Here is a 144,179-nt window from a genome sequence, read left to right as displayed (position 1 = left end):
CATTACCCTGCCGGCTGGTTGTGCCTGGGGCTGGTTCTTAAAATACGGGGGACCCCTACTCATTTTGTCCCCCGTATTTTGGGAACCAGCCCCGGACCTGGAGCCTGGGGCTGGTTGTTAAAAATCGGGGAACCCCTATTTGTCGGGTTCCCTGATTTTTAATTACCGGCCCCGGCTCCTTCAGCCTGGTGCTGGTTATGGCTGTGGGGGGGACCCCACGCCGTTTTTTTTTTTATTTATTTATTTTTCTATTTTTTTTTACACCTTGCAGCCTGCACGGATCTGACTTGATCCGTGCAGACTGCTAGAAATAATTCGTATTAGCAGCCGTATATACGGCCGCTAATACGAATCATTACACCATCGGAGGGTTACAAAGCAGTCGTATCTGACTGCTTTGTAAATCCCCCTCCGGAACACGACTTTGCATACGACTTAAACAGTCGTATGCAGTCGTAGGGAAACAACCAATACGAAAAACTAGGTTTTTCATATTGGTAAATTTCCCCCAAAATGACCATGATGAGCTGATGCTAATCTTGGTTTTACATCACTGAGTGAGAACAATGTACACAGTACAGCCAAACCAAAACCTCAGACTGGCAATCTGAACACAAGAGCTGACACTCCATATCCTACATGAGGCATACATAAGAACATATCTGCAGATATGCCATTTAAAATATATATAAACACCACAGGTTTGTGCCCAAGGGAACACCCAGCGTTTAATGGGCGTTCCCATGAAAACACTGGGTACTCCCATGGAAATTCAGTGATGACATGAGTGCAGGGGGTGGCAGCTGACATCAGCGGATGTCAGCTTTCTGCACAGGGTGCTGCAGACCTAAGACACCACAGAGGTGTCTTAGGCCTGTGAGCACTGTAGCGATGGTCGGCACACAAGCTGCGAATGGATGTTGAAGCCAAAATGCCTGTGAGGGATCACATACCCTCCAACTGCACTGATTTAGCCGGTACAGTACCATTTTTTTAACGGTCTGTACCGGCTAAATCTTACTGTACCGATTGTACCGGTTTATGAGGCGGCTCCTGCAACTCAGGGAGTTGTAGTTTTCTGGCTGGCGCTGCTCTTTCAGCACTGTGAGGCGGAGTGGATGACCAATACTACATCTCCCATAGTGCCCTGCGGGTGGAGTCCTGCCTCCCCCTGCTCATTGATTCCTCCCTGGCGTGCCGCGCGGCAGAAGAACATCTCTCCCCTGTCACAAAGTTCACAAACACAGTGAGTCAGTGACACAGCCAGCAGTAGCATATTTATGTGTATATGTAGTTGTGTACAACTGCAGGGGGTCACACAACGCAGCACACTCCGGGACTGGGGGAGAGAGAGCAGCAGTCTCTCCCTTTGTATTGGGTCTTCCCTGTAAGCAGATCTTTCCACCAGCACAAACATTTTGCACCTAATTACAGAGAAAGTGCAGCGCAGCTCCAGGGCACAAGGTGATGCACCCAGAGCCTGCCCTGTAACTACTGCTGCATAGGGTGCAGGGCACGAGTGAAGTTGAGGAGGAGGACAGTGGTGGTGCAGTATAACTGTATGTGTGAGCAGCGCCAGGTACTGCAAGCAGAAGTAGCTACTGATATAGATATCTATCTGTATATATACACAACTAGGGGCAGGCCCCTTAAAAAAAAAAAAAAACTGCTCAGCACACATTCGAAAAGTGGAAAGGGGGTGAGACCATGCCTACTTTAGCTTTGACCACGCCTACTCAACCCATTGGCCACTTCCCCTTCCCAAATGTGTACCGATTTCTGCCCTTCAGATGTTGGAGTGTATGTGATCTTGGTGAGTGAGTGAAGGCGGGCGGCTGTGCAGGCAGCGTTTGGTGGACTTTAGCAGCATTGTGAGTCAACCAGGATAAGGTCCAAAGTTTCATGAGATAAGCTTGCCCAGTTTGCCTATGACTATGCTCAGCTCTGGTCAGGGGAGACAGGGAAGGCAGAGCCTCAAATATCATTATAATTAAAATAAACCAAAAAAGATATTTATAACAGATTTTGGGCCAGATGCACTAAGCTTCAAAAGTGATAAAATAGAGAGTGATAAACAGCCAGCCAATCAGCTCCTATCTGTCATGTCACAGACTGTGTTTGAAAAATGACAGATAGGAGCTGATTGGCTGGCTGTTTATCACTCTCCATTGTATCACTTTTGAAGCTTAGTGCATCTGGCCCTCTGTGTCATAAATATTGTATCTGCTTTGAATTATTCCAATGATTTTGCCCTGAATATGGAGCCACATCAGTTGGGAGGTAACAGGGCTATGCGCCTTGCTGACAATAGCAGCGGAGGCAAGCAAAAATTAGCAAATAAGTGAAGTGCAGGCTACTCCATCTGCAGGCCAGAGCTAGGCAGGACTCCTTGAGTGTTGCATGCCAGTTATGTCATCAATAGGCATCACAGTTGCTATGGCAACCAAACATCATAACTAGAGTGTATGCTGGGGTGCTATCCTAGGATAGGTATCCATCAAATGTAGAAGCGTGTGATGGAGGGGGCACTACTGTAACTCAGACTTTTTCTGCAGTAAAACAGCCTTTATTGGTCTGACAGCATTTCAGGGTCTTTACCCCGTTATCAAGGACATACAACAAGCAACACTAAACAGTGCACATAAATACAAAGCATAACCCCTCCCTACACATTAATCAGGCAACACCTGCAGTCACCTGGTCCATTACGGCAAGCATGCCTTCGCATCAGCCAGAAGTTGGTTGTCCATCCCACACCCAGCCATAATGACGGAAGATGTCGCTAGCCGCACACACTCCATCCTCTGGCCTTGGCGGAGGATGAATCTAACACTTCCGGTCAGTTGATCAGTGGCAAAGTTACACCACGGGGTACCCAGGGATATACATCGATCGTTGCTTGGCACCCTGTTAAACAAACAGACACCACATAAATATATACATAATTAAAACAATATAGTTTTTTTTAAAAACACACATGTATGTAGCAGCTAACCATTATATAAACTTACTAAATACTAAGCATATTTTACATTAGAGTTATCTAAATAATAAGTGAATCAATGTAACAACAGATCATAAAGCGATCTCTCAAGACAAGTGATTTTATATGAAACACTGCAGCCCCAGTGTCTCATTTAACCCAAGGGTATTTAAGGAATGAATCCACCTACACTCTTTTTGCAATAGCTTTTTATTGAGATTGCCACCACTTAAGGATGATGGAACCTGATCTATGATCATAGAATGCATACTCGCCACACTGTGACCAAACCTTAAGCAGTGCCGTGCCATGGGTTGGTCATTGTGGCCACTGTTTAATGCCTGATGGATCCCTAACTTATGTAGGGCCATGCACTCCTTAAAGGTATGCTGGGTTTTTCCCACATACAGTAGGTCAAGCCACACTGACAAGTTAAAATGTAGATAATGTATGAAGAACTGTAAGATGTTTGATAGTTATTTTCTCCCTGTATGGGGATTATTGAATGTAGAGCCTACAGACATGGACCTACAGGTCACACATCTCAGGCAGCAGTAGCACCCGATTTTTCGACCAAAAAAATAAAAAAAGTGGGGTCCTTGCGGTTTGTCCCACCCTGTTATATCTAATTTAACCTCTAGATCCTTAATATTTCTACCCCTTGTAAAGCTAGGGAGAAGTTTTGCTCCTGCTAGTATGGGGTAGTTTTTTATCAATGGTCAAGATGGGCAAAAGTTGCTTAGCCTTTTCTGTGTTTTTTTTTAAACGTTTGGTGGTATATTTTTTAACCCAAGGAATTCGATTTTGTAATGTGCTATCAAGCGTGGTTTTTTGCTACAGTAACTTAGAGCATGGGTTGTCCATTACCTTCTCTTTTAGAATGAATAACTCTTTAGTGGGGTAACCCCCTACCACAAATCTAGCAACCATAGCGTCTAATGCAGATTCCACTTCTGCATCAGAGGTTAGAAAAGGCGGGTGCTACTGCATGCTCAGTCTAATGCCGAGCAGCGCCTGAGCACCCTATCATCTTTTCTGTCATGCCTCCTTTTTTCTTAGCACTATAAGGCCAGTTAGTACCCCCAGATGCCTACTCCCGGCTAATCACCTTGCAAAGGAAAAAAATCGGATTTCTTTGCTAGTAGACATTGCGCATGCATACTACAAGCTGTATACATGTGCATTGTATTGATAATTGTGTGTTATGCGTATTTGCACAGCAGTGAATAGGCCTGAATTAGGTGCTCATCCATTGTGACTAGGCTGCAAAAAATAAAATTGCAGTGTGGCCTTTTTGTTTGGAACCAGATTTACTGGTCACTGGATTGGTATTAAAGTTATTGAGGACTGGCCTAGAATCGAAATAGCTGAGAACTGGGCTTTTACCAGAATGGCTAAAATGTGGGCCGAAACCAGAATAGCTGGAGTCTGGGATGTAACTTAACTTGCTGGAATTTGGAACTAGAATTGCTGGAACTAGAATTGCTGGTATCCAGCCATGAACCAGAATTGCTTGATGTTACAAGGTTACAAGGTTACAAGGTTTCTCGGTACTTATGTATTATCTGGGCGCCCGATTTTTTCATTGGATGCCACTACTTAAGGCAGGGCTTGACAAATTCTTAAAAAATCTAGGAGCCAGGATGAAAGTGTAGGAGCCAGACAAACTAAAAATAGGGGCAGTGCGCGCCGAAGGCGCGGAAAATTTTACAACGCAATGCCTATTACACATGTCACACACCCATTACGTTATTCCACGTGCCATAATGCCCACTACACATGCCATAATGCTCATTACACATTATGCCACACACTGTAATGCTCATAACACATTCTACAAAACAACGGCATGCCCATTACACATTAAGCCACACTGTAATGCCCATTACATATAATACCACATGCTTAGTACATATTATGTCACATAAGTGCAGCTTACCTACATGCTCATTGCATGCTTGATGCCAGGGGTCAAAATGCCAGGCAGGTACAGCTGGTGAAAATTCAGTTACAGGCAAACTCTCCCTCCTCCTAATAAAACACCCAGCCCCTCTACCTCCGGCCCTGGCCACACACATGCCCCAGGTAATGCTCCTCCACAGTACTACTCCCTAATGCCTACCCCCCCCCCCCAGTAGTGATAGTGACACATCCATAATGTGCTTTGTGGTGGTTGGGGCAAAGGGGGGAGGGAGCACCGGTGGCTGGGCAGAGGGGAGGGATGTCATGGAGGCTGGAGCTCAAATGGCCGGGGCAGAGGGGGGGCTCTCACGGAGCTCACATGGCCTGGCGGAGGGGGGCTCTCACGGAGCTCACACTGCCTGGTGGAGGGGGGCTCTCACGAAGCTCACACTGCCTGGTGGAGGGGGGGCTCTCACGGACGGAGCTCCTGCAACAATGCGGAAGGGGGACGGAGACGGAGCTCCAGCGCCGGGCCACGGTGGGGGAGGGGTGCGGTCACGGAGCTCCCGCAGCAGGGTGTAAGGGGACATAACTCCGGCGGCCGGGCAGAGGCAGGGACGGAGCTGCTGGTGGTAAGCAGTCTCTCCCTGATGGGACCCGCGGCCGCCACTCTTAAACATTTTGACAAGGGCAGCGCATCCTCTTATACCAGCCTGTGTCTGACACGGGCTGGCCGGGGGGTCGGGGACCACGCTGCGCTGGCCTGACAGGACGGGGGAGATGGGTGGTCGGGCTGCCGACGACCAGATTCTGCTTCCTCCCTCCCTGCAAAATATCTGGTCGCCAGGAAGCAGAATCTGGTCGCCGTGGCGACCTGGCCCCCGGTATTTGTCGAGCCCTGACTTAAGGCATGCGATGCGATGCGATTTTTCATTGTAAAGACCCGATTTTCAATTGTAGAGTCAACCATGGGTGATTTCATACCCCCACTATCCAAGTACGCATGGAGTTGATCTTATATAGTGGGGCGAGCGCAGCGAGCCACCGAGCCCGAAGCGTGGCGAGTGGACGCGGATTACTTTACATGTATTCTGCGTCCGCTCGTCACGCTTCGGGCTCGGTGGCTCGCTGCGCTCGCCACACTATATAGATCAACTCCATGTGTAGTTGGATAGTGGGGGTATGAAATCACCCATGGGTGACTATACAATTAAAAATCGGGTCTTTACAATGAAAAATCGCATCGCATGAATTGTATGGCACTATATTGCATGCGATGAGATTAAAAAATCAGGTGCCCAGATATTACATAATACCGGTTTCTCAATAGTAGTCTCAGAGCAAACACAATGAAGAAAACAGTGCAAATGTCCCTGCGGTTCCCAAGAAACCACAGGGACACCATATTGATGTGCCAGACACAATGTGAATTTTGTGAGTACCCAAAAAAGGGGCTCCCCCAAAAATGTATCTAATGAAATCAGGGTGAGGGTGTGTGTAAGCATAAGATAGCAGAGGGTGAGGGAGCACATCAGCGTTAGAGCTCAGGCCACTGAGTGAGTGAGTGCAGGGTGAGGGTGCATATTGGTGCGATAGAGCGCAGGTGACATGGTGAGGGAGGACATTGGTGTGATAGAATGCAGACCACAGGGTGACAAAGTGCGTCAGTGGGATAGAGCACAGGCTGCAGAATGAGGGAGTGCATCAGTGTGTTAGAGCATAGGCCGCAGGATGAGGGAGTGCGTCCAGTTTATGTTCTAGCATGGGAGGGGTTGATACTATTTGATGGGGTGGGGGGCACAGAGATAAAAGTGTTTGGGGCCCCAAACCTGGGACCTGTTCATTATAAGGTTCAGAAAGAGGGTAGACAGAAATAAACCAAAATCTGCCATGTAAATTTATTAAAACCAGTCAATCCTCTTTAGTGGCCATGAAAAAAGTCACTTTGATTCCCAGCAGGAAACAAGAAGTCATAGACATAGTCATACAGTACCAGGATGTGTTCTCAGCAATCCCAGGAAAAACTCAAATCATACATTAAGAAATTATGGTACTCTTTACCTAGAACGGCGCCAGCGATTGAAATCGCGGGCGTCGTGGGTAAAAATCGCGGTGATCGCGGTCATCGCGGGCATCGCGGGTAAATCGGGATGGCCGCGATGACCGCGATCACCGCGATCACCGCGATTTTCCCATAGGGAACAATGTTAAAACGGCTGATTGACCGCGATTTTACTGTTAAATGCCTCAATGGACCCGATTTGGGGCCAAATAGACCAAATTAACCCTTAAATGTCCCCCCAAATGTTTAACGCCACCCCACGATCCACGCCAACCCGAAGCGTGGCGAGCGCAGCGAGCCCGCGAGGGGCGGCGGTACGCGTCCTCCGACCTTTTCATGCCCTACTATCCACTAGGGCGTGGTGTGAGAATATAATAGTGTGGCGAGCGCAGCGAGCCACCGAGCCCGAAGCGTGGCGAGCGCAGCGAGCCCCGCGAGGGGACGCGGATACTTTCACAGGTAGACGCGTCCCCTCGCGGGCTTCACAGGTGTACACCTCGCCACGGACACCTGTGAAGCCCGCGAGGGGACGCGTCTACCTGTGAAGGTATCTGCGTCCCCTCGCGGGGCTCGCTGCGCTCGCCACGCTTCGGGCTCGGTGGCTCGCTGCGCTCGCCACACTATTCTATTCTCACACCACGCCCTAGTGGATAGTAGGGCATGAAAAGGTCGGAGGACGCGTACCGCCGCCCCTCGCGGGCTCGCTGCGCTCGCCACGCTTCGGGTTGGCGTGGATCGTGGGGTGCCGTTAAAAATTTGGGGGGACATTTAAGGGATAATGGGCTCTGTGGCCCATTTAACATTGATTCCTATGGCCAAATCGGGTGGATTGAGGCATTTAACAGTAAAATCGGGTCCATCGCGCCTTTTAACATTGATTCCTATGGGAAATCGTGAGCATCGCGTCGCGGGCATCGCGGGTACATTTATGGACGGCCGCGACGCGACCGACACGATTTCAAAGTTTAACATTGGTTTCAATGGGAAATCGCGGGCATCGCGTCGGTCGCGTCGCGGCCATACATAAATGTACCCGCGATGCCCGCGACGGGCGCCGTTCTAGGTAAAGAGTACCGAAATTATTACTTCTCCTGGGATTGCGATAAAACAGGGGCCATACTGCATACCTATGGCAAAATGGGCAGCAGTAAAATGGAAGCTCATTTTAAAGGTCATAGAGAAGTCAAGCAGGATGGAATAAAAGAGATGGAGTGGGGTACTAAAATACTAAGCATTGGATCAATTGGTTAAAAACAACTGTTTTAATTAAATCATAAAACAAATATATAAATGTATGCTGACATCTTAAAAGGGACACAATAAAGAGATACTTATACTTCTTAGAGTCCTGCTTGTTCCTATGTTGCCCAGTCCTTTTAGTAAAATAATTCCCAAAGAGTGTCCACTCAGAATGGAATCAATCACCAATGGAATCCATATACCTGATTTTATTTGGAATACCGCTGGAGGATGTTAGGCTCCAAGGGCTATAATCGACCTTACGATGATGCTGATAAACTGGTCCAATATATCCAGGTGGTGGTGTCCCAAGGTGGGTGGATGGGAGGGTCTTGCTGGACCCAGATTAGATTGAGGTTGAGCTGGTTCAATGAGGGATTGGTAGCAGAGTTTACTAGTGTCCGTTGGGTTGATGCAATAGCCCTGTGAAGCAAAAGGAAGCAAATAGTTTTTAGGAATACCCATATACCTTCCTTAATAATAAATCAGCCTTTTTGAAAATCACTGAATTTGTGTTATAGTCTGTTCAGTGAAACTCAGCGCTGTTCACAACCATTCTTTGGACATGGATGACAACAGTGGGTAATGTCATTGAGAGGGTGACAGGTAGAGGGTAATATCAGGGAGAGGGTGAAAGCAGTTGGTGATGTGAGGAAAAGGGTGACAGGGAGAGGGTAATAGCAGTGGGTGACAGCTTCAGGAAAAATACAAGGGTCAAAATAATAAAAAGGGGAAAGGGGATTGTGGCCCCTCCTCCTCCAATCAGACTGTGCACATATAGACAGCAGCTGGCAGCTCAGCATGTCACCTGCTGATTTGTATTAATTGGGGATGAGCAACCTCAGCAGCATACAGTACAACAAGTCAGTCAGACTCATCCAATGCTGCTCTGGCTCCATTGAGTTCATATAATAATTATTAAACAAAATTCTAAACAACATGGGGTGCCTTGGTGCCACCCCCTGAATACATCTTTGTATATCACTATCCAATTTTATACCACCTTGCTGTTTGATGTGGAGCCATATTGATAGTCACAATCCCTGTGTGCTACTTCAGGAACCATTAAGAGCTCAGAGAGATTGCCACTATCTCACTTGTAACCTGTCTAAAGGATGCTATGTCACATTTAAAGGGCTGCTATGTTACATTGAAAGAGACCAATACCTAACTATCTATATACAGTACATGGGAAAGTTGAGACAAGAGCTCAGGGAAAATCTTCCACAGCAATATTTTATACATAACACTACTTCATTGAAGAAATAAAGTGGATGGTATTTTGCCCTCTGTAAACATAACAACTTTAATACTTTGGCAACAAGGATAATTTGATGGTCTGGTGCTTTTAGAATGTTCTGATTCTTGGGGCATGTATTGGAGTGCACTGATTACATATAAGCTAGTGATACAATTTTTAAACATTAAATTAAGTTTTTAGTTATCTATTGTATATTGGACATTTAAATATGTAAATTAAACTGTATTACTATTGTCATAACTATTGCACTTCAAAAAATTTTCAGGATTTATACAGTACTTTAGACACTAAACTGATGTTTCTGCATAACAGTTATCAATTTACAGCAGAACTGTATCTGTATACAGGATATCGGCAATATCCACGAAGGGGGCGAGGCCTAATGAAGCTATTCTATGCTAATTGCATATTTTGTGCCCACCCCCATTTAAATGTAAGCCAGTTTTGGTGGTTTCTCAGTGGGGGCATAACCTAATGACATGTTTTGACCAGTCCCGCCCCTGTTACCACCTACCTGCTACTTCTCTTCTTGGGGCATCTCTCACGGAGGAAATATGTGATGTAGGCAAGTATGGTTGCCCCTCGCATTCACAAATGGCCATCATGCTTGCACATTCCACATGCAAAGCACAGAGAAGTCTATTTAACAAGGACTACATTTAACATGAATCTTTATATTATTGTCATCGTAAGCTTGAGCTTTCAGTTCCACTGCACATGTGTGAACCAATTAAAGGGTCACAAATGCACATGTCTTCTGTGTGTGTGCTGTAGATAACAATACATGAAGGATTTTCATATAATATACAGTACACCAAAAATACTTAAGTCTAGGGAAATATCATTATTTTAGATACAATGGGGGAAATTTACTAAAGGAAATTTGTAAAAAAAATAGGTGTATTTGTATCCAGAACTACACTTATTTTTGACATTTACTATCTTGAAAATACGGCAATTTGTATTCGTATTGATGTGCTATCAATACGAATACGAATTGCCATATTTTCGGGATAGTAAATGTCAAAAATAAGTGTATTTCTGGATACAAATACACCTATTTTTTTACAAATTTCCTTTAGTAAATTTCCCCCATTATATGAAATTCCTCTTTATAATATCAACACAAATGATACTGATACTTAACATGTGACTTATTAATTGTTCTGTTCTTGCTTTTATTATTTACTGTACCTGTTTCTGTACCTCATTCTGTAGCACTCTCCTTTGCCATATCCAACCTCCAGCAAATTATAGAAACAGAATTACATTACTCCCTTGAGTTCAGGATTTGAGAAGGCAGATTAACTTTATTGTCACCACCTTTTTAAAAACCAAACAGTGAGACTGCTCAGTAAAAATTGAGTCAGTTCCCAGTTCATAATGGTTCAATCAAGCAGATGTTAATCAGGAAACCACACAAAAAAGAGAGCAATCCTTTCTACAGTCTCTCAGCTTCTGGCCATAGAATCCATTCTTCTAATTTTACAATTGGAAAAAGGAGTAGGTTTCTTTCAGAGTACTTTGTATTCATGCATGGAAAAAGTAGGCTTGATCCTTTTACCTAAATTCAGCAAAACTAATTTTCCCACAAATTAGTTGCTGATCATAAACAATTTTATATCTAAAGAGATTGCTGAATTGTTGCTCTGATTTCTCTTCAATCATGTTTATGGCTTTATTTAAATAGTCTATACAAACCTTTGGAACATAATTAACATGGAATAAAAGTCAAAGTAGCAGCATATAAAATACTATCATAATTGTTATTTCTCATTACTGTGTTGAACAGGTTGGAAAGCCAATAATAGGAAATCCAGATGCACTGGCAAAAGATTACAATGTAATAAATGTTTATCAAATATAGTATCAGATCAACCATACAAGTAAGAAAAAAGTTTCAATAGTGTACTATGGGCCTTATTCATGTTGGCTCGGTCAGCAGCAAAGATCGCTGCTTACCGAGTGCTGAAATGCTGCCATGTTGCTCCACCGAACACCCGTCCCATTCCCCCCCCCCCCCCCTGCTGCTGAATCCCCTTAGTACCATGTGAGGAAATGTGTTCACCAACCATTCTCCCACCATCACAAATAAAAGTCAGTAGAAAAGCGCCGAAGATGGGGGGGTGCTGACATCCTGTGATGTCAGCCGCCTACCCCTGGCAGGCATCAGTCCACTTACATTCCCATGGGAACACCTAGGTTTTTCATAGGGATGTCCATGTCTCTGGCCCGTTTCGTCACCATTGACCCCCAGGCCCTTCCTTCCCTCAACGAACAGCCCGGCTAGTGTGTAAAGCGCTGTAGCTTTTTGTTGCCGTGGTCTGCACATGCGTAAATAAGCTCTTGCACATGTGCAGACACCCCCCCCCCCAATTGGAACGGGGCAGAATTTGTCCCATTTTGAATGGTGTTGAGTTAGGCTTTATATATACCAGAGGGAATAGCTCTAACACATCTAAGTAGTCTGGTATTTTTGGTGAAAAGAGTTTTTTGTTTCTTTAGTTCAATCTTGAGGAGACATTACAGATGCATCCCAATAGGTGCCCTGCACATTTTCATTGTAGATCAATGTTTAGTCCATGCAGTAAACGTAAACCATGCAACTCATTCCCATGCTATTCATTTACTGATAATTGTTGTATGCATGTAGTTTTGTATGTTTCTTTAGAAGCATAGAATAAATAGCATATATAGAGTATTTGTGTCATGCATACCTTTGTTACACCCCTTTAGAAATGTTAAAACATTACTGGCCATATTTGCATCTATAATTGGTGATAAAGTTCAATTTCTGTTACCCCTTGATTCACCATTTAACAGCAGTCAGTCAGTCAATCACAGATGTGGCCACAGAGAGTGATGTCACATGACAAGCTTTGTCTGTTTATTTCAGTTAAAAGGTTTCATATTTATAGATTTTGATTTGTAATGAAAAGCATTCTGCCCATGTGCAATATTTACCTATCTTGATCTATATTTAAGTATACATTAATACATATTACTACGAGTTACAGAATAATGTATAGTCTCTATAGGGCAGTATTAAACTATGTGAAATAACTAAGAATTATTGAGATAACGCATACATCATTAAGGTATACTGTATATGCAGTAGTGACCTCAGGGTCTTACTTGTTTAGTCTGTCTAGCACAGACAAGAATAGGCTTACACTTCTTCATTATATCTTTCTAATACTAAATAAGTGTCTATATAATTGGTCACATTATTATCTAGATACAGTGCATTATTTAACAATGACCTCTTCTGTTGTCTGGCATAATCCTTAGTACATTTGAATACCCCAGAATGTCAGCTTTTAAATACAGTACAGGGTTTGTATAAAAAGTAATGAGACCAAATTGGGGACATTTTTTTAATTGAAGATATCACTACAAACAATTACAATTCTTCAAAATAAGACCCTTGTGTGTCAAAACACTTCTGCCAATGAGTTGTCCACCCTTAGAAGGCGCCCTGGGAGTCCTTTTCTGGAACATCCTTAAAGCAATGTGTTGAAGCCGCTTCGACCTCTGCTACGGTCTCATGGTGGTGTCTTTTGAGGACTGTCTTCACTCAGGGGAACAGGAAAAGTCTGCCAGGCCAGATTGGGACTGTAGGGGGGCTCGGGAAGTGTTGCGATGCTGTTCCAGGCCAGTAGTCATTGACTATGAAGCAGGTGTGGCTTGGTGCATTGTTATGATGTAGCTTCCAATTTGTGGCAATACACTTTGGGGATCATGGCCAACGAGACGTTGGCAAGACGTAGCTGATTTCCGAATCCCTTACAGAATTTAATGGCGTAGCGCTGTTCGATAGAATGTTGCATTTTTAAGCTTCAACCGAGTCTAGGGACACTAAAACCATGATATGAACTGCACAGAAGCTTGTAGGTGACTGACTCTCCGTGTGTATTGAAGCTGGCTTCCCCCTCCATCAAACCCACCTGGAGTATGAGCGTTGCAGCGTACAGTCGTGTCAGAAAAATATAGGTTTCATTACTTTTTATACAAACCCTTTATATTGGAAAATGGCAGCAAGGAATGGCTGCTCTGAACATTTCATATTTCACTGTGTATAAAACAGTAGAATAGATTCATCAAATGTAATATTTCTCCATTTCCAGTGTTTGTACTGCACAGTATGTATAAATGTATGCCAGTGGAAGAGCCCAGTTTAAATTCCTTGAGAGAGTGCAGTTTGTAAAAACTTAATCTTGAGGCTGGGAGCAGAGGCAGAGAGGGCGGTCAGCTATAATGATGCCAATTATGAAGGTAATGATTATAAAAATGTCCATTACATTAATTATCTTAAAAGGGGTTGTTGCTATGATACTAAAGTTGTTCATTTTTGAGGAAAGATTAATTTTTGATGGAGTAATGATAAATGTGATTAAAGTGCCATTTGTGTTATATGGTGGTAACTGATGACCTGTATTATACGTCAGACACATGGGTGAGGTGTAGCAGGTTGACCTAGACCCAAAAGTTTGATATGCATTAGGGGCCAACACGGACAAATGTAGACACCCCCAAAAGGCCAACACATGAAAATGTTGACATAGATTTTAAATGTATTTCTTTTTTGGTGTCAATGTCAGCACCTAAGCATGTGGACCCCCAATTAGTGTACCTCATGCGCTCATGTACTGTAGATCGCTCCTCTCATCATGCTTTGGGCCAGGTGCCTCATTCCACTACTGATGTTCTTGGCACACTTTACCATTCCCACATGGATAGTAAAGTATGAAAAAGGGAAAAAAAAGTCATGTTGATCCTTTTCTTGGGACAACCTTTTAACCATGTCAACCATTCACTGATGTTTTCTGTATTACATACTGATGCTCTGAATTATATGGTGGTCACTGATACCCTGTATTACATGGTTATCATTGATGCTCTCTGTATTGTATGGTTTATACTGATAGTTTCTGTATTATATTGTTTCACTGATGCTCTATGTAACATAGTAGCATAATAATATAGTCATTTAGTTTTAGAAAAGATGTCAGTCCATCGAGTCCAACCTATTTATCTAGTCTAAGTCATGACTTGTCTAAGTCATAACTATATGATCCCATTTATGTCCAAGAATATATCCAGTTTTAGTTTAAACTCATTTATTGTACTTCCTGTTACCACAAGAGTTCCAGAACTTAACTGCTCTTATGGTAAAGAAACCCTTCTTAATTCCATACAGAATTTATCTTCCTTGAGCCTCAATGCATGCCCACGCATCCTAAGTATAGTCTTGCTGCTGAATAAGTTTTCTCCTAGTTCCTTATGATTTCCAATCCTATATTTGAACATACTAATCATATATCCTCTCAACCTCCATTTTTCCATTGTATACATAGTGTTTATTCTAGCACCCGCTATCTTTGAAAATCCATGCAGTTCCTCTTCCCTGCCTTTTTGGGAAATTTCACTTAGAAATGTAAAAAACACCAAGGTTTAATTTGCCTTAATTAATGATCTGGAAAAAAAGATGGACGATCTGGGAAACCGAGAACAAAGGAACAACACCACACCTGATTTCATTGCAGACATTGAGTTTGAATTACACATTCTAACATTACACATTCTAACATTAGGTTGGAGGCTTTCAACAATTGGGAATAATTGGGGAAATACATACTGTAGACCACACATCACACACACACGTACACATTGTACACACACACGCCCACACACATCACACACACAGTACACTATATACGCACACACAGCACACTACACACACATATATACGTAGCACACCGCACACACTTACACATTGGACAGATACACACAACCCACACACATACATAACACACCACACACCCATATACACTACAACACACCCAAAAACAGTACAACAAACACATACCCAAAAAAATTTACACCAAAAATCCCGGATCCAACAATGCATTTGGAACATGGATCCAAGCCAGGTCGGATCCGGGATTTGCACAGTTTACACTGTGGTGCTTACCTGCAGTGTAGACGGAGGTGGCACTTGAGGATGACATCATCTCCAAGCGCTGGGACCACGATCACCCCTGCCAGGACCGATGATCATCCCCCTGGGGGCAAGCCCAGCACCAAAGTAAGCTGCTGGGCTGCCCCAAGCCCCCGTGCATCCCCCATCTGCAAAGTGAATGGATGCTGCACACAGACATCCATTCACCTCCTCCCTGCCTCCGCTGCTGTCTGCAGAATACAGCAGACAGCAGCGGAGGCAGTGTGTGACTCCCATCCAACCTCCATACTGACCACAGGATGCTGCGGTCCGGAGGTTGGGCTTCCCCCATTATGTACACAGGAGCTGGGTCAGATGAATGTGACAGGTAACAGGAGGGATGAATGTGACATGTAGTGTGACATAGAGGTGCATGTCCCTGCGTCACCCCACCATCTCTGTCCCTGCATCACCCCGCCATCTCTGTCCCTGCATCACTCAGCCATCTCTGTCCCTGCATCACCCCGACATCTCAGTCCCTGCATCACCCTGCCATCTCTGCCCCTGGCTCAATCCAGGTGGCATAATGTGAATTTTTGCTCAATCCGTGTGGCATAAAGTGAATTTGGGCTTATTCCAGGTGGCATGATGTGAATTGTGCCTCAATCCATGTTGCATAATGTGAATTTTGACTCAATTTATGTAGCATAACGGGAAGTTTGGCTCTTTTTATTTGGCATAATTTTGGCTCAATCCGGGTGGTATAATATGATTTTTTTTGCTCATTCTGTGTTGCATAAGGGGAAATTTGGCTCTTTCCGCATGGCACAATAATTAAGGGGCAAGCGTAAGGGCAGGGCTGGGCAACACTGGCCCTCCAGATGTTAGTGAACTACACATCCCAGGATGCTTTGCATTAGTTTTGCTATGTGGCCATGCTGAAACTGATGCAAGGCATGCTGGGATGTGTAGTTCATCAACATCTGGAGGGCCGGTGTTGCCCAGCCCTGCGTAAGGGGGCCTACTACTTTCTTGCACAATGTGTATAAGGGGCATACAGCATGGTACTCTACACTCAAGGACATGTCCCCTTTTGAGTGGTGCCACCCTCTTTTTCTGGAGTGTGCACATATCTTCAGCCTACAATTTCCCATACCCCCACTTCAAAATTTCCACTTCGACCATTGCACACACACATAGTTATACGTAGCGCACCTCACACACTTACACATTGGACAGATACAACACCACACACAGTACACACACCCACATACACTACAACACACACAAAAACAGTACAACGCACACAAACATACAAAAATAAATGCATCATAGGTGCTAAATCTCAGGAGTGGATGTGGAATTCATCAACACACACAAGCTATCAAGTCAGGAGTGGTGAGTTTCAAACAACAACACCACACCTGATTTCATTGCTGGCATTGAGTATCATTGCAAACACATTCTAACATTATGGTGGAGGTTTTAATAAATTACAATCTTGAGCCTTTAACGCAGCATAAGATGACATTTTACAGCAATTTTGGAAATTAAAAAAAAAACCAAGGTTTTCCTGGGCAACGCCAGGCGGATCAGCTAGTACACAATAAATCCCTAATTTCTGCTTCATCTTTTCCCCCTGAATCTAAAGATGAAGTTATGGCCCTAATCATATCTTCCCCTCCTTCTGCCTGTCCCCATGTTGCCCACCTCCTCATTCTCTCCCTCTCATCAAGCATTATAATTTCAACAATTCTGCATGACATTGCATGCATCATTTTTCCAAAACATTACCTCGATCATACAGCACCTTGTATCATTCTCTCCAATTATTGTCTAATCTCTATCCTACAATTTGCCCCCAAACTCCTTGAGGCAATTGTTTACATATGTAATACTTCCTTTCTTTTACTCACACTGCCTACTTGATGAAATTAAAGGCCTTATTCTGGTTCACTCCTCCTGGCAAATTCCTTCTTAGATGGACAAAACCATGTGCACTGCAAGGGGGGGGGGGGGGCAGATGTGAAATGTGCAGAGAGAATTAGACTTGGGTGAGACTTGTGGCGAGCGCAGCGGATACCTGTGAAGGCCGCGAAGGGACGCGTTTACCAGTGAAGGTATCCGCGTCCGCTCGCCACGCTTCGGGCTCGGAGGCTCGCTGCGCTCGCCACACTATCTATTCTCAACTCCACGCCGACGTGGATAGTGGGGGTATAAAAAGGTCGGAGGACGCGTACCGCCGCCCCTCGCGGGCTTGCTGCGCTCGCCACGCTTCGGGTTCACGTTGATCGTGGGGTGGCGTTAAGTATTTTTGGGGGGCCATTTCACTGGTCAGGGGGGTTTTTTGGGGTGTCTGGCCCATTTAACATTGCTCCCTATGTTGATTTGGTTAAATTGAGGCATTTTACATTGTTCCCTATGGGAAATCGCGGGCATCGCGTCGGTACCATCGCATGCTTTTTTTGGCCGCATACAATGCGACCAACGCGATTTTGACTTCTTCAATGCATTTCAATGGGAAATCGCGGGCATCGCGTCGGTCGCATCGCAGACCATTAAAAATTGCCCGCGATTGTGGCCGTGCTAGGAAACAAGTACCTCATAATCTATTGATGACACAACCATATACTCTAGCTCTTGGCATTATCCTTGCCTCCTCCTTCTCCTTGAAATGGCACATTCAGTACTTTTTGCAATCCTGCCATTTCCATCTGAAAAATAGTTCCAGCATCAGAAGCTTTCTCACCATGAATGCTGTTAAGACCATCACGACTCACTGGTTATCTCCATATTGGACAATTGTAACCTCCTCCTATCTAATATCCCTCTCACTATCCCCTGTCTCCACTCCAATCTGTTCTCCATGATGCTTCCCAGATTTTATTTCTCATAAAAGCTGGTTTCACATTGCAAAAACCTGCTTTCAACCCGTTTTTGTAAACGGGTCTTAAAACGGGTCAAAAGCCCCTTTCATATTGCATGTTCTAAAGGTATATTGCAATTTTAATACGGTTTTTGTACCTTCAGATTCAACCGTTTCACCCATAGAAAGCCATACAATGTAATTTTAAATGTTTTTTTCCTGCTTGTGGGCGGGATCAAGTGTGGTTATCATTTGTAGCAAATACCGATTCTGAGCTGTTCAGACTGCAGGGAAAACGGCTCTGAAACGTGTAGGATCCTGCTTTTAACACGTTTCAAAATACCGCTATTTTGTAACCGGTAAATTGATTGTGGAGCTTTCATATTGCAGCTGGTACCGTTTTAAAGCAGTAAAAAATATGCCGTGTTAAACTGCAATGTGAAAGGGGCTTAAAACACTGTAGCAGGTCTGCTACAAGACCTACTGTGTATTGGCTTCTCCTTCAGAACCCAATTCAAGCTTCTCACACTCACTTACACAGCACTCACTCCTTCCATACAGTAAACATGACTCCTATTATGGTTCTGATTATAAATTATAATTATTATATACAGCAAGGTTTTTGACTGTTTATACTAGATTTTCTGCAAAATATTTAACACAAGGCAAATTATTTCAGTGACACAAAGATGTATTTACAAAACTGCAACCATTTTTTTTGGGGGGGGGGGGGTTGGATTACAACGCAGTTAATTTTCACTGCTGCTGTCAAAATTCATAAACATTCAGTAAAGATATTTGTTTTCTAACAGAAGCAGGATGAGTAGTGAACTGGATATATACCAATTTTACAATATTTAACGGGATTGGTGTTGTTCTGCAATGGTGTTGTTTGATTCACAATTGATTTGTGGATTTATTGTGGTTGTTCACTTTCCAGAAAATCATATGAAATTCAACTATAGTTAAATAAAATTGATTCTTCTTAATTAGAAGGCAAAATAATATTTTTATGTTCGGAAATTCCAGATTTTTTTAGTGTTTTTGTGAAGTCTTTCACAAGCCCAGGGCAATATTTAACTATGAAATGTAACCTAAAAATGAATTATGCAAACAATTTTCCATCAGGATTTCTTAATCCCTTGCCCATGGCCACTGAAGTGTAAGAAACATTGCACCAAGATCATTACAAATATTTTTAGATACCACAATCATAATTAGATGAATCTGTAAAATGTATTATAGACGTTTACTGAAGGCAACAATGGAAGCAAAATGTATAAATATTCCTAATGTCATTAAATTGCCTGAGATTTCAGCTGTAAGCATTATAAATGAAGTTATTTATTTCTTTACAATTCATAATAAACTCAACTGTCAATGTTGAAAAGAAGAACAAAAACTGTTGTTTGATATGCAGCATGGGTTGTAAGTTTAATTACTTATTTACTTTTATTCTACCATATTACTGTGTTGACTTCATACTATTACAGAAAAAAATAACATCTATTGATCACTAATATTCTCCTTTTACAAGTCATTAACTAAATGGCATTTGTCTGGGGTATATATAAAATATCTGATATTTTTGGGTGTTTATTAAGTACACTTTTTTAGTATCTGATAATAAAAATATTAAGGGATATGATCATTCAGTCTAAAAGCATTAGGTCAACATGCAAGAAGGTTGACATGACTGAAGGTCGACATGTGTTTGGTCAACACAAGCATTAGGTTGACATGGGGAAGGTTGACATTCAAAAGGTTGACATGTGGATTTACTGGTTTACCTGTAAATCCATGAACATTTTTATCTTGTAGGACTTGTGATTCATCACTGCCGAATTCAGACAGTCAAATATTTTTATTACAGCCTACCACATAGTGGTTATTATAATGTTGCCTGTTGAAGGATGGTTATTCGTTAGCAATATATTAAGCCAGTTTTGTATATACACATTTATATGTACAGTATATACATATATATATATATATATATATATATATATATATATATATATATATATATATATATATATATATATATACAAACACTGGGGGCCCAGCACTCACTACAACAAACTAACTCACCTTAACATTCAAATAATCAATAAATAAATAATGGGGTTTTAGTTCATGAATTGATCAATGCATTTAAGCTTGCAGCCCATCGCCAAGGGACCCCATTTCACTGCAAGTCCTACACTAAAAACTGGTTTTCTTGGGAACCTGGCACCTGCTTACACATCATAGCTAAAATGCACCCTAGATAAGCTCATTTACCTGAAACCTGTGACAGCTGCCCCTTTAATACTAATTCAGGTGCTGTGTTTGGGATTGTCTCACCTTATAAAAGCCATTAGTTACTTGGCAGTTGAGCATTAACCCAGGAAAAAAACACATGTTCATTTTAGCTATGATGTGTAAGCAGGTGCCAGGTTCCCAAGAAAACCAGTTTTTAGTGTAGGACTTGCAGTGAAATGGGGTCCCTTGGCGATGGGCTGCAAGCTTAAATGCATTGATCAATTCATGAACTAAAACCCCATTATTTATTTATTGATTATTTGAATGTTAAGGTGAGTTAGTTTGTTGTAGTGAGTGCTGGGCCCCCAGTGTTTGTATTTACTAGAGTGTGTGGTCACAGGCCACCGCACCCCACCCTGGGATGTGGGTGCTGTTTGCACCCCATTCCTAGGAATGGCGAGTGTGTTGGTACTTCTGTATCTATATCTATATATATATATATATATATATATATATATATATATATATATATATATAGATCTATATCTATATATAGATATAGATATAGATCTATATCTCTATATATATATATATATATATCTGTATGTATACACTTTTGTATTGAGTCTGAAGATAGTACACATGTATTGAAACATTGCTGAGCACAATAAATGTATTCAAGTTTGAAATCTGGTCTGGAGTGCCGCGTCAATCTCTAGTCTGTATACCCTGTGGATGAAGGCGCCCGACAAAGAATTGTATCCAGGTGGTGTGCCCGGCGCCAAGCAAAGTCTATATAGATATATATAGATATGTAGATAGATAGGGAATGCCCGGCACTCAAATAGTCCAATATCAGCTTGCTGAGGGTGCCTTCAAGTGGCCACTGCGAGTCCAAATAGACAATAGATAAACAGCGGCACTCCACAGACTAGATAAATAAGTTATAACATAATACGCCATGCCCTCCAGACACACAGCGCAAATTATTGCAAACCCCCCAGCACATTACTCTATCCCCCCAGGACATGAATCTGCCCCCAAACACATTACTCTGTCCCCACAGCACATTACTCTGCCCTCACAGCACATTACTCTGCCCCCCAGTACATTACTCTGCCCCCCTACACATTAATCTGCCCCCCTGCACATTACTATGCCCCCCTCTGCACATTACTCTGCCCCCCAGCACATGAATTTGGCCCCCCAGAACATTACTCTTTCCCCTTAGCACATTACTCTACCTACCCCAGGACAATACTCTGCCCCCTCCTGCCCCCCAGCACACACTCTTCCCCCAACACATTACTCTGTGCCCCCCCAACACATGAATCCCCCCCCCCCCCCGAAAAAAAGTAAAGAAAAAAACTGTATTTCTGAATTTACTAGAGAGCTTATCTGTGCAGCTGTTAATGTATTCTGCTTGTCTGCTGGGCTCCTCCAGTGTGCACCATGTGACTCCCTCCGTATCAAGAAGTGAGGGTAAGTGAGAGACAGGGGAAGAGAAGGGGATGGGCATCCGACCCTGCCCACTGGTGAGAGGAGAGAGACGTGTGTGAGGGGAGGTGTGAAGAGTGGTTATGCTGCCTGTCTATCTTCTAAAGTGAAAAGTACAGCAGCGGGATAAGGGAAGGTCATTTTGCCGGGTGCCAGCACCAGCAGTAGTAGAGTGCAGGAGCATATTAGAGCAGCAGTACACACACACCAGCACCGTGGGAGGAGCTGCGTTTGTCCATGCATGCGCGGCAGCCCTCCCACAGCCATTTTGACTACTGTCAAAATGGCCCTTTGATTTGGGCAAAAAGCTGCGTGGACCACAGTCCAGCCAGGAGGGAGAGCAGCCAGCCCAGTTCTTACATCATATGCTCTGGCCGACCGAAAAGTGGCCAGGTATCTCGCTAGGGTCAATCCGCCCCTGATGGTGAGCTATCAGCACAGCTCACCATCATAGCTCTCCCAAAAGCATTGAATATACTGTACCACTTAGAAGCGATGCAAAAAGCGCTCAGATTGTGCAGTGCTTCACAATCAACCACAAACAGGAATTTCCCTGCACAGAGGACACTGGCTGCAAACCTTTAATACAATTATTTATGTTCAAAGCTACATTTTAAATGAAAAAGAAAAATCACTTTGAACACTTATGAGGACTAGGGGGGTTGCATGTTGGTCAGTATTGGTAATATGTGGCCCAGACGCAAACACTTGGGAAAGTTCCGTTTCATATTTGAAAAAAGTAAATTTTTTACCACGAACTCCCTTTTTTGACGCTCACTCCGTTCTTCCGTAAGTTTGGTTTTGGTGACTCTCTTGATGATGTTAAACTTTTTCTTCACATTTGCAAGATCACATTGAAAAGGGCTCACTGCATTGACTGCTTCAGCAACTGACAGTCACATCGTCTTTCTACGTGCTGCAGAGGACCGGTAGGCATTGGCACCCAGCAGCGTATTGTAAAGTGGCACAATGGTGGAAATAAGGGCACTGTTCTCTTCGTATGTAAAGTGAACATTCCTACCACTAGCTGTTTTGCCAGATGCAACCAACTCTCCCTTATTCAGTGGCTCATCCAACTCCTCCTCCACATTGATAGCCTCTTCAGGCATATAAACACTGCTGGCATCAGAATCACTGCAAGAGTGCTCCTGCAATACCTTCTCTTCCTTGTAGCCATTATGGTGAATAAACTGTCAGTAATCAAACACTGCTCCTACTCCTTTCAAACTCTCCTCACTACTAAGGTCAAAATGGAGGGCATGGATATATATAGGGAGTATGATGCAGACATCATGAGACTTTTTGGTTCCAATAGGAGACATTTTTACTGACTTTGGTAAGTCTGAGAGTGAAATTCGCATCCGGATTGGTCTAAGATACGCATGCTTCCTGGTCTTAAATATCGTGTGAACGCGCATGTGATGTGCATATTGTGCAAAAGAAATAGCATTCTATTAAATAATGCAAGTTTGCGTAAATATATTTATATTTTACATGTGCGATTTCATGCAATTTTACAAACCACGAAAAAATTAGATCCTATTCTAAATCTCGCCCAAAGTATCAACCAATTGTTAGGACTCTGGGGAGTCCATGTGTGAAAATATGGAAGTAGACTGACCATGCACCACACCTGACTCTGTTGTCTCTCCGAATGTTCGATTGATGCTAGACTTCACCTACAGCATCCGCATCTGAAGGAGCGTGTTAGGTCCGCAACAACCCCAATGCCCCCAGGCCTTATGTAGGACAATGCATCAACTGAGATTGAGAGAAGGACAAAAGGCTAACTGACTAAAACCCTTAGAAACAAACAAACAAACAGACAGACAGTGGTCAATATTATAATAAGTGGTTGGAAACACCAGGGAGTTCATTAGATGAATATGGGAGACATCTTCCACTAAATTCCCAGGAATGCAACAATGCAAGAAGATGTTATGCAAATAAGTAATTCCACACACCCACACTTATAACTACAGAGACACAGCAGGATGCAAACACAGTAGGTCCTGGCTGATGGCATAAATGCAACAATGCATGAAGAAGTTAATAATAAACAATATATAGCCTGTGTGAAGCTGGATGGCAAAACTCCTCATAAGAGAGGATATATACTCCACACAGCTAAACTCTAACAGGGATCAGCTGAAATACTGAAGGTAGAAAAAACAGCACTTATCTCTGTCAGACAGGGTCTATGTTCATACAGGGTTTCTCAGACTGCAGCAATTGTTCACAGGCACAGGCAGGACTTCACAGGACACTCAGCAGGAGTGCCTGCTGGAATACACAGGACTCTGACAAGACTTTATACAGACTTAGACAAGGCTTAAACAAGGCTATAACCGGCAGGGTTTCAAAGCTGGGAGGATACCTAAATACCAAGACGTCTAGCAAGCAGCCAAACCCAAGACCAAGATGTGCATGAAACCCAGGCAAGGTGGATCAGCAAAACCCAGAGTACTGATCCAGGGGAAACATACGAACTACAAACAGAATAATATTAACGCTGACCTGACGGAGGCAGCTCGTAACACCAATCAGCTACTTGCTGTCATTTTCCAAACACATCCTTTAAAATGAAAACCAGAAGCTGATTGGTTAGTATGTTATCACTTTCCATTTTGTTTTTCTTCCAGGTTTGCTACAACTTCCCCACTGTATGTGCAGGCTAATCAGGCCTAATGCTAAATGAGTGATTCTATACAACTCTGTGCCCACTATGTGCTTGCTTAATTTAAAAACATCTGTGGTAATTAGGAGATGAGGCCAATGGGCTGGGCTTGATTTGCCCGTGTAAGCAGAAAAAGTATGGATAGTCAATTACACAATAAAAATGGCAATATTTCACAAATTTAGAAGCAATAATAAGTTAACTGTAGTAAACAGAAAATTATTATTACATTACAATTTTCTACTTCTAAGCTTTTTTTAATATAAAAGAAAAAATAAATTACTTTAAGACTACAATATACAAAAAATGGTTGCACCATCTCTCTGAAACTAATTAGCATGTATTACAAAATACTGTATTAGATAGTGTGTTGAACATTACATTTTTTTTTATATGTGCATGTAAATATTAAACCAATGGAATAACATTGAAGTTATTATCTGTTATGCAATGATTATTTCCAAAGCAAAATATCAGGTTTCTTAAAATTTGGATAAAGCAAATAGAGACCCGGTTTTGTTACACATAAATCGCTTCATACAGTGGGGCAGATTTAGATAGCAGCGCCGCATCATTTAGATAGCAGCGCCGATATGGACAGGGGCGCATAGCGTCCCTGTCCTTTACCGCAACTCGGCTCCTTCATACATGGGGGAGAAGCGGTCAGTGCACAAAACTTGCGCTGATACCCCTTCTCCCCCATAACGCCCAGTCATACATCTTCCACTGTGTTTGAAATATGACAGTTGGGAATTAAAGGGCTGGTGCGTTATCTCCTTCCACTTTATCTACAGTTTATCTCTTTGCCAGGCTTAATACATCTGCCACAGTAATTATTCTTTGTACATAACAATGGGAGTGATTCAGTCCTGATCGCTCAGGTCCAAATTTGACCCCTGATGTTGCTGATACGCACATGTGCAAACACCAGAAGTGAATGCCTTTGGCAAGTTTCACACTTGCCGGCATGTTCGCTCATTGGTGGTCAGGAAGGGGGTGGGCATGGAGTGGACACAGGGGACCTGCCAGCGTTTAATGGGTGCATACACTTCCGCTTCCATTGCTAATGCAGGAATTCTCTCGGCAAGCGAATATGTGCTGCCCAGTGAACAGGTCTGAATAAGGCCCCATATGCAGCCGCTGAGTTAAAGGACAAAGTGGCCAACACTCCCAGTAACTTTATTTAATTCCTATGATGGAAGATCAAGACTCCAGAGCCGGAAACAGCATTTACCATCACAATAGTTAATATAATATTATAATAATATATTTTAATACAAAACTTTGAAATATAAAAAACTAATTAATTTCACCACCATGGAGAGGTCAGGACTTTTATAATATTTCATGCTGAATATGCAAGCAGAGAGGAGCAATCTGTAATGCTTGAGGTAAGTGAGCACATTGGTCCTTATTTAGAGGTGGACACAAATGGCAACTACAGTATACTGCGATCACGCACACATTGGATCTGAGAATTTGTAGTTGCAGGTACAGGCCCAGAAACACATCACACCTGTCATTATTGATTATTTACCCAAACACTCTCTACCTGTCAGAAAAAATAATCACTGTTTCCACCATCAATAATCAAGTTGGTGCTTGTGTGTAGTGTGACTGTTCGACAAGTGCAGTTCATAAAAAAAATACATTCCGTGTCATCCGGTGTCAAAATTCCAGGGTCTCAAACCTTGCTTTTTACCTGAGTTGGAGACCCGGGTATGCTGTCATGGGTTGACCTGTTCACACTGTATAAACACCCGTGTTAAAAGGCAAATTACTGGGTAGAACTGCTACACCCAGGAATTTGTCTAGCAGTGAGAACGGGGGTCTGGCGCTGCAGTCCCTGGTATATAAATGCTTAGTAAAACCCGTGTTCTTCACCCTGGCAGTGTGATGTTATTGTTCTATGAGTGGCTTGTGTGCTGTTATGATAGTTTTTGGTATACTTTTCATTGTTAAAATGAACCCTACTATACAAAATCTCTCCTGACTGTGAAGTGAGGAGTGTAATACAATTCTAGAATTTGCAGAAAGTTAGAATTGCAAAAGTACTGTAGCTGTATGGTCTTTTGAGAAAAAGGTGAGAAACGTTCAATAATGGATGAAAAACATACATTAAATGATTCCCATCACTTTTAAGAGTTTTGGGTGGGACCCTGTGGTCCAGGTCTCGCTCCAAGTAATTTAAATTCACACCAGTTGAATTTTCATATTGGCTTCCCGATGTCTAGATACTCAAGTAATGCTACAGTTGGAGCCCATGTCAACTTTGTTCCTTAGGTCGTGGCTCACCATGGCTAGGCAGCCATGGCTATCCTATTGTTCTCAGCAGCAATACAATAAATAGAACAATACTGTAGGGGATTAATATAGTAATCTTATTACTCACTTAATCCAATTAACAAACTAAATGAGGAGGGCTCCATCTGTATATTTAGGAATTATTCATCATATTTAAATTGAATACTTTTTATTATGATATTCAATAACATAGTTACAAAAAGGGATTGCAAATACAGAGGCCTAGTATTATGGGTATATGTTAAGCCAGTTGAAATCTCATTAACTGACATGTTGATGGGAAGCATACTGTGAGGAGAGCCATCTGAACCAAATACAGTCATATATAGATTCTGTTTTATGAGCAATATACACATAGTGCTCATGCTGCTTTACTGCATTACATTGACCAAAGATAGCCAGGCCTGAAAATTAGGACCTTCAATAGCCATCCAAAGTATTGCTATAGGGTCAATATAACATAGAAGAAGGGAAATGAATAGATTATCAGGGGAGTGTCCTTTAAGAGGAAGAATAGAGGACTTACTGTATACCAGTTAATAGTAAGGCCAGAATATTTCCCAAATGTATCTATTACTTGTAAGACCACTGGCATGGCAATAGTCAGTCAATAGTATAGTCCTGGAGAAAGAGCAGCATGTTTATCATATCTATTTAATGAATAACTGATATTTGATATTGCAGAAGATCATATTCTGTGGTTGTTCTTCCCTCCTTTCTTCCACTCTTTTCTTCCAATCTTTTCTTCCCATCTTCCTTTATGATTTCCCCTGTTATTCCTGCCTTCCTTTTTACAACTGTTTATTCTTTTCTTACCCCATTATTTACTTTCTTCATTTCCTTTTAACCTGTATTGTTTGTGCTTGTCCTCCTTTCTCCGCTCTGTCTCCTTTTCACGCTGTGGGTACTGGGATTAGTGAGCCTAAATGGTGGGTTTCTAGCTGTTGTGGCTGTTATTTACTCTATTTCCCTTTCTCTGTACCCTGTTTTTCCATATGTACCTCCTTTTCTTCCGTATATCCCTCCCTTGCTGTCCTATACCTTATCTGGCTCTTTTCATTTCCTCTTTTCCACAACGCTATCTCTCTCTCTCTTTACTCATGTTCCCATTCTTTCTCACCCCCTCTTGCCTATCTCTCGTTGCAACCACTATCACCAATATGTCCCTCTTTTTTCTCTATTCCCTATTGACTTTTTTGTTTTAGCCAAACTTATTGTTCCAGTACTATCATTTATTTTGGTTTACAGATATTTGGCTGCATAAATATCAGCCTGATCTCTGTGCGGGTGTGCCAGTGGTGTCTACTATGTTGTGCCTAGTAAATATGGTTGTTTTTAAAGTTCATTTTCAATAAAACCATATTTCAATATAAGCTATACAAGCTAAGAGCCTATTTTCTTCTTCTTCTTTTTCTTCTTCTTACCTGTTAAAATATTAACAATGCGACCATGTCACTAACATTACCAGCTGAGCCCTTAAACATTTCAGCATTTCACTGTCCATGCTGTCTGAAATCAGAGCAAGAATGAAAATAGCGCTTATCTTAAGGACTTATATGGGGTCCAGGTCTCATGAGAATCCGACAATAGAAAGATGATGTTTGATCTTTATTTGGAACTGGGAAATGGCGCCAAGGTTCGAACAGCTCTCAAGCTGCCTCGAATAAGGGAAGTTCAGGGAGTTCGGTTCTCTTTGATGGCACCAAATACTGCTGTTTTCTGTCACACACTGATACTTTTGTAAGTGTCCCCAGCTGATGTCACTATATTTATGCGACCTGCACTTGTCCTCTATTATATTCATCTCTAAAGGCCCCCACATACTAGTGCAATTTGGCCGGATTTCACCCGTTTACAATGATTTATTGCATGTAAAAATAAATAGTCACTGTTTATTCATTTATGTGCTCTGTAATTAGGCACTGTGGATCTCTTGTGGCATCATATAAATAAAGGATAATAATAATATTATGGGACTTGGACTTTGGATCGACATGTGTCAAAAGATCGACCTAAGCAAAAGGTAGACACAGTAATGGTCAATACATGAAAAGTTTGCTTTTCATGAATTTTTGAAAAGTTTTAATACTTTAAAATCCAGATGGAGTACAGCTGGGAATGGTAAGGTGTGCCAAGCACAGGTGTGCCATCTGGCCTGTCACATGGCAAGGATATGCGGCACATATGCTCCAATCTACAAATTGACACAATAAAGAGAAAAAATAATGTTGACCTTTTTATGAGTTGATTATTTCTCTGCTGACCTTTTGTGGCCAACCTAGACACTGTCAACCTAATTCCTGTCGACTCTATGGCCCAACCCCCATATTCTTCGTATCATTCCCTGTACCTCACTTCTGCACCATACACCATTTACATCTTGTTATTTATTGCAATTTATTAAAATGCCTTCTCTGCTTTGATGGTTCCTCCATTTTCATTTTCCTAAACGAATAGTTTATCCTGAAAACAATATTATTATATTTAGCAAAAAATGCATATTTTCAAAATTATATTTCAAATAAATATTTACAATTACGAATATTCAAGTGTTCTCTGTACTGGATTTGTACTAGATGCCTCCCAACATGCAATCCTTGTGTAACTTTTAAATGTTATAAGCAATCATTTGGTAACACAGTAAGGATAGAAGTAATATTGAAATATTCAGAAAAGGGTTATTCCTCTTGTAATGTTGTTACTATTTATTGTAGGTTTTACATAAAATTGCTACCTGCCATCAGCAAGAAGCTGGAATAATGTATCTGTTAACAAATGCCCAGGAATGGAAAGCAAATTCTATTTTGCAAAAATTACTTTATTATAGGGAAATGGTATGTGTGGGATATAACTGATAAATCATGAGATGTACAAACAATTATTGGCACAGGATGTGCAAACATAGTTTTTATGTGTTCCTTTATTTTACAGTATTTCCCCACATCTTCAAAGCTTGCCTTGATGGTTTGCTGAGGTAATTGAACCACTCTTGAGTTGTTTTATATGAGACATCTTATCTCCCTTTCATTATCCAGTCTGTGGCTTCTGTTTTATTCCCATGAAATCCGTGTACACACTTTAGAAGCTCTCCTGAAAGAGCTTGCATCTAACTTTCACAGAGCCCTTAGCACAATTTAAATACGAAAGAGATACTCAATAAAAAGCTTTAATCTCTTGTCTGCAATTCTACTTTCTTGCGTCACTTCATATCCCATTCTTTCACAGGCTCTTTTTTTCTTTTTTTATGAGATGAACAATTTCTATATGAAGTTCATTGGAGTACAAAGTAAGTGCATTTATTAGTAGAATAAAATTGAAAGCTGGGCAAAGGTATTGAGGTAGCGATATTTGTGCTAGGTTTACTTGTGCATCAGCATGTGTACGCATCTTAAGAAACTACTCAATGAGAGGAAGGCAGGCTCTATTAGCTGTGCCCTATCCCACCTCAAATGTTGTGGAGCTTTTCTATTTTACCTCTTCCTCTAGTTAACTGAATCTTCTTTCAAAGAACTCTCTGTTTCTTGGTCTCTTGTCAAATTGAATGCCTCAAAATGAGTCCCCTTTGTGTGATTAATTAATAGCATGAGCTGATCATCCAAAACCCAATCACTGTGCAACAGAGATGCAATTGCTACTTTTGGAAAGGAAATAGTTCCACAAGTGGGTATAAGGAATGTTCTGTTTGAACTGAAGTCCGTAGAGCATCAGATTAAGACAAAAAGGTATCCTTTGAAGTCAGTGAAAGATTTTGGAAAAGAGAAGAGTTTGGGTGGCAAATTTAAAAAAAAGTAAATGTTTGATTTTTTTTTATTGATGCTGACATATTTTTAGATTCATGAATATTGTACTTTTAACTTAGGATAGTCTATTGTAAGATTAATTAAAGGTGTATTACAGTATATTATTATTATTATAATTATTATCATTATAAATATTATATTTGTTAATGATAATAATAATAATAATAATAGTTATTTATAAAGTGCTGTCCACCTAATAAGTTTCAAAGTGCTTTATATTTCCTTTACAACACAAAATAAAAATAAAAAGGAACTTTAGTAAATAGGCTGTAGTAAACAGGTACGTTTTGAGTTTGTTCTAAATTGGGGGTGTCTCGAACTGTGTAAAGATGTGAGTCAAAGCCACAAAGCTTAAAAATTGACCGCCAGATGAATTCAGGGAAATTCTAGGCACTGCTAATAGTCCATCAGCTACAGATCGCAGTACTCTAATGGGGTAGTAAGGAAGCTGTTTCAGGTATCTGGTCATTCAGCTAAACATAAAGGAAACTAATTCAGAAATCAATATTTGTCACCTTAATTATCAGATAATGGGTGGGATGTTCTAACATCCGCAGCCCTCTAACGCCCCCCTTCATCGGGTACCGCATTGTTAATAATCGCATATGCTCTAACATATGCGATTATTAACGCAAGGGACAGCTCTTGCGATAAGAGCTGTCCCTTGTGATGTGACCACGGTGCTGGACTTCTGGGTGTGAGACATGCGCAGACATGTCCATCTGTGCATGCGCAGAGTGCCGCAGCCGGCCGCAGGGCATGCAGGGAGGGATCCGTGACGGATCCCTCACACAGCGCTGCGGTTAGAAGCCCATGGGCTTCTGCAGGGAATCACCAGCTTTTGCTGGCAATTCCCTCTGCAGCACTGAAAGGGGGTTAGAGAATACAGGGGGTTCGAGAATACAGAAATGAGCTAAAAAACCTGATAATGGGGATTTTACCACATTTCTGGTTTAGAGCATTCCGCCCTATGTTTGTGTGTTAGTGATTTGCTTATATAACTTTTTTCTGATTTGATATTATACAGTATATTAACTATGTAAATAAAAAACATGAAAATTATACTAAATGGCACAATAAAAGTCTGTCATATCATCAATGCAAATTGATAGTGGTAAAGAGGTAAAGTCCAGAGCAGGACTCACTCCTGGCAAACAGGGTTAAGAATACAGCTGTTACTACTGGAAAGGTTTTATACACAATTGCACTACCTGGGCATAATTGCCCTGGAGTGTGTAAAAAGGTTGTGGGATTCAGTGGCTGGGGCTTCTGATAGGTAAGGATGGAGGGGAATACTGTAGCTATGGTCAGGAAGCTGTCTCAAGTCTACAAATGTGCTAGTATGACTTTTGATATTAGTAAAGATGCCATCGGACTAAGCACACTGGTATGAAGAGTCATGTGTGTAAGTAGGTTTCTACAAAGTTTTGTCATTCATGGGATCCTTCTGACATCTTTGTTTTAAGTGTCAGAGGCCAGCCACTGCCTTGGTAAGCCGATGAGTGGGGTTAAATAGAAAACTGAGGGTTAGATGTATGAAGCAGTGATAAGGGAGGAGAAGTGATATAGTGCCTGGTACTTTATCACCAGCCAATCATCTCCTGACTGTTAATTTACAGGATGGGTTTAAAAAGGGACAGTTAGGAGATGATTGGCTGGTAATAAATTACCAGGCATGTTATCAGTTCTCCTCCCTTATCACTGCCAGGGGCGGATTGGGAACGAAATCCAAATCCAAACCAGGACCGGGGGGGTGGTGACGCTACAGCCCGGGGGGGGGGGGGGGTGCTGAAGTTACAGCCCGGGGGGGAGACACACACTACTTACTTCGTCTGCCGCACCGCTTCGGTCTGCATGCTCGGTGGTGATGTCATCCGAGAGCGACCAGCGGCAGCAGCCTGGTCACCGCATACAGTGCAGCATAGCCCAAAACAAATATGGCCATCGCATATGTGCATATAATACAGTATATGCATATATGCGGCAGCCATTTTTGTTTTGTGCTATTTGGGCGATTGTGACCAGGCTGTGGATGCTTGCATCTAGGATGACGCCAGCCCTGGAAGCACAGTCGGCAGCCCTGCCAGAGGGGAATCTGGACCGGCCCACCGATCACTGCTTCATACATCTACCACTGAAAGACAAATGGAGCTCTTTACTCACCTTTCAGCACCCGCATAGATGGGAGAGGCAGATCAGGAAGGGGAACAGCAATGACGATAAATGGAAGTGGCGCAAGGGCTGAATAAGGAGGTGAGAGGGGAGAAAAACAGACAGATAAGTGAGGGTGACAGAGAAGACAGTACATATAGACAGGCAGGCTCAGACTGGCCTGCTGGGGAACAGGGGGATTTATTTCTGACCATGGCCACTTTATATTGGGGGCGGGGCCATAAAAAAAATTCTATTAATGCCGTTTGGCAGTCAGCAGCAGATGACTGACCTGGCGGTTGTAAGATGCTTTTGTAATTGTTAATGCCGCCGGGAAGTCATCTGCTCTTTAATGTCCCAGTGGCAGCAACAGGCAGGGCACGGGAGGCTTTCTTAATTCAGAGCCTTGCGGGCGGGGATTGCGGCGGATGTCACATATTGTGTCATGACATAACACGCTGGACCCGACCCCAGTGTGCATGGAGCAGCAGCAGGTCAAGCAAGACAGTGGCTGGCAGCAGGGCCCAGAAGTGAACCAGATCCAGCCCCATTGAGCCGCCACCTGCAACTCAAGAGCAGAGCTGCAGATAGCCCCACATTTAGGTAAACCTGCTGTGAGCTGCCTCTCAGTATACTATGTATTTAGATGGTTGTTATTTATTTTCAGGGCCTGAGGAAGCTGAACTGCGAAGCGCGTGCCGGCTAGCGGTTGTGATCGCTCTTTTTTTTATTTTTCATATATTGCATTTTGATTATGTGTTCCAGCAGTGTCATGTCACGGAAGCCCTTATAAGGGCTCAAACATCCAAATGTGCTCTCATGGACAGACCCGGTGTCTCAGACCTGACACAGTACTGAGACAGCCTGTAACTGGGCTAACTTCAGGGGTTGAGGTTCCTCTGGCATTCATGCATATTTTCTGGGGTATCATTGATAGTGAACCCAGCATAAGTACCGTGTATATAATTAATCTGCACCCTACCATACAGGGTTGCAGTATCCGTGATGAGCAATTATAACTGCACTTAATATATATCTATGAGTTTTTTGTGACATAAAGAGACATTTGAGGTGACACAACCCAGTCTCTGCACCCCAGGTGACACAACCCAGTCTCTGCACCCAGTCTAGGAGGATCTGTTAAGCAGGAAGAGATTGAATCTTACTCAAGATCACAATCCACCGCACAGACCTGGGTAATCACACACTGTGTAAAACACAAACATATCCATAAAGAGAATATGCAGAGCAATCCCTGCCTGCCACCCTTGTTTTAATGTGTGTCATCCCAACCATGTATGTCCATTCATGTTATTGTTAAATTTTCACAGCCTTTTAAAAGGAATAAATAAAGGTTACATTTCACTGTTTTGTTTGTGTGAGGTGCACCAACAAAAGGACACTTCTTTCCTTCTTCTTGTATTCTGCTCAAATTTTGCTGTGTCCAATGGTAGCACACCCCTGTTCCTATAAGTGATACTTTCACAGTTATAAAGGACAATACATAAGGGGTCCTAATATTGACCACTCCTGTCTTATGTGAATGACCAAAACTCCCCCCTTTTCCTGTTTGCAGGTATCTGATAAGCCCACTAACTGTAATTGTAGGACCTGTCCATCCTTTCATCCATCCATCTATCCATCCTTCTACTTTCTGATTTTATCCTTTCCATCAGTCACAGTCAGTGAACTTATCAGATATACTGTATTATATGTGGATCAAATGTGCAATATTTTAAAATAAAGGTATTTTGAGGTGGTGCTTTACAAACAGCATTGTGATATTATTTTTAAAGCATATTAATGTTTATTCTCTGATTTAAAAATTGCAAAAAAGTATCACGCTATCCTCAAAATCCAGCCATTTTTGAATAGAATTTACCTTTTTCTCTTGTAGTTGTGTTGGAAATGTCATGTGTGTTTATAAATGACTGGTCAGCTTCTAATTTTGCAGTAAAATATGAATTGTGCTACTGCTCATTGCCATATTTTTAGTGCTTTCTGCATATTTAATCATATAATCTGGCATACATACTGTAATTGTTGTCTGCTTGTAAGCAAGTTTGAATGTGATTGTATATTGAGCCCTTCAGCAGTATTCATACTGCATGAAGTCGCCATCTATTCACATTCTGTAATGGTCATTTTTATTCGGACCACTGCCTGAAAGGTGTTTCCTTTTTTACTTCTAAAGGTGGATATCAACAGATGTTGTATTAGTGTTTTGTTTTTTATTTGTGTTAAACCATATATCAATGGCGTGTGTCTACATTATCGTGGGGTGTCTACATTTTTAGTGAGTGCCTTATGGCAAGTAGCTCAAACAATGCATATGTTTTATTATATTCCCACTCTATGCCCACACTTGGATAGTAAAGTATGAAAAACCACCTTTAAAAAAAAATCATGAAGAACTCATATCAACTTTGACTATGTCGACCATAAAGTTGTGTTGATCTTAGATATGTAGACCCTTTTTTGGTGTCTACCTATTCACTTCAAACCATTAGTGGTTGACCTAGTGACTGTCGATCTAGACATTGTCTATCTACTGACTGCATACCCATACATGAAAATGTCCATGCCCCTTGGTGGCCACGCCCCTCGGTGGTCCTCTATGAGTGCATTTCCCTTTAAGCCCCAGTTCGACACTGTATATAGGGTAAGGGGGACTGGACAAAAGAAAGTGTATGATTTAAAGGTGTATGAAAATCATGCACAGCTGAAATTTCTTAAGGGCTCTCAAGCGCAAAAATCTGTAAATGTAAGCTTGAGTATCCCTCTTGTGTATTTCTGTGTGATGATCTGAGCAAACCCTGTGACAGACAATTTGTATAGCTGGGCACTGCTTAACTGCACTGATGGATGCAATTCCTCCACCATCGGTGCGTCGATGGTGGAGGAATTGCATCCATCAGTGCAAATGAGCAATGCTCAGCTATGCAAATTGGCTGTTACAGGGTTTGCTCAGATCATCACACCATCTGACATATTAGTGGTGCACTACATTATTAAAACACATATATACAAGCGCAGGTCTCCGCAACCCCTGTTCTCATATTGTATTTGGAGGGTGGCCATCCCCCCTTTTGGAGACCAGCAGCTACCGAGAGTCCACACTAGTGAGCGCAGTGTCAATCTCGCAAACCCCCATATAACTATGGAGGGTGCAGGGGATGCAACTGCTATGGGGCCCGGCCACTGGGGGGGCCCGAGGTCCCAGCAGGCAATCCCCTGTACCCTTCTAAAGTTTTTTCCTATTTTTTTTCTATCTATTGGCGCTCGCCCTATGCTACCTCTTCAGCTGCAGAGATATGTCACAAGCTCTTTCGGCCAGCGGTGCTGCTGGCATCCTTTGCTCCCCGTGACCCCGTGTCAGTTACGCTGAAATGTCTTCCGGCTAGCGGGTCCCCGCCAGTGTTGCTGCTAAGTTCACTTACATGTTATGGTTCCCCGTCAGCGGCGCTACTGATGTCCCATGCTGTCCTGGCTAGTGGCACCACAGCACTGCAGTTCCATTTCACCGATCCCCCAGCCAGCGCTTGCTAACAGAAGACACAGAACAGAAGCTCTACGCTGAGGGTCTCAGGCTGAGCTGCCAGCACTGGTGAGCGGCAGACCTGGCAGCCCTGCACTCATCCCTGCACTAAAGACCTGTCACCACTGCTTCAGGACAGGTACACAGCACCAGCTACAGTATAAAGTACAGAAGCGGAATGGATTGAAACTTGTACTTGGAGGGGCAGGGGGATTTTTAAAAGGTATAAAGTTGTTTATGTTTTAAACCTTTAAAACTACTGCTCTCCTCTCTATCTCTCCCAGACCCCTCTCTCATCTATTTTCTCTCCCCACATGTCTTTACTCTCTTTTTAGCTCTCTACGCATTACCCCTATCCTCTTTCTCTCTCTCTACCTGCCTATTTCACCCCACCCCACCCCCACCCCCATTCCCCTCTATCTCACCTCTCTCCTCTTTTTCTATCCCTCTCATCCTTATTTCTTTCTTCTCCTCTCACTCACTGAAACCCTCTATCTTTTTTCTCGCTCACTCCCCACCTCTCTATCCCCCTGGCCAACCTCATCTTTTTCTCTCACTTCCCCTCCCCTCTCTATTTTCTCCCTGTCTCTCATTTCTTTTTTGTCCTGCCCTCTTCTCTTTCTCTCCTTCTATATCTTTCTTCACTCTCTATCCCCTTGCTCTCTCCCTTTCCCCTCTTCTCCTTCAACCCTCTCCCTCACTCCCTATCCATCTCTCTGTCCTAAATCTATCTCCTCCTCCCCACGCTTCCACCTCCTTCTTTCTTTCCTTTCTCTCCTAGGCACTCTAACCCTCTAGCTACCATTTCCCTCTCTCTGCCTCCTTCCCTGAAAGTCTCTCTTGTTCGTAATCCCCCTTTTCTCTTGCTCCGCCCATTTCTCTCTCTTGCTACTTTATCTAATTCCCTCTTTTTCTATGAAGCACTCACTCTCCCTGACTCCTCTTCTTATTTCTATCTGTCCTCTTGTAGGCCCTTATTCTGATCGGTGCGGCCGGATCCGAATATGCGGCCAGGACCGTGCGTGCGAAACCCCGCCTTCCATACGGATCGCCAACTCCGTCCGTACGCAGTAAGAAGCTGGCCGAATAGACCGCAAGTGTATTTTACACGGAATACGCCTCCTCCATCTAAGGGAACCTCCCCCATCATTCGATGGTCGCAGACCATCGAATGCAGGACCGAGTGCTCCACCAGCTCCCGCAACCTCAGACCACACGGACATTTTTCCGTGCAAAAGCAAGGATCTGGGCGGGCAGCTGACATCCGGCATTACCATACGTACGCCCAGCGTTTGCATGGGAACGCCCATGTATGCATATGGTAATGAGCCTAAATAGCCCTTCACGCCCCTCTCCACCCCCTGTTCGGAGTGTTCACATATCATGCGGGATTCGGCCGTACGCCCCGCTCACACATGCGCAGAGACGCCTCTGCACATGCGCAGACACAAAACATCGGCGGCCCGAACGCACGCGGATATTTCCGCACCGACCAGAATAAGGGCCGTAGTGACAATGGTGGTTGAGGGGCCCTTTTAAGATTTTGCTATGGGGCCCACAACATTCTAGTTACGCCCCTGCGGGCACTATTTGCAATCACTTTAAGTCACCACTTAGTCTTTATCCCAAAATGCCATTTCAAGTTATAGGGGAAATGTAATAGGATGAGAGATTCAGAAAGTGAGAGATTTGATAAGAAATCTCAAGTTTTTTTAAAGTGACAATCGATAAACACTGAAAAACCAGTTTGATTTTGAAGTGTAAATGATTGCTTTAAAAATTGTTCTTTAAAAAAACTGGAGATTTCTTATCAAATCTCTCACTTTCTGAATCTCTCATCCTATTACATTTCACCCATTGGTCCTTATTCAGATCTGATTGCAGTACTAATTTGTTTGGAAAATGGGCAAAACGATGTGCACTGCAGGTGGGGCAGATGTAACATGTGCAGAGAGAGTTAAATTTGGGTGGGGTGTGTTGAAACTGAAATCAAAATTGCAGTGTAAAAATAATGCAGCAGGTATTTACCCTGCACAGAAACAAAATAACTCACACAAATCTAACTCTCATGTTACATCTGCCCCACCTTTAGTGCACATGGTTTTGCCCATTTTCCAAACAAATTTGTACTGCAATCAGTACTGAGTAAGGGCCACAGTGTTGTTATAGATGGGGAGGGGGATATAAATAAGAGCAAAGACAGAGGAGACAGGAGAGACACCGCTAAGAGAGAGACAGATGGAAAAGATGGAATGTCTCCCACTAAGAAGTCACGCTCCAGAGTTTCCGCACAGTGGCATGTGCTCAACTTTGACCGGAAGAGCTCAGTACATCCTGACTGATGGAGATGTTCTCTCTCTCTACCACTTATAACTGTGAGGAAGACTTGACTCCTGTCTCTCAGCATGTAAATTTTCCCTATCAGTAAGTATCCTGTGTGCCACTTCTATATTTACAGCTCCAATTCCCATCTCCTGTATCTGCTCCCACCACACCAGATCTCCTGTTTATATGTCTCCCAGCTCCTGTCTTTTTCACTTTAGTCCATCTCTTGCAAGTGTTTCTGTCCTCTCTTAGGCCACCTCCTACATCCAGGGCTGGCGCCACCACTAGGCAGCTTCAGGCATTTGCCTAGGGCACCGGCCACTGGAGGGCTGAAATCGGGAGCAGGTCCCCCCCGGATGGAGGTGATCAGCGCCAACTCTCACCCCCCTGGAGCAACTCAGCGCGGCCGCATCAATCGCAACCCCCCCACCCGTCACCCAGCACCATCACACCCTCCCCACCCCGTGTAGAGATTAGATGCGGTGGCCGCAACCGCCCCCAGCCCCCCCCCCCCCGTGGAGTGCTGAGGTGGCTTGCGCCGCATCACCCAGCACCATCACTGCCCCTGGGAGTGGAGTGTGTGTGCGCCAGGGCGACCCTCCAAACTGGGGCGCTCCAGTGCCTTGCGCCAGCCCTGCCTACATCATGTGTCGCCCACTCTCAGTCAATCTATCCTCTGTGTTCCTCTGTGTTCCCTTACCCAAGGCCAACTCCTGCATGTGTCTACTAGCCTCCATGCACAGCTCCGGCAAGTGTCTTGTCTTCTTAATACATCTTATGCATGTGTCTCCCCCTCTTTCTTCCTTGGTGGTAAATCGGAAAAAAAAATGACACTGAATTGAACGGTGTTAGCCCTGCAGCATCGGGATCGAAAGCAGAAATAAACTTAGCAGGTAAGTATATTTGGTACTTGTGAGTTATCTGGGCGCCCGATTTCTAAATCGGGTCGGATCGGGCACATCGCATCGCATCGCATGCGACCATCGGATGCGATGCGATGCGATGCGATGACCCGATTTTTCCATAGGAATCAATGTTAAAATGGACTGAGTCCATTTTAACATGGAATTCAATGGGAAAAAGGGGTCCTTTTCATACCCCTACTATCCAAGTGGGCATGGAGTTGGATATAAACCTGTGGCGAGCGTAGCGAGCCACCGAGCCCGAAGCGTGGCGAGCGTAGCGAGCCCCGCGAGGGGACACAGAATACCGTTCGCTCGCCACGCTTCGGGCTCGGTGGCTCGCTACGCTCGCCACAGGTATATATCCAACTCCATGCCCACTTGGATAGTAGGGGTATGAAAAGGACCCCTTTTTCCCATTGAATTCCATGTTAAAATGGACTTAGTCCATTTTAACATTGATTCCTATGGAAAAATCGGGTCATCGCATCCGATGGTCGCATGCGATGCGATGCGATGCGATATCGCATCGCATCGCATCTGATTGTATGCCTTAACTTAAGGCATACAATCAAAAAATCGGGCGCCCAGATAACTCATAAGTACCGTATATTTCTGCTTCAATCTGCTAGATCGAATGCAGCTCCATGCTGCTTAATGCAGCATCCCCTCTCCCCTCGCACTGTCCTCCCGCCATCCTTCCCTCCTTGCCAATGCCGGCACTGGACTAGGTATCGATGGCCAGGGCTGCCAATAGGGGGGTGCTGTGGGTATAGCTGTCCTGAAATCCCTACCTCTGTAAGGGCCCGGGCAGCTCATTTTTCCCACCTCAACCCCCCCCCCCCCCCTTCCCCGATTCCCTCCCTTGTGCTGCCTGCGCTGCGCTCGGTGCAGATCCCTATGCACAGGCTTCTTCAATGCAGGACCCTAGCGGCCAATTAAAATGCTGCACCAGCTTTTGAGACAAACAGAGCTTGTGTACTGTTAGCCAATCAGAGTGACTGTCGGTACACAAGATCTAATTGGCTCACCAGCCGGTGATGAATTTTAGTTGGCCACCGGCATCCTGCATTGAAGAAGCCTGTGCTTCAGGACCTCCTGTGTTCAGCAGGAGGGAATGAGGGACTCAGTGCACATGTTACATTTGCCTCACCTGCTGTGCACATGGTTTTTCTCATTTTGAGAACAAATTTGTCCTGCGATCAGGTCTGAAATAGGACCATAGTGCTGTTTAATTGCAATACTGATTATATTTGACAAAGTACAACAAGCTTAGGGTTACCACCTAGTCCCTTTAATTCCGGACACATGTTAATTACACAGGTTCTGTGGCAGTTTAAAATCAGGTGAAGTGGAGTCTTGAAGTCAGCCAGCCACAGAACCTGTGTAATTAATATGTGTCCGGAATTAAAGGGACTAGGTGGTAACCCTAAACAAGCTTCATATATTTAGAAATCTCAACATTCTTAAGCAGGATCAAACAGATCAATGAGTATGGTGTTTAACTGAAATATAATAGGTCATAGGTTCAAATCCCGGGCATGGCATCATATTGAAATGTGTTATTTACAAAAGTGTATTGTCACTGAACAGAAAATAATTGTTGTTGGGTGAAGGGGGGATTCTTTTGGCACTGGGCAGCAAAAACTATTTTACAGTTCTGTTTGGCTCATCTAGGGCCAGATAAACCACCAGCCAATCAGGTTCTAACTTTCATGTTACAGGCTGTATTTGAAGCTAATTGGTTGGTGGTTTAATTATCACTCTCCATTTTATCACTTTTTAAGGCTTAGTAAAGCTCCCCCCTAGTGGGCTATTCTGCTGTTTTCTAGAAAACTCCAGATGTGCTTTAATGTGGCTGTATATTCTTTTATAGCTGTGTTTTAGTAAAACTGAGATAGCTAACTGTGTACCTTCACTTCCACCTACTGCTACTGAACTCCAGCATTTTCAAAGTGATTGGCACATGTATGTGGCTTCTCTAACAAGTCTCCTCCTTGCTCTGATGTTGAGTAATAACATCATCTAGTTAGTGTCTGGGTGGTATGATGCAGTGTCTGTATGCTCACATTTGATCCAACAGGGCTCACTTGAATATCCAATCACAAGGATATTATATTGTAGTCTTTTGCTATCTTGTGCATGTTTATCATTTTGTCTTTAATTCTCTTATAATGCTCTTTGGTCTTTGTTTTCTGAGCTTTCCTTCAGATTCACAGCATGAGCAGTGTTATCCATAAAGGATGACCTTTTTTAATCATTCTCAGGTAGCGGCTAATCGAAAGCAACGGGGCCTTAGGCTTTCATGTATATAAACTTGAAGCTCCAACAACACAGGGGTTAAATTCAAGCAGCAATGTTCATTTGTTTCTTTTCAATCTGCAGAAAAATAATGAATCATGATTTTTAAAAGTATTTTAAGAGCCTGCTGGCTCTCACTTTAAACACTGTCTGGCACAACTCACCTACTTTTGAAAATTAGTTTTAGAGAGAATATAGTTAGTAGTAGTATTTCAACTGGTGCACCTTTTTTTATGGGGGAGGGGGGGGGGGGCATGTCATGCTCCAACCAAAGGGAGTGTCTAATGCCACCATATAGTTGTATATATGTCCTTAAATAATTGTTGTGAGTGATTTCTAGAAAAACATTATTAGTACCATGTACAAGGCCACAAGAAATTAATGTAGCCGTATGGATCAATGGGGCAGATGTATTAAGCCTTAAAAAGAGATAAATGCAAGGATGATAAAGAGTGATCAGTTCAGTGAGCCAATCAGTTCCTAACTATCATGTTATAGACTGTGTTTGAAAAAAGGCAGTTGGAAGCTGATTGGCTCAACATTTATCACCCTCGAATTTATCTCTTATGAAGGCTTATTTGGTGAGATTTAATGTCGCCCAAGATCAGCGGCAGTGCGAGATGTCCGCCAAACTCGTTTTTTTTTAAAGGGGAATTTACAAGGTATGGTTTTGCCTTGTAAGTCAATTTCCCTTCAAAAAAATGTCAGAGTTTGGAGGACATCTTGCACTGGGCAGCATTAAATCGCGCCCACTACATCTGCTCCATTGTGCTTTATAACAACTACAAGGAAATGGCACTGATAATTCATCAGATTGGTTGGTTGTTTATCACTCTCCATTTTATCACTTTTGAAGCTTAAGGTGCATACACAGTCACACTGTACAATTTTTTTGACCAATTTGGTTGAAAGACATTTCCATTGAACCCAGTGTCATGGACAAAAGATGTCGACGAAAGATATTTACGACTGACGAATGATGATGCACATACCCGCCAGTTGTTCATCAAGATTGTTCGTCAACTGTGCATTCAGCTCAATTTGGATATCTTTCAAAAAGAGCCTATAAACTGTAGCTAGATCTTTCGTCTTTTGTCTGTCATCAATAGCTTTCGTCAACATCTTTCGTCCAGGACACTGGGTTCAATGGAAATGTCTTTCTACCAGATTGGTCAAAATAATTGTACAGTGTGTATGCACCTTTAGTGTATCTGGCCCTTAATGTTAATTGTCATTTCTGTGCAAGGGATCTGAGACCCTTTTTGTTGATCAATGAACAGCAGGAACTGGGCTTGGTGCATTGATCTACATAAGAAGCTGTTCCTGTGGACAAGTGTCACTAGCGGAGACTTCTGTGTTTCTTTATGTGTAGTATCCTGGTTACTGGAGCGCTTCTGGAAGAAATCACGCTCCCTTGCGGATTATCTCCATTTCAAATTCATTCTTTCCTCCTTTAGCTCTGCCCTTGCTCTGGCCAAGGAATCCTACTTTAAGTCCCTCATCCTTTCCCAATCATCCAATCCCCGCAGGCTCTTCGCCACCTTCAACTCCTTGCTCTCCCCCCCTCCTCCAGCTCTTCCGTCCTCCATCGTAGCCGCTGATTTTGCTACCTACTTTTCAACCAAAATCTCCTCTCTCAGGACTGCCATCACTGCTGCCATGACCTCACCCTCTCCCTCCTCCCCTCCTACATCTCCACTCCCCTCCTTCCAACCCCTGTCCTCATTTTACCCCACCACTGCTGCTGAAGTCCACTCTATCCTTCAATCCGCTTCTCCCTCCACCTGCCCGCTTGATCCTATCCCCTCCAATATTATCCGTCGTCTCAGTCCATCAGTCTGCTCTCACCTGGCTCACCTCTTTAATCTTTCCCTATCCTCTGGGATCTTCCCTTCCTCCTTCAAACACGCTCTTGTCTCCCCAATTCTCAAAAAAACAAATCTGGACCCCAACTCTCCATCCAACTACAGGCCCATCTCCCTCCTCCCTTTTGCCTCCAAACTCCTAGAACGTCTGACCTATAATCGTCTCCTAAGCCACCTCACTGCTAACTCCATTCTAGACCCCCTCCAATCCGGGTTCCGCCCTTTACATTCCACTGAAACTGCCCTGACCAAAGTCACTAACGATCTACTATCGGCTAAATCCAAAGGCCTCTTCTCTATCCTCATCCAGCTTGATCTGTCGGCTGCCTTTGACACTGTTGACCACCCTCTCCTGCTCAACACCCTCCGCTCCTTTGGCATCACTGGCACGGTCTTCTCCTGGTTCACCTCATACCTCTCCGATCGCTCCTTCTCCGTCTCCACTCCGAGCTCCTCCTCTCCTACTACCCCCCAGCCAGTCGGTGTTCCCCAAGGGTCAGTCCTTGGCCCTCTCCTCTTCTCCCTCTACACCACCTCTCTGGGCACCCTCATCAGCTCCTATGGTTTTCATTACCACCTTTATGCTGATGATACCCTAATCTATCTCTCCTCCCCCGACTTATCCCCATCACTTCTGTCCAAGGTCTCCGAATGCCTCACGGCCATCTCAGCCTGGATGACCCAACGCTTCCTGAAACTAAACATGGCTAAAACTGAACTTCTAATCTTCCATCCCCCGAACATCCCCTCTTCTCCCACTATCTCCATCAGCATTGGTGAAACCGAGATCACGTCCACCGACCAAACGCGCTGCCTCGGTGTCATCATTGACTCCTCCCTCTCTTTCACCCCCCACATTCGTGCTCTCTCACAGTCTTGCCGCTTTCACCTACGCAACATCTCACGCATCAGACCATTCCTCTCCACTGACGCGACCAAAATTCTCATTCACTCTCTTGTCATCTCCCGCCTTGACTACTGCAACATCCTTCTCTCTGGGCTACCTCTCACCCGCCTCGCACCTCTCCAATCCATTCTTAACGCTGCTGCTAGGCTCATCTTCCTCTCCCGCCGCTCTACCTCCACCTCCCCCCTCTGTTTATCTCTTCACTGGCTCCCCATTCCTTTCCGAGTTCTCTTTAAACTCCTCACCACCACCTACAAGGCTCTCTCCTCCTCCACAGCTCCCTACCTCTCTTCACTGATCTCTATCCACACTCCCTCCCGTCCTCTTCGCTCCATCGCTGACCGCCGACTGACCTCTCACCTAATCACCTCCTCCCACTCCCGTGTCCAAGATTTCTCTCGCGCTGCCCCCCTGCACTGGAACAACCTCCCGCCACCCATCAGGCTATCTGATTCCCTTACCTCCTTCAAGCGCTCCCTCAAAACCCACTTTTTTCGACTAGCCTATCCCTCCTCCTAACCTCTTTTGATCCTCCTATCCTGCCTCCGTTCCCCTCCGTTCCTACTTATCCTATTGTATTTCGTTCGTCCACCCACCTATTTTTAGTATGTTAACTCTTATGAGCAGGGCCCTCCTTCCTCACGTACTCACCCTACCTCATTACCTCACCTGTTCTCCTGTCCTGTTCTTCCCTTCCTCTACTTCATCTTCTGTCTCCTTGACTATTTTGACACCTACTTCTGAACTGATGCTGATTTTAGTTCTACCAGCTATACCCCTATTTATACTGTATCTTTCTACACACCCTGTACGTTACCTTGTAATTTGTTTTTTTTTTGTTTGCTATGTACGGCGCTGCGGACACTTTGTGGCGCCTTATAAATAAACGTACTACTACTACTACTACTGTACTCAAATGATCTCCACCTTTCTTGGAAGTTAAATATTCTAAGGAAATTGGATTAATCTTTTTGGTATGCAATCTTGATTTAGTTATGCATTGCAAGTAAGATGGTCTGATTGATATGTGAACCCTAAAGGTATATGTGTGAGGCCCTGATTGGTTGGAGAGAACAGGGTGGAATTACTGCTGCAGTATTGTGTGTGGAATTGGGATAAAAAGGCACCAGTTTGGACTATAAAGTTAAACTTTTTTCTGTTCTGACTGCTGAGAACAGCACTTACAAATCAGAGACTGTCCTTTTAAGGACTACTATTTGAGCAATAAATGGTACATTTGGTAAATGGTAAATTTGTGAGTGATGGTATGAATCCTCCATTAAAAAGATGCCTTTATGGGAATTAAATCTTACATAGCAAAGTGAGTGGGGTAGGAATTGTCTCACCATTTAAGACCTACTTTGACATATATCTTAAAGTGGGAGGAGCATAGTTCACATTCACCACCAGGGCCGGTGCTAGGGTGTCCGGCGCCCTCCTGCAAACCATACATTTTGCGCCCTTTCACATTGCCATTGCAACAAGCTGCAGCCCGATTGTGGGAGCGTAATCCTATGGAGGATCTCGGGTGCATGTACATGTATGCATACACCATCTCAGTGCTGTGTCCGCAAAATGTTGCTGGCACTAAAGGTGCCCATACGCGCTGCGAGAATCGCATAAGTTATGGGCTAGATTGCATCGCACGACATGCATGCAATGTGTGCGCAATGCGATCCGAAAGCAGTACTCGTGACTGAGGGGGAAAGGAGGGGAAAGAAGGAGGAGATGGAAGAAGAGGGGAGGCCATAGAGGGGGCGGAGTGTTAAGGACTGGCAGTGGCATTGGCACAGCACACTGAGAAGAGGGAAGGAAGGGGAGGCGGCGCTGCTGCCTGTTCGTCATTTGATTGACAGTTGAGTGGCGCAGGGAGCAATGGGTGGGGGGTGGATCCGGACATGACATGTCATCCAGGCATTCACAGACAGCGCTACATGCCTCAGCACAAGTGTCCGTGAGGAAGAGGGGGCAGGTCGCAGGAGGAGGACAGTGTGTGCACGGTGCAGGGAGCTGCTCAGCCTCTCCATACTGCCGCCCGCTGTCAGACATGCACTGCGGGCGGCATGCAGGCTGTGTGCACTCGCGGTGCAGGGAGCAAATCTTTATACTGCCGCCCGCCCGTGGGCGGCGTGCAGGAGGCAGTGACAGTGAGGGCTGAGGCAGCTTTAGCAGAGCAGGGAGGGAGACAGCGCCTTTCTAGCATGGCGCCTCCCTGCTTTGCAGGAGCTGCTGAGTGGGTAGCGCCGGCCCTGTTCACCACATCAGGGGAGGCTTTTTTGTTGATTTATTGTATACATGATAGCACCAGTGTGTATCCCACTATCTCTTCTGTTTTGCACTTTATTTGGAAGGTGGTGACCATCACTAGTTATTATGCTATTATGCAGCTGTGCTTTAAAGTAATTCACCCTTATTTTCATTGGTATTGCCACATGGTAGGAGAGTGGCGGTGGCAGTAATACACCCACCCACTGCATAGTGGGTGGAGTCAGTAATGGGCCAACACCAGTTCGGGGGGTGTCAGCAGCATGTCGACCCATACACCCTAGCAGGTAGAACTCAGGTGACAGCATGTAGACCTGGTTCTGGACGCCACATGGTAGGAGTCTGGTAGTGGAAGCGATACCACTGCCCACTGCATAGTGGGTGGAGTCAGTAAAGGGTGGTTACTGGTGGTAACAGGGAATCCCCTATTGGCCAGGTCCAGTCAAACAAGCCACTATCTATATGAATATATGCATATATTTATACATATTTAAATACACACAGGACTACAGTATATCATTGTTCATGGGGTCATTACAGTTGGATGTAGGATAAATGTACATGCTCAGATGGAGGAGTACAAGCCCAATCTCCAATTTCAAAATCTCCCAGAAATGTTTATTCAGAATTTAGGTACAGTTCCCTTTTAGCTTTTTCTACAGGACCAGAAGACAGAATTTAAGATGGGTCCGTCACCACTTCATAGCTGTCAGATAACTACAGTATATATCTTTATCTTTTCAGACATCACTGTTTCCTTAAGGATGTAGATAAAGCTCCAGTCAACATAGTAATGGTGATGTCACTGACCTTTACTGTTGCTAGAACTGGGCTGTGACTGACAGGCTCTGGATACAATACTGTATCCAGAAACAATTTGGTTGTGTTCCCAGGCAACATACAGAACACTAAAGCATTCATTATGAGGGCAGTGCTCGCAGAAAAAAAACAACATAAATAATTAAAATGAATAAAATAATGCAAAACAATTGCAAAATGAAACTCAAAATAATAGCTTCTGACTATTTTTCACTCTTTTGCAAGCACAACATAACCCTGTCATTCATTCTGCTTATACTGACGCGTTTGTTTGTGTGTAAGTGACTCCTAAATCAGACAGAGTGAATGGGCCAAAACCTACAAAAAAATCTGGAACCCTCAATATTTTATATTTATCCTATCCATAGCTCTGAGGCTTTTAAAACTAATGTGTCATTTTTATTTAACTGACATTCAGTGTGTATTTGGAGAACAGGTTTATATATATATATATATATATATATATATATATATATATATATATATATATATATATATATATATATATATATATATATGGAGGCGGATTTGGAAGGTGTACATGGTAAGAGATAATGAGAGAAGAAGACAGCAGAGAATCGTGAACAAAGCATAAAGGGTGATTCAGATTGTATTATGAGATTAGGTTACATGTGTAGGGAAGAAGAGAATAGAGAATTGTTATGTAAGTCAGCTGTGTGCAGTGTCTGAGAGGACTGAACCTGAATGAATGAAAACTCTCCTTGGTCCCATAAAATTACTAAGCCTGCAGAACTCAATTGACAGTTTGGGCTTATGATTGCTGGTGCACTGATCCATCTTGCCATGATGCTGATAAATATGAATTTATTGTGTGACACTAGGATATACTTCAAAACACCACATTGCAGTATGAATTTAAGTCATTATGGGCCAAATGTGTTAAGTCTTAACAAGTTATAAAGTGCAGAGTTATAATTAGAGATAAAGTACCAGCCAATCAGCTTGAAACTGTAATTTCCCAAACACTTCCTATAACATGGCAGTTAGTAGCTGATTGGCTGGCACTTTATCTCTCTTTATCAATCTCCACTTTATCACTTGTTAAGGATTATACATTTGGCCCTTTGGAACATAAACCATACCTTCCAACTGTCCCGCTTTCCCCGGGAACGTCCTGGTTTTGGGGATGTTCTCGCCTCCTGCCTGGGGCTGCCAGTTTCCCACAGTGGGGTGGGGGTGGGGTGGCAGTTGGTGGTCCCCTCAGCCTAAAGGGAGTAGACACTGTGTGCATGCGCACAGCGTCTATTCAGTAATGCAGAGGGGCAAAGAACAAAGGGCATGGACTGAGGAAACAACATCCCACGAGGCCATGCCCCCTTTCCATAGTTCACAACCCCTTTTCGGGCTCCGCCGAGCAAGTATCCAAATTAGCAAGACACAGATGTTGAGAGTATGCATAAACTTAGTCTAGAACCATGCTCTTCTGTATTTTAAGTATATTTATTTGGAGAGTTAAGCTGATCAGTATTCAGTCATATGGTCATTTTGCTTGACTTATTATGTTGTATTTCTCCAATGACCATTTGTTTGGATGGCTCTCTACCTGAGGATGATCCATAGTTGCCTTTCCAGGAGACTTTCTGGAATAGTAGCAATCTCCCTGTCTCCCTGAAAAGTCTAGGAATCTCCCTGAATTCACCTAACCCATATTATTTAGCTGTTACATTTTAATTAGGGGGGGGGGGGGTCTGAGATTTATACATCCAAATGGTACTTGCAAACACAATGATCCCTATGGCTACAGTACATGCATTTTATATAAGGTTTCTCATGGTCACTTGAATGGAACCTCTTGTAAAAAACATGGACAAGCCCTGACATGTATCAGTGTCTGTTTTTCAACAAGTACAGTAGACCTTACTCACTGCTTTGGGGCTCATCTACATTTGGATGTGAGTCATTTTATGCACTGCATGTCCACGCTTCTAGGTGTCCCCTTCACAATCTTCCAGACATGTTATTTCAAAAGTAGGCAAGCATGGGTTGATCAACATGTCATTTGGGCCTTCAAAACCACATTACATTATGACTATACTCTTTTATGCTCCTTTGCTGTTATGTTGTTATAGCTCACACTGATTCTTAACCACACACACAATGCCAAAGTTCATAAACTTCAGCGATTTTTTTGTGACTGCTATTAGACAACAATTCCTAAAAGATCCCACAGCACATGCACTACTTAGACTGTGCACATAAAGGTGCTGTTGTGATTGAAACACAAATTGAAAATGTTCAATGGGCGGACCACTGATTGGATAAAGGAGCTTTTCTCATGTATCCCTGCATTCTGGTCAACCCAGAGGCTGCTGCTGTACTGTAGCCACACACAAACCAGATATGGGAGGCACTGAGATAGCGCTGTGTACACTGCAGTGTTCGGTCCATCATCATCCTCACAGATAGGGCCGAAGCTACCCGCTCAGCAGTGACAACAAAATAGGGAGTTATCTGGGTATTTTCCTTGCTCTGTGACTCTGTCACTAACTGTAGGGATGTGTGGTGCTGCCGGCTGCTTCTGCACCTGGCACAGTGTATAACATGCTGTGGCGCTGGCAGCAGAGCAGTGGGAGCTGTTGCTGTTACATTGGCAAGAGCAGCAGCAGGGAAGTCTGCAACTTTCTCACTGCAGTGCTGACTGCCGAGCCTCTCTCCCCAGATCTCAGTATTAGGGTCAGAAGAGCAGATGCTGAGCTGTGATTAGAGGAGCTCGGCACATGCTGATTAGAGGAGCCCTTATTGATGAAGCTTCCTTGCTCTCTCTGCCCAGTTTCTGTCCATCTCTCTCTGCCCAGCATCTACCCTCCCACCCTGTCCTGCATCTGTCCCCCAACTCTCTGCCCAGAATCTTCCCCCTCTCTCTGCCCAACATCTGGGAGAAAATGGGGGATTAATAGAATGAAGTGAGAGAGGAGTGAGGGAGGAGAAAAAATAGCATAAATACATGGACACAACGCTGTCTCAGTTTACCTCTCCCTGCTGTCTATTTCACTGTCTCCTGCTGTCTCTTCAAGTATCCCTCTGTCCCCTGTGGTCTCTCACACACTCTCTCCCTCTCTCTCTCTGTGGTCTCTCACACTTTTAGCTTCTACCTTGCGATCTCTCCCACTGTTCCCCTGCACTCTTTCACAGTGTCCCCCTGTCCCCTGCACTCTCTCACAGTGTTCCCTGCGGTCTCTCCCACTGTTCCCCTGCACTCTCTCCCAATGTCCCCTGTCATCTGTGGTCTCCCTACTGTTTCCCTTTCTCTGCAGTCTCTCACACTGTTTAACGCCAAATTTGATATGATTTGGCTATGTAAATCACACCCACTTTAGAAAGTACACTGGCTTCTGTACAGGGGAGAGAAGGTGACACGCTGGTGCCGCCTGTACAGCACAGTTGAAGCCTCTGCGCTATCTCAGTGCCTATATGTAGAGAGGTGACCCAGCGGCACTGCCTGTACAGGGGTGGATGAGGCGACCCGACACTGAAGGTAGATCTTTCTTGGGGGGTGGGGTGGATGAGGGGGCGACACTGAAGATTGCTCTTACTGTGTGTTTGGGGGGGGGGGGCGGACACTTTTCTGGCAAGGGGGCGCAAAATTTCTAGTTACACCACTGCTCTGCTATACACAAGCTTGACCTCTTGCTACTTTTCCGGGCAGCTGACTGGATCAGTTAAGCACTGAGCAGCACCAGCAGAGGTCAGTAGCTGGTAGGGGGTGGAGCATGCAGGTGGGCAGCTACATCACTGCCAAGCTATCTCTATGTAGCACAGTGTTTTAGAAGGAGCCGGGCGCACCCCACTGCAGGTATTGCCGCAGCTAGCGGCAGTAGCAGTGGAGCTTATGAGTGTAGTGCGTCCATGCAGGTCTTGCTGATAGCTTTCTGCACACAGTGCATCCATGTTGTGTACCAGGAACCACCGGGGCAGCCCAGCATGTTGCTCCCTATCTCTGGTATTCATTACCTCTCCACATTAAAATTTCCAAATTTCTACATAAATCAATTCAAGACCCACTTCTTCATCAAACCCAGCCATCTCTCATCCTAACCCTCTGCTACATGCAGTGGCCCTGAGGGGGGTTGGGGGGGGGTAGCGGGTACTTCTAATGCAAGCCCAAGCCAGATGCAGGGGCATGGGTCCTGCTCTCCACTTCCCTGTAGCAAAGAGCCAAGCAGTGCTGCTACAACACAGCCCCTCTCCCCAGCTCAGTACATGCTGTCCTGTCGCTACCGGTTTCCAGGCGCTACTCATAGCCAGTAGCTGTGTGCATAGATGTGGTCACTCTTGCACTTCAGTTATAAATTCCTGTATCCCCGGATCCTGCATTCAGCCATACCTTCCGGCATCACCAGATTCTGCATACAGTATACCTTCTGACATCCCCAGATTCCAGTCCTGGTTTGCTAGCCCCAGTACTCTAGTGATACTACGGGTGCCGGACACAGGCATTCACCCGACATCGGGATATTAATATACATTAATATTTATAACACTACAATCATAGCATTACATAGTCAAATCTGTAGTGGAAAAAAAATTCTTAAAAAAAAAATTTCACTTCCTGGTCCTGACCACCCCACTATATGGCCCACCATGCATATCTGGAAATTCCTTAGGAAACTCCCCCCCATTTCCTCAAAGTCCTCCCCGTTTAGGGCCTTTCTTGCACTTTGGGCCTCTTTCGGGTTGGACAGCTGGTGAGCGGGAGCCGTCTTCTCTCATTTGCTGAGGTTAAGGCTGAATGGAACTTACCAGATGTGAAATACTGGCGATATGTGCAGGTCCGTCATTATCTCCACTCTCTCGGTCCCCCTAACACAATAACCTGCCCTCCGTCGCCTTTTGAACTCCTCTGTGCCAATAAGTCCCCCCCAACATACTATCTCTATACTATACAATTTTACCCTAGGAGATACCAGTCTCAAACTTCCTTACTTCACTGTAGCATGGGACCGCAAATTGGGGAAAGAGGTAGGTGACACCAAATGGGAAAAAAATGTTCTGCCTAGCACATGCATGTTCCACAAATGTAGGAGTCCGGGAGACCCAATACAAACTTTTGTCCCTCTGGTATAGATGTCCTGACACTCTCCCTAAAATGGGTACTGGTGTTCCCAACATTTGCTGGCGTTGCTCTGGGGCTCCTGGGAATCCACTGCACATATGGTGGCAATGCCCTCTCATCCTGCCTTTTTGGTCAGAGATTTTTAGATTATCTAAGACTATTCTTGGTGATCCGATCCCCACAGACCAACTTATTTGGTTGTTCCACCTCTCCCCAGCCCCCCTCTCGAAATATAAAAACTCCTTTTTATGTCACCTGAATAACTCCACTAAGTCGGTTATCCCGGTGAAATGGCGATCCTCCTACCCTCCAACAATAAAGGACTGGCTCAAAATAATTGATTTTTACATGGACATGGAGGACATCCTTTCCTCTGTTGATGACAGACACGCCCAGTTTAGGAACACTTGGTCCCGTTGGCTGCTCTTCAGAGATCTATAAAGGACCTACTGTATAAAGAAGTTATGTCCCAATCCTCTTAGTGGCCCTTATTCTGATCGGTGCGGCCCGATCAGAATATGCGGCCAGGACCGTGCAGGCGAATCCCCGCCTTCCATACGGATCGCTACCTCCGTCCGTACGCAGATATGTGGCGGTCCGCATGAAAGTGGACGGGGATACGCCTCCTCCATCTTGGGAGCAGCCCCTGCATTCAATGGTCGCTGAACATCGAATGCAGGGCCGCACGCTCCACCAGCTCCCGCCACCCTAGACCACACGGACACTTGTCCGTATGAAATCATGTATGGGGGCGGGCAGCTGACATCCAGCGATGTCAGCTGCCCGCCCCCTACACAAGCGTCACAGCTTCATTACCATGCATACGCCCCGCGTTTGCATGGGAACGCCCATGAAACGCGGGGCGTATGCATAGGGTAATGAGGCTAAGTAGCCCTTCACGCCCCTCTCCGCCCCCTGTGCGGCGTGTAAAGAATACGTGCGGCGAAACCGCTTGCACATGCGCAGAGTGACCTCTGCACATGCGCAGTCCAAAACTATCGGCGGTACGACCGCATGCGGAGAAATCCGCACCGATCAGAATAAGGGCCAGTGTCTTCCCTTTCCAGCAACTTGGAACTCCTCTGTCTCTCTCTTACTTACTAACCTGCCAACCCTTTCCTCTGTTGATAATGGTCAACTGTTTGTATATGTATTTTTACATACACATGAATATATGTTTTATTTATTTTTATTTATTCTTTTTTGTCATCCTCAAGAGCGTACAGTAGTACCCCTTCTCTTCCCTTTTTCCTTCTCTCTCCTGCCTCTTCTTCTTTCCTCTTCATACATACCACTATTTCTGCACCAATATCTGTGTATCTTACTATGCAAATATACTATTCTTTACTTGTCAACCTAGTAACTGAATGAGACTGTATTTGCTGTACTTAAAACCAATAAAAATTGAATTTGCAAAGAAATAACAAATTAATTTGCAAAAAAATAAACTTCTGAAAAATTCAATAAATATATAGAGACACTAAAAACGGTACAATATAAATTGGACAGTTTCTGTCAACTGATTGCCATTGATAGAATTTTTTTTCAGCAAATGGTCTGCCATCTGGGAATGTGAAGCGCTGGAATTTTATACTGCTCAGACAAACCTGCAACATCATACAATGATGCATTAAATCAGGATTAGGTGAAATAACCAAGTCAAGGTCTAGGTCATGAAACTACACCACCACCTGTAGAAAAGGACTGATGAGGATGATCCTACCAGCAGCTTGAATGGTTGATGCACATACAACAGAGATTTTTTCCAAGAACTCTGTCTGTTATTTATTATAGAATGGGAAATTAACATTTCATTTGTCATGGTAAAGCAGAGGGCACAGCGGAAGTGGTGTTACTAACCTCACCAGATGCTCCAGTCCTCAAGCACAGTGGTTGTCTGGCGGGTTGGTCATCGCGGGTATGAACTTGTCTTCTGCCAGGGTCCACTCTGCTGGTTCCCATGTAACATGATCACTTCTTCAGTTCAGCTGACAAGCTGAAACAGTTACGTTCTTTTTACCAACTAACCACTCTAGTCTGGTTTAGGAGTAGGCAGTCAATTCCACTAGCTACCTTGTTTTCTACATGCAATATACTGTAGCCTCTTAAAGTTTTAAGCCAGTCAGATCCACAAAAAGCGACTAGTGTCATATATAGTAACTCATCTAATTTAAAGGGCACGCTCTTGAACTTGACATGCCATTGCTCAAATTATTCAAAGTTTTTGGATAGGATTACATGAACTGACTTTGGAAAACAAATCAACAAGAAAACCTAAGGGCCCTGGCTCAGTGTGTGAGCGTGTATTTTCATTTCCCGTGACTTAAAGTCTATTTTCCCCACTTCACAGCTAAAAATATTGTTCACCGTTATTACCCACAACAGAGCAGTGGAACAAACAAACACACTGCATGCATACCTGTTTATAAATATAAATGTGTTGCAAATAATTACTGCATTAGTGTAATACTGTAGACAAGAGGTAAAGCCCTGTACACATGCATCGATTTTTCCCGATTTTCGATTCTATTTTCCTTATAGAAGTAAAATCGAATCCTAAACAAAATCAAATGGTTTTTGTGTCACTTTCGATCTAAGATTTTCGATTCGATGTGCGCTCCCGTTTTCACAAAATCGAACAGAAAAATCTATTGTGCAGCCAAGGAAATATCTAATTTGATCCTAGTAAATTGAATGTGTACAATGTACCATGAATGTATATCGAATTCGATATCTAATGCAAAAGTACAGATCTAATGCCAAATCGAATGAAATGCTCTAATGCCAGATCTAATAGAAAATCGAATCTAAAGCAAAGCGAAGTGTGTGTACATCAGAATCAGAATCAACTTTATTGGCCATGTATACTCGCGTATACTAGGATTTTTTTCCGGATATCAGTACAGCTACAAGCAGGTACTGTAACACAAGGGGAGGCGTGACATACAAAGACATTTCAACTGTTTATCATACATACAGTGGATGTTATAGATGACTCAGTTTATCATTAGTTTGCAGTACATTGTTCAATTGATGAATTGCAATCGGAAAGAAGCTTCTCGAGGTTCTGGATGACTTGGCAGGGATCGACCTGAAGTGTCTACGCGATGGGAGAATGTCAAATAGGAAGTGACCAGGGTGAAGCTTGTCTGCTGCGATCTTTACCGCACGTTTCTTGACCCTGGCTGAGTACAGATCCTGTACAGGGGGAGGTCAGCCCCGATGATCTTCTCTGCTGTCCTCACCACCCTTTGCAGTCTGCGTTTGTCGGTCTCGTATGCCCCTCCGTACCAAATTGTGATCGAGGAGCATAGAACGGATTCCACGATTGCCTTACATAGCTTTACACATATGATGTAAAAAACAAAGGACATGTAGATAGGAACATACATATATAGAATGGCACATGCAGGGGAACATACAGACATAACTTTATGAAGAAGAAAAAAAGAAAAGTATGTCCTTAACGGGTGCACCTAAGTGGTCCTTAAATAAAATATAAGCTTTATTGGTTATTAAAACTTAGCGAAATATGACAAACACACTTTAACATTTAAACATGAATACTTGAAAAAGCTGGAGGCGAAGCGCGCGTCAGCTAGCAGTGGTGCCTACTCGTTCGCTTCATACTAGCATTGCATTTTGATTTCTGTACTTTTTCCTACAGGTTATAGCAGCTCAAAGGTGTCTTGTGTCGGTTACTGATCCCGTATCCCCAAGGGAGGTATAACGGCGACCTGACACAGAGCCTTGCTAATGACATGCCATTAAGAGCATGCCTAATATGAGCAAGTAATAATCCCTGTACAACGCTAAGACACAGAGCCGGCACGCTTGTAAGAGGAACCACTGTGATCACTAGACTCAGCTTCTTAGATGCATCAGGGATTATAGGGACTAGTGTACACTGTGTCTCTGATTGACCTTTAAACCAGTATCAATTAGAAACATCAAATTTGAAATGTCTGCTAACTAATCTCATATGTAGCGGTAACACAGGGGTTAACCACACACTTAATAGTAATCACAAATTTCATATAATTGGTATATTTTCTTCAATGTGTGTGAAAAAGGAAAATCTCTTTCTGTGTTGACACCGTGTCAACCATTGGAACTAATACCTCACCTATGGTTCCTACATTCGGAAAATATAAAGGAAACCTGCATTATAAGTACTGAGGGTGATACAATGTTGCAATAAAGTATTTATCTGATTCTGCAACAATTTTTCTTGTACTCGGCACACTTTAATCCTTTTAGACATGACAAAGAGCATGTCATTATAAAATCAACGATATTTGTACAGATGTAGGAAAGACACAACAGGTCAATCTGTAGAGCAATTGAGCCATCACACAGATAAGAAGGACCATTGTGACAAGTACATTTGAAATATTGTTGCAACAAAAACCACACTATAGCAACTGCATTTGCAGAAATCAGAGGTGGGGTATAAACTTAGTATTAAGAAGACAACAATTTGTCGACAGTTGCAACCTGAGGGATATTTTCCATAAGACCTCACGCCCTCTGATTATGAAGGACTCACTCACAATGAGCCTAACATAACAAACATATTGCAGTTATAAACCCTGCGCACAAAACAAGACGTGGACCTGGGTGCTTCAAGATTGCTATTGAGAGTTGTACACAATTCCATTCATAACCCTTTGTGTTATCGTGGACACCACACCCTATTTGAGAAATATGAGACACAGTAATAATTCAACAAATTTATTTTGGTACACTAATGTCGACCTTGAGATAACCTGCAGCCATTACATACATCATACCAGAGCGTAACGAGTAGGCCACCGTTTTTAATAAACACACCTACCCTTCCCCTGTATTCACATTTAAATGTTAAATGTGTGTTTGTCATATTTCGATAAGTTTTAATAAGGACCAATAAAGGTTATATTTTATTTAAGGACCACTTAGGTGCACCCGTTAAGGACATACTTTTCTTTTTTTCTTCTTCATAAAGTTATCCAATTTTTGTCCAGTGGTGGCACACCTCCCACAAAATTTAATTGCAGGCTAACGCCATACTCACTTAATTATAGGGGGGGTCCAAATTTCCTCAAACTGAATGAGGATCCTATGCGGATAACCATCTCTCCCTTTTGTTGAACATGCAGACATACATGGGTACATACTGACAAAGGACAGGATGTACTAACTGCAAAATGTGGCCAAATCTCCGAAAGCTGCATTTTTGTAGTTTTCGTGCAATACTCACATGTATCCAACTGCAATGCTAAACTTTCCTGAGCTTCTACCCAATCGGCAACACCACCTATAGATGACATATAGAACCCATGGCCTTCTTTTATCATAAATCTCCAGAGAGGCATTCAAAATATCCTTTTGACCCCCACCCCCCAACCAGATTAAGGGCCATTTAAGGATTGTGAGAGGCCCCGTGAAACAAACTTGTTGGTGCTGATATCAATGAAAATGTATGGTAGATAGATAGATAGATAGATAGATAGATAGATAGATAGATAGATAGATAGATAGATAGATAGATAGATTATGCAGAAAATGCCCAACACACTAACAACAATACAACCATTTCTGGTGCCCAGAATTAAGTGATAATGAGCAGAGGTTGCAAAACAACACTAAAAATGGAAACACTGTGAAATGGGAAGAACACTCTAAAAAAAAAAATATTAGTAGATGTTGCTCTTGGTGATTACTTGGTGTATCTCTCTCTCTCTCTCTCTATATATATATATATATATATATATATATATCTGTCTCTCTATTTCTTTCCTCTTCAGCACTAATCCAATATTTCACTCATCCTCTTTCTCCATCTTTTCTCCATTATTCCGTTCCTTTCTTCCCACTCAGGTATTTATTTTATAAGTAACTGCTTTTATTATATTCTGTAGATTAATCTCAGCCAAATATCAGAATTTGTCGGTGAGTCTTAGGTTTTTCTAGAAAACATTTGGGTAAAGGAGGAGGGGTGGAGTGGTTGTGGGACAACTCATCCCCCCCCCCCCACCCCTCCACACACACACATTTAGTATACATTTAGCAGTGACTGCTATTTAAAAGATGTATCTGCTCATATTATTTACATTTGTTCCCAGTATATTGTTACAGGGTTTTGAACCCATTACTTCACACATTCATTGGCTTAACAGGAACAATAGTTATTTAAAACAACTAGCAATCATTATATTGGATTACTACTATTACCACTGTATTATTGCAAGTGAATGTATATTGTCATTATTATTGAATGCAATTGTCCTTTTTGTTGTTAGTTGTGTTCCAGTGGCGTAACTATAGCACCGCAGCCCCCCTGGTCGCGGGGGGCCCTGTGCATATGGGGGCGCCGGGGGGGCTGCGGTGCTATAGTAATCCCCCCGCCCCCATCCCCCGCATGCTTACCTGTCCGCGCGTCACGGCTCCCCTCCTGGCTTCAATCAATGCTATGGAGACGGACCACGATAAAATGTCCGCCCCATAAAGCAGACTGTTCTCTGAAACTGTCTGCGGTATGGGGGCGGCCATTTTATCGTGGTCCGTCTGCATAGAATTTATTGAAGCCAGGAGGGGAACCGGGACACGCTGACAGGTAAGCATGCGGCAATGGGGGGAGGGGGCACAGGGGGCACGGGGGCAGGCACGGAGGGCCGGCCAGATGGACGGACGGGCGGGCAGGGGGGGCGCCCCCCCCATTAACGGTGGGGGGGGGCCAAACAAAGCTACGCCGCTGTTGTTTTCAGTTGTTACTTCATTTAATATGTTTTTATTTTTTCTGCGCTTTGTGGATATTCAGTTTCTGAAAATGGGCAGAATTTGCCATTGCTTTATAATTTATTTATTTAACATTTCTTACATAGTGCAGCATATTCAGTTGCGCTTTACAATAGGAGACAGTGATAAAAACAAACTGAGTAGTAACAAACCAACAAAGAGGTTACAATTATAATGTGTTCTGTTTTACCTGGTTGTGACCCTGTCCTGTTCTCAGTCAGCTCGACTGAGAACATGCAGGCGGGATTCAATGTCCCGCCTGCCGGGGAGCGAGAAGGGGGCGTGGCCAGGAGTTGCGGCCGGGAAGAGGCGAGCTGCAGCCGGCAGCTCGTCACTTACCAGCCGTTCTCGGCAGAACGAGCCTGACAGCTAGTGAAGTCGGGCTCGTTCTGCCGAGAAACCCTGCTCAATGCTGTCGGGGAAGACAGCATTGAATAAGGCCCAGCGCCAGCGATTGAATACCCCCCCCCCCCCCTAAGTGTTTTCAGGGAGTTCAGTCATCCATCGGACCCTTTGAGAATCAGGCAAACTGAAGAGAAAAACTTCCTCAAGTGGACACCTGTATTAAGAAGAAAATCTGGAAAATGTGATATATATATAGAGGTCAAGTTAAACACTCATCTCCCCTTCTGTTGTGTTCTGGTTCCCAGAGGCCTAGGGGCCACACATGCTTGGCATACTGTATATATGGTAAGCAGTAAATACAGTTATTTTTTCAAATATATACAGTACTTTTAAATGTGTCATATAAAAATATTTAAAATCAAAATATTTCAGACATTCTGCACAGACATATTTGGTGTTACTTTGAACCCATTAATATTGAACACATATAAATTATAACACACTAAAATTAAATACAGAGCTCATGATTTCTAAAAAAGTGTAAATCTGAAATTATGCTCTTAAAGATAAGAAGAAGCCATCAGTCATGTCTGTGGGCAAATTAAGCTGTTACATATTACAGTCATCTCATTTTAAGTGTGGTAAGGTTCTTCTCATTTGCATTTTGTTGTGTTACAATTTCGCTTCCGGCCTGTCTCCACAGTGAATAAGGTAGCTGTGCATGGCAGCTTCTGGTTGGCATAAAGTGTATGTCAGAGTCAAGCTGCTTCACTAATCAGCTTGCTGGGCTGGATACATGATAGGCCATGTGAAGACATTTAAACAGCGCTCTCAGAAACAGAATCTATGGGACAGAATATATGGAACCTTCCAACTCTCTCATTCTCTTCGGAAATTCTGTGCAGTGAGGTTCTAGTGACCTCTAAAGGCTGATGGCATGAGAATTGCTAATGCATGTCTTTACTCTTGTTTCTGGTAAACCATATTTATATGTTTCATATTTCTTTCTATGCTTGATCACTATTTTTAAATCTGTTCATTTAATTCCAGATGATTGGACTCTACTAATAGTATCTGCAATAAAACACACATATGTAAACTTTGTATTCATACATAGTAACCTCAATATGCCCCGACCTGTACATACTGTAGATATATTTTACTTCCCTTATATCTGATTATGTTAGACAACTTAAAAGTATAAAAAATACAGCATACAATGTCAGCAAACAATGTTTTATAACCAGGTGACACCGAAGTTTTAGAGCAGGATTTTTTTTCCCATGACAGAAGATAGTTTTAAAATAGCCCTAATAAAGGACCTAGAAAGTTGAATAGTGAGATGGATAATAACAGGAATGGTAAAGGTCCCTGCATATGTATACCACCCTGCCTCTGGCACTAATCCTGGCTTTAGGGATCTGAAATTTCCTAAAGATGTATTAGTGTCTTATACACATGTGCTCTTGTGCACTCATAATCCTTTTCACTAGGTTCTTAGCTGCATGCTTTGTATTTAAATTTTCCTTCTGACCAAGTAAATCCCTTTGGATGAAGTGACAGGAGCTTTTCAGCACCCATAGCATGGTGACAGCTGGTGTAGAGGCTCTGAAAGACTGCAAAGTGTTCCTTACTAGCTTTTTTCAAGACCAGTGTCAGCCACCAGCTGAGTGATTTGTTAGTTCCCCTTTGGGCATCAGTCAGCTGAAGAGCTTCACAATAAATGCTAAAAAAAAAAAAAAAAAAAAACCAAAAAAACAATAGCTATAAAAAAAACAATATATGTGCTGCAGCCTAACTGTGCTTTTAATTGGGAACATTTTTATTAAAGTGAACACAGCAGACACATAATTACTGCATACGTATTACCTTGGAGAACATGTGAAAGTTTAGTTATCTTTAAAAAATATATATATGTATATATATATATATATATATATATATATATATTCGGAATCTACCAATGTACATAATACATAAAGTACATGTTTTGTATAAGTATATCAAAAATATTTCTGTATGATCATCCAGTTCTTGTCTTTTGTATCTGCCACATCTGTTATCCAGAAACATTCTTAAAGTACTGTACTGTATATCAATACTTTGCTGATAATATCTATATTGATATGAAGTCCAATTTCCCCAAAAATGCTGCATATTTTCTATCATTTTAATTCTGTATTTTTTAAAAATGGTTAGTTACAAAAAATTGTAATGAAAATGCCATTGAGTAGTACTAGGCTATCTTATATTAAACAAATAGAAGTAATAAATAAATAGAGGTAATCATAAAGGAAGTAAGTGAAGTTTTGCTGTGAATAACTTGGTGGTAGATGACCACAGTGTTAAGAGTGAAAGAGTTAATTTACACAATAGTGCTTGGAGTAAAATAATGCTACAAAAACATTAATCAGTAATAGAATATGTAGCAATGTGTACTGAATTTTAAAACATGTAAACTATTATGACATTTGAGCCACTTAGACTTTTTTGACTCGCTATGTCATATAAAAATAAAATATAAATGATTTCAATATTTAACATTACTGCACAAATCGTGCACAATGTGATCTAGAGAATTACCAACCTATGCGAATAATAAAAATGTTTTGATTTTTCCCTCACAATGGCAAAACTGTTTAATGTCACTTTCATAACCTTACAGTATAGCAGGGTGTCTCGAAAATCTTGCATTACACATTTTAAATACTAAATTCCTACAGTACTAGATACCATTAACACTTTCTCTAGATTTGCATTTATAAATGTACTTAGGCATTGTAAAAAAGCAATTATTGTATGATGACTGCCCGAACGATGTTTAGCTTACCATTGGAACTAATTTTAAACCCAATATACTTAGTTTAAAAACAATAGATACCACTAATAATATTGAAAAACAAATTAATAATAATAATGATAATTATTATTATTATTATTATTATTATAATTATTATTATTATTATTAATATTATGTGGTGTCATTTTTCTTTAAACCTGCCTATAATAATGATACGAGTCAAAAATAACCTACATTATAATTATATTTATTGTTTTCCTAAACATATTTTCAGATGTATTTAATAATATTAACAACATAGATAGTGCACATTTGTGGTTTACAATGGTTTTTTTTTGAGAATATAGTTCATTATGATGTCTGATGGTAATTGCAAACACAGTATGTTTTTGAAAACAGCTTATACTAAGTTTTGTTTGTAATATTATGTATAATAGGTGACTCTAGGTACATACTGTACATTGTTTAGAGTTTTATGGTGTTATATGCGCTAGGTGCTTTTTGTACTAAATCGCGTCGCATCTAGTTCATGCTATACACTGCAACAGCATGCGATTTGAACTAGATGCGATGCAATCTAGTACAAAAAAGGCAGTACGTCTGCACATACTTTTTTTGGCTTGCAGTATGAATATGTGAGAGAACGCATTGCATGCATCATCGCACGCAACGTGATGAGTTTTGAACTAAAAAAATAAAAATGCACCTGAGTATCGCAGTGTGTGGGCACTATAACAATGTTTGAGAAATGCATTTTTGTTATAACTCTGTGTAGTTTTGTTTATACTGTATTTCTATCACTGCTCTGATGTGTTAGGCAAGTATACACATAAAAGTTAAAAGATAGGCAAGTGGTACGGTTTAAAATGACAGACTTTGGGTCTATAACATACATTAACACTAGAAAATAAAGTCCACTGAATCAAATCATTTAAAAGCATATGCTATTGTATTTCATGTGTGTAAGAGTACAGATAAACAACACTTCAAAACTATTCATTGATATTGCCCTCATTACGCATTTCACAGAAAATTAGCATGTTTTGAAAGTGAACATTTTTCTTATGTATTCATATTACCTCTCTTGCCAGAATGGTCCACTGGCATCATTGATCAATGCATATACCATAATTCTATTAGATGCAAATTTATGTACAGTATATTGGTGAGTGGCTAACTTAAGTGTTGGATCACTGGAACTTCATTCCTCTGCAACATTGGAAGTATTTCAGCTCTAGAAAACTTGTTTAGATGAACATTTCACTGCAATTTACCGTAGGGCATCACAGATGGTGTAATGGTTAGTATTACTGCCTCACAGTGCTGCGGTCATGGGTTCGATTCCCACCATGGCCCTAACTGTGCGTAGTTTGTATAATCTCCCTGTACTTGCGTGGGTTTACTCTGGGTACTCCGGTTTCCTCCCATGATCCAAACATATACTGGTAGGCTAATTGGCTCCCAACAAATTAACCCTAGAATGTCTGTGTGTGTGTACATGTAGTAGGGAGTATAGATTGTAAGCTTCACTGGGTCAAGGACTGATAGTCAACTATTCTCTATAAAGCGCTATGAAATATGTGCGCGCTATATAAGAAACTGTTAATAAATAAATCATTTTCCTTAAAATTGTTTTCAATTAATGTCTCGCAGTTTAGTATACTGTGTGTGTGAAACATCACATTTAAATTTGAATCCTAAACATTTACACATTTGGAAACTCACTAAAATGGATGATTATATATTATTTTTTAAGTTTATAAAGCTAAAAAAATGTAAGCATAAAAGGAAAATGTTCTACAAGAGGAGGTTTATTTTGTACAAGAGATTTTTTAAAAGCAAATTTTTTCACCTTCATTTGTACACTGAAACATCTAATATGTCTGTTATGTGTTGATCTTTATAGTTAAAGTTTTGTGTCCTTTTTTTCTGTTTTAAAAACTAATTGTTTGTCTTTATGTGAAAGCAAAAAAATCTAAAGCATACCTGTATATTTTGTGTCTGTTTACATTTCCTGTAATGCAATCATTAAGCATACAACGTAGACCTAAAAGATGTCAAATCTGACAAGCACACTATGATTGATGATGCTGTGCTAGACTAATTCTTACCAGGTGTAGTGTGATGTGAATTCAAATGGCTCTCAGACTTCCTAGTTGGATTGGTTAAGTTGCTGTTTGTCAAAGTTCCTTGACTTTCCAACCCATTAAATCCATATTCCACATACAGATTTTATTTCTCCTCTCATTGTGCAATGTGTGCATGACCTTGTGTCATCTGCACATTTGTTGATCTGAGCAACTGTTACAAAGCAGTGGATTCAAGGACATTCTTTGTTAACTGAAAATGAATTGTTTAAAAATAAACAAATTGGATTAATTTACTTTACAGTCTGTTTTATAAGAATATCAAATCGATTTAATAATAATCTTGACACAGCTCCAATACTTTGAATTCCTTTTTGTGGGCATATTACAGTAATTTTTTTAATTTTATTTTATTTTTAGAGGGGGGAGGGGGGATTATCAATTATGTTGTTAAGGCATCAATAGGCAGTTTCTATAGCAAGTGCAAAAATCTGAATGTCCGACAGTATTTATGATAGTGTCCGCAAGCGCACTGGGCCGGAGGCAAGAAAGGGATATGAAGACATCACTCTTCACATTCTGGGCCTGTTTATGAGTTGCAAGCAAAGTAAATAAGCAAGCAATTGGAACAACCCATGTTGCACTTCAGGTGTGAAGAGAGATTTAAGGGGATTGTCAATCCCTGGTCACAACTGTCAGGCTGGCCTGACAGCCGTGACCCTGTTCCATTCTCAGCTGGCTCAATGGTGAATCAGCAGGCAGGAATTAATGTCCCACCTGCTGAATGCCAAAAATGGGGGGTGGCCGCAAGTTACGGCCGTGGATTGTCCAGCTTCTAAAGTCGAGCCTATCCTGCCAGGATCCCTGTTCAATGCTGTTGGAAAAGACATTATTAAATAGGGTCCTGCCGCTATTTCCCCCCATTGGGAATAGCAGCAGGAGATTGAATACCCCCCTTTGAGTTGGTTGAGGTGTGTTCAAACTGAAATCTAATTGCAGTGTAAAACAAAAACTATGTAATATTTGTGAGCTACAGGCAGAAGCAGTCAGTGTTTACATAGAAAAAATAATAATAATGTATTTGATCCCTTTGCATTGCAACATAACACAAAGTTACTTTCTTTTTCACTTTACTAAATCTGAATGCCCTTCTGAGACTGCCGCCTGAGTAAGTCTAACCTTACTTAGGCTACACGACACATGGGGACTTAAAAAACCATGAAGACTATGTCTTGTGGCACAGTTCTTGGTCTGACCTCTCCTGGAAAATGGGGATGACATACCCTCATTTCTAGAAATGCCAGCAGCCACACATTTTTGTTATACACTAGCAGGACCCGTCCTGCACATACGCAGAACGGTGCCTGTTTGTGCTCAGTTTCCCAAATATCGGGAATCTGCATTGAAGTGATTCCTAGTGAATTACCCCAGTAAGCAGAATGTTATGATGGTGTTTGACTGCTGTGTGCAAATCCGCATATCTGTATACATATATATATATATATATATATATGCTGCGTGAGCCGGCACTCCCAGGTGGATGATGCAGTCGATACTGACCCGGTGCCTTCCAGCATGGACTGGCTGGTCCTTGTATAGGGTCAATGAATCAGGCGGCACTCACGGATTTGCAAAACGTGAACAAACTTATTTATTCATCCAACATGTTTCGGGCACTCGGCCCGTCCTCAGGGATGGGCCGATGAGGACGGGCCGAGTGCCCGAAACATGTTGGATGAATAAATAAGTTTGTTCACGTTTTGCAAATCCGTGAGTGCCGCCTGATTCATTGACCCTATATATATATTCCAAAACTTTATATATATATATATATATATATATATATATATATATGTGTATATATATATATATATATATATACATATACACACAGTGCTTATAATTAACTCAATTGACATTTTGATTAAAGTGCACTGGTATTTTCACATCCCTATCATCATTGCAGCTGGTAAAGCAACATTAGTAACTAAATTATTGCACCAACAGACACAGTCAAAAATGAATGCCAGCTCATTCCTCTAGACCAGGGGTGGCCAACCAATCAGAGATAAAGAGCCAAAAAATATGTTCTGGTAAGACAAAGAGCCGATACCATTCAAAAATGGGCGTGGCCTATCTCCCAGAAGGCCATGTCTCATTTTTAAATGGGTTGTGGCTTAGCTGGCACAAGGCCCTGCCCCATTTTTGTTTTTACGGCATAAGAAAAAACGTACTCCATTACTGATATAAATCCTGGTTGCTAAAGCACATAACAATTAGTATATGTAATCTTTCCAAAACTGGAAAAATGATATCCGCACACCTCCTGAGAAATATTAAAAAAATGTTTAATAAATTGCATAAAAGCAAAAAAAAAGTTATCAAGCACATGGCAGCATATTGGCAAGCACAATAGGTACAGGTTTACTTATCATCAGTCGTCACTATATATATATATACACAATCTCCGGCACTCAATCAAAAAAGGCTCATTACATCAAGCAGGTGCTTTGCAACGTTTCGGACCTTTTATTAGGCCCGTCGTCAGGCAGTACAGTATCAAAAAAGAAGTATACAACACATACCTTTATACCAGAAGCCTTCATCTTTGCCGCGCCGTCCCTGTCCGTGACTTCCGCCCCCCCACCGGAAATGTGGAGCTTACGTCACTCCCACCTTCTCCGGGAGCATAGTACGTTGTCAAGGTGATCAGGCGCGTCTAGATGATGCGTACATGTGCAAAAAGAGAATAACACCTAAATATGGACATACAAAAAAACGAAACATTAATATATATATATTTACAATATGTACAAATCAAGGATATAGGTGCAATATATAATACAGTTACCGATGATGCAATACAGAACTCATAAACTTCATAAAAACATGCTAAGATTTAATTGCTCGTTAAGTCCCCTCGGATATACTGTATCTAATATATGGATCCATTTGGATTCCAGACGCAGCAGCTGTTTACCCCTATCCCCTCCCCTGTGGTCATCGGGGATATGATCTATTATCATGTGCTTTAAACTGGATATGGTGTGATGTTCATTTAGGAAGTGCTTGGCGACCGGTTGGTCATTGCCTTTGCCGCTTAGTGCTGCCCTTATGGCGGATCTATGTAACGCCATTCTATCTTTGAATGGCAATATGGTTTTACCCACATATGCCATTCCACATGTATATCACATGAGTGGTACTGCAGGTGAGTGGGTGTCTGATAGTGTATTTTGTCCCATTATGCGGGTGATGAAAATATTTGCCAGCTATCATATGACTGCACGTAGTGCAACCAGTGCACTTATGGCAGCCATTCTGTTTGGCATTTATACCCTTCATGGCATTGACATGTTCTGTCACATCAGACCTTATCACCCAATCCCTTATATTCTTGCCACGCTTGTAGCAGGGGCGCATCTTGATTTTCTTAAGGCATTTCAGGTCCCTGTCATTCTGCACTATTGGCCACAAGTTGTGGGTGATCTTTCTCACTTCCTTATGCATCACATCAAAATTGTGTACCCAGTTAATCACATCTTCTGTGTCGTTATTTTTTCTGTCAGTTGTGAGGACTTTGTGTCGACTAAGACTGTCAACCTTTGCTTTTGCTTTTGTCAGGGTCTGTTCTTTGTAACCTCTCCGTCTAAATTTGTCCAACATGACTTCCATTTGGTCCTCACACTCTTTGGGGTCACTAGTGATTCGTTTAACCCTTAATAGTTGGGAATAAGGGAGGCTGTCAAGCGTCGGTTGGGGATGATAGCTGTCAGCTCGTAAAAGTGTATTGCGATCAGTCGGTTTACTGTATAAGCTGGTCACTATTCTGTCATTTTCCAATCTGATGTTTACGTCTAAAAATGGTACACATTCTCTGCTCATTTTGAAAGTGAATTTTATGGGACTGTCTTGTTCATTGATGTTGCTCATCAGTGTCTGAAAATCATCATAAGACCCAGACCATATAAGGAACAGGTCATCTATAAATCTTCTAAAAAATAGAACCCTGTCCCTAACTTCCCTGTTAAAAAACAGGTCTTTTTCTACAATGGCCATATAGGCATTGGCATAAGTTGGAGCGACATGAGATCCCATAGCAACGCCCGTGAGTTGGGCGTAGTAGTTGCCATTAAAATAGAAATAGTTGCGTTCCAACACTAGTCTTAATAATCTCACAAACCACTCTACACCAGGTCCTCTGTACAATTCGTGGTTGGTGAGTAATTTCTTTACAGCCAGCAGACCTGCCTCATGAGGTATGCTGGTGTAAAGACTGGTTATATCCAAGGTTACTAACCAGATGTTAGGAGGAAGGTTACCCAAATTCTGCAAACAAATCAACAAATCAGTGGTATCCTTAATGTAAGTGTCCCCCGCCTGTACACATGGTTGCAAATGATGATCTAAATATTGTGATACGTTACTATACAAGGAATCCCTTGCGGATATAATAGGCCTACCCGGTGGGTTGACCATATCCTTATGTATCTTAGGCAACGTGTACAGGAGGGGAACTCTCGGATAATCAACAGTAAGAAATTGCAAAGTAGTATCATTAATGACACCATTAACATACATTTCTTTCAAGGTGTTGTCTAACTCAACCTTAAATCTCTTGGTTGGATCTCTACTTAGTTTCATATAAGTGTTGATCTCACTGAGTTGTTTGTAAATCTCCGTAACATATTTATCCACATCCTGGACAACCACCCCTCCCCCCTTGTCCGCTGCTCTAAAGACTACATCACGGTACGTGCTAAGTTGTTTTAAAGCCTTCCATTCATCTGAGTCCAGATTATTTCTATAAATGCAAGGTGTTTTTGTAGCTTCCAAGATTTGATTGTCGACAGCTCTAGTGTAGCCTTGTATTGCTACATTTGTCGATACAGGATCAAACTTGGACTTTCTACGGAATTGGTTAGTGGCTGGTTCCTCAGTCCTGTCCTTTTGATTACCGAAAAATTCTCTGAGTCTTAAAGTCCTGTTAAATTTATATTGGTCGACACGCCAATCAAATGTGTCGAATGTGTTAGTGGGTACATACCCTAAGCCTTTATTCAGGACCGCTGTTTCTTGTTCAGAGAATTTTCTCTTAGAGGTTGAATACTAGGCATTCCTCTTGCCTCTGGCCTTGTCTTTTTTGGCCACGGTGGCACTGCCCGCCTCGTCTTGTTGGCTGTTTTTTGCGCCCCGTCCTTTCCGGGTCAGCACGCCTCTTAGCATGTTTTTATGAAGTTTATGAGTTCTGTATTGCATCATCGGTAACTGTATTATATATTGCACCTATATCCTTGATTTGTACATATTGTAAATATATATATATTAATGTTTCGTTTTTTTGTATGTCCATATTTAGGTGTTATTCTCTTTTTGCACATGTACGCATCATCTAGACGCGCCTGATCACCTTGACAACGTACTATGCTCCCGGAGAAGGTGGGAGTGACGTAAGCTCCACATTTCCGGTGGGGGGGCGGAAGTCACGGACAGGGACGGCGCGGCAAAGATGAAGGCTTCTGGTATAAAGGTATGTGTTGTATACTTCTTTTTTGATACTGTACTGCCTGACGACGGGCCTAATAAAAGGTCCGAAACGTTGCAAAGCACCTGCTTGATGTAATGAGCCTTTTTTGATTGAGTGCCGGAGATTGTATATATATCTGCACCTTCCGTGGTCCGGGCACCGCAAGCGGAATTAAGGAGAGCCAGTGCCGACTATTCGCAATATATATATATATATATATATATATAAACACAAGGGTGTGGCACTCCAAGCCAGTAATTAAAAAGACAATCAGACGCCAGTAGTATAACAACATTTCAATTTAAATGTAAATTTTCATCAGGTTACAAACAATACAAAATAACACATACCTTACATACAAAAGAGAAGAAGTGAAGCTGTTCCGGGCAGGAATATGCACCCGCCCATCCGCCGTAAATGACTGACATCATCAGCGGTAGACGATCAGTACTTACACAACTTACCCATCACCATGGAGACAACATAAACACAGGGAACCAACTATAACAGTAATACAGAAAAAATTATAATAAAGTACATCCGCAAAAATCATACAGAATATATCATAATCTGCAAGAAAACATCAAAACATATCAGAGATGAGGTAGAACCCAGTAGACATGCTAGAAAATATTATCTAAATACAGAGAATGAAATTTGTTTGTTTAACCCTTTAGGGGCAATGACATCTAACCGGTGAATCCATCAGGATTCGTAGCGCAACAGAAGTAGACCGGGATTGACTCCTCGTATATTCTGGGGGATATAGTCAATCATGCGGTATCTCAAATTGTTTAATGGGTTTTTATGCTTCATGAAATGCTGGGCCACCGGCTGATCACTCAGCCTGGTGGCGAGAGCCTGGCGTATAGCGCCATGCGCTCTTTAAATTTACGCTCTGTCTTACCAATGTAGCTCAAACTGCACGGACAAATGATCTGGTACACCACAAACGAAGACGAGTATGTAAAATGAAGTTTCATTTTAAAGGGTTTACTGGTATGGGGATGGTGAAAGGTGTCATCAGACAACATGAATTGGCAAGTAGTACATAAGCATTTAAAGCACCCATTCTTAAGCTCCCCCAGACAATAACGTGTGGTTGGAGTTGTCTTAAAGGTGACATTGGTTTTCATGAGCCAATCTCTAAGATTTTGGCCCCGTGAATAGCACAGCATAATGCGGTGCTTAGTGAGAGGTAAAGTATTGTCACTTTGTATCAATGGCCAGTTGGATTTGACCAGTGATGTGGTTGCTTGGGATGCTGAGTTAAACCAGTTAACCCATGGGGTCCTATTAGGTCTGGAATCAATTTTTTGTTGCAATAAAGTGGTTCTGTCAATCTGAAGAACCTTCAATATACATTGCACCAGGTCATGGTGTACCCGCTGTACAAATTTATCAATTAAAGAACTCATTAGTTGTTCACAAATGGTTTTATCGCTATTAATTCGATGGAAACGGAGCATCTGGGAATAGGGGAGAGCCTGCACCAGACTGCATGGGTGACAGCTTTGGGGTTGCAGGATAGTATTCCCATCAGTGATTTTTGAGTAGACTTTGGTGATAAGTCTATTATTAACGATTTCAATATTAACATCCAAAAAATGGGCTTCTGTTTGTGATACTTCATAAGTAAATTTTACTGGATCATCAGTTAAATTATGCTGGTCAATAAGGTTACAGAGCTGTAGTTTGTCACCCCGCCATATAGCAAATACATTGTCGATGTAGCGTTTAAACAAAACAAAATTGTTAGTAATCACGGGATCAAAAAAGAATACATCAAACTCAACTGAGAACATAAAAATATTTGCATAAGATTGAGCAGCTGAAGAACCCATTGTGCAACCATGCGTCTGTAAATAAAAATTGTTATTGTAAATAAAGAAGTTGTTATTCAAAATGAAATCCATCAATAACAAAAGAAATTCAATCAAATGTGCTATTGCTCTGGAGAAATTTCTTAAGAGCTGCAAGACCCAAAGAATGTGGTATTACAGTATATAAGTTAATAACATCGATGGTGGCGACCCAACAAAACTCTGATAGAGATGGAAGATGTTGAAGTTGTTCCAGAAAAGTAGTTGCATCCAACAGAAATGTAGATTGTGCTTGAATAATTGTTTGTAATAAATCGTCAAGATACACTGCTGCCAGTTGTAGAAGCGATCCCCTTGCAGACACAGTGGGGTGTCCTGGTGGTGGATTGATGCCCTTGTGTATTTAAGGTAGTGTATAGAACCAAGGGACAATAGGATGACTAGGTAACAAAGCATTTTTTAACTTGATCCGTGATAATTCGAGAGTCCACTCCTAATTGGAGGATTTCCAAAAGTTTCTGTTTACATCTGGAAGTAGGATTAGATGCAATGGCACTTTGCCTATATCAACAGGGTATATATAAAAGTTAGAGGTTGTGCACAAAGACAAAACAAAAGATCCCAGTTTAACAGCAGGAACAGCAATTTCTCAGTCAAAACTATAAGCCCCAGAGTACCTCACAAGGCAGATCACGTGACCTGGAACTCCTGTATTCAGAACTGAAATACAAACACAATTAGGAGGAACTACACTACCCACAAATCCTGTCATTTCTGGCCGAAAAAGCTGGAAGAAGCACAATTGAGAGAACCCGGCGCCACAGTCATTAAACTACATTACCTACAATTATCCGGTTTCCGGTGGAGGTCCCGCCAGCACCTTTATACTTAATTTAACCACAGCAGCACCCTGTAAAACACCAGGACCCCAGAAAAATTCCTGAGCTAAGTACTCCGCACAACCCATCTACACCCTGTTGATATAGGCAAAGCGCCACCACACTATACCACCTCCCTTCTTGAATATATTTTTGAGGGTTTAGGGATCCTACTCACAGTATAGTGAGGCAGCTGCCTCAAGTGAAGCGCCAAAGTGATTCCCATAACCCTTTGTCGGCTTGACGGATAATTAAGTTCTCATTTTTAGATAAATTATTAAGTGCCACTTGTTCCAATGGAGAAAGGTTAGGATGCACATTCAAAGGAGTGCTGGTAATTCCATTGACACCATGGTCTATCATCCTGGAGAAGGATTTAATGCTAACATTGTTGGTACTTGATTCAAAAGATGAAATGGGACCAAACTGTTTCAAGGCTGCTGGTAGTACGGGATTAGAACTAGAACTGGGGTGAAAAGAGAAGAATTCTTTAAATTTAATCTTACGGATTATTTGGTGCTTCTCAATTTGCCATTGTAGGTCTTGGAATAGCACAGTAGGTATAAACGAAAGTCCCCGGTTTAAGAGCTTAGTCTAACTCATTGAAAGATCATATGAAGAAAGGTTGAAAATCAAGCTTTCTTGTTGGTCGGGGGATGACCTGCTCGACCTCTTCCTTTTGTATTGCTGGCCCCTTCTGGTAAACTTCCTTTTTTGCCTCTTGTAGCACCACTGCAAACTCCCCGCGTTGTCACCCCTAAAGGGACATTGGCAGGATGACCCCTATCACTGTCACTGTTAGTACCCAGATTTTCTTGGGAGGATTCAGTTGAATTGGTTAAAGGCATTTCTCGGATGGCGTTTATTACGTCTGAAAAAAGGTCTTTTGGAATCATCAGAGGAATTACCAGATAGCTATTTATAGACTGTATGTCTATCAAAGTATATCTGTGCTTTAGAGAGTTTTTCTTTTTTGAAAGTGATCAATTCACGCTTATACGCAGCCACTTGATTTTTCAATCTCTCCACCCAGTCAGTTTCTTTGTCAGCCAATAATACTGGCAAGTGTATATCTTCCAATTGGGCAATTTTGTCTTTCACAATTGTAAATTCTTTTGATGATTGTTCCACCACCAACACAATAAGATCAAACATTTATTAAGTGTTCCAATCCACCGCTTACAAAATTGTGGGTCATTCCGCCCGATCGTAAACTGGCGGGGTATAATTTTTGCTTTGTAATAATCGCTCAGCGATAATACGTGGAGGTGGAAATCGGTTTCCTTTTTGCGGAGGTGTAAAAAGGTCCCGATAAACAATGTCAGGTGTAATAGCATCAACTCCATCATTGATTCCCTTCTCCAACAAAATAGCATTTATTTCCAAATCTGAGAATGAGTGCACATCTCCAATCGGGAAATTGAATTGTCCCTCAGAATTTTCATCCATCATGGTACTTGGTGCTAGTCAAGTTAGATATGATGAGTAATAAACCAAAATTGGTTATTGGTCCAATAAGTTGTTCCAATCAATCACTTTGCTTGAGGATAGAAGAGGTTAAAAGGTCCTTGTAACATCCAGAAAGCCAGAGGAACAGGAAACTTACTTCCCTCGATGAATGCAAAATAGTTGCAGGGTGCCCCATCTAGAGTAGACACTTGGCTAGTGTGTACTCACAATATAAAGTTCGGGGGTCTGGCACTCCATTGAAACAAACAAAACTGCAGCCGGTGCCTTCACAAATAGATTGTAAATAAACATGAGGGTGCGGTACTTGTTGGGTCGCCACCATCGATGTTGTTAACTTATATACTGTAATACCACATTCTTTGGGTCTTGCAGCGCTTAAGAAATTTCTCAAGAGCAATAGCACATTTGATGCAGCAAAAATTGAATTTCTTTTGTTATTGATGGATTTCTATTTGAATAACAACTTCTTACAATAACAATTTTTATTTACAGACGCACGGTTGCGCGATGGGTTCTTCAGTTGCTCCATCTTATGCAAACATTTTTATGTTCTCAGTTGAGTTTGATGTATTCTTTTCTGATCCTGTGATTACTAACAATTTTGTTTTGTTTAAATGCTACATCGACGATGTATTTGCTATATGGCGGCTTGACAAACTGCAGCTCTTTAACCTTATTGACCAGCATAATTTAACTGACGATGAAGTAAAATTTCCTTATGAAATATCACAAACAGAAGCCCATTTTTTGGATGTTAATATTGAAATCGTTAATAATAGACTTATCACCAAAGTCTACTCAAAAATCACTGATAGGAATACTATCCTGCAACCCCAAAGCTGTCACCCACGCAGTCTGGTGCAGGCTCTCCCCTATTAATTAATAGCGATAAAACCATTTGTGAACAACAAATTAATTCTTTAATTGATAAATTTGTACAGCGGGGCTTTAATAGACATGACCTGGTGCAATGTATATTGAAGTTTCTTTAGATTGACAGAACCACTTTATTGCAACCTAAACAAAAAATTGATTCCAGACCTAATAGGATCCTGTGGGTTAACTGGTTTAACTCAGCATCCCAAGCAACCACATCACTGGTCAAATCCAACTGGCCATTAATACAAAGGGCCTTATTCTAGTTCACTCTTTCTAACAAAATCCTTCTTAGATGGACAAAACCATGTGCACTGCAGGGGGGGGGGGGCAGATGTAAAATGTGCAGAGAGAATTAGATTTGGGTGAGTTATTTTGTTTCTGTGCAGGGAAAATACTGGCTGCTTTATTTTTACACTGCAATATAGATCTCACTTTGAAGTAAAACCCCACCCAAATCGAATTCTCTCTGCACAAGTAACATCTGCCCCCCTGCAGTGCACATAGTTTTGTCCATCTAAGAAGGATTTTGTCAGAAAGAGTGAACTAGAATAAGGCCCATAGTGACAATACTTTACCTCTCACTGAGCACCGCATTATGCCGTGCTATTCACGTTGCTGAAATCTTAACGATTGGCTCGTGAAAACCAATGTCACCTTTAAAACATCTCCCACCACATGTTCCTGGCTGGGGGAGCTTAAGAATGGGTGCTTTAAATGCACATGTACTACTTGCCAATTCATGTTGTCTGATGACACCTTTCACCATCCCCATACCGGTAAACACTTTAAAATTAAACATAATTTTATATGCTCGTCTTCATTTGTGGTGTACAAGATCATTTGTCCATGCAGTTTGAGCTATTTCATTGCCCCTAAAGGGGTAAACAAACAAATTTCATTCTCTGTATTTAGATAATATTTTCTAGCATGTCTACTGGGTTCTACCTCATCTCTGATTTGTTTTGATGTTTTCTTGCATATTATGATATACAGTGTGCTGTATGATTTTTGCGTATGTACTTTATTATCATTTTTTCTGTATTACTGTTATAGTTGGTTCCTATTGTTTATGTTGTCTCCATGGTGATGGGTAAGGTGTGTAAGAGCTGATGGTCTACCGCTGATGACGTCAGTAGTTTGCGGCGGATGGGCGGGTGCATATTCACACCCGGAACAGCTTCACTTCTTATCTTTTGTATGTCTATAAAGGTATGTGTTATTTTGTATTGTTTGTAACCTGATGAAAATTTACATTTAAATTGAAATGTTGTTATAGTACTGGCGTCTGATTGTCTTTTTAATTACTGGCTTGGAGTGCCGCACCCTCGTGTTTATATACAATCTATTTGTGAAGGCACCAGCCGCAGTTTTGTTTGTTTCAATGAGTGCCAGACCCCCAAAATTTATATATTTACACTGAAGGCACTATATCGTTCTTGTATCCATATTGACCCCTAGATTCAGGGCTATGTAACCAGATGTTTGTTATAGCAGTTTATGTGTATTAACACAAGCTTTGGGAACAATGTGAGTTGCAGACAGGTGGTGACATCACTTCCTGTCTGTGGGTATATAGGTTGACCTGGTGAGGCAGTACAGCTGTATCCCTTCTCAGGGATGGATGCCAGGCTGCTTATCTGATGCACATTTGCCTTTGGTTGTACAATTCCTGATGATGGTCTTATTTAGACGAAATGTCTTGTTACATCGGATGGTATGTATACATGATGCAAATACATTTTTGAAAACCTTGGTGAGTGCCCATTCTACCCACGATATACTCCGATGTTAATGCATCTTGTGGAGCACCCCCTTGATTCTTTTGATGAGATACAAGTGCGGACCCTCTGGAATATTCACTGGTGACTAGTAGCTAATCCTGAAGTTAGAACATAAATTAAACTAACAAACGCTAATGTTGGTATTGGCTAAAATATTGGCGGCCATGTTAAATAAACACATTCTTAAAATCATACACCCAGACCAGTCCGGGTTTATGCCCGGTAAGGCCACATGTTTGAAACTACATAAATTGTTCTGCCATTTGCAGATGCCAGTTGCTAGTTGAGAAAAATAAAGACCCAGCGGTGGATTCCCTCGACACGATCAAAGCTTTTGATGCGATCAAGTGGCCTTACCTGTGCGTAGTTCTCAAGACATTTGGATTGGGGCCCAACTTTATAAAATGGATGCAACTACTGTACACCAATCCCACAGCTCATGTGTCAATAAACGGACGGATTTTTCTGGCATTTGCCCTGGCAATCAAGCCATTGGCATGTATTGTGAGAATGAATCCGAACATTAGTGGCTTTAAAGTAGGGTATGGGGGGGATATAATATCTTTGTTTGCTGACGATTTATTAATATATTTATATGATGTATGCTACATCATTACCCCTATTCTTAAGAATAATTGATGAATTCGGAGACTATTCGGGGGTAAGAAAAAATTGGAATAAATCACACATCTTCTCGGCAAACATTACAGTGAGTCTTCTTTTACTCCATCAATTTCTGCAACATTCAAGTACTTGAGGATCTGGATTTTGAAAGATCCAAAGGAGTTTATTCCATTAAATATCCAGCCTCTTATGGAATATTGGGGCAACAAAACTTAAATCATGGAGTAAACTACCCTTAACAGTAACATGCTGCGTAAACTTGTTGAAAATGGTAGTACTTCCAAAATTCCTATATGTAATACAGCAGTCTCTGAATTATCTTCCCAATTCGCTCTTCAGGAAAATCAATAGTGTCTTATCATCCTTTATTTGGAAGAATGCACAACTCAAAGTCCAGCTCAAAGTCTTTATGCAGGAAAGGGGAGAGGAAGGTCTGGGGTTGCCAGATTTCAGAGGTTATTATGTATCAATTCAACTGGCGCAAACGAGGTCCTGGCTGTTTGAGGACCATGGCAGCAACATAATTGCTTCCCTGGTGGGCTCGACAACCCCTGGTATCAATCCAATATATATATTATATATATATATATATATATATATATATATATATATATATATATATATATATATACATGGACATACTATGGCTCGAGACCCCCCCTGGCCATGCAGGCCATTCAAATATGGCAAGAAGCCAACAAAATCTGTAAACACGAATTTATAGACCCAGATCATCCAATAGAAGACAAAGGTAGGGGAGTTAAGAGGACTACAAGTGAAAGAAGTATGGAGCCCGTACGGGGTCAGTAATTTAAGTCAAATGTATGGAAAGAGGACTTAAATCCTTTCTTCAGTTGAAAGAGGAGTTTATCTTGCCACAGACAAACTTTTTTAGTTTCCTGTAGTTGAGAAGCGCACTTGAGATGTGGTTCCATGGTGTCCCTACTCTGTTTGGCGAGTCCCCGATTGAAAGGATATTATGCCAGATAACAGAAAAATAGTTTCTAGGATCTACAAAAGTATTGGCAAGGCAAAACCTAGCAATTATTTAGTAATACTGAAGACGAGGTGGGAGGAAGAAGTGAGGACATTGAGGGAGGAGGAATGGCAGGAAGCCATGTCATCAGTTGTAAAGGCCACTAATGCCCTATGAGTGCAGCAAGTGCAGCTATTTATTCTTCATAGAGCATACCTCTCAACAACTAGGATGACCAAATTTGGTGGATTGACCGCAGTAGTATGTCCCAAGTGCAAAAGGAATCCTGGCACCTTTCTACATTTACTCTGGGAATGTCAAGTGGTGGTTGAATATTGGGAAAAGGCTATACAGATCATGGTGGAAACCATTATGTCCTGGTTGAAACTATCCTGTCCTGCTGGTGTTCCAAACTTCAAGCCCCAGCTTCAAGTCATCTGGAAATCCAGCTTCATGTCTTCCAGTCATCCTGCACTGCTGGCATACCCAACTTCAAGTCATCTGGAAATCCTGCTCTTGCTGGTATCCCCAACTTCACATTATCCAGTTAACCTTCTCAGCTGGCATCCTTAGCTTCAAGTCATCTGACTACCCTGCATTGCTGGTATCCCCAGCATTCAGCTGTCAACTATCCAGCATCGCTGGTATCCCCAGTATCGGCTTCAGCATCCTAGTCATAGACTTATAACCTGTCCTGTCTTAGGAGCAAGTCTTATATTAAACCTGCCAGCTTCTGTCCTCACTACTCCAGCTCATTGGCAGCTTGTCCTAGTCCGGGTTCACAAATAACCTTAGCCGTGACACCCTATTTGGTTAAAACCATGAATTTCTAAAACCAGGACCAGCTCTTTGACCCCGGGGCTGGTTAAAGCTGTGGGGGGGGGGGGGGTGTTTTTAATTATTTATTTATTTTTACTATTTCTTTACAATGAACCCTGCATGGATCTGTCAGATCCATGCAGGCTGCCAATTCATATTTGTATTTGGCAGTCCTATACCAATATGAAAGGAAACAAATACGGCCGCCTACGAGGCCGTATTTCAGGAAAGCATATTCGGGGAAATATGAATCCGTAAATATGGCAGGTTAGTAAATCTGCCCTATTTACGAATTGTATTTTCCAGAGAATATGGCCGATGCTGGTCATATGTAGTCATACTCAGGATCGTCCATATTCGGAAATCTTAGTAAATTTCCCCCTTTGTCTTTTATTTTACACTACTTTTCAATTTCCTATGGTTACAAATTCATCTTTATTTAGGAGATATGTCAAAGCAGGATTCCACTATTTATCTATTTCTTTTTCATATTGACAAAAATGAATTTCACATGTGATAACTACAGTATTATCTATACAGAGAAATATATTTATCTTTTACTGCAGTATTTCATTTTCCCATCCCCAACTCATTGTTAGCAATAACGGCTCTATGCCAATGTTTATCTTCTGGAAGCTCTGATGCAACATACAGTATCGAAGTCAAGCAGAGGATATAGTTTGAGGGATGCCCTGTATTTTGAGGTTATTCTTAAAGAATCTAGCTTCCTTCCTAATTCTGTCTTCAATGTACAGCACAGTAACAATTTCTGCATGCATTGATTCATAAAGATTATAAGCTCATTATGGAAGCCAAACTTCATCAAACATGCATCATGTCTCCAAAAAGGGGAAACACTGATCTTTTTGCTTACTGTAGGAAGTTCTGCATCCCCCGTCTGGCCCTGGAACTGTTGAAATAGGGGCAAGCTGCAACCTAACTGCTGGGGAATGCCATTTTTTCTGCAAACCCAGGACAATGGCCCTCAACACACTGGAAGTCTGAGGAGATGACTTCACTTTTTGGTGAGTTGTTCCTTCAGGAGACCTTGTTCTCAGATGGCAAGAATGGCTTTCTTAAAGTCAAATATATCAACAGTTATAAATGTGTCATTATAATAGTAACTGAAGTGTGGAAACGGTACACCACATTTTTCCAATTACAAGTGTGCTCCTCATTCATCTTTGCTATGACATGTTTACACTGACAACTGTAGTACCAGTAACTAATAAGAAATCATGGGCGACATTTAATAGGAATAGGTTTTTTTTTTTTGCGATTTTCTTGCAAAAAAAACGGCCATTTTAGCACGTTTTCCGAATCGCACATTTTATAGGATGTGATTTGTGGTAAAAAAAAATTGCACTTTTTGCAGTGAATTCGCACATTCTGACCTGGCGATTTTTAGTAACACTTCAATTCGCATCAGATCTTTTCCCATTATAAAGTATACAATTCGCAAATTTAATGGTATTTGATTTTTGGTAAACGTTACTAAAAATCGCCAAACAAATAGACCAGGTTCTGAAAGGCAAATTTGACAGAACCATGCACAGATCATTGAGATCAGTGCATGGTTCTGTGTTAAAAATTGTGTTTAAGGTAAAATAAAAAAAATGGCGTGACGTCCCTCCTCCTGAGCATAACCAGCCCCAGGTTCAAAGAGCCGGTCCTGGTTTTATAAAATCACGGGGCAAAACAAATAGGGGTCCCTTTGATTTTATAAAACCAGCACTAGGCTCAAGGGCAGGTCCTGGTTCCCAAAATATGTGGGACAAAACGAGTAGGGGTCCCCCGTATTTCAAGAACTAGTATTGGGCCCAACTTGCCAGCAGGATAATGCCGGGGGGATACTTTTTATATCCCCCCAGCCTGAGCATTCTCCCCCTGACTGGTCAGCATGGGCAGAGATCCTGGGGAAGTGGGGAACTCCCAATGAAGGGGTCCAGAAATTACCTGCCTGTGCTGAAGACCAGGGCTATCCTTGATGGCCCTGGGCTGTGGCCATCGGGCTGATTAAAGTGTAAAATATAGACAAACCATTGGGTTTTGCTATGGAACTATGAGTTTCAGCAAGCCTGGAACGCATACTGGGACTTGGAGAACCACAAGTCCCAGCATGCGGCCCATTAATGGGCTTGCTGGGACTCTTAGTTCCACAGCAAAACCAATAGTAAAATAAAATCACACTGACACCCAAGAAAAATAAAGCTTTATTACATACAGAACCCACACATACTGATACTTCCCTAACCTGAGCCCGTAGGTAACCCTCCATCCATCCATCCATCCATCCGGTGGTCCGGTCCTGAAGAAATCCATAGGTGTAAAAAAAGAAGAAGCTATTGTGTATTGCTGTGGAACTACAAGTGCCAGCAAGGCTATACTGCATTCAGGGACTTGTGCAGTGGTGTAGGGCACCCAGAGCAAGCTCATGTCACGCAAATATCGGTATGAAGATTTGGAGTACAAGGACCCAAATTATACAGATGCCCCCCCCCCCAGCTCCGGGGCTCACCAGTCCGCCCCCACTGGCGCGCCGGCGCTTCATCTGACTGGGACGTGCGAGTGTCCTACACGTCCCAGTTTCATTTTGGCAGGGGACGCGATCCCTGCCTGTCTCTGCTTCAGGGAGATGGGCAGGGTTGGGGGGGAGCAGGGAGGTGGGATCAGGTGGCGGGGACCGGTGGCGACAAGGTGGGGACCGTCCGGGGGCTCCGTTGTAAGGGTACGCACACGCGTCTCATGCGCGCGTGTCCCCTTCCAGTGGCTGGATAGTTAATAGTAGTAGTTTGGTTCTCCTTGTCCAGAAGAATCCTTTTGGGGTACCTGTTAAAAGAAAACATACTCACCAGCCGCCTTCGGTACTTCTCTAGGACCCCAGGAACAATGTGCGCACAAGCCAGTCTTCTGTTTACATCCGGGGCTTCGCCCCCAGACCAGGAGTTAGGCTCGCCCAGCAGCCAATCATGTTCGGCCATCGGGATTTCCCCCAAACATGATTGGCTGCTGGTGGGCCTAACTCCCAGTCTGGGGGTAGGAACTGATAATGCTGGTGTAAGTATGATTAATAATCATAATGGTAAGGAATCCAAGACTGTATAGAAGTAGTGCTGTCTCAACAATACATATAACTTATCATGAAGCACGCAAAGCATAATCCCTGATAAGTGGTGTCTGAGCCCATAGTGGGTCCACTTTTGTCCGATAAAAATGGATGTTATTTGGATAATGGCCATTGGTCATTAATTGCAATATTTGCCAGTTTGGTACTTGTTTCCTAGCACGGCGCCAGCAATAAAAATTGTATCCATCGGGTGTTAAAAAATCACGTAGATCGAATCGCTTGCAACCATGCGATCGACGTGATTTTTACATTGGAACCAATGTAAAATGATCCCTGAGACCCGATTTTACATTGGCCCCCCAGACCCCAATTTTAATTGTATCCCCACCCTGATGGGTGAAATGCCCCCCCATTGTTAACGCCACCCCGCAATGAACGCCAACCCGAAGCGTAGCGAGCACAGCGAGCACGGGCTCGGTGGCTTGCTGCGCTCGCCCAACTATATAAAATCAACTCCACGCCGACGTGGATAGTGGGGGTATGAAATGGTCGGAGGATGCGTACCACCGGCCAGAGCCAGATTAAGGTCTAAATGGGCCTGGAGCTGAAAATTATCAAGGGCCTATTATGCGCAATGTTAGGGGTTGCGGCCAGAACCTAATAATGTGGGCGGGGGGGGTGACCAATGTTCTGGTTGGGTGTTCTGCTAATGGGTGTGTCTCTATTTGTGTAAATACTTTCAACTAATTATATATGTCTGGAAAAGGCAGGGGGCTGGCATAAGAAAAATGCATGGAGATATATTGGCGGGTGCACTCCAAAGGTGCACCCGCAGGACGGCGATGTCCTAAGATACTTGCAGGGTGAGGCGGCACTCCAGTCATAAAAAAATACTGAAAACCGAAACTTGGTAGACAATATGTCAGCACCTTTTATGTGGTAACCTAAATTTACCACACCATATACTCCTTATGCAAATCATGCAACACAATAGTAACCCCCTTATACTGTACTTGCTTCTTACACATTATGTCACATGGAATGAGACAAAGTTCACACCGATTGAGCAAAAATTCACACTATGGCACACAGATTGAGTCAAAATTCACGTTATGCCACATGGATTGAGCCAAAATACACACTATATCAGGCATGTCCAAACAGTGGCCCTCGAGCTGTTGTGAAAATACACGTCCCAGCATGCCTTGACATAGTTTTAGCATTCCCCAATTGCAAAACTGTGGCAATGCATGATGTGACTTGTAGTTTCACAGCTGGAGGGCCATAGTTTGGACATGCCTGCACTATACCAAACAGATTGAGCAATAATGCACAATATGCTTTATAAACAGGGGCATTGTGCGCCAAAGGCGCGTACACCATAATGCCCATTACATGTTAAGCCACACACCATAATCTCCATTACATATTATGCCAAACACCATAATGCCTATTACAAATTATGCTACATAACTGTTGCTTACCTACATGTTCATTGCCAGGGGTTCCATGTTCATTGCCAGGGGTTCCATGCTCATTGCCATGGGTTCCATGCTCGTTGCCATGTGGGATTACATGCTTATTGCCAAGGGGGAATACATGCTCGCGATAACTGGGGGCCAGCCGCCGCCGGGCAGAAATGACAGCCATTGACAGCTGGGCAGAGAGCAGGGGGCTGCATTCAGAGCACTGCATGTCCTGGCTATTTGAAATAATACCCCTTTCACACCAGAAAATGCAGGGACTTACCCAGGAATATGGTCCCAGGATCATGCAGGGACAGTCCCGGGCTGTCCCCTTTTACACCAGCCTAGTCCCTGCATTTTCTGGTGTGAGGGGGAGATAAAACCACCCCTGCCCCCCTTTAAACAACCAGCTATATCTTCGGAACCAACTGACCCATTTACATGTAGCCTTCAAATGATTTTGGTCCTGTGAAACTGGGCCATTTGGTTCCAGAGAAATCTGTCCTCAAACAACATGAACAGCCATGAAATTACATTTCAGAAATGAAAAAAAAAAATCCAGGATCCAGCCTTGTATTAGATTGAAGGCCCAGCGATTTGGGTTCGACTGAGATCAACCTCGAGTTTCTGTGATGCTGTAGGGGTAACTGGCAGCCGCTGAACTGGGTGTAGGTCGGAATTAGTGGGTCCCATGTTATCCTATGGGGAAAACGTTCCAGGTTTGCCTGGCGGTATCTCCAGTTCCCGGGGGGCTAGCAAAGTGAGGCTAGTCTCATTGGAAAGCCCTGACCCTCAGCTACAAAATGGGCCTATTTGGAGAGTGGGCCTGGAGCTATAGCTCCATCAGGCCCATTGTTAATCCGGATCTGCCGCCAGCCCTCGCGGACTCACTGCGCTCGCCATGCTTCAGGTTGGCGTTCATCGTGGGGTGGCGTTAACAATGGGGGGGGGGGCATTTGACATACAAATTACCCATCAGGGTGGGTATACAATGAAAAATCGGGTCCATTGGCCCATTTAACATTGTTCCCTATGTAAAATCGGATCCATCGCATCGGTCGCATTGTATGCCATTATAATAGAAACATAGAATTTGACGGCAGATAAGAACCACTAGTCTGCCCCTTTTTTTAAACATGTTACCTCAAACCATATTTGATCCTTATTTTTTTGTAAGGATATCAATATGCTTATCCCAAGCATGTTTAAATTGTACTACTGATTTGCGTCTACCACCTCTGATGGTAGGCTATTCCACTTATCTACTACTCTTTCTGTGAAAAAATTCTTCCTCACATTTCCCCTGAATCTTCCTCCCTCTAGTTTCAGTGCATGTCCTCGTGTTCTGTTGCTCCTCTTCCTGTGAAGAATGTCTCCCACCTGAACCTTGTTAAAACCCTTGATATATTTGAAAGTTTCTATCATGTCCCCCCTTTTCCTTCTCTGCTCTAAAGTATACATATTAAGATCTTTTAGTCTTTCCTGGTACCTTTTGTGATGTAGGCCATGCACCATTTTAGTTGCTCTTCTTTGTACAGTCTCTAATGTATTTATATACTTCTGGAGATATGGCTTCCAGAACTTAACAAAATACTCTAGGTGAGGTTGTACCAATGACCTATACAGTGGCATCATTACTTCTTTATTTCTACTGCTGATACCTCTCCCTATGCAACCAAGCATCTGACTTGCCTTCTTAATTGCTTTGTTACATTGCCTACCTACTTTTAAGTCCCCTGAAATAGTGACACTTAGATCCCACTCTTCCTCAGTAATTTCCATTATAGTGCCATTTATACTATATTGAGTCTTTAGATTTCTGAGACCCAAGTGAATGATTTAGCATTTTTTGGCATTAAACTGTAGTTGCCATTCTCTTGACCATTTCTCTAATCTACCTAGATCCTCAATCATTTTTTTTACCCCCCTGGTGTGTCTTCCCTGTTGCATACCTTTGTGTCAGCTGCAAAAAGGCACATTTTACCCTCAATTCCATTTGCAATATCACCAATAAAGATATTAAAAAGCACCGGTTCAAGTACAGATCCCTGGGGTACTCCACTTGTAACCTTTCCCTCCTTTGACTGTACTCTGTTTACTACAACTCTCTGTTTTCTGTCCTGCAACCACGCTCTTATCCATTCAACTATCTTAGAATACAATCCCAAGCTTTCAAGTTTATTTAACAGTCTGCGATGTGGGACAGTGTCAAAAGCTTTACTAAAGTCTAGATAAGCTACATCTACAGCCCCACCTTGATCTATTACTTTAGTCACCCAGTCAAAAAAGTCAATAAGATTTGTTTGACATGATCTTCCCCCAGTAAACCCATGCTGTTTTGGATCGTGTAAATTGCTGGTTTTGAGATATTCTACCACTCTTTGTTTTAAGAGTGTTTCCATCAATTTCCCTACTACTGATGTAAGGCTCACTGGTCGATAGTTGCTTACCTCTTCCTTGCTTCCACTTTTGTGCAGTGGGACTACATTCGCTGTTTTCCAGTCCTCTGGGATTACTCCAGTAGCTAGTGACTGGTTGAATAACGGATGCGATTTCTTAATTGTCGGTGAAAAGGCTAAAAATAGCCCTAAAATCGTGTTGGTCACGTCCATCGCATACCCTAAGTTAAGGTATGTGATTACCCACGACGGGCGCTGTGCTAGGAAACAAGTACCGCCAGTTTTTGTCAGCCAAAATGGGATCAGAGCTCGGGACCAGAAGCATTTTGGATAATGGTTTATTCCATATTGCAGGGGTCCTCAAACTATTTTGCTCTGGGACCCCATCAGACTATAAAAATAATTACAGGACCCCAGCAAATCATTGCAGAAGGTCATCACTTCACATGTGTAGGCAGCAGACAGCACATACATGGCAGCATTGTGGAGGCACAATGATGGGAGGAGTGTAAAATAACAGACAATTAAACAGACTTTCAGACTCCTTGAATCACTGACTGAGATTAGAAAAGTCATCAGCCTGATAGTCAGCAACATGGAGTCGTGACCCCACGAGGAGAAGGTATGGACCCACTTTAGGGTCAGGACCCACAGTTTGAGAACCGCTGCCATATTGGAATATTTTTATATTTCAAAAAGGTATCTTAAGGATGGGACCCATGTGAATTTATGTTGTATAAATAAATGAAATACACACAAATATATTTTATCTGTGCATGAGACAAGGTTTCAAAACATGAAACAAAGTTTTTCTTGCACATATTTAGTGCCAGCTACAGATGTCCCCAGTATTGGCAGCTACAGATGTCCCCAGTAGTGCCAGTTACAGATGTCTCCAGTAGTACCAGCTACAGATGTTCCCAGTAGTGCTTTTAGCAAAAGTACATTACGAAAACTATAGTTTTCAGAATAATTTTGATATCAGATATCCAAATAAGAGATCCTTAACCTGTAACATGTGCAGAAAATAACAAATATGAATCTGCTTCCTCTTTATATACATTCTGTACAGTTTAGAGAATTTAGGGAACGTTACAAAAAAATAAATATATTTTTGTTGTGTGCCAGTCTGAACTATGACATGCAGACACTAGAGATTGGTATCAATAGTTACTGCATGCAATAGAAATTTGGAGAACAACTTGATAAAAGTCACTAAAGCAATAGCATTTATCAACATCTTTTGTACACTGAAACTGGCACCATATTACATTTCATCGAGAAGCCATATATCATATTCAGGATTTTCAATCATATTGGTTAGATGGTTTTGTTTTTGTATTATTCATTTTATTTTGCTGAATCTGCTCAATCTGACAAAAATATATTGTATGTAATCAGTACAAGGTAATGTATTCAAAGGACTGTTTACCCAGAATCCTTAAAAATATGGATTTTTGCTTATGACTAAAATGACTTTAAACTCAGATTTAAAAGGAGATTGAATAGAGTTTCTAAATTGGCAGATCAAGGTATAACCATTGATAGGTCTGCAACTTACCCAGCATTCTGATGAGAATGTTACACTACACACATAAATGAAGACAAGCAGAAAGTGTATCTCTTTGTACCTGTCACCTATTACACTGCAGCATAATCCCACTGCCTAACTCAGTCATTTTAGGTGGTTTTACTGTACTATTACATAAAATTCACACCAGTGCTGTAATGTATTGCTTTATATTATTTTAAAGGCAAAAAAATAGGTAATATTGTTATTATGTTTAAATAATGAATATTTAGTAAAATGATATGCATACTGTAGCTTAAAAGTTAGTTAAAAAATATCCAAAATAAAAAAGACTGAGAGGACCACAATTTCCAGACTCCTGGCTCCAACATTGTGTTGTATCCTGATAAAGATTAGGTTGTCTGTTAAATTCTGCAACTGACCCTATCACAGCACACCAAACCCTGGCATTAGCGGGTCCTGCAGCATAGGCTCTTTGCTTGTGACACCCTGTGCTCTGCTCCCAGTTCCTGCCTACTCTTTGCCTTGTTCCTGGTTCTTGCATTCCCAGGGCTCTGTTCCTGGTTCCTTTCATCCTAGTGTCTGCTCCGTGCCATCATACTTCTACTTGACCTTTCCATCCTGCTCCAACCATGCCTATTGTCAGTCATTTATGCCTTTAAATGCATCACAGCATATTATATATATCAGCTCCAGTGTACATGATCAACCCCATATTAGGAACTTGAGATAAAGGTCCACAACCTGCTTGTCAGGAGTAGCAAAACCAAAATCTTCTTGCTGTGGTCCCTGGTGAACACCACAGGCATGTTAGACTCCATGCCTCTGTACTGGGTGCTTGCTAATTCCAAAGGATAGTATCCATCATTGGATCTGTGAGCTGAAACAGACTCTGTTAGTACAAATCCAGGCTTGGACCATACTCATCTTTGGACTGCTCCTATTCCACCATAAATTTGTATCCAGAGGCTGAGTGAGGTGACCACAGAACCAATAGTTCATCCAGGTATACCTTCATATACTCATCTGGGACCGTGGATCATTGCACTTTCATCTAACACTTTCACAAACTCCATTGGGATTGCTGGCCCACTGGTTACTTACCTGTCGCAAAAACTGAAGCCATAGTCCAAGTGCAACATCAAATCTGTTATCCTGTGGTAATATGCTCTATGAATTTTGAATCATATGTCTATATGGAATTACATGCTTTTTAAAATGAATTTTTATTAATATTATTTTTTATAATAATAAATTGCTTGATTTAGAAGAAACCGTTTTTTTATATTATTATACAGCCAGCGCTGGTACACATACCCTTTTTCAGTATATGCAATGCCTGCTCTCCCCTCCTTCAAGCACAGGTGTAATATAGAAGAGAAAGGCTCTTGCCAAATTGGATGCAGTTGGTATCACGGCAGCCAAAATCCCAATGGTCACAATGCTGATGGAGTCATAGGGTTGTGGTTAGGGTTAGGTACTAGGGGGAGTGTTAGGGTTAGGATGCCAAAGGGGACAATTCAGGTTAAGCTGCAAAGGGATGTTAGGGTTAGGCTGTGGGATGGGTAAGGTTAGGCTGAGGGAAAAAAGGGTTAGGGCTAACATTAGTGTTAGAATACTCACCAGATCCATCTGCATTGCGAGATTGCAAGATTCCACTGTTGGGATCCTGACCATCCGCATTTCATACCCAACTCTGCCAAATGGGGAATTGTGTTCCTAACTATGGCTTCTCCATACTAACTATGGCTTCTCCATACTGTATTTTAATCTCATTTTAAAATGAAGCTCCGGAAAATGAATCCCTGATATTGAATGCCAGTGCAAAACTGGCCACATTAGTGTACATTGCCTGACATGAACAAGGAAAGCCTATTTAATGTTATAAAAAGCAAGGGAATTTGGCACCCTTACCTGCCTGTGTGGCACATGATGTCACAAAACAGCATTCTGTTCTGAACTGTTACAAATGCCCCTTATTGACCCTATTCCTATTTCTTACATTGACCCTACTCCTATTTCTTACACGGACCCTATTCCTATTTCTTACATGGACCCTATTCCTATTTCTTACATGGACCCTATTCCTATTTCTTACACGGACCCTATTCCTATTAAAGATACACTAGTTTCTATAAGGTTTCCTAGTATGCATTGGAATAACACCCAGGCACACAACTACATGTCATAGAGTATACTATAATAGGATCTATTCTATAATATATAAGCACGCATTTGATTTTTATAACAATTCAGCAGAAAATATATTTGTGTAAGTACTAAAACTTCATGTAGCAAGTAGTTATATTACTATACAGTAATTGGACATAGCAGTACAATAAATAATATTATGATTTGTATCTGTATTCCCAGTGGTGCCATCCTAGCTCAGTAACTGGTTCCATGTCACTTGCTGCATCACAATCCCAAAGCCATGAAACTCTGTGGCAGCTAATCCTCTGAGCCTGTTAATAAGCTTAGGAGCACGTTCATTGAAGACTGACGCGTTAGTCACAAACAGGGAGAAAATATCTACTGGGGGAAGTTGAATTGCTTTTAATCATCTGCTAATCACCAGTAATGAGACCTACTCTGGGGAAGAATAGAAAAACAGATAGTCAGAGCAATGTTTTGTTCCTCACTGCAGAGAAACAGGAATGAGAGGGCAGCTGTTATTAGAATAGAAAGGACGCAAAGAAAAGAAGGATTTGGCCAGAGCAGATGAAGCTTCATCTGTGGCCCAGTGTTTTGTTAGCTGAGTGTTTCTTTTATATAACCTCAGTTATTTCAGTAGCACTGGTTTCTTTTTCTTTACACTCCCTTTCTACATTGTAATTCTCCATCACGATGCCATAGTTATATATGTCTATAGTGTCCATTACCTATATCAAGTATAGCTTGAATAGTGACAGTAAAAGGAGAGTGGGTACAGTACTGTAAGTGGGATTAATGGGAGCTGTTTAATTAGGACCTAGTTGAACTACTACTCTTTGTACACATATAAACATAAATATTTACAGTTATATAATGTGTGTGCCTAGATTGCTCTTTCTCTTTCATGGGCTTGTTTATTGTAGGGAGAAAAAGCACTATCTCAGGTGAAAACAGGAGATACAGTATGGATTTTTTCTGTCTATAAAACCCTTATTGCCTGTGTTGTACTTTATACATACAGATAGTGGTAGATGCTCAAATTAGTTCAGTAATACCACTCAGGTGCATGAGGGAGGGGTGAATACTGAGTAAGTAAGACAAGACATTGGTTCCCCCCAGCACACTGAATGGTATTAGTAACCAATCTTGAACACTACATGATAATAGAATTCAGAGATATTAGTTACATATACCTGCGCAGGTGTATGCAATGCCCCCAAGCCACGTCAAGGCTTCTCTGTATATTGGAGGTCCCTAGCGCTATATCTAGGTGCAGGGTGTGGCACCCCAAAAACTATCATAAGCTAGGAAGCCCAGCGCTGCAAGGCAGTGAGATACTATAGTGTTAATAAATATTAGTGATAGGAAGCCAAAGCTATGTATAGAGAGAGATAAAATAAAAAATTAGATGTAATTAAAATAAGAGAGAGATAGTGTTAGTGAGGGAAAAGTGTTAATAGAATGTAAGAGCATGCCGCACTAAAGCCACCCAGCTCAACCAGTCCAGGGGCACCGCACCCCACACCACCGTTACCCTAAATTGGGTCTACGATTAACCAGCAAGGAGCCACATGATAATGGCTCCTTACTTGGTATATCTGAATTAAGAGCTACCTACCTTGGAGCAACCCCAGACTACTCCATGGGGCATATCAGGACCTGCATCTCCTCCTAATACAAGCTCCTCTCTGCCTCTCACAACATACATACAGATAGTGGTAGATGCTCAAATTAGTTCATTAATACCAGTCAGGTACATGAGGGAGGGGTTAATACTGAGTTGTACTTTGCCAGATGCTGGGTAATTTTGGCAAAGCCATGCCATGCTAATGCTATTTAACATACTGTAGAAATGCAGTCCACATATAACTATCACTATTTCAGGATGGGAATAGTAGAAAAGAATAATAAGTATTTCTAGGCAATGTGTAAGTTTTAAAAGTTTTTTTGCTACTGATTGCATTTAAAATATAAATATTTACACACACATTGCTGATGCTGGTACACAATTATTTTTGTTAGAACATCCTTCTTCTTATAACTCTGTATATACATTGATCAGTTGCACCCATTCTGGGATTCAGAATAGCCAGATGCGTTTCATCCTATATGGACATCATCAGGGGTGTATATCTCTTGAATGGAGTTGTGTTTGATGTTTAAATGGTCAAACACTTTGGCCCTTATTCTGATTGACGCGGACTTTACTGCATTCTTACGGATCGCGTCTTTTCGGCGTCTGCGCATGCGTGGAGAACGCAACGCGCATGTGCCACGCCTTGACTCCGTACCAGTTCGGCCAAATCCCGTACAAAACTGTTCCCCGCAATCAGTCGGGAAATATGGGCGTATTATGGGCGTCATGCGGAATGTCACATGGGCGTAGTTTCAAAGTGGGCAAAACGGGGCGGAAACATGGGCGGACACGGGGGAGTACACTTATGTTGGGGGGCGTACATTCGGATAGCACTCCGAATGCACGCGATCAAAAGGGGAAGAAATGTGCGGTGTCCACAAGTGTACTATTGCTTTGCGGACACCACTCGTTCATGCGGTAGGCGAACGTACGCCTAATGACTACAAGCATTAACACCTGAACCCAATAGAATCTACTCCTTTACTCATTACTCACTAATAGGCCGCTTGTCAGTGCTTTAATTGAAACCATTGCACTTCAATTGCTGTAAGGGTTAATGTGTGCAATGCATGTGTTAGGCATGCTTGTAAGGATATATTGGCATCTAATTGATTCCAATTCCAAATAAGCAGTTTTTTATGAGGATAGGTAATTGAATAAGTGGGTCATGTGATGTCTTGCAGAAGATACTTAATAGTGGGTTGTTTGGCGTAAATACTCCGCTTACGTGCGGTAGCACCGCTTGGCTCCCGTTCGGATGCGGTATTCCCGAGCATACTCTGTAATACTCTGTAATACCGTGCCGAATCTGAGTGTTTCCCCCGCACACGCATGGTTTGTATGTCGTCCGTAAACACGCCCTGTTCTTAAAGAGTGAGTCCGTCCGAATGCGGAGGACACGTGGGCGTTTCTACGGACGATGGCCGCATGCGGCAAAACACCGTAGCGTGCGGACCGCTCCGTAAGAATGCGGGAATATCCGCACCGATCAGAATAAGGGCCTTTGTCTGGTATTGTGCTGATGATTCAGCCTCTCCAGGGGCCTCTTCCAAGGCGGTCACACATTAGGCAGGCACAGATATTGTCACAACACTGGCAGAATCTTGTAGGAGCCCCACTAATGTATACAGTGTTACAAGAAGAGGGATGTTGTAACAAAAATAATTCAAGAATGAAACCATGTGTGTGATATTTTATTGTGTTTTCATTTTTGTATTTTATCATTGTGTACTTTTAATATTCTGTTATTTTAATGTCTAAATATTAAGGTTTATAGCTACTTCTCTTAAGGTGTTTGCCAAAAATTCCATATGAGCATTAGGAGTACACAAGGTAAATTAAGAGGCCTCAACCTCATTAATCATTCCCCAGAACAACAATAATAAATGTATTTATACATATAGTATACCAGTTGAGATCACTTCTGTTTTTCTACACAATAATAGCTAATGGTTCTAATTACAAGTACAATATACAATTACAGTATCTGTCAGCAGAGTGTTCAGTGCTGCTGAGTGGGGGGAGCAGATGAGTACTCTCTACCCAGGCCTGTTTGAGGGGCCCAGGTCTTAGTATTAGCATCAAGGCTAAATATGTGCTAAAATCCTTAATTATATCCATGTTATTTGCAGAGTTTATTATATCTGTTTTGTCTATCAGGGGTACATTTAACCCTTTGAGTGCCAAAATATCTGTAAGAGATGTGCAAAATATCCACTAAAAAAGCCATCGTCGCTCACATTTGTTATATAAATTCAAATAAAAAATGTTGTGTTAAAAAAATATTGTATTACCAATTGTATATAAGGTAAATATAAAAGGTCATTATGATGATTAAAAATGTTTGCTTGGCAATTTTCACACCTATTTTGACAAATTCACTTGGCACTCAAAGGGTTTATAAAAGGTACATTTAATTGAAATGGATCTTTATTGATGTTGGGCTTTCTGGGTTAAATACATGAACAGATTTTTGTTTATTTTTTCTGAATCTTTAAATGTTAGTAAATGTCTGCTTGAGCCATAGAAGCCAAACATCGATTAATATTAATCTATCAAAAAAAATGTTAAATAAATAAAGATCAAAATCAATTAAAACTAACAACTAATAAATGTATAACCTTTTTGGTGGGTCCTGGTGGGGTTATAGTTGCTCTTTAGGTCTGAATAACTAACACATTTTGGCTTTATGCCTTTGCCAAGGATCCTTGACAAAGGCATAAAGCTGAAACGCATTGGGTATTCATTTCAGGCCCACAGAGAAACAATTAATTCTCCAGGACTCACCAATAGCATACAACAGCAGGCCTGCATGGCAAGAGAGAGAGCGCAGCTCAAGCCTCAAAGCCCCACAAGAGGCTGACATGATATCTTGTGAACCTGGGAGTTTAGTGAGTGGCAGCAGGGCTGCCAGGAGGGGGGAGTGGGTACAAATTACCCCGGCCTGGGCTTGCTGGAGCCCCCTCCCCTGGTCTGACCTCCCCACCCCTTTCCCCTCCATCCCTCCCAGGCAGCAGTAGCACACACCTCTACAGCATGTGCTGTGCTGACAGCATGCTCAGCATGAGCGACTCACTGACAGCGTGAGAGCTCATGCTGAGCCTACTTTCAGCACAACACATGCTGTAGGTGTGTGCTGCAGCTGCTGCTGAGAGACACAATTCCCCCTCAACTTTAGACTGTTTTTTCACCCCCTAAACATGTTGGGGGTGTGGCCAAATCATGGTAGTTGGCCATGCCCCAAAATTTTACCGGGGCCCTTCATACCTCTTGGCTGCCCTGGGTGACAGAGAGATGCGGGCAAACATGTCCAGGAGCACCAATACACCACCAATGAGCAGTGAAGTGAGGGAGCTGTACGGCAGTCCACATCAGAGCCGGCCCTAGCCTAAATGACGCCCTAGGCAAGATTTTGGCTGGTGCCCCCTATCACCGCCACTAGTTCCGCCTCTGACCCTGCTCCCTTTTCCCAGCACCATCAACCCTCATCATAGCAGTCATCATTTTGGTGCTCCTACCCACAATATTTTAAATAGAAACAGTGCACACATTCAGTGCGCAGCCCAAACAGGGGTGTGTTCTTGCTGGGAAGAGGCATGGCCACACAATAGTACCCCCAATTCACATTATGCCACACAGTAGTGCAACTTTATTCACATTATATCATGCGATGGTGTCCCTTATTCACGTTACATCACACAATAGTACCAGTAAAAACTCCTGAGAAAATATTGTATTTTAAGCACCGCCATGGCCAAACTGCAACCCAGCACAAAGCAGTGTGTGCTGGGCAGAGGAGAAGAGCTGCTGCTGTCACTGGGCCCTTCCATCAGACTTTGGCCTGGGTAATTTGTACCCCTACCCCTTTCTCTCGGCACCCTTGATAATACCACACAGTAATGCTCCTTACACATGACACACATTATTAATGTCCTTATAAACATAATGCCCCTTACACATTATGCCAACCTTTATAAACGCCCTTCATACACATAATGACACACATAATGGACATTATTAATGCCCTTATACACATGACACACATAATGCCCATTATACAGAAGTTTCACATTATTAATGCCCTTATACACATGACACACATGATGCCTGTTACACATATGTCACACATTATTAATGCATTTATACATGACACACATAATGCCCCTTACACATATGCTGAACACTATTGCACAACCAACCCACCCACAGACAGCACTTGCACAGCCACTAACACTGTGACCTCTGCCTCTGCTTGGATACAGATGTTTCCTCATACATCTTGCCTCAATAGGCCATGCAGCTCCTGGCCAGTTCTGCTAACGTTGGGTGCCTTTTTTGCTGAAAATTCGTCTTATTTGCACACACAAGGAGCTTCCAATGATTAAAATTATATGAGGCATGCCTATATTCTGTGTGCGACTGTGGCTGTACCTGCATACAGAATGCTATGTTACAGTGATTTCCATGAATACACTATTTCATATGCAGATACAGCCTCACTCACACACAGAATATAGGCATGCTGCATATCATTTTAATGCCCTAGAAAATTGCCTAGTTTGCCTATGCCTAAGGCCGGCTCCACATCCACGAAGCCCCACAAGTGACTGACACAAGATCTTGTGAACCTGGAAATGCAGTGGTGACAGATAGAGATGTAAGCAGACATGTCCTGGAGCACCACTACACCGCCACTGAGCAGTGAAGTGAAGGAGCTGTATGGCAGTCCACATCCACTACGAGGTGCTACATCCAGATGGAGACACACCACATATTGCGTAAGATAAGAATATGCACAGTGGGATGCCACACAGCATACCTAGCCAAGCATAGAAAGACTTTATTGAACATTCCATTTATACAAACAATTCCATACCTTTCCACAACTACCTGCCAAGACTCACCCAGTGCCCTACAAAAGTGCAACAAGTATTAGGGTACCATAATGCGTCTGCATAGTAGTCTGAAATGGTAGGGCAGAAAGCATAAAGAATGAGGTGCACTCTTTACAAAATAACTACTAAAACCTAACTTTTTTATCATTATGCAATAAAACTTTCTGATAGGACATACAGAAAATATATCATATTTAAGTAGGTGTAAAATTTCAATTACTAATAAAGGAGCAGGTACGTGATAATATTCAGTAGTCTCAGGTTTGTAATATACTGATTTTTCAGGGTGTTAGTAGGGTGGCCAATCCTGGGATCAGCACGATCCTGGGATTTAGCCTCCATTCCCATGAATTTGGGATTAGATAGCACTCACTCAAACACTGTCCAACTGTTCCCGACCTGGCATGTACCTCTGCACAGCATGACGTGATGTTAAAGGTCACACTGCGCAGGGTGCACTCCCACACTGCCTGCCCCTCTTGCTCCACTGCCGCTGCATCAGCCACTGCCCCAGCTGCTCAATGCGGCACCCCTGCACTCCCTGCCCAACTCACCAGCTGCAGCGCCTGTCCTGCTCCCCAGCTGATCTACCCACTGCACTGACTACGTAAGTAAATGTGCACGGCAGTTGGTTGGGGTGGGGGGGGGGGCATGGGAGTTTTTGTTAAAATTAGGGATGCCAATCCTGGGAATCCCAGGATTGAGCATTTTTCCATCCCAAATCCCAGGATTGAAAAAATGCCCCGGGATTGACATCTCTAGGTACTAGGGTAAACATAAAGGTATTTTATGTACAGCCCAGCATTTGTATTCAGAGGGGACATAGCTTAGTTGTGCCAGGATTTATCACAATAAAGGTATTTAGAGGAGAAACTCATATAGTTCAGGTAAATTAGGCATTGTTATATGTGACAAGAGATCATTCAAACAAATTTAATCTGTAATCAAAAACATTTTTTAAATATCTTATGTATGAATAATCAATATAGAGCAACAGCAATAGTGTCTTGAAAAAGGTGTTTACACCAAAACTCGTCGACAGCCAGTGTGGAGAGTGAGCAGCCATCACATCTTTATGCCAAACATTGGATGTATGTATTAGATTTCTCATTTTCATTTTTTAAGAAAAAATTTTTTGTTATTTTTTCTGGATTTGTTTACATTTTGTGTCTGATCGTTGTGGGTCCCATGAACTGTTTCTGACTGTGGCATCCGACCATCATGGGGATGGAGGATTTTTAAAGTGATAATAAAATGATTTTTTATGGAAGAACAAAAAGTCTATCCTGAAATTGTTGGAAGAAAAATCCCATGCTGCGGGATAGGTTTTTGAGATACATTTTCTTTTTACTCTGTACATGCCGGCTATACATCTGGAAGAATAATTCCCAACAGATGACCAATAATACAGAGCTAAAGAAACTGTTATAGGAGTTTAAAGACTTGCTTAACCGTAAGTCTGGGGTACGCCATCATCACTATTCAGATCATCCCACCATTACGGGGTACAATTTTTCACTTGGTGAAGGATAGAGATTCACGGATCTGTGAGCACTTAAAAAGATACCTTTACGCACTTGTAAAAAACACCACCCAGTGTGAGTCCCGGTACGAAAGTACATTGAGATCATCACATTCCTTCGGGTAGAGAAATCACTACCTTATAGGTCTATAACGGACGTATGGGGAGTTTGTTATAAGACTACACATTGTTCTTTTTTTGTTTATATTTTTCTATGTACACTCTGGATGGAGAAATCCTGAATATCACAAATATTTGATAGAAACACCAAAAGGCAAAGAAACCACTACGGGCTTAGAATTTTTCATACTAACCATGAGTGGGGTACGCCTACTATTTTCACCACATTTATATATTATCAAGAGAAAGAAACCTTTATATGTGTGCCCCACCCTTGTTATAAGTGAGTGAGGTGCGCCCACAAGATTATGTTTTTCACGGTATACACAACACTGGGAGTTAAGAAGGAGGCCATAGAGGACCAAGTACCCGCTACGTGCGCATACGTTGCCAGTCACACTGTGAGTAGGGTACGCTCATCCATGCCCTCCTGCTTCACTCCAAACAGTAGAATTTAAATTGTCCTTTATTGAGTTTGCATCTAATCAGTGGTTTTCTTTGATTTATTTTCTGAGAACCATCGGATAAATCAACAGAAAGACTGAACAAAGTTTTGACGGCCGGAGAACATCTGGACTGGTTGCGCCTTTGAAAGTTTGAAAAATCCACTTCTTGTGTTTTCTTACTATTGTTTTTGGTTATTGGGTGATAACTGAGGATAAGTACGAACTAAAGGCAGCATTGCGCCAAGGAAAGGTCATATCCTATATCTGTTTTCAAATATAGAGCAACAATCTGCACACAGTGGAATGTAATTATGAATAAGAAAAATGCCCTTGCCATTAAAGGACTAATTGCCACCTATGAACATGTAAACATGTGCAAATTGCTATGTCAAGCCACTTTGAGGAAAATTACTCCAGACAAATTGCTACTGTACTGTACAGTATGTCTAGCCACTTTTAGGAAAAGTACTCCAAACAGCCTCAATATAGTACCACAGTAATAGCAAATAGATTCCTGCCCTTATATAGATTGTATGCATGCATAATTATGACTGTAGATTATATAATGTAACTCGGGTGGGGTGCACTCTAGGTCCCCCAACTGAAACTATTCTGTTAAATTATATTATTTGCTTGGATATTTTAATCATTTTTTCATTTTTTTAAATATTTTTATCGTGATGCAGTTAAAATCCCGGCGGTCGGGATCCCGGCGTTCAGAATCCCGACGCCGGAATCCCGACTGCCGAAATACCGACACATTCTCCCTCCTGGGGTGTCCACGACACCCCTGGAGGGAGAATAAATTAGCGTGCCGAGCGTAGCGAGGCACCGGGCCCGCTGCGTGGCGAGCGCAGCGAGCCCGCAAGGGGGGGCGATCCACGTCCCCCCCCTTGTCGGCATTTCGGCTGTCGGGATTCCGGCGTCGGGATTCTGAACGCCGGGATCCCGACCGCCGGGATTCAATACTGAATCCATTTTTATCTGCTGTGCCCATTTAATATTTATTTTATTTTATTTTTTATTATTAATTTTATATGTTGTTTTTTTGTTATTTATTTTGTGTTTATATATTTTTTATTATTTTTGATTTTTCTAAATAAATTTAACGGGAAAATCGGCTAAACACTTGTGAGTGTGTATTGTTAACCAATAAATATATAGCTGTGTGAAGAGATTTTTTACAAACACCCTGCGATTTTATGTAGGGTTATTTAAGCAGATACTGGTAAGGTTATTTTGTATGAATTGAATTGAATTGAACTGTATGAATTGAATTGAATGTGAGATTGTGAGAGCGGTACACTATCATCTCAAATAGTGTTTGGCAATTAGTACTCTGAATTGGTACCTGGTGATTAGTGGGCCAATATGGTGGCATGAATGATGAAATTGGCACACATGATTGGTAGTGCTTGAACATGCTAAACAGGGCACCACCACCTTTTCTTCGCATTGTATGGGATAAGATTAGGTCAGGTTTCTACTGAGTGCATTAAAATACGAGAGAAGGAATTATAGGAATGTGGATGAGATCCGCGTAATTGTGTATATATGTATATAGCATTGTAGATACTTTGTTTGATATTTTATGAAAATTATTTTGACCAATGATTAAACCCTGATCACACAATAATTGAGGGAAATACCCATAAACATCGATGGTGATGTATTGATAGGGTTATATGACGGTCAATCATTCATAAGAATATCCCATTTTTCGATATAATATCGACCAATATCGAACAAAGTTGTCTCAATTCATACAAAATAACCTTACCAGTATCTGCTTAAATAACCCTACATAAAATTGCAAGGTGTTTGTAAAAAATCTCTTCACACAGCTATATATTTATTGGTTAACAATACACACTCACAAGTGTTTAGCCGATTTTCCCCTTAAATTTATTTAGACAAATCAAAAATAATAATAAAAAATATATAAACACAAAATAAATACCAAAAAAAAAACAATAAATACAAAAATATAAAATTAATAATAAAAAAATAATAAAAAAATTATTAAGTGGGCACAGCAGATAAAAATATTAAAAAAATAAAAAAAATATTAAAATATCCTAGCAAATAATATAATTTAACAGAATAGTTTCAGTTGGGGGACCTAGAGTGCACCCTACCGGAGTTTCTTTTTTCTTTTTTTTTCTTTCTTCTGTAAATATGACATGTTATAACTCGGGGGTGCACCACGGAACATCACACACGCGACTGCTACCCAAAGGGATAAGTTGTAAGGTGATGTGTAATAGAGAATTGTTCAACTAATTATAATCAGTTATGTCCCCCAAACAATAATATTATTGTACAAATTCCCAATATATAGTGCAGCTTCCCCTAAAAAACCTTTCTGTTCAACTGATTATATAATGTATAAAGATGTTCAAGGCTTGAGAAAACCTCGTTTTGCTTTTAACCCATGTGCAAAGCAGGGAACAGTTTAGTGAGAGAGTGTGTTTATGGGCATGAACGGAAAATATAGCAAGTATCGTGTGCCTCTGCTGTCCGCTCCATTATGGTTGTCCCAACACTGTTGAGTGTGGCATTAAAGTAACTGACCAAGGGTAGATAAGAGGGCATACTGATAATACCTCATAAAGAAAAATTATCCCATGTGGTTACTGGTGAGTGTTCTCCTCTATGGGTAATGATCCCTCCATAATAAATGATGGAAGAGCTGCATTGTAAGCGGCAGTGGAATAATCCTGAAGTTGGGTCCTCTCTGATGCCAGGTCATGTGACAGTTAGTGTATCAGAATATGAAACTAATATGTGTAATCCTGAATCTTCGGTGATGGTCCCTAGGACCAGGGGAATGCTGGTAAGTGGATGGTCCTGAGGCAGTGTGTCTGGAGTTGGAGGGAATAAAACAGCACAGCAGCTGACATGTCTCTGTGTCCTTATGACTGGATTTACAAAGATATGAACAAAGCATGGTGTCAGAAGAAGTTTAACTTGGGCTGCTAGTGCTCTCAGAGTGTGAAAGGTATTTGGGTGCAGAAAGGTATTGTGCAAGCACAATCTCTTATTCCTATTCTATACTTACAGTACGTGGAATGGAAGTAAGAAGAAATTGGGTGGATTTAAGATCTCAACCTAAACATAATGAAGACAACATGACTGAAGAATACCCTTCATCTGACATGTATGATGATCCTGATAATGGTGAACAAACCACGATTCTAGAAAGGTCCATCATGGTCAATGAAACACAGACTGTGTATGAAAGACCCAAAAGGGAAATACGCAGATCTGAGAGACTCATTGAAATGTGTTAGACTTAGACTGTGTTAGTTCTTAATATGACATTGTTAATTGTTGCATTGAAGCGTACAGGGCTTATCTTTAAAGAAAAGAGGATGTGATTTTAGTGTATTAGAATGCTTAATATTTGTAGACACTCCCTTACTAATATGTGTAAGCCTGACTATATGGTGATGGTCCCTAGGACCAGGGGAAAGCTGGGAAGTGGATGGTCCTGAGGCAGTGTGTCTGGAGTTGGATGGAATAAAACAGCACTGCAGTGAACTCACATGTCTCTGTGTCCTTATGACTGGATTTACAAATATATGAACAAAACAATTTTCAGATGGCATATATTTCACACAAGGGCTTGAACACATCCAATATAATTGTTATTGCATGGGGAATCCCATTTAAGGGGGTGGGGGCAACAGGGTAGGTTGTCGCTCGGCCTCCTCACACAGGGAAGGCCACACAACGTAATCTAAGCCTGCAAATAGAATAGGTTGCCACTGATGGGGGGACTTGTGAGCTGTTTTCCCCTGCACTAAATGCAGTCTGAGCAGTGGCAACCTATCCCAGTTGTTGTTGGAAGGAAGCAAAGGCTGAGGTTAATACCAGGGTGGGGGAGATCCATCTGGAATGCACTGTACCAGCCCTGCCCTGAAAAAGGTTGGTGGTGTTAACCAAAGTCACAGTACTTCATTGGCCTTTTTGAAAGGGCTACTGTGGGAATAAGGAGGCCTCACCATTTCCTGAGGCTCACAAGCTAAATGCGGCGTGACCTTGGGATTTGGGATGCTTTTTTACATGGTTTCACTTTTAAAACACTGAAATAGCCATCAAATTCAGCATATTCTTTACATAATTCCCCTATGATCTAAAGGACAAACAGATAGAAACCTGAGAGAAATATAATAATGTTAGGAGATATACTATATCAGAGCTGCAGTAAGTAATATTAAATAGGAACTCAATTTCTGTAGGATCAAATTCATGCTGCTTTTAAACTTAATAGGTAGCAAAGGAAAAAAAATTAAACACATACTGTACATCTATATGAGTCTGCATGAACACACCCTCTAAATAACTGCTTTCAGCGGCTCATAACATACATATGTGTGCATAGCAAACACAGTCAAAAACATTGGTTGCAATATCAATAACATGTCTTACACCTCCACTCAAGAACTACCGGTATCTTGGATCTACTGTCCTCAAACTTTGGCAATGCATCCATTGGTGTTCTGACACCTTTTGCTTCTGACATTACAATTACAGGTCTTCCTGGTGATCCCTCTATAAAATCCCATATCCGAGATGTTTGAAAGATTCCATCTTTTCCTGGATTTGTAGTCTTATAGCATCTGGATTTCTGTGCTCTAGATCAGTGGTTCTCAACCTCGGTCCTCAAGTACCCCCAACAGTTCACGTTTTCCAGGTCTCCACACAGAATCACAAGTGAAATAATTAGCTCCACCTGCAATCTTTTAAAATGTGTCAGTGAATAATGAGTGCACCTCTGCACCTGCTGGGTGACCTGGAAAATGTGTACTGTTGGGGGGTCCTGAGGACCGAAGTTGGGAACCACTGCTCTAGGTATACATGAATTTAGTTACGGTAATATCTTCTGCTTAGCGATATTAAAAGCTTGTGATGTTTCTCTTTGAAGTGTTTACACCATCTGTAATAATGTGTTTAGGGGGTGGGCATGCTTTTTTTAAATTAGGGATGCCAATCCCGGGATTGAGCATTTTTTAATCCAGAATGCCCTGGGATTGTCATCCCTACTTGCTACATTTGGAAAAACAGCTACTGTAAACCGTTTTTTGTATGTTGTGCCAAATTGAGAAAAATACCCAAGATGTACAGTATGTGGACACATCTGTATCTATCTAAATGGGATATTAGGGGTTGAAGAATCTCTTGGCGCTGGTATGATAAGGGTTCGCCCTTTTAGAGTAAGAGGGATAGGTCCCCTAATCCACAAGAAAATTGTATATGAAAAATTATATACTACAAATTCTGGCGCTACTCTTATGGACACTTGAATGTTTTTGAAATATAGGTATAGCAATAAAAGATACTCCCCTTCTGTCGTGATTGATTGTTGGTCTCCAAGCGTTAAAATCAATCTTCCTTCGATCTTCTCCTCATTATTTTTCAAGAATATGAAACAAGAGAAAATGGCAAATGTGTAAATTAGCGTACTGAGACTCACTATTTCAAGGGTTAAACAAGCATATCAAGGTATCTTTTCAAAATAGGGTGGCGTACCTTTACTCGCGGTGAGGCAAGAAGTTACACATATGTAATGGTTTCTTTAGAGCCTTGAGGAAGAGAATTCATCTTGAAACATGTTGACTGTGGACTAGTATTTTGTTCCATCCTGCAACAGAACTCATTGAGGAGAAGGTAAGAGTGGAAGTGATTGTCCACACTCGTTTCAGATCCAGTGTGTCAACTCCACATCATCATTGCCTTTACTCTACCAGTTTTATATGTTCTTAGGTAGTTTTTTATAAGTGAGTTTTTATATATGTCATTTTTTTATACATCGCCAAATAAAATTTGGGAAGAAAATTTTAAAGAAACCATTACATATGTGGAACTTCTTGCCTCACCGTGAGTAAGGGAACGCCACCCTATTTTGAAAAGATACCTTGATATGCTTGTTTAACCCTTGAAATAGTTAGTCTTGGTACGCCATTCGTCGACTCACATATATGAAGTAATGAGGTTGGCAAAACTATTCTACACAAGATTGATTTAAAAGCTTGGAGACCAACAATCAATCATGACAGAAGGGCAGTATCTTTTATTGCTATACCTATATTTCAAAAACATTCAAGTGTACATAAGTGGAGTGCCAGAATTGGAGTATATCATTTTTCATATACATCTGTATCTATTGCCCACCTGGTCTTCCCAAACAACAATTTCTGGAAGATTTATCTGCCTGGCTCCCACACTTCTTATCTTCTGACATCTCCACCATCATCCTGGGTGACTTCAATATCGCTATTGATAAACCACTTTCTCCACATGCATCTAAATTTCACTCTCTAACTGCCTCTCTTGGCCTTCACACAATGGTCAGAATCTTCTACTCACAAGGAGGGCAACTGCCATTGTCTTGTATTCTCCAGGCTATGCTCTGTTTTTAAATTCACTAACACTCCATTCCCTCTCTCTGATCACAACCTTATCACCTTCTCAACCTCCTCCATTTCTCCAAACTATAATACCAAAATCATGCAAGCCTCCTTGAACCCACAGAAATACTAATTTTCAACAATTTTCTACCTCTCTGCACCCATTTCTACACTTGTCTGTCCTGAGACAGCTGTATCCCACCTGAACCAAAGTCTACAAACATCCCCTGATGAAGTTGCTCCAGCTATTCCTCACAATCCACGTAGGCTTAGATGCCAACTGTGGCACTCTAAATTAACAAGACGCCTGCAAAAACTATCTCATAGATTTGAATGTCAGTGATGTAAATCTCAAAATCCAAGTGACTTTGTCACAGTTAAGATTACCTACCACTCCTACCATAATGCTCTAGACACTGCTAAACAACAAACATATTTTCAATCTCTCATCTCTTCTAATGCCACCAACACCAACCAACTTTTTAATAAATTTAAATTACTTCTCTACAATCCCTCACCCTCCCCACCAGCTAATATCAGTGCACAAGAACTTGCTTGATTCTTCAATGGACAAGATTGATAAAATCCAAGATGAAATGGTATGCTGTTCCTCAGCCAGCGACTTGCTTACTTTCTTTCCTGAGCCCTTTGCCACTTTCTTCTCATTTGACCCCAAAAGTGAAGATGAAGTATCAACACTCTTCTCATCCTCCTACTCCACTTACCCTTCTCTTGATCTTATACCCTTACAAGTCAGTAAAGCTCTGTCTCTTGTACTTATCCCAAACTTAACTAAAATCTGTAACCTGTCTCTCTCTCTACTGGTATCTTTTCTTCTATTAATCTTCTTATTAATCTAAAAAAAAATTAACAAATCTGATCAAAACTGTCTCTCTAACTACCATCTCTTTCAGTGCTTGCTTCTCTGATTCTACCTCCTCTTCACTACCTCTGCTTTTCTCAATCCATCCCTGATCTCTTGGCAAACTAATCAATTATTTTGGACTTCAGTATCATCTGAATGCTGATGATAATCAAATCTATCTAACCTACCCTGAATCACTATCTCTATCAATATCTCTATCACTGTTGATATCACAAAAATCAATCCTACTCCACATGATCGCTGCCTAGGGGTCATCCTCGGCTCTAAACTGTTCTTTATTCCTCACATTGAATCTGTCTCTAAACCTTATAAAAAGCAATCCCACTGGTCCCGACAAGTAACAAAAATAAAATACATTCGCTACTTACATGAAAAGAAGAGACCAGTAAATCACAGTTGAACTGGTGGTGGCTCTCAGATCTCTAGATCTGGGGGCACTCTTGATAACAGCTCAAGGTACACTAGTGTGCCACAGCACAGCAGTTGAAAAACACTGTACTAGACGATTAGCGGCACTGCTAATATAGTTTACTATATCAGCGGTGCCGCTAGTAGACGATATAGCACATACACACTGACTGATATTGTTTTACTATATTGTTCAGTGATGGCACTGGGTCTCCCACAGTGCATGCAGTTGCAGAGTTGCAGATATTGTCATATTAAGCTGAATGCACAGACAACTTGAGTGGGTGAGGGAGGGTAATGAATGATGCTCAAGAACATGGATCGTTAATGCTATTGAGCATACACAATAGGCACATTTTTAAGGAAATTCCCTGTAAGATGACACTTATCACTGAATATTATTTGTTACTATAACTTTGCCAATATATTCCCCATGCAAACATTGGCAATTGAAGATGTCCTCTACTGAAAAAGTGTCTTATTATTAAAATTATGAAAAATATATCACAAAAAATGTTAACATTAAAAATATTAACTTTTTAGTATATCTGCAAATGGGAGCCCATCTCTGGGCTTCTAATGCACTGCCCATGGGTAAACTGGCAAAGTCAGGTCAAACTTGTGCAGGAGGAGACTTACCATTGCCATGGATATAGTTTCCTTTTACCAAGGCCGACCAATACCATTGGAGCTGAACATCCCTCAGATGTCCTTGCAAATATTTGTTAGTTAATTGCAGTGATAGAAGTTTTGCCATCTCTGCTATAAACGCTGATAGAAAATCATTACTATAGTCACAAATGATAAATAGACCCTAATGCATAATGTAAGCTTAGATAAAGTAAAGCAAGAAACTACAAATTGAAAGAAACAAGATAAAATATGACAATGAACAGTTTTTACTTAATGTGTCCTTGATTACATTTATTTTATGTTTAAAACAGAATCCCTGTAACTTGTCTCCCAGTTGTAGCACCTGAGTCAAACTGCGAACAAGTAATTAAGTAAACAAGATTCCATAAATGACTTTAAGTGGGGACAACAGAAAGAAACTAAACTAAAGAAAATCTTTTGCAATGCAATTGAGTGCTAAACAGACAGATGGAGCCACCGTCATCTTTACTACCTATGGCGTTTGTCCCGCCAACTTGCCACAGCATGCCTAGTTGCATGGCAGTGCAATAAGTCACGCAGCAGCAACATGTTGTATGGTGTTACCGGATTCAGTGATAGCACATTCAGACCTGTTAGCAAAGCTGCAATTTATGCAGATGGACAAAACCATAATGCAGTGCAGGTGGGGCAAATATATATATATTCTCCTGCCTTTGGAAATAAAACAGTCTAAACTGACTTTTATTTCACCCGCAGATCACCGAAGACAGGTTGAATCTGACATCATGTGACGTCACCTGCCGGCCCCGAGCAGGCCTCAGCCCAACCCCCATGATTTTCATGAAGTTGCCTATAAAATGCTGGGCGTTCCCCTGCTCTGGGCCGTTGCCCACCCCCGCCCACCCCCTCTCTCCCCTTATCCGTGTTAACGCCTCTGCAATTGTGATACGGCCGAAGGCATTCACACAGGGGATCAGCTTCACAAGAGCAAATACACGCATGCACAGACCCCCCACCTTTAGAATAGGGCAGAATTCATCCCCATCCGATCACTGTTGAATCAACCCCAGAGAGAGTTAGGTTAGGAAGATTTATTTTCTTTCTGTGCAGGGTAAATACTGGCTGCTTTTATCTTACTATACATGGCAATATAGATATCAGATTGAACACACCCCACCAAATCTAACTCTCTCTGCACATGTTACATCTGAACCACCTGCAGTGCACATGGTTTTGTCCACTTATAATAATGCTGCCTTGCTATCATGTGTGAATTCGGCCCATAGGGCCTGATGCAGACCTTCTCTGCAAGTGTTCAGAGCCAAGCAAGCAAGTAAAAGCCGCCTTGCCAAGCTCCTACACCCCCCTCTGCGCCTCTGTGGATGGCATCGAACGCGTGCACACTTGGGGATAACCACTCACCAACAACTGATTATCCCCTTGCACAGAGTAAGTCTAGACTCACTCGGCATTGCAAAGACTGTGGACCTCCCTCCCAATAGCCAGAGAACACTTGCAATTTCTGGGGCAATCCCAGAAAATGCTGCATTGCCAACCTCAAACGCCTGCAGGGTGTCAATCACCCTGCGAACAGCCAGGGAAGGCTGCTGGCTGTGTTCGGACGGAAGGCTGATGCATGCACACTGTCTGGTTGTTCGATTATCCTACAGCCTTTGAATTTGCAGCTCGTCCAAATGGGTCTTAACTTGGCCCACAGACATGATGGCAGTTTGTGCTGGAGGAACCTTGCAAGGGGCTTAGCAGCTTACAAATTGATTTGGAGGCCACAATAGGGCAAATTCTGAATCTTGATGACTACTTTCACTAATCTCTAACAATTATCATAGGGATGATTAAACAGCACAATGGTTTCTATAATCGTTAGCATAAAAATAAAGAGATACGACTCATCAATTGTTTTTTTTTTCCAGAAATAACCTCTCATAAAATTAAAAGGTTAAATGTAAAATCATGAAATTCACTTATCTGTTTAAATAGATGAGACTAGAGAATAATCAGATCTTGTGTTATTTTAGATTTAAGACGCTGATCATTTCTGGAACCCTGCCATAAAACTATTTTCTTAGCAGGAAAAAAAAAAAACATAAAAAAGACAGATACTGTGCATGTTTTACATACTCGCTTAGCAAAAGATTCCAATCAAATCATAATAGGAAAGTCCAAATTGTTGAAATAATGTTGAACATATTAAATCCGTTAAAAAAAAATGTTTCATCTAACATCCTTCTCAAGTAATGTTTGAGCATTAAATATGCAAATAATTATCATTATACTTCCAACAATTACACATGTTTGCGAGCACCATGTCAAGTACTGGCAGCAGTGCAATCATTTGTAAAGACAAATATACCATTCCAAGAGATGTCATGCTGCTTATAACATTCCTTTTTTTGTATCAGTAGCCACACTGCTGCTTCATAAAGTGTGCAAATGAACGTGACAGTGCTGGCAATGGCTGCCAGCTCCTTCCCCTTGGCAGAGCAGATGTCACTCAAACATCCAAAGCAGACAAGACCCCTGTACCACAACTGACAAGAGGCTGAAGAAGAGGGCAATAGCAGCGCAGAACAGTACAGAGTCTCCATACATTCTCTGCCTCTGGTTTTTTTTTTCTTTCCTTTTGTTTTTTTAATTAACCTTTTTTTGTGTATTTTGTGTATTATGTGAAAAATTATTTGGTTATCATATGATTTAGATAAATATTCATAATAAGAGCAGTGGATTTATGCATGAAATAACCACACTCATAGGAGTACATTTAATAAAATGGGCGTTCAATTGAAGATTAGATCAGATTCTACTTCTTTGTTATTTAACACCTTCTAGAAGATAATAGATATAATCCAGTGGCGTAAGTTCATCCCAGTTGCCCGGAGACAAGATAAATATTGGTGTCCCCCCACATACACGCTCACACACCTCCTTATATAACTATATGCATGTACTGTATGTATGTATGTATGTATGGGGCAGATGTATTAAGCCTTAACAAGAGATAAATGCAAGGGTGATAACGAGAGATAAACACCAAGCCAATCAGCTACTTACTGACTTTTTTCAAACACAGCCTGTAACATGGCAGTAAGGAGCTGATTGGCTGGACATTTATCTCTCCTTATCACCCTTGCATTTATCTCTTGTTAAGAGATATACCTCTGCCCCTATGAAATCCCTTTTAATACCTCTGCCCCTATGTACAGATGGGTCATTGTACATCCTTGCTGGCGGGTCGCCAGAACGTACGCGCTGGCGACCCGCCAGCAGCCTCGCCAGCGAGGAGACTGAGACGCGCGTGCGTCTCACGCGCACGCGCGTCTCAGTCTCCGTCGCTAGCGTGGCGGAAACCCTGTCCGTCTCCGCCTCAGGGAGACGGACGGGGTTAGGGGGGGGTTAGGGGGGATGCGGGCAGGCGGCGGGGACCCCGGGTTACCGCCGGCAAGCCGGCGGGGACCCGGGGAAACGTTTGGAAGCGCCGTCGGAAGGGGGCGCGCGCGCCTCTCGTGCGCGCGCGCCCCCTTCTCACGATCGCCATGGCGCTGGCGGGGGATGGCGGCTGGCGACGCCAGCGCCATCCCCAGCAAAGATGGACCGTGACCCATCTGTATGTTATGTTTAAAATAAAGAGATCATGATATTGTCCTGTTAGGAGGGGGAGTCAGCCACAGAAGCAATATTGACGTCTTTCAATTAACTAATTCAAACTTGCAGTGGAGGAGAGGTGCCCCCTTGGAAGCAGGAGCCAGGCGGAAAATGACTCCATTGCCTCCCAGAGTTACGCCTCTGATATAATATGATTGGTTGCTATAATCCACATCCCATCTTCTATAGAACTCCCATCTTAGTATGGAGTTTCCTGTACAGTTGACACAGTTTGTTATTAGATAAGGTTAATGTTGGTCATATTGCACACAGGTTTGAGGCCTGCCAAAAAGGTGCAAGGACTCTGTAAACATCGGTTTCCGGGAATTTTGTTATTATCCTGTTTTAAAGCACCTGAATTGGCCCCAAGGTAAGTAACCTGTTCCAAGGGGATACCACTGGATATGCTTTGCTATGCCTTTTAACTCTGTAAAAATGTGAGTTTCATGTATGAATAAAGTATTCCTTTATGACCAAAAGGTATTGCAATACTGCTATTTCCTTCACGTTGAGCTTCCTGTTATATACTGTATGAAAATTTTTTATTTTATGGATGTGGAAAAAAACAATAGTGGAAAAGATATGTACTACTAAGGAAACCAAGAATCATCTGGCTATTGAGTGGGTCTCAGAAAACCTGTGTATTTCATAATGCCGCATCTTGTTCCTATGTGGATGAAATGCATTAAATCCATATGTAAATATAGGTTCAGAGCTGTATTCAGCCAATTAATTTCTACTAGTACAGTTTATTAGGGTGTGGTGAAAGCTTCTCTGGTTTTAATAGGCTGCTGGTCTTGATATGTTTTGCACAATTTTGAGGGTCATTTCTTTGTACGGCAGGTACATACAGTAAAAGGAAGGGGAGGAGCTTGGTAGTAACAGTGATTACTGTCCTGTAATTTGTGTGCAATTCCCACTTCCTGCTGGTGAGTGTCTATGGCAACATCTTAAGGATTGGTCAGTGATAACAGGATAACTGATGGCAAAAGCAATGTGAAGATAAATCTGTTCATCAAGTCCACTAGCAAAGAGATCCTATTCAATCACAGATATAACTTATGGCAGTAAAGAAGTGTGGCAGATTAAGATCTTTATGTCACAAGTAGTTACTAGACATTGCAGTTAATCAGTGCCGTGTGAAGCAGTAGAGAGATAAAGTATCTTAGTTCTATTCAATGCGAAATCTAAAGAATAATTGATGTTATTAACAGTTCAGAATTTGTCAATGAATACACACACACATATCTGTTTCAGGTGGGTTAAGTTTAAGGAGACCCAGATATGTGGATTCACAGAAAAAAGTACTTAAATATAGAAATATGAATTTTTTGAATATTTAGCTAAAGTTTTTGGTACAACAGATGTCCAATACACAGGGCCGGCGCTACCACTAGGCAGGTTTAGGCATTTGCCTAGGGCGCCGGCCACTGGAGGGTGGTAGTGAGATGCAGGCCAGCTACCGCAGAGGAGAGCCGGAGGAAGGAGAAGCTGCAGCATCGATCGATGATCTGCCAAGCAGGTGAGTATTATTCCTCCTCCCACCCGCCGGAACCCCCATGTAAAACTTGCTGCCTCTGCCTGGTCATCAGCAGCCAAGCCAGCGGCAGTGTTCGGCGGCAGGGGGGGGCGCCCCAGCCCCTGCCACATAGTCAGCACTTAGCTGCCTGCAACCCCCCCTTCCCCAGAGCTGGACATTGACCGCAGTCCCCCCCCCTTCCCCCCCAGCTGGACAGCGCCCGCAGTCCCCCCTCCCCCCGGCTGGACTGCACCTGTAGTCCCCCCTTCCCCCGGAGCTAGTCTAGCAGCAATCCGCTGTCCCCCCCCCAGGCGAACAGTGCCCGTTGGGGAGAAGGGGCTGGGTCGCCTTGGGCGCTAACAGGGCTTGCACCGGCCCTGCCAATACAGCAATCACATCAGCAAACTCAGGAGCCCTGTCCTCTGCTTTAAGAGGCTGAATTATTTTAGCTGTTCCTGGCAGTTATGCAGTCACTGTTTTCTTCAAGACAATGAGGCTATCTAACACTGACAGTGTTAATCTTATACCGCTTTCACACTGCCAAAACGTTTAAAAAAAACGGTATTTTTAAATGTAATTTAAAACGGGTCTGAGCCTTCACATTGCAGTAGATTACCATTTTAAATACCGTTTAAGTACCATTCACATCAGTCAACCCGTTTAATCCCCTGAACACGTTTCAAGGCAGAATGCAGGGGACAGCCTATCACAGGTCTGTAATCTGTTGTTTTTACTAAATACCGTTTCAGAGCCATTCTCACTGCATAAAATACGACTTTGAAACGTGTAGGACTGCTTTTTAAACGTTTTGAAATACCGGTAAATCAACTCTGGCACTTTCCCACTGCAGCCTTAAACATTTTGAAGTGGGAAAAAAATGGCAATATACCAAGTTTAACCAGTGCAGTGTGAAAGGGGTACTACAGTATATCGTTTCAGAACTCCTTACTAAGCTATTTTTTAATTACAAAGTCCAAATTGTAATATAATATAAATGGTCAAATAATAGTAATATTGCCTTAATATTCAATGTTAGAAATAATATCTAAATATATTGTATAACATGGATTATGTAGGTTATGGACTTTTAAGCTCAATACCATAGCACCATTCGGTCTGAATAAAAATCTTTCCTTAAATTGCTTTATATAGCTTTTGCTTGATCATGTATTACTTATAAGTAAAACTCCTTGATAGTTTGACTGAGCAACCTTTTAACATTTCAGAAATATGTTTTTATTATGTTTTATTTATATGATGATGTTTCTGTTACTATAGTTACCATTCACATCACATAGGTGGTCCTCTGTGTTACCAGTCCTAATGCAGCCCCTATGGTGCGTGGTTGCGTCATCACATGACATCTTTGCCCACAGGAAACCGTAAGTGAATCACATGAGTGTTTGGAATACCATTAGAACTTCTAAAAATAAAGTAAGATGTTTTGTATGCAATATCCCTGATAAAATTTGTACACTAAATAATTAAAACATTATATTTTATTTACAGTTTGGTGTGAAATCCTTGGAATGCCGCCCTGCACAAACAGACTCAAATCAGACAGTGAAACTATATATTTTTTCATCACTCCTTATACCATTCATAGGTATTGATAGATTTGTAAAGGTGTTCATTTGCATCAACAGGCATATCACTTACTGAAGAAGTTTTAATGTTTTATATAAATATTCACTTATATGACTTGTCTTCTTTCAGAGTTTTATACAGATACAGTATAAGCTGTTTATGGATTTTTCAAAATGGTATAACATTTTATAAATGGTTTGGAATCTGTAAATGGCATTATAAATACCTTAGTAAACACACTCTCAAGTAATGGAGTACTCTCTAAGGGCCTTGATGGCTAGCCTTGACACTCCAGCTGTTGTTGAACTACACATCCCAGCATGCTCTGCATCAGATTTAGCATTACCAAATAGCAAAACTGAAGCAGAGCATGTTGGGATGTATAGTTCAACAACAGCTGGAGTATCAAGGTTAGCCATCAAGGCTCTAAGGCAGGGGTGGGGAACCTCAGGCTCGGGGGCCGTATGCGTGGGATGGCTGCAGCAGGACAATTTGTAAGAGAAATTTTTATATATGGCCCCCAAAGGATTTTTTCCACATACAAACGGCCCTTGGCACAAAAAAGTTCCCCACCCCTGCTCTAAGGGGTACATTTACTAATATGGAAGTTTAATTGAAGATGGGATGTTGCCCATAGCAACCAATCAGATTTGATCTATTATCAATTAGAAGGTTCAAAATAAATAAGAAGCAGAATATGATTGGTTTCTATGAGCAACATACCAAATTCAATAAAATGCCAATCTTAATAAATTACCCCTGGTCAATTTAACTGTATTTAAAAATTAAAATGTAACTTATTGAAGTAGACCAAGCATGTCCAAACTGTGGCCCTCCAGCTGTTGTGGAACTACACATCCCAGCATGCCTTGCCATAGTTTTAACATTCCCTTATAGCAAAACTGTGGCAAGGCATGATGGGACGTGTAGTTTCACAACAGCTGGAGGGCCATAGTTTGGACATGCCTGAAGTAGACTATAGCATGTTGTCTCTAGTATTTCCTCAAATAAGTAAGTAAATAAATGAAACTGCCTTATATATTAATATATACACATTTACATAAACTGATTCTTAGGGGACAAAAAGTACTGTATATAATCATAGCTGTGCACAAGTAATGAGCTGACATACAAACTGTCCTGCTGGTTATGAGTATTCCACCCTGGCCATGGGGTGGGAAGCTATAAAGTGAGTAGTCAGCATTGGAGATAGCTGTGTGAGTGAGTGTTGTCCGCAGTCATTTCAATGTAAAGCATTTTTGAGTAATGAGGTGGAAGTATTGTGTGCATCTTTTACAAAGATATCTCCCATTTCTGATGATGCAGGGCTGCAGAGATAGAAGCTGGCTGCATGGGAAATTATAGAAACTGGAACCAGTGAGTACAAATAACACAAACCAAAAGACACTGAGGGCCTTATTCGAGTTCACTCTTTCTGACAAAATCCTTCTTAGATGGACAAAACCATGTGCACTGCAGGGGGGCAGATGTAACATGTGCAGATAGAAATAGATTTGGTGATTTTTTTGGTGATTCTTTGCAGGGTAAATACTGGCTGCTTTATTTTAACACTGCAATATAGATCTCACTTTGAAGTAAAACCCCACCCAAATCTAATTAGATCTGCACAAGTTACATCTGCCCCCCTGCAGTGCACATGGTTTTGTCCATCTAAGAAGGATTTTGTCAGAAATAGTGAACTCGAATAAGGCCCTGACAGAGGATTAGGAAGAGAGATAGAGAGACAGAAACACCAAAAATAAACAAACATACAAGCAACAAACACACAAAATCAAACGGAGACCACATAAAAAAAACAATACACCAAGGCAATACAGGGCACAACTGCTAGTAATCGTATATACATGCAAAATTCATAATCAATTGTAACTGCTTAGGTAAAATAAATGGTTGCGTCTTGTATTCTCCTCCTCTTTCCCCTCTTTTTTTGGTCTCTTCTCCATCTGTCTTTTTTTTTTTTGTGGGGGGGGGGGGGGGGATGCTCCTTGTCTCTGTCCCCACCTTTCTTACCAGATGCACTTTGTAATATCTGAAAAACTCATAATGACTATAAAACATATAGGTAAATGCTGCAAACTGGTGGGAAGTGCCCCCGCTAACATCACCACTACTAGGTTTGCCATCCAACTACCACATCACTCTCCCCTATTTGTTTGCATGGCTCCATTCCCCCTCACATCCCTCTCAGGTGATGAGAGGTACAGTATGTGCTCTGGAGAGTATCAAGTGGACATACAGGGTGACATTTAATGGGATGAGAGTTTTAGTCACTTTTCAAAATCACCCATTATCGCACTTTTTGAAATCGCATTGTTTGCAGCAAAATCGCATATTTAATGAGCTGTGTGTTCCGGGCAAAAAAGTGCAATAATGGGCAATTTTTAGCCATGAAAATGCGTGATTTTTAGTCATGAAAATGTGTGATTTTAGTCATAAAAATGTGCGAATTTGAGGAAATGTGCGAATTTGTGTTTAAAAAAAGAAAAAAAATGGCATGAGGTCCCCCCTCCTGAGCATACCCAGCCCCTGGCTCATTGAGTCGGACCTGGTTCCAAAAATATGGAGGACAAAAAATCTTGGGGTCCCCCATATTTTGAAACCAGCATCAGGCTCCAACAGCCCGCAGTGTCATGCCACAGCCGGGGGAAACTTTTTACATAAGGTCTCCCGGCGGTGCCATGAGCACTGTGGCTGGTCAGCCTTCGACGGGGTACCTGGGGGAGTGGGGACACCCCCAATAAAGGGGTCCCCCCTTAGGCTTCACCCGTCCAGGGCTGAAGCCCAGGGCTGTCACCGGCATCAATAGGGGGTTTTGGATGCCAGCCTGATAGGGTTAAAACAATCATACATAACATTGCGTTATACAGGTGAACTACAAGTGCCAGCAGGCCTCCCCCGCATGCTGGGACTTGTGGCTTAAGGCAGTACTAAAAATCGCACCTTCATAATGTGCGATTTCGTTCCAAAATCCACGGGTTTTGCCATATTTTGCATCTCATGAAATATGCGATTTTGGAAAAACGTGCAGTTTCTGAAGTTTTTGGTGAAAAAATTGCACAAATCACATTTTCGCATCTCATTAAATGTCATCTACAATCTTCATTTATACTGTATATCGTTTCTAATGTAAGTCAGTTACAAAAATTCACAGAGAAGGAATGATGTGTAGGAGTCAGACAGCCAGTGAAAACTGTGAGGGGCGGGAGAGTGGGGCCTACAGTATCTGCAATATACCATGTACTGTATGTGCTAAATTTGACACCTCGGGATTATATATTGTATTGAATCTGTATTCAAAAAATTTCAGAAATTAATTTCTGGTTTATACAGAATTTGGTCTACAATGACTAAGCTCTGCTAAAACATGTTTACTGTAAACCACTCCACCCCAACAGTATATTTCACACTCTCAAAACGCCATGCCTTTCCTATTTAAATAGTTTAACAGTGCTCATCGGTTATGGTATAAATCATCTACAGTGTCTAACTAATGGCCGACATTCACATGGTCGACAGGGTCAAAAGGTCAACAGGGTCAAAAGGCCGACTTTGAAAAGGTCGACAGGGTCCAAAGGTTGACAGTCAAAAGGGCGACCGGGTCGAAAGGTCAACAGGAAAAATGTTGACAGGATTAAAAGGTCGACATAAAAAGGTCGACCTGGTCAAAAGGTCGACATCCAAAAGGTCAATATGATTTTTAATGTTTTTAGGATGTCTATGTCGACATAGGTCGACATGGACACTGTCTAAGTGTACCGCATCCCCTCACATGGCTCACTGCGCTCCCCATGCTTCGGGCTCGGTGCCTCACTGCATTTGGCACACTATTTTATTCTCCCTCCATGCCCTAGTGGATGGTAGGGCATGAAATACCACCTGTCGGCACATGTCAGCTGAAAAGTTAGTAAAAAAAATGCTCGTCGACCTTTTGGACCATGTCGACATATTGCCTGTTGACCTTTTGACCCTGTCAACCTTTTGACTGTCGACCATTAGTGGTCGACCATATGACTGTCTTCATGAGTCAGTCTATGAGCAGTCCGGATGCCATGCTCATCATATTAACTGTAGTACACTTGGATGATAATGTGGATGATTCAGACCCCATCGCTGATCACCAAAAACCGGTACTGGGCAATTTACAGAGATCTTCACATGTTAACTGCAGTTCTCCTTACTTGTACTCCACTATTAGACTGTAATCTTTGTGACTTTACTACACATTGGGCCTGATTCTGGTTGGTTTGCAAAAGCAAATTCCTTCTTCAATAGACAAAACCATGTGCACTGCAGGTGGGGCAGATTTAACATGTGCAGAGAGAGTTAGATTTGGGTGGCGTTTGTACTTCAAACTGATATCTATATTGCAGTGTAAAAATAAAGCAGTCAGTATTTATTCTGCACAGAAACAAAATAACACCAAATGTCATGCTAACATAAACTGTCAATACAAACAAATTAGATATAGTAATACCTAAAAAATGGAAAATCCTTTTGAAAGATGATACAATGAAAAAGGTAATTCCACAAAATGTTCATCTATAGAAGCGCCCCTAACATTAAAGATGAATTAGTATCCAGTGCATTGCATATGGATGGGAACAGATTTTTGTCCCGCAATAAAGGTTTATAGATGCGGTTTTATCGATGCAGTGACTGCCGTCTCTGTAAATTATGTCCTGGTTCCACATCTAAAATCACAGAATTTGAAGTTAATGATAAAGAAGTTAATATATGCCATTTTAATGATATGTTATACTTGACATGAAATCTAAGTGATGGAATGCACATATAAGATTTGGAAAAGCATCCTTTTTCTGCCTACTTTAGAGAAAAATATAACAATCTCTGAAGGGCATTAAAACTTTTTGTGGCCGTAAAAAAATAAAACTGTAATCAAAGAATACTGTAGAAATAACAATCGAGACATATGTCTAGCACAGAGGGAAAGGCGATACATGTATGAACTTGATTCACTTAAACCCCATGGCCTCAATTCAGGTTTAGAAGGAAAGGGTGACATTCTATGGTATGCGGTAAAATCCGCATGTTTTTTATCGCACCTAATCGCACTTTTGAAAATCGCAAGATTGGACCGTTTTTCGCATATTTAATGAGATGCGAAAAACGGGTCAAATAGTGCGATTAGGTGCGATTTGATGCAATTTCTTTAGTCCTGAAAATGTGCGATTTTCAGGTCTGAAAAATCACACGTTTGCAGGAAATCGCAATTTAAAATAAAAAAAAACAGCGCGGGGTCCTCCGCCATAGAATAACCAGCCCCGGGCTCATTGAGCCGGTGCTGGTGACATAAAATCACGGTCCCCGACAAATAGGGGTCCCCTTGATTTAATGAAACCAGCACCAGGCTCAAGGTCCGGCGCTGGTTCCCGAAATACGGGGGACAAAATGACTAGGGGTCCCCCGTATTTTAAGAACCAGCACCAGACCCAACCAGCCAGCAGGGTAATGCCACAGCCGGGGGACACTTATTATATAAGGTCCCGCGGCCAAACCATTATCCCCGTGGCTGGTCAGTATGGGCAGGGGTCCTGGGGAAGTGGGGACCCCCCCAATGAAGGGGTCCCCCCCCTCCAGGACTTACCAGCCCATGCTGAAAGTCCGGGGCTGTCCCCGATGCCCCTGGGCGGTGGGCATCGGGCTAATGCAAAGTGTAACAAAAAGAAAAAAAACTATTGTCTTCTACTGTAGAACTATGAGTCCAGCAAGCCTACCCCGCATGCTGGGACTTGGAGAACCACAAGTCCCAGCATGCGGGGCATTAAAGGGGACACTGGCACTTGTAGTTCTACAGTACAAAAAATAGTTAAATAAAACACACTGACACCCTGAAAAATAAAAGTTTAATACATACATAACACACATACTGATACTTACCTACCTTGAGCCCGTAGGTCGGTCCCTGGATCCTGGGTCCGGGGCTCCAGGACAGAAGAGTCTGGTTCCGGGGCCTTGGTCCTGGTTCCGGGGCTGGTCCGGGGTCCGGGGCTCCAGGGCTGATGTCTCCGGGGTCCAGGATCCGAAGTAGACCAAAAGGGTTACCTAAGGAAGGAAATCCTACTCACCTGGTCCCCGGCGACCACCTCGGCATCCTCTCCGGCAGACGCGCTGCTCCCGGCTGGTACCCACTCACGGACTGGAGAGGCGCAGAGATGTTTAATCTTCCGCGCCTTTCCCCCGGATGGGGTGCTGTACAGAACATCTGTACTCCAATATTGTCTAATTTCTGGCTTTTTAACTATGCCCATATGTAACACCAGACCCCAAAACGTCATCATCTCTACTGCATCTACAGGGGTCCACCTAGCAAATGATGACGTGGGGTTTTGGGCAATAAACTGCTGGGCATATAAATTACTTTGGTCAACCATTAAATTTATAAAATCATCAGAGAAAAAGACTTTGAAAAAGTCAATTTCTTTGAGGCCTGTAGTATCAAATTGGATTCCTGGGTTGGCCAAAAACTCAGGAACCTGGGGCTCAAAATTGTCTGGTGGTGGGGTCCATACGAGATCAATCATTGGGGGGGGGGGGTCTCAGCTGCTCTACGGGGGCGTCTTTGAGGGGGTCCCTCATCACTAGAGGAGGAAGAGGAGCTTAAGACGAATGCAAATTCATCGCTTACTTCACTGGCTGTGTCAGTGTCAGAGGCAATAAGGGCATATCCCTCCTCCGCTGAAAACAGTCTTTGCGATGATTGGGACATTTTTATTATTTTTGTGTTTGTGTAAGTGTAGTGTTTCAACACGTGTATAGTGTAGGGGGGGGTAAAAACTTTATTTCAACACGGGGGGTATGTAGTGTGTATGTAGTGCTTTAACACGTGTAAGTTAAAAGAAAAAAAAAAAAGCTCCTGTGCCAAAAATTGAGCACAGATGTTGGTCAGTAACGTCCGTCACTGATCAGCGCTCAGTGGCCACAGGACACCCACAAAATCACCGTGGGTGTAAAAAAAATTAAAAAAAAAAACCCCACAGCACCCTCCAAAAAAAATAAAATAAAAAAAAACTGCTGATGACTCAAAGGCAACAGGAATTTGATCCAAAAAAAAAAAATTAGATCAACCCTGTGCCAAAAATGCTGATCAGTGATGTACGTCACTGATCAGCGCTCAGCGGCCACAGGACACCCACAAAATCACTGTGGGTGTAAAAAAAAATTAAAAAAAAAACCCCACAGCACCCTCCAAAAAAAAAAAATTAAAAAAAACTGCTGATGAGTCAAAGGCAACAGGAATTTGATCCAAAAAAAAAAATTAGATCAACCCGGTGCCAAAAATGCTGATCAGTGATGTACGTCACTGATCAGCGCTCAGCGGCCACAGGACACCCACAAAATCACCGTGGGTGTAAAAAAAATTTTTTAAAAAAACCCCACAGCACCCTCCAAAAAAAAAGAATTAAAAAAAAATGCTGATGAGTCAAAGGCAACAGGAATTTGATCCAAAAAAAAAAAATTAGATCAACCCGGTGCCAAAAATGCTGATCAGTGATGTACGTCACTGATCAGCGCTCAGCGGCCACAGGACACCCACAAAATCACCGTGGGTGTAAAAAAAATTAAAAAAAAAACCCCACAACACCCTCAAAAAAAAAAAAAAAACTGCTGATCAGTGATGCAACACTGATTAGCAGTGAGGGGCAGCAGGCACACAACTTTTGGTGCAACCTGACGGGGTATATATAAAAAAAATAAACCTGCACCCCAAAAAAGTTGCTGATCAGTTAATTTATACTGATCAGCACAAAGGGGGGGGCAGCAGGGGGCAGCAGAGACAAAATTATATTATACAATATTATGTTCTATGACACAATGACGCTGCAGCAGCAGCAGCACAAGCACCAGGAAGCAACAGCAACCAGGAAGCACCAGCAGCTGGCAGCACGGATGCCACCAAAGCTGATCAGGTCAGTATAAGGGGACAGATGGGCACGGAGACCGCTCTGCACGCTGTTCCTGACCGGAATGGCGGCTGCAGGGCTGTCTACGTTATTTTCTGTGAGGTGTAATGGCTGTGATTGGTCCGACGGACCAATCACAGCCTTGGGGGCAGGTGGGGTGACCACCAGTGACCCCTTTACACCCGGTGGTGATTGGTGCTGTACTTAACAGCACCAATCACCACCGATCCCTGTGTTACCGAGCGACGTTATTCGCCGGTACACAGAAAACGCTGTAATTGGCTGTTCACATTTGAACAGCCAATCACAGCGATCGCCGATGGGGGGGGGCATCGCTGCCCCCCCTGGGCAATGAGGGAAGATGTCTGCTGTCAGGGACAGCAGCCATCGTCCCTCTGTCACCGCGTCTATAGATGCGGTGACAGTTTACAGTCATGACGTACATTTATGCCATGTGTCGGGAAGTACATCCCGACCATGACGTAAATGTACATCAAATGTCGGGAAGGGGTTAAAAGCAATATGTGGCAAATAGTATCATAAGAAAGATAAACAATGCTCCTAATGTCAGGACATGGGTATACACTCAGGTGTGGGAGAAATTCTCCAAATAACTTGTACCCAGCAGCAAAGTCCAGAGATAGATAAAGTCTGTCTGTCCAGTCTGGGAGCCAAGACCTTGGTGTTGAAACATGTCGAAGAAGTAAGGAGTAAGATTTTTTTTGGTACCAGTGGATGTGTGACAGCAATTTTTTAATACCAGGGTTCCATTTCCACCTTTCAGTGCTGTCTGATATATGACTCTGCTTTATCTGGTAAGAATACATCGTTTTCATACTATGTATTTTTTACACCATATGTTATTACATTTATACTACTAGATTTACTGAACAATGGGACATTTTTTTCTTCTACTGCATATCTATTCCTCGATGAGGATATAAATGAGAATATAAAAGATACATTGATGTGGTTGATAAAAGTGCTTTTGAGTAAGCATAAGAGTGGGCATCATTAAGATCGCCATCCAATAAGATCGCCATCCACATTTATGTGTGTTTAAAGATACCTTTATGTGCCCAACACAGATTTTGTTACATGTAAGCTCATGTAAGCTTCCTATTAGGTACATATAAGGGTTGCAATCTTGAAAAGAGGTTTTTTTTTACACCTATGTATATGCACATGAGAATTAAGGTGTGTCCCTTTTCTGGGCTGTTCTTTCACCCAATTTTCTGAGGTCTCCATACGTTGTACTGATTCGTGTTTTATTGTCCATTTTTCCACCTGCATAACATTATTGTATCAGGACATAAGAAGTTTGGAATGGACACATAGGAAGATTTCATTGGAGATATATTGACTGAATATTCACTGTGAGAGACAACATTGGTGCAAGACACTTGATTTCTACTCTATTTTGTTTGTATGGTGGTCAGTCATAGATAGACAGGGTGGATAGATGGACAGACAGATATAGGGGGAATAAACAGACAGACATTGGGTACATAAAAAGACAGTGAACCATATAGGGACACCCTGTATATGGATAGATGAATGAGAGCCAGGAATAGACCGATGGATGGGCAGGGGCCAGTGGCCTATGGGTGCAGCACTCCCCCCAGGTAAAATTTGCCAATGTTTTCTGCCTAAGTGAAGCCACGTGTCTGTGAGACTGCTTTGGCTTCACTGTGACTGGAAGTGACTTCATATTGAAAGTCCAACCTGCCAGTCATCCAAGACCCATTGGGAAGTGTTCCCTCCCTCCAGGAAGCCTCTACATGGGCTGCTGAGAGGCAGCTGATAAACACAGGGTTTCACGTATGCGTAGTATGAGGATGATACTGCGCATGTGCCGGACCCAGGACCATGAATAAGCCTCTGGGAGCAAAAGCAGCTCATAGAGGCTTGTGGCCAGCGCATGGGCAGTACCAAGGAAGTTACTGCGCATGAGCCGGCCCCACGGCAGGGACTGGGACCGGTGGCTGGGCCTGGGATGTGCGGCGGCAGCCGGAGTGGACCATGAGCAAAGTGGCAGTGGCAGCGGAGGGGGAGTGTCACTATCAGATGTGCAGTGCTGCTACTGCAGATATGCTTCCAGGTTCTCTCCCACAAATGGCTCTGCACCCTGCTGCAGGCCTCCCTCCCAGGAAGTAAACTGCTGGGACCCAAAAAATTTCATAAGGCTGCAGTGGGATTGGTTGCTTGGCTTTCAGCTCCCTGAGTGACTGGACCCCACAACAGTTGCATCCCCTGCACATTCTATAGCTACTGGTGCTATGTGTCAGCTGACAAGGAACAAGAATAGTATAGTTCCAATGCTCTAGGTAGAAATGGGTTGCAATGTAAAGACAGATTCTAGTTAGACCCTTGATGGCTAACCTTGGCACTCCAGCTGCTGTTGAAATACACATCCCAGCATGCTCTGCTAATGCTAAATCTGATGCAGAGCATGCTGGGATGTGTAGTTCAAAAACAGATGGAGAGTCAAGGTTAGCCATCAAGGAGTTAGACAGTCAATAACCTCATATGGTTGACATGCAATAGGTAAACAGGTACAAAAGTCTTATAGGTAAAAGGTTGACTGTGTTTATGGTTGACAGTTAGCAGTTTCAAATGGTCGATATATCAATGGCCAATACACAAACGATCAACATGTTTTTCATTTTTGTTTTTTACTTTTGTTTCATTTAACATTTATGTGGACTATGATCGGGAATAGTAACCAGTGGCAAGCTGTGTGGTAGTGGAGTGTACCACTTTGCCTGAAGTGTGGCAAACAATCCAAGGGTACACATCTACAATGATTGGGGTCCCACATAATGAAACATCCAAAATAATATGCAAAAAGGTCAAAAAAAATTGTGTCCACCAATTTTTTGTCAACCATTTCATGGTTGACCTTTTGCCATTGTTGACATTGACCTTTGTTGACCTTTTGGTGTTGAAATAGTATTCATGGTACTATATTGAAAACTATTGAGGATGAAAGGGATCTAGGAGTCACCACTTCAGATAACTTAAAAGCAGTGAAGCAACTAACAAAGCAACGAGGAAGGCAAGTCAGATGCTTGATTGCATATGGAGAGGAAGCAGCAGCACAAGAAAGATAATAATAATTCTACTGTATAAGACATTGGTACGACCTCATCTAGAATACTTTATGCTATTCTGGAGGCATTGGGACAGATGTCACTTTTTTGGAAGATACCTCCCCTTGTGATCAGCGCTAAATAAAAATATTTTTATTTAATTTACAATATCCTCATGTAATGTTATAGCAAAATCCAATTTACTTAGCAGCAGACTAATTGGTGTGATTGTGATCTCACACCTATTCAGGTGTTGGGTGCACTTACGTGTAACCCCACCTGTATTCCCAAGAAATTTGTACAGAAAAACTGCGCTTATATAAACCAGGTGCATGTATGTCTGAATTGACGTTCACCACTTAGTTGTATACAAATGTATTCATTAGTTAATAAGAATATATCAAGTAAAAAATAATTTTTTTTATATATAACATATCAATAAAATGTACATATACAAACTCTACACAGAATTGAAAAATCGGTGGCCACCTATAAATAATAAAATAATATTGCTTCTCAAAACGAAGCTTTCTTTGGGCTTTGTTGAGCTCTACAAATAAGAATAAAAATTGCTTTTCCCAATGGGGGGGACAATGTTAACAGCCAATATAGTAATCTCCGGTCTCCGCTTGTGGTTTTAATTGATAATTGTCCACTGCACCATTATAGAGAATTCATACTCACAGACTCCACGTAGAATTGTAAACACTGGGCTGTTGTGTGAATTAGCAGGGAGGCAGGAGAGCTTGTGTAGTAAACTCAGTCCGTGGCTCTCCGTTCTACACCCGCAGATAGCCGACGCCGTGACGCTGACCCAAAGCCGGCAGTTGTTGTCAGTCCAGACGCCATGTCTCTCACACACGGCTGGGGTCTCCTCCGTCAGGCGTCAGGCTGGCCCGTGAAGCTGCAGAGTAGCGTCTCTCACACGCTCTCTGTATGCCGTGATAGTGGATGTTTGTCTGTTCCCTCCAAACCGTTAATTGTGCAGGTTTCACAGCGATGGTAGGCGGTGACAGGTGGCTGCTAGAGGTCCCTCCTGGGAAAAGAAACACCGGGCAACTTCCCCTAACGCGTTTCGCTCGTATTGGAGCTTTTTCAAAGAGATTGGGACAGATGTACTGGGCCTTAAAAATGTATAAAGTGGACAGTGTATAAAGTGGACAGTGATAAACTACCAATTAGGGTGGCCAATCCTGGGATTGGGATTGGTGGGATCCCGGTATTTGGCCCCAAAATTGCGGGATTTCAATCCCGGGATTGGAAGTTCCAATCCCGGGACTATCGGGATTAGACGGCGCAAGCATCGTTTTATGCCGGGCAGCGTCTGAGCTCCTAATCAGATGGTGCCCTGCTTCTTCCAACAGTGCGGCTCTGCATAGCGCGGCTCTGCGTGATGTCAGTAGTCACACTGCGCAGGCCAGAAAGTTGCACCGCCGCTCCCGGACATGGCCGCATTTACTTCAGTCGCACCACTCAGCTTGTTCCCCACTGTTATAGCCTCATAAGTCCTGCCACACCTCCCGGACCCGCCCAGGTATGTAAATATGCGGGTGGCCGGGGCATTTTTTTAAATAGGGAAGCCAAACCCGGGATCCCGGGAATCCCGTGATTGAGTATTCTTCAATCCTGTATCCCGGGATTGAAAAAATGCCCTGGGATTGGCATCCCTACTACCAATCAACCAGCTCCTAATGGCGATTTTTTAAACACAGCCTGTAACATGGCAGTAGTTGGTTGGCTTGTGCATTACCAAGTTCCACTTTATAGCTTTTTAAGGTTTAGTACATCTGCACAAAGAAGGGCAACTTAAATGGTACATTGTCTACAGCACAAAACTTACCCAAAAGACTAAAAAATCTTAATATATACAGTTTGGAGCAGAGAAGGGAATAGGGGGACAGGAACGAAACTTTAAAATATATCAAGGGTTTTAATAATGTACAGAAGGCAGACACTTTCAAAGAAAGATAATTACTAAATACAAGGATAATACAAGGACAGTTATTACATACAAGGACATGTACTGAGTCTAGAGGGAAGTAGGTTCAGGGAAAACTTGAGGAAAATTGACATCACAGAAAGGGTAGTGGACAAATGGATTAGCCTCCCATCAGATGTGGTAGAAGCTAAGACAGAAGAGCAACTTAACAATGCATGGGACAGACATAAGGATATCCTTACAAAGAAATGAGGATCAAATAGAGTTTGAGGTAACAATATGGTTACAAAAGAGAGCAAACAGGGGTGTGGTGCCAATTGCACAGGATACTAAGTAGGTTGGAATGGACCCCCAGTAGTCATATGTTATTGAAATAATAATATTATGGAGGTGTGCTACCACTGGACAAATAATATGGAAAACACTTGAGGAGATAAAGAGTTGTCCTAGGTGTGGTGAATCTTGTTAAATTTCAAATATAACTTTTATTGAGATTCAATGAGATTCAATGAAACTGCAAAATATGTATAAAAACCAAACACAAAACATATAGTGATTACTCAGAAAGAGGAAAGGTGTATTTAAAAAAAAATAAGGTGGCTAGCAAGTGGTATACTCTGTTTAACTTATATATGTCAATGTAAGTAAAGGTTTTGACAGTCTCCAGCATTCTATTTAAATAAATATCATATAAAGTATTAACACTTTATTTGATACCTATATGTAATGTTTCAGACGTGTTTTACTTTGTTATCATATAAATCATAGGAAGTCCAGTACTGCAGCACTCTTCATGCAATACAGGGCACTAATGGGTTAACATGCACCTTGATAGTAATCCTGGATTGCCCAGTAAAATACCCCTAACGTTTGTGTATCATATCACTCGTTTGTTTTTGCTCAAATTATATATAATCCATGGATCACAGCCACATATAGCAGATAATAGATAATAGCCACTTATGAGACCAGCCATTAGATTTTACAAGGTGCTGTGTGGCATGGAGGGTATAAGTGTCGGAGGAGTACTGGAAGTAGAGGACTGCAGTAACACTTGTTACCCTTATAAGGGCTGCAGGAGTCAACCGCTGGAAGCACAAGTCTAGCAATCACAAATAGTAAATAACAAAGTGTAAGAGCACCACTTTGCTCGCGCACCTAATTTAAGCGCCAATATGATGATACTAATAACAAAAAACTAATGTCAACCTTTGCTTGTGTCAACCTTTTGTCTATGTCAATCTTTTTGTGTCTTTTTCACTTTCAAACTATTAAATCACACCCAAACTTAATAAATATCATTCCTATGAAGTTCTTGGGTTCTGTAGGAATCTGACAGGGCAAAGAAAAATATGCAGAGCTTATATAAAATATATTGTTTTGTTTACGAAGTGGATCCTAGTACTAACTTTAAAACAGGTTAAATGTCTGTCGGGGCAGACTAGATGGTCCGAATAGTTCTTATCTGCCATCAAATTCTATGTTTCTATGTTTCTATGCCTACTGTAGTTTCATTTGAGCTTACTTTATATTTGGTCTTTTAGGTATAGAAGAGATTTATCAAATCCAGGTGAGACATTAAGTGGAGAGAACTAAAGTACCAGTCAATCAGCTTCTGTCAGTTTTCTAGCACAACATGTAAAATGCCAGAAGATAATTGTTTAGTGCATCATCTCTCTCCACTTTATCTCTCTAAAGATTTAATACATTATTACTTTACATACATGCTAAGTTTGCCTGAGTGAACTTTCCAGAAATGTTGACTTTGGGTATGCTAAAGTGATTTACCAAATGATCTAAATGAAAAATGTTTAAATATAATGATTTTTTTAAAATATAGTCAATAAAATTTAATTTGTGCAATCAATAAAATGTGCACATGTAGAAATATATAAAATGTATTATATCTATCTATACAGAATATCTATGTATATATATATATATATATATATATATATATATATATATATATATATATATATATACATATAGATAGATAAATATACCATATATACAGTATGTATATATATATATATATATATATATATATGTATACACACAGTATATGGAGATCATTGCATTCCTAATCACTGCTGTTTCCTTACTGAAGCTATACCTCCACCTTGTGGCCTTGTTGTTAACTGAAATGAATGGAGCAACAAATACTGTATACAGTATAAAAACAAACCAGCAAATTATTATTTGCAAGCATGAATGTGAATAAATCAGGCACTTGATATGGATTTCAAGTGCGTAAATGTTTATAATGCTACAATGTTACAACTTTTTCACATTTCCTACTGTGATGCATACTGTATATTGGTGGATGTGTAGTATTTATGTTTGTACTTAATAATGTAGCTTTAGTACATATACTTATTTCTATATGTCCTTCATCTCAATTATCCATTCCAAAATAACTCTGAAAACACTGTGTAACCATGGTCTCATATATATATACCAGGGGAATAATCTCAAATAATTGGATACATCACATGTGCATTGTAATATATTCAGTCTGTCAGTTCAGCTAAGTTATAACATATTTAGTAATTAGAAAGAACAGAACTGGAACAACCTTCCGTTTCTTAATTATTTACTGAAACACAGTTCTTGAATATCTGATAACTGATAGTACACTTGAGATAAAACTAAAAACTGATGTTTTAAATTTACTGTACATGCAGTACAGCTTCTACAGTATGTATCTGTTTGTTGCTAACTAATGATGGATTCGTTAGCATGTTTTTAAAAGTTTTATATTGCACTTACACATTCATAAAATATTTAGAAGATGTTTTTATTAAATTTTATAAACTAACTGTACAAACAATCTTAGATATCTATAACCAATCAGAATCAGATGTGTAAGAGTATCCAATATGGTACTGGTGTCTGTAGCATTTGCTTAGGATACGGTTGATGCGGTGGGGGGGGGGGGGGTAAAGAGGGGGTAAACCACAAAAATATAGCTAGAGGTATGTGAGAATGCTTATACTAAATATGCAGCATTTCCTTAGATCATACTTTTAATTTTGTACAACAAATCAAATTTTGAACGAGTAGGCAACCACAATAATTCCTATAAATGGCTATGTTAAAATATTAATTGTAATCCTGTAAATCTCTCTGGGTGGAATAGCCTATTGTCATGTGATATTATCTATTATCATAGTGTACATGTTAATGTACTAAATATAATTTTGTTTACTTGGTATTGTTATATAGTGACCGAATATCACCTTTGATATATGTGTACATACAAAAAAGTTTCTACCCTACAAATATTCAAGTATTAATGTGCTTGCTACAATATAAAAGTGGAGCAGTGTTCAGACAGTGTTTATACTAACAAATTGCATATTTTTATTCAGTGTATTCTCAGAAGAATCTTTCTACAGATGCATGTGTAATGTTTGAAAAAATAAGATAATATTTGTCTAGACAACTGAATTCAACATTACTGGAATAAGCCACTTTCAAAATGATTTTTCAAAATGATTTTTTATAGAAAATAAATGTACTCTATGCAAAATGAGTATGTAGATTGCTACATAGTCCTATTACAAACATTAAATCTATTACCTCAAATGCTTGGGACTTTTTCGAGCATTGTGACTGTAGCTATCAAAACATTTTTAACCCTTTGCGTGCCAAGTGAATTCTTCAAAATAGGTGTGAAAAATTGGCAAAGAAACATTTTTTTTTTCATTACAATGACCTGTAATGTTTACCTTATGTATGAAATATAATCTTTTTTTTTACACAACATTTTTTATTTGAATTTATATAACAAATGTGAGCGATGCTGGGTTTTTTTTGTGGATATTTTGATCATCTCTTACAGAGATGCTGGCACTCAAAGGGTTAAGAATACTCCCCGTCTTTCCCCATACTGTCCCCACCACTCTGTCTCATATAACTATTAAGCAAAGTAATAAGTATACCAAGAAACACTTTGTGATCATGTCTCTGTAGGACAAAATACTCAAACTTTTGGGAACTTTTCACTTTGTTAAGCAAATTGTGTATTTAAAAGTATTGATTAGCTAAAGTCAGTATCATTTACATGGACTGGGCACAAACTACCAGAGCATGAATTAAATGATTAATGTTACACCAAAAGTGATCATCAAAATGTGTTTAGAATGGAAAACGAAAAGCAGATGGTGCACTGAGCCAAATAATGTAATGCAATTTAGAGTAATGTTGTATTAAGTAATTAAGTTATTCCTTTTTTCTCTTTATGATGTTTCATTACTGTTTCACAATATGTTACAATGTACTGATTTCACTGCATTTTCACTATACAGTTAGGAACTAAAAACGATCTACTGTGAGTTCATTTTAGCTTAGTAATATTTGGAAAATAGTCTTTTTCCAAAGTTTCCAAAAATTATTTTCATGGAGTGTTCTATAACCAAACAGAGAACTTCACTTTATGATAGTATGATAGAAATAAAAATATACAGCATTATGCAGGTATAGTATATTCTAGATACCTACAGAACGAAGAACCACATTATAGTAGATAAGCATGTATTCTAGAGCATGTATTATAAATACCGTAAATATAAAGGACCAAAAAACAAAACATGATTATTAAAAAAATTGCCGAATTGTAAAGTTCTGTTATTGCTGAAAGATTATACTGTAAAACTGCTATTACTTTATGTGTGCATAAAGCTTTGTTCCAAAGTTATTGTATAATACCACCATGAATACATATTGCTTTCTTTATGATTGTTTGACCAGTTTGTGGCACTGTTCCATCGAAGTTTACATATGACACATCATCATAGCTAGTAATCAATCACTATGGCAGCACGCACATATGTCATACAGGCAAATACTGTATGCAAAGAAATGTAATTCTCTGTACAGAACACATTGTTTCCATGTATTAAAAACCACTTAACAGCTTTGATAAAATAAATAACGTTTATACAGTAAATAGATGTATATCCCTTTATGTACTTTACAGTGTACAGTACAGATAAGAAAAGCATTTTTACAATAAAGTCTCTATTTTACATTGTCGAAAATATTTGTTTATGCAAATATATAAGAAGAATGGGGAGAGAGTTCTATATTAACTAGTTAACTTTGAAATGTATGTGAAAAATAATTCACATTTATTTTGCCTAAAAAGGTCATCATAGCCTCGCCAAACACTTTAGACTCTATTAAACCTTTTGTTTGTTTCGAGAAACCTGTCTACAGTCTTTATGTGTTCAATGAAATCAACTGAATTAAGTATCTTGTTGTATGCATGTAGATCTACTGCATGTTGGTATCTGATACAGACCATTGTTCTTGATTTACTATTATGCATTTATAATGCATTGTAGTATAATACTGCTTATATCTTTCAGTATTTATATAAATTTTGTGTATTAAAAAACCCATTGTAATTAACATGCCTCTCATACCATTCTTTTCTTTCATTTTGAAGTATTTGCTATAAATGATACATAAAAACTTTATATGAACCCATTTTACAATTGGCTAAATGCAATGGTAATCTCAGCAGATGTGGCATGCACCTACTGTCACTGCAGCTGTGTTTGTAGATGGCCAATTGTCAATTTGCAGCTCGAGACAAGACAAAATCAATTAAGGCATGATGGCTAAAAGAATGAAAATAAGCACCACTATACAGCATGAGACATTGTGTGGAATTTGCCGCACTTACTCATATTATTCCCATATCATCCTAATTTTCAAGTTTGTCCCATAATCCTTTGTGTGTGAAACAATAAACATTGCACATAGCATCCCCTCAGTACTGTAGATTTACTACACTGTATGGTTTTTAAAGGTATACATGTTCTAAAAGAACAAGCTTTTAATGATGTACTGTATAATGATGACACTAGGTTCTCTACAGGACACTAAGAACCTGTTTTACTCTATAAAAATTGTTAGATGACATTTACTGACACCTGGTCAGTGCCATATTAAATAATGCAATGTATGTTACTGTGAGCTCATTCATATGCCAGAGACCTATAACTTTAACACTTTTATGGCTGGTAAGTTTTTACAGTATTTTACGAGTGCTAATTATCCACAGAGTACGGTAATGGCTGCCATTCAGATTTGTGTGCTTTGTTCTTGTATAAAGCCAGCAGAAGTATGTGTCTGAGGGGGTTATTCTAGTTCATTCTTTCTGACAAAATCCTTCTTAGATGGACAAAACCATGTGCACTGCGGGTGGGGCAGATATAACATGTGCAGAGAGAGTTAGATTTGGGTGGGGTTTTTCTTCAAAGTGAGATCTATATTGCAGTGTAAAATAAAGCAGTCAGTATTTTCCCTGCACAGAAACAAAATAACTCACCCAAATCTAATTCTATCTGCACATGTTACATCTGCCCCCCTGCAGTGCACATGGTTTTGTCCATCTAAGAAGGATTTTGTCAGAAAGAATGAACTAGAATAAACCCCTGAGTGCCTTAGCTGATTTTCTTACAATCACAACTAATGATTAGTTATTGAATATTTAACTGCAATTGATATCCCGCTTGCTAACAAATCCATTAGAACACACTGTTTGGGTAATGTGAGTAAAATAATCCTTCCTCATGTAAATGCTAAACTGAATCTGAAGGAAACAAATTGACTTGTATACATTGTAAAAAGATTGCCTATTGACTAATTCAACACATATTTTAACATGATTTACCGCCTGTTGTCATGTTAGACATCTAAGCATTAATCTATAGAAAGGCACACGCGAATAAAGCTTTATAAATTTGAATCAGGTTTTTATAGCTATTTCCATCATAACTTAATTCTATATACAATAATAATATTATTTTTAAATATTAGATTATTAGAAAAAAAACAAGATGAAATACATGGCCAATGAAAATGCTTTTCCGCTACGGTTTTAATGTGGACACTTTTATAATGTTATACTATACAGTATATACTAATTATTTCCATTTCCCTTAATAAACTGCTCACAATTATTTGATATATGTTATTTGCCTCAAGCAGTGTGCACACCAAAAGTGATTTAAAATGATTAGACTTCTCTTTGTTTCCTGAAATTCAGTAACATATTTTATGTCAAGTACAACTTATAGCAACTAAGGCATATCCATGCATAAGGGAGAGAGGGTTTCAATTATTAGAATTTATAATAAAAAAATAACATAGGTTTATATAAAGACCAAAGCAACATATAATTGGCAATGTTTGTTAGTTACTACAGCTGAAGGTGTCTGCTGATATCTACAGATGAGTAAGATATTCCACTCACTATACATTTGGACACAACATTTTTTCACATTTAATAATTAGAATTTGGCCTTAAGTGTTCCCAGACAAACTCCAACCACATCACACAGCTCAATGAATTGTCCCATCCTCCCAATATGTAAATACAAATTTACATATATGGTATGGCATGCTTAGAATTAGGAGCAAACGTGCAATTCTACTGTATTGCCGGACCTGTAAATGAACCTGCCCTATTGTGACACTTAATTTTGTTCAACTTCACTGATATTAATTTAATGGTTGGTGGAAAGTTGTTTTTTGAAGAATTAATGCATTTATATGCAGTACCTGTGATCATCAACTATATTGAACCATGAACTAGCACTGTATGGATAATTATCATCTCCCTTTAGCCAGTAGCTAGTATTGTATGTATAATTATTATCTGTTTAGAGTCAGGAACTACTACTGTATGCATAATTATTTATTTATTGACAGTTTCTTATATAGCGCACACATATTCCGCAGCGCTTTACAGAGACTATTTGAACATTCACATCAGGCCCTGCCCCAATGGAGTTAACAATCTATATTCCCTACCACATATACACGCACACAGACATTCTAGGGTTAATTTTGTTGGGAGCCAATTAGCCTACCAGTATATTTTTGGATTGTGGGAGGAAACCGGAGCACCCGAAGGAAACCCACGCAAGTACAGGGAGAATATACAAACTCTGCACAGTTAGAGCCATGGTGGGAATCGAACCCATAACCTTAGCACTGTGAGGCAGTAAAGCTAACCATTACGCCATCTGTACTTATCGACTTACAAGAACCAAGAATGAGCACCTGTGACCATGAACATTAATTCATATCAATTGCTACAACTGGTTTTGCTCTACTGTAAGTATCATGTGTACTCCACACATTTCCTTTGTACTGTAAGTCATCTGTTTGCAACATGATCCCCTCAATTCACAAAGCTGTGTTATATGATAGTTCTTTATAAATAAAACATAATAACAATAAAACAGTTTCTTAATATGGTGAGATTTCCACAATTTTTATATTCGATTCTGCTTATAGAAACAAAATCGAATCGAAATTGAATGCACATTGAATGTTTTTAGCAGCATTCATTGCAGACTCGATCCGGATGGGGGGCCCTTTTCATCCTCTAGGGACCAAGTTACAGTCAGTGCAGTTGAACCATACATGTTATCTCATAGTGCACATGACTATTGTGTATTATCTACAGTGTACTACAGTTTTTAACCGAGTATATCATCATGCATGGCCTAGCAAACCTCTGTGGCAGCTGGCGACACTCCTAAACATGGGCCCCTACCACTACATTTCCCCGGTTGGCCCTTCCTGCCCCAGTCCGACACTGTGTACAGAACAGAATATGTACATTACAGGTACATGTACAGAACAGAATATGTAAAGAACAGAATATATACAGAATATGTACAGAAAAGAATATGTACATAACAGAATATATACAGAACATGTACAGAACAGAATATGAGAACAAAGGACCAGTGGGCGCCTTCTGAACGCTAAAACAATTTATTAAACCAAAAAACACAAAAAAAACACAGTAAATACAATTACAATAAAAAACAGTAATTTGCATGCATGCAACAATTCAATAAAATAATTCTAAAAAGCCATTTCACTGCATTAGCATGAGAGGTATTGATAATTACCAGTTCCTGATTGGATGGAAAAATTGCCAGGTGTGGGCAGATGTTACAGTCTCGCACAGATTTGTTGTAAGAAAGATTTTATAGATATTTCCAGGTGGAATTGGGGCTTTCAGGACGGACCCACACCATATATATCACAGGGATTCCTTGATGGTACTTGGTATTGTCTCCTCCACTCACCCGGGCAGGTGCAAATTTGCCCGATGGATGTATCAAGTAGGTGCCTGATATATTTTAACACCCTTTTGGTCCGAGTGCTGCAGTAGCCAGTGGCCCGATTCTGGACTCTGTGCTCCACTGAATTAGTAGCCAGCCCAGCATTTCTGTGTTCTGGTGTGGACAGCGTAGATATCCAGTGCACACAGCGGCTGACACACTTGCTTCCCAGCCGGCTGCCTGAAATTGATAAAGCTGCCTGAGCGCAGCGAAACGCGTCTTTAAGGAGCCCAGAGAGGAGGATCAGCAGTTGAGGACCTGTAGGGCGCTACACCGATACCATCAGCCCGCCGCCTGACTGATATTTATCTGCGGCATTCAGGTCCCCACTGCATACACAGACAGCCGGCTGGGAAGTGAGTGCAGCAGCCGCTGTCTGCACCAGAAGCTTGTGGTACTTATGCCAGCTGACTGTTAGTGATTTGCGGCATTCAAGCCTATACTGTGCACGCAGGCAGCCAGCTGGGAAGCAAGTGTGTCAGCCGCTGTGTGCACTGGATATCTACGCTGTCCACACCAGCACACAGAAAGGCTGGGCTGGCTACTAATTCAGTGGAGCACAGAGTCCTGAATCGGGCCACTGGCTACTGCAGCACTCGGACCAAAAGGGTGTTAAAATATATCAGGCACCTACTTGATACATCCATCGGGCAAATTTGCACCTGCCCGGGTGAGTGGAGGAGACAATACCAAGTACCATCAAGGAATCCCTGTGATATATATGGTGTGGGTCCGTCCTGAAAGCCCCAATTCCACCTGGAAATATCTATAAAATCTTTCTTACAACAAATCTGTGCGAGACTGTAACATCTGCCCACACCTGGCAATTTTTCCATCCAATCAGGAACTGGTAATTATCAATACCTCTCATGCTAATGCAGTGAAATGGCTTTTTAGAATTATTTTATTGAATTGTTGCATGCATGCAAATTACTGTTTTTTATTGTAATTGTATTTACTGTGTTTTTTGTGTGTTTTTTGGTTTAATAAATTGTTTTAGCGTACAGAAGGTGCCCACTGGTCCTTTATTCTCTTTGTCTACCTTTAGTGAGGGCGGCATCCCTCAACCAGAAGGCAGCCATCTGTACGCAGTACAGTACACCTGTCCCTAGCGCTCAAATTTTTCTCTGGTACAGAACAGAATATGCATATACAGAAAATAATATGAACAGAACATGGCCTGAACAGAATATGTAAGTACAGGACATGTACAGAACATAATATGTACAGAAAAGAAAATGTACAGAACAGAATATGCATGTACAGAAAATAATATGAACAGAACATGGCCTGAACAGAATATGTAAGTACAGGACATATACAGAACATAATATGTACAGAAAAGAAAATGTACAGAACAGAATATGTATAAAACATTTACAGAACAGAATATGGACAGAACAGAATATGTACAGAAAAGAATATGTACAGAACACTATATATACAGAACATGTACAGAACAGAATATGTATGTACAGAAAATAATATGTACAGAACATGGCCTGAACAGAATATGTAAGTACAGGACATATAAAGAACAGAACATGTACAGAAAAGAAAATGTATAGAAAATAATATGTACAGAACATGTACAGAACAGAATACGTACAGAACAGAATATGTACAGAACATGTCCAGAACAGTTATGTACAGAACAGAATATGTACAGAACATGTACAGAACAGATTATGTACAGAACAGAATATGTACATAAAATAATATGTACAGAACAGAATATATACAGAACATGTACAGAACATAATATGTATAGAACATATACAGAACAAAATATGTACAGAACAGATAATGTACAGAACATAATATGTACAGAACATGGCCTGAACAGAATATGTACAGAACATGGCCTGAACAGAATATGTACAGAAAAGAAAATGTACAGAACAGAATATGTACAGAAAATGTACAGAACAGAATATGTACAGAACAGTATATGTACAGAACAGTATATGTACAGAACATGTACAGAACAGAATATGTACAGAACACGTACAGAAAATGTACAGAACAGAATATGTACAGAACAGAATATGTACAGAACAGAATATGCACAGAACACGTACAGAACAGATGATGTAGAGAAAATAATATGTACAGAACAGAATATGTACAGAACATATACAGAACAGAATATGTACAGAACACGTGCAGAACAGAATATGTAAGTACAGGACATATATATACAGAAAAGAAAATGTACAGAACAGAATACGTACAGAACTTGTACAGAACAGAATATGTACAGAACAGAATATGTACAGAACAGAATATATATACAGTACATGTACAGAATATAATATGTACAGAACATATACAGAACAGAATATGTACAGAACAGTATATGTACAGAACATGTAAAGAACAGAATATGTACAGAACATGTACAGAACATTTACAGAACAGAATATGTACAGAACATTTACAGAACAGAATATGTACAGAACATATTATTGTGCTCCAATGCAAATTTGCATGGAAGGGTAATGTTTTTAATCTGCACATGCACATTTCTGCCCATGCGCATGCCCCGATGACCCGATGACACCCCATGACGCAGTTGACAGGGGCGGGCAGCTGACATCACTGCACAGGACACACGCAAAACGAAGACACCTGAGAATGTCTTATTTTTGCGTGTACTTACAGTCGGCGACCATTGAATGATGTGGGTGTCGCCCCATAGGCTTCCATGGATGTTTATGCAAAACATCCATTTGCAGCCGTGCAGGTGAATTCGCCCTGTCAAGGGGGTGGGCGGCAATACGAGTGACAGGCATCTAAAAAAAACAGGCAGTGCTGCGAACTTTGCAGCGCTGCGTGTCATCCAAAAAAAGGTCAAATGTATCTACAGAATATAATATGTACAGAACATGGACAGAACAGAATATGTAAGTACATGACATATACAGAATAGAATATGTACAGAACATGGACAGAACAGAATATGTAAGTACACAACTTATACAGAATAGAATATGTACAGAACATGGACAGAACAGAATATGTAAGTCCACGACATATACAGAATAGAATATGTACAGAACATGGACAGAACAGAATATTTACAGAACAGTATATGTACTGAGCATCATGCCACTTTGCTTCTGGTTTGTTACATAGTTGTTTATTTATTTAATTATTTTAAAAGCCATATTGAAACATTTTGTGCAGCTGTAGTAGAGTGTGAAAAATAATTCAGAAGATTAGGATATTTAACAATTCATCCTTCTTTGCCCCTTACAGTAAATACCTAATATAATTTTTTTTAAAGTCTCAAAAATTATTGATTTCTATTATTCTCTAATTATGTAAATAATAGCTATATGCCCTTGAGACAGTATAATTTTATTAACAATTATGCAAATTTATGAATTCAATTATATCATCCAAAAAAAGGGTTAAATAACTACTTTTCACTGTGCATAACTCAATTGCTTACATTTTGGGTCCGTTTTTGGAAGAAAAAAATTGGTAGATAGATAGATAGATCAACAGACAGAAAGACACAAATATAGACATATACACATATATACACCATAAACTTTTATTTAAATTATATAAAACATCGGTTCCCAACCCTGGTCCTCAAGTACCCCCAACAGTACACAGTTTGCAGGTCTCCACACAGAGGGCCTTATTCTGGTTAGGTCGTTGAAACGTACATACGGTCCGTTTCACCGTACGTTTCCCGTACGCGGACGGTGAGCGAAAGTCCACCCACAGAACAGCCGCATACGTTCGGTCACAAACACCGACAATGGGGAGTGGCATACACTTGAGCGTACACCACCGTATACGGACGGGTCTCCTCTTAGACACCGTTAACTGGCGTACAACAGAGCGTACGCCACTGCATGTGGACGGGTCTCGTCCGTTTTCACACCGACATCTTCCGTATATCTGAGCGTACGCCACAGTGCACGGACGGGTCTCGCCTTTTTTCAATGGAAAACTCAGCATGTGTCACTGATCTTGAGAGTGAGCGTACGTCTGTGCACGGTGGCATACCCTTCACATATATGCCACTGCAAATCTTGCCTTTCAACTATAATTAAGACAATGAATTAATTATTCTAACTGTTATTCAATAATTGTTTTCTATTAACTCAATTGTCTACCTTAATAAACACCCTAATAAAACAAAATTTTAACCCTCATTACATGTATATTTGTTATGTTCTAATGTGGCATTTTAATCACTATCTATGTGTCACCACATTGGTTTTACTTTTAAATAAAGATATGTTGGTGTTACAGTGAAAAAGTAGACACATGTCGACTTCTGTGAATTGAGTGTCCTGCTTTTTAAAGTGTACAAAAACACTTACTGAATGGGTGTAGATGGTTATAAAATAACTACCATGACATATGTAAGCAGATCTTTGAATAAATCTTACCTAAAATGAAACCAACCTTTACATGTTGAAGTGTAGAAAGATATGCTTCCAATGTGTTTGAGGGCTGTGTGTGGCTTGCAGGTAGTGAAATAATGGTTTTCACTTAATAGCCTGTAGCATTGCTTATTACATTCAGGTGTATGTGTTTGTGTAGTAATCAGCGTTAATTAGCAGACCCAGGCGTCCGCTCTCATACGGTATCTCTAGGGGTGGTCTGGAGCTATCTTTGGCGTCCGCCTGTTTTTGGGCCAAAATGCACGGCACGTTCGCCGATCGAAGCGGTTGTAGCACCATACATTTTTGGTGCCCACCCCCGTGTACGCCCATGTTTACGCCCAGTTTTCCTCATTATTCCGGCCGCTCCCCTAAAAATGCCCCCATGCTGCCCACAATGACCGTACTCTTGCAGACAGGTTTTTTCGCACGGAGAGACCCGTCCGTGAACGGTGTGAGGTCGCCGCACATGCGCATAGCGAAAGCTACGCATGCGCAGATGAAAAAAAAACCCAGATCCGCCCGTATATGGTCCCACCGTACCAAGCAGAATAAACCCCAGAATCACAGGTGAAACTATTAGCTCCACCTGTGATCTTTTAAAATGAGTCAGTGAATAATGAGTGCACCTGTGCACCTGCCAGGAAAATGTGCACTGTTGGGGGTACTTGAGGAACTGAGGTTGAAAAGCAATGATATAAAACATAGGTATACTTGGAAGAGCAGCCAGCAGCAAGGACTGGGTTAACAAACACACCCCCCCCCCCCCCCCCCCCTTCGGCCAGTACCTCCCAGTGTACTAGTTTCTTTGATCATAGTAAAGTCTGGGGCAGGAAAATGGCTGCCACCATAATGCAGACAGTTTTTGAGGATGCTAGAGGAGGAGCAACCTTAAAAACGGTCTGCTGTATGGGGAAAACTGCAACCCATTATAGATACACCAATGCACAGTAGTCATGTATATGATGTCTCAAGTGGGCAGGCATATCTAATTGCATATGCTGCCAGAAAACTAAGAGGTCAGATTGGAATGTGTGTATGCACAGGATCCTCTGTGCATAGACTTTAATAAATTATAGATCAGTTGGTTTGGACCAAATGGCAGATCCACCTGATACATATGTACTCGGCCTAATGTACATGTTATCGAAATGTTCACAAGCCTACATTGCTCACACTCGTTTGCACTCATTTCTAGGACATGGAAAGTATTAATAATGCAGAGTCCACACACAACTCTGTAACATAATAGTAAGGTATAGGTATAAAATCTATTTATTGGGAAGTTGGACTCTAAAGGTTCTCAAGAAGTGAGGATTTTCTTCACTTTGAAGCAATATGCATAAAATATACTATACTGGATATACTAAATTACATTTCCAAATGTCTTTATTTTTTTCCCACTGTGCATCCTCTACTTTATTTACAAATGTTCCTCAGTGAATGCAGGCAAATGTACTAATGCAGTACATATGAAACATATATAAAAAGGTCTACCTGTTTCGTTACTAGTTTTGACAAGATGTGTAGTATTCATGACTAACCAGTAAATAATGTAACATAGTGTTTATAGATTCAAGCAAAGAAAAAGAAAACATTGTAGTAGATGCCATCACAATCAGTAGCAGTGGAGTAAGTTTGTTCCAGTTGCCTGGAGGCAAGATATATGTTGTTGCCACCACCCCCCCTCCCCCCCACCCCACCCCACACACACACATACACAACACAACCCAATAAAACCTTATATAAAATATATATTTCTGTTAAGAAATATAGATAACACACAGAAATCAGCCACAGAAGCAATATCGTTGGCTTTTAAATAACTGATTTATACTTGCAGGGGGAGGAGAGGTGCCCCCTTTGGAGCAGGAGCCTGGCAGCAGAAGACTCCATTGCCTCTCAGAGTTCTGCCTCTGATACCGCTAGTATATAATATCATCATGCTGATGGGTGATGTATTTGTACAGAATATCTATAAAGCACAGGCACAGAACACAATAGTACAATGAAACAGGAATATTAGGATGACACTAAATGCTTCCATTTTTTTAAAAGCACACAACAGTGGGTATGTAATGCAACTAATTAACATATTATATTAATCAAATATAGCTACTCTATGAAAAGTATTCAAAGTACTGTACAGTTAAAAGTACTATGAAACAAAAATATAATAAATAAGGCATTTATTGGCCACCTTAGGAGAACACATTTTTCTGATCAAACCCATTAATGACACATTATGTATGTACAGTATTTATTTTTCTTATATTGTTTACAGTTTTTGAAGAAAAAAACAGAGAGGGATATATAAAAATTCATTCAGTTTTAATAATGGCACACAGTCTGGCATTGTATTTCCAAAACATCATGTACAAAAGAGAACCCTAAAATATTACCAGTGAGCACTGGCAAAGATTTCCAGGAAGAATCATCAAGAAATTACCAGTGAAAACAGAATTGAAATGCCAGTTAGAACTGGCAGAGACTACCAATGACAACTGGTAGAAATTACAAAGGGAAATGAACAGAATTACCATTTAGAACTGGTAAATATTACCAATGAGAACGGGCACAGATTACCAGTAAGAACTAATGGCAAAGATTACCAATGAGAACTGGTAGAGGTTGCCTTGGAGGATTGGGAAAGGTTACCAATGAGAACTGGTAGAGATTACAAAGGGACTTGAACAGAATTACCAGTTAGAACTGGCAGAGATTACCAATGAGAACGGGCACAGGTTACCAGTAAGAACTAATGGCAAAGATTAGGTATGAGAACTGGTAGAGGTTTCCTTGGAGGATTGGGAAAGGTTACCAATGAGAACTGGCCGGGATTACCAGTGAGAATAAGTAACAAACCATGAAAATTGAAAACCTTAGAATAAAAGGTATTCTTTGAAGCTGTATACGTATTTAGCACAGGTGTGGACATGGTGATTTGGGTCAAAATAGCAGTGCCTGCAGTATTGCAAAGGTTTTGCCTGGATCTTTGGAAAGAGTTGTCAGGGTGTAGTTTATTTTACTCCCAAGTTTACAATTAGATTTTGTTTTTTTGTAATTTATTTGAATAATATAAGTGGAGGAGTTGGAGTTGGCCTTTTTTGTAGCTGCATTGTTTTCTTCCTGCAATGGGACCTAATGTTTCACTCTGCACCTATGCATCATTTATGCATTCAGGCTCACCTTAAACAGTACAAAGTAATAAGGACTGTCCCGATGCCCTAACGCGCTCATGATTAATTAGAAAAAAATATTTGAATAGCATAGCATGTTTTGCCTAGGTGCACCTCTGGCTAATGCTACCCAGAACTAGAGTGACCTATCAGAGAGCATCTGTGGTACTTGTTTTCCACTGTTTATGATAAACAGACTTCCCCAGTGTTTTGGGGAAAGCATTGCAGAATGCCCCATGAAAGCTATTGGTTGCAATAGCTGCCAATAGTTTCCATGAACATGGAGGCTTTGGTAAATAATCAAAATCCGGCAAAAATCTCCTGGTTTTGCAGTGTTTAGTGCTGGAGTAGCAGGAATAATAATAATAATAATAATAATAATGTTATTAGCTTGATATGGAAATTTTGGTTTGTAATGGA

This window comes from Crinia signifera, chromosome 2 (genome assembly GCF_055691185.1).
Source record: "Crinia signifera chromosome 2, ASM5569118v1, whole genome shotgun sequence".
Classification (NCBI taxonomy): domain Eukaryota; kingdom Metazoa; phylum Chordata; class Amphibia; order Anura; family Myobatrachidae; genus Crinia; species Crinia signifera.
Note: the sequence above shows the minus strand (reverse complement) of the source record.